Source organism: Heptranchias perlo, unplaced genomic scaffold, assembly GCF_035084215.1.
Source record: "Heptranchias perlo isolate sHepPer1 unplaced genomic scaffold, sHepPer1.hap1 HAP1_SCAFFOLD_64, whole genome shotgun sequence".
Lineage (NCBI taxonomy): Eukaryota > Metazoa > Chordata > Chondrichthyes > Hexanchiformes > Hexanchidae > Heptranchias > Heptranchias perlo.
In genome coordinates this window covers 1,098,947-1,243,125 of record NW_027139666.1, presented here as the reverse complement: position 1 = coordinate 1,243,125, position 144,179 = coordinate 1,098,947, and the positions used below count along the sequence as shown (strand labels likewise).

Sequence of the window (144,179 nt, the reverse complement as noted above, 5' to 3'; positions counted from 1 at the left end):
ATGTTTAAGTTTCTTAATTTGCAGAGATATTTCCCCACGTTGATGGAAGGAAATCAGGAATTGACAAATGCATGTTATGCAATTCACCTCTTGAGTTCTCAAGAACAACCACAGTGGATTTTCTGTTTTCTTCATTTAAAACAGGTGAACATGGTTTTCGGAACCGAATGTGTGTTGATGGTGCAGGATTACCGAGAGTAGTTCTTTGACAAAGAAGTGGCCTCACAGAGTTGCGGAGCCACCTTAGCTGGAAAAACATAGGTGCAGGAGGAGATCCAGAAGTGTTAAGAATTTAAGACCTCATCGGCAGACATCGGCAGATATCGAATGTCACAACGTTGTGACGATTTGATGCAAAACTTTTCCTCTTAAAGGTTCGGATTTAACCCATTCAGAGTGTTCGAGGGGGTGGAGATATTAGAGTTATCTCCAAAAGTAATTGCATGCCCTGTCGTACTACAACCATCCTCCATGTTTCAGGTGCCCGTTTTACGAACGCTGCCCTTATCAGTCAGGAAGCAGTCAGTTGGACGGGATTAGAAATGCTCAGGCTCATTGTAGCAGAAGCCTTCAAGAATATTTTGAGTGCTTGAATTTCAGAAGAGGGCAACATGAGACGAAGAGAGAACTGGGTCTCATTTCACTAAAGACGGACTGAGGACATGCCCCAAATACGGGTTAGTGTTTCAAGATCGTTTCACTGAAAGCATCTTGACGAGATGGGGTTAGTGGCCGTTGAAGCGGCGCGTGCGCTCTTCTATTGAATTGTATCCTATGCGGAGCATTAGATTTTTCTCGAGGTAAAGAAAGACTTGCCTGTCCTTGTGTGTAAAGGCGAGGCGAGTCGAAGAGGATCTTTCCAAAATTCGAAACATCAGTGAATGCAGATGGCCGGAATGGAACACAAGCCTGCGCACATGCGCTTTACCACTGAACTACAGTCACAGTCAAAAGTGAGCTCCAACTGAAGTTAACAAGCGTGTATTTCTCCTTTGTCTCTCCCAGACAAGCAACTCTCACAGCTGCTGGTTGGAGACATAAGAAGCTCAAAATACTCTCCAGCGAAGCATTGGTGGTTCAGTCGTTGACTTCTTGTTTCACACACGAGTGACGCGGGTTCATTTCCCGGCCGATGCAGCTTGAATCTTATTTTAGATCGACAATTGGCCAACATCACTCAACCCCGCTCATAGCTGAAATTCACAGTTTATTTCGGGCTGCCTGTAGTGACCCCACTATTCCCGGCAAGAATGGAGATGATTGGTTAATTCCCCTGCCAATCATTACTGTAAGTCATTGGCATTGATTTTACGCACATAATTTGGATTGTGTAACTATCCTCCCCACATCGCATTTTACAAACATACAAACATATGAACAATGTCAGACAGGAAAAGACCCTCTGGTCGATCCAGCCCGTCTCATGCAATTATCATACTTTGTGATTCACACTATTTCCAATCTCCACTCCACCCAAAACCATGCGATCTCCTGCAGCATGGGGAAAAAAACTCATGCCAATTGGGGAGAATGTGAGAATTTATTTACTGACCACTTTCGGAGATCGAAACTAGACCAGGAGATCATTCTGGCCTTGATCATTTTATGCATTGCCTCCCTTTTGCATGGGCTGATCTCCAACCCTGGCAGAAAAAGATCCAGCACTCGCTTGAAATATTGCTGAAGAAATGGTAAATTTATATTATGTAACTATCCTCCACTCACTGCATTTTGCTGGAGATATAATCAATTTGTATTATTTAACTATTCTCGACTCGTTGCATTTTGCTGGACAAATAATCAGTTTTATGTTATAACTATCCTCCACTCACTGCATTTTACTGGAGAAATAATCAATTTATATTATGTAACTTTCCTCCACTCACAGAACCTTGCTGCAGAAATAATCCTGCTTTGACTGGGAGACATTGCTGTAGTTTCGGTCATGAGATCTTTTTGCTGTCGTGCGTAGGGACGCTGTTCAAATAGCATGTCTGCTGTAGTGCTTGGTGCTTGCAGCGTAAATGAACTGGTTCTCCAGTCGTGTGTATGTGTTGTACCAAGGGAAGCCCAGAGTGTGCCGCTCTGGCAGCAAACCCGGGCACGGGGCGGCCCCCTGCAAAGCAGTGATCTGCTGCATGGAGAGCCACCAGACAATGGAGTGTCAGGAGGCCAATTGCTGCAACATTTGCGGAGAGGAACTGACGCCAAAGGTGGGACCGGCAGCAAGAGGCGCTTAGAGTCCTGAACGGACAACAGCGGCTGCTCCTCGACTGAGGAAAAGAAAAAAGGGGGAAGACCCCATCTTCATCAAAGGTAGCGGCAAAACGTAACAGTGAGAAGTGACACAGACAGCGCGCTCCAGCTCCAGGGACTCGGGAGCAGAAATATCTCGCTCTGGGGCACCGGGAGAAGTGACACAGGCAGCCCGCTCCAGCTATAGGGATTCGGAAGCAGTAACACCCCGCTCTGAGGCGCCGGGAGAAGCGACACGGAGAACGAACAACCAGCGATAGCCTTGGAGCCGGAGCCGGTCCTGGATCTCACGGTGAAATCGCCCCACGAGACCCCGCTGATGACCCCCGAGCGCAGACAATCCCACAAGGGACGACAGACGTCGTATCTCAGACTAAGCACGGTCCAGCAGTTTGTGCTCACCACGCGAATGCAGAATCTGGACCAAGGCATGGAAACGGAGGGTATAGTGGAACACGGACGGATGCAATTACACTATCTTAATTTTGGCCCTTTTGTATGTTTAATATGGCTTTACAAATCGCATCATTCATCGTGCATAGTATTAAATCAACTAAGCAATGTGCTGCAACTCTGAACTAACTGTCCAGGGTCAAGTGGAACCTGCTGTACTTGCAAGAGTGCGGGATTCCGAACCTCAGCAACTTTTTGTTTTATTCGTTCACGGGATGTGGGCGTCGCTGGCGAGGCCGGCATTTATTGCCCATCCCTAATTGCACTTGAGAAGGTGGTGGTGAGCCGCCTTCTTGAACCGCTGCAGTCTGTGTGGTGACGGTTCTCCCACAGTGCTGTTAGGAAGGGAATTCCAGGATTTTGACCCAGCGACGATGAAGGAACGGCGATATATTTCCAAGTCGGGATGGTGTGTGATTTGGAGGGGAACGTGCAGGTGGTGTTGTTCCCATGTGCCTGCTGCTCTTGTCCTTCTAGGTGGTTGAGGTCGCGGGTTTCGGAGGTGCTGTCGAAGAAGCCTTGGCGAGTTGCTGCAGTGCATCCTGTGGATGGTACACACTGCAGCCACAGTGCGCCGGTGGTGAAGGGAGTGAATGTTTAGTGTGGTGTATGGGGTGCCAATCAAGCGGGCTGCTTTATCTTGGATGGTGTCGAGCTTCTTGAGTGTTGTTGGAGCTGCACTCATCCAGGCAAGTGGAGAGTATTCCATCACACTCCTGACTTGTGCCTTGTAGATGGTGGAAAGGCTTTGGGGAGTCAGGAGGTGAGACACTCGCCGAAAAATATCCAGCCTCTGACCTGCTCTCGTAGCCACAGTATTTATATGGCTGGTCCAGTTAAGTTTCTGGTCAATGGTGACCCCCAGGATGTTGATGGTGGGGGATTCGGTGATGGTAATGCCGTTGAATGTCAGGGGGAGGTGGTTAGACTCTCTCTTGTTGGAGATTGTCATTGCCTTGCACTTATCTGGCGCGAATGTTACTTGCCACTTATGAGCGCAAGCCTGGATGTTGTCCAGGTCTTGCTGCATGCGGGCTCGGGCTGCTTCATTATTTGAGGGGTTGCGAATGGAACTGAACACTGTGCAGTCATCAGCGAACATCCCCATTTCTGACCTTATGATGGAGGGAAGGTCATTGATGAAGCAGCCGACGATGGTTGGACCTCGGACACTGCTGGCAGTGGTCACGCATGTGGACCCAGGCGCAGTCGGTCTGGTCAGGAGGCAACGATAATCGTTCCTCAGGCCTGGGGGTTCTGCTGCGAGGAGGCCAATTCGCCATCACTGAGTTAAAGAGGTGGTGCGGGGCCACCTGCTCGTAGCAGAGGTTCTGTCTAACCCCACCCCCCGGCCCCCCGCTCCTACTGATCAATGTTAACGCCCCGGCCCTCAAGAGCGATAGGCTGGAGGTCATTCAGCATCTCCATTGCAGCTGGGCGATCCAGGAGGGGTGGCGCAATACTGGATTCCACGTCCAAACTCCTGTTGCAGGTGGTGAAAGACACGAAGCTTCGCGACGTTTTCAGCATCCCTGCAGATGGACCACCACGGAGTTACACTTTGTCCTGGCCGGGCGGATCCGTCCGGTCCAGGATAGACTTTCTATTTGTGTCCCCAACCCTCAAGGTCAGATCCATCGACGTCCAGCCGGTGTTCCTCTCTCGCCACTGCCTCCTACTGGCCGACTGCCAATCGCAGGAGGACCAGAGGGTGGGCAGGGAGATATGGAAGCTGAACGTGGGACTGTTGACCCCGGAGAGCATCGAGCAACTAAAGAGGGTTTACACAGGTTGGAGGACCATGAAACCCTTCTTCAACTCCATGGTGCACCGGTGAGAAATGATCAAGGCCAACATCAAGAGGTTTTTCATCCTCAAAGGTGTTCAGAAAGCGAGAGAGAGACAAAGGGAATTCACAAAAATTGGCAACCCATTCCGTTCCTAAATGTCGACTGCAAGATTCTGTCCAATGTCATCGCCAACAGGATCGAGTCTGCTCTGGAACAGGAGAACAACCCGGATCAGACCTGCACTAAACCCGGCATGAAGATCACTGATAGCCTTGCGCCGCCCAGGGATACGATCGCCTTCCTGCAGGACAGGGGGTTGAACACCTGCCTCATCAGCCTGGACCAGCCGAAGGCCTTCGACGGAATATCCCAGACGTACATGATGGGTTTTGGGGAGGAAACCAGCAATTGGATTCGACTGCTCTACGTGGACATCAATAGCGCAGTCCTAATCAACGGGTGGGAGTCAGAGAGCTTTCTGATCAGATCGAGAGTCAGGCAGGGTTGTTCTCTCTCCACGGACTTGTTCGTATATTGTATGAAGCCGTTTGCCACATCCATCAGGAAGGACACAGGTTGACGATTCCAGCCAGTGGAGGCTCTCAGATTAAAGCTTCCCTGTACATGGACGATGTCACCGTTTTCTGCTCCGATCAGCGGTCGGTACACAGGCTGATGGGCGTCTGCTACCTTTTTGAACTGGCCTCGGGTGCCAGAGTGAACGAAGTAAGAGTGAGGCCTTGTTCTTTGGCAGGTGGGAGGCCCGGTCCCTTTTCCACCTCACCGTCAGGTCCGACTACCTGATTGTGCTGGGGCTATGGTTCGAGGGACCCCTGACCAGCACCAAGAACTAGGAGGAGCGGGTCGCCAACACTAAACAGAAGCTTGGTATGTGGGTGGGGCGCTCCCTCTCCATATCTGGCAGGAACCTGGTGACAAGGTGTCAGATACTCGCGGTGTTGCTCTACGTGGCCAGGGTTTGGCCCGTTCCCTGCTGATCCGCCGTCACAGTCACCAGAGCTATCCTCCACTTTGTCTGGAGGTCCAGGGTAGAACATGTCCGCAGGGAGCCCATGTACAAGACCCCAGGCAAATAGGGCATGGAGTCCCCAACGCCGCTCTGATGCTGATGGACACCTTTGTGTGGCTACCTCGGGATATGTGTAGATCCCCAGTACGCAAATACTAAGGGTCACTACGTGCTGAGTTCCTACCAGTCCACCACACTGAGAAGGCTGGGTCTGGCCACGTTCGCCGAGCAGTCGCTAGACGTTCCGTCCAGCTGGACCAGGCGGGGAGGTTCCTGAAGCCCACAAGGCCGTCAGACTGTGGTCAACACGGGACATTGTGGGAGTCCTGCAAGTAAAGGAAAGAATGGATCCGATCTGGCAGTTCCCCGACCAGACGGTCGATGCCATTTGGCAGATCGTCTGGTCGCTAGAACTGACCAACAGGCGCCAGGATGTCGCCTGGATGGTGGTGAGCAAGGCTCTCCCAGTGTGGTCCGTCCAACGCTGAGGTAATCACAGCACCACAGCAAGCTGCCCTTGAGGCTGCGGCGAGGAGGAGGCCATCGTCCATGTCCTGGTGGGCTGCCCCTTTGTGCAGAATTTGTGGCGAGAGATGCGTTGGTATCTGTCCCGGTTCATCCCCAACACCTCAGTAACACAGGACACTGTGCTCTACAGCTGCTACCCGGGACGCACACGAGACAGATTTGAACTACTGCTGGAAACCATCAACTCGGTGAAGGAGACCCTTTGGTCCGCCCGAAACCTGCTGGTCCTCCAGCTGAAGGAGCTGTCCATGACCGAGTGTTGCCGACTGGCACTCTCCACGGTCCAGGATGAGGTGGTGCGGGACGCAGTGAAGCGAGGTGCGGCCTACGGAAAGGCTCCATGGGGAAAGGCCACCGTGTACGGTCATTTCACCTTGTATTGTGCAGGATGCATTAGAAGTTACGTAGTGTGTTTTGATTTGTAATAATGAGGACACAGTGTGTACGATCTGTATCTTATTGCTTTGGACGGTAATTGTGACATTTACATTGAAATGTGTGTCTTCTTAAATTTTATGAAATACAGAATAGTTTGCAATTTTAATAAAATATTGGGCTACAGATACACAAATCATTAAAAGTAGTGATGCAGGTTAAAAAAGGAGGGATGACAACTAGAATGATACGCGGACTTCAAGGGTGAAGTTACGAGGAGAGATTACACAAATAGGGGTTGAATTGTCTCGAGTTTAGAAGGTTAAGGGGTGATCTGATCGAATTGTATAAGATATTAAGGGGAAAAGATAGGGTGGATAGAGAGAAACTATTTCCGCTGGTTGGGGATTTTAGGAGTAGGGGGCACAGTCTAAAAGTTAGAGCCAGACATTTCAGGAGCGAGATTAGAAAACATTTCTACACACAAAGGGTTGTAGAAGTTTGGAACTCTTCCGCAAACGGCAATTGATACCAGCTCAATTGCTAAATTTAAATGTGAGATAGATAGCTTTTTGGCAACCAAAGGTATTAAGGGATATGGGCCAAAGGCAGGTATATGGAGTTAGATCACAGGTCAGCAATGATCTTATCAAATGGCGGAGCAGGCACGAGGGACTGAATGACCTACTGCTGTTCCTATGTTCCTATGATTCCGATGTTTCCTAAGCAGCCTGGTGCAATTCTAGAGGGATCGAATTGATAAGCAAATAATTATGTTAAACTTGTGCGGAGCCTTGGTTAGACCGCACTTAGATTATTGTGCACAGTCTGGTCTCCATATTATAGGAAGCACAGCGAGGGTGCAACAATGATTCACAATGATAATACCAGAACTGAGAGGTTATCTTGATCAGGAAAGGCTGAACAGGATGGATCTCTTTCCTCTAGAAAAGAGAAGACTGAGGGGGGACCTGACAGAGGTCTTTAAGTTAATGATAGGGTTTTGTAGGGTAGACGTGGAGAAAATGTTTCCACTTGTGAGGGAGTCCAAAATTAGAGGTCATAAATATAAGATCGTCACTAATAAATCTAATAGGGAATTCAGGAGAAATTTCTTCACCCAAAGAGTGGTAAGAATGTGGCATACGCTATCACATGGAGTAGTTGAGGCAAATAATGTCGATGCATTAAAGGGGAAGCTGGAAAAGCACAAGAGGGAGAAAGGAATAGCGTATACTGATCGGGTTAGATTAAGAGAGGGAGGAGGCTCGTGTGGAGCATAAAGGCTGGCATAAATCAATTGGGCCGAATGGTCTGTTTCTGTGCTGTAGTTTCGATGTAACTCAATGTACTATTTTGAGGGTGGTGGAAGAGCAGACCTGGGGTGCATATTCACAAATCTTTGAAAGTGGCAGTGCAAGTTGATAAGGCGGTTAAGCAAGCATATGGGATACATGGGTTTTAAATAGGGACATTGAATATACAAATAGGGAAGTCATGCTAAGCCTTTACAAAAGATTGATTAGGCCTTAGCTGGAGTATTGTGCACAACACTGGTCACCACAGTTTAAGAAAGACGTCAAGGCCTTCGCCAGGGTACAGAGAAGAATTACCAGGGTGATGCCGGGGATGAGGGACTTCAGTTATGTGGAGGGATTGGAGAAGCTGGGATTGTTCTCCTTAGATCAGAGAAGTTTAAGGGGAGACCTAATAGAAGTGTTCGATATAATGAGGGGTTTGTATAGAGCAAATAGGGGAAACCGCTTACTCTGGCAACTGGATTGGTAACCAGAGGTCATAGGTTTAAAATAATTGGCAAAACTACTAGAGGGGAAATGAGGAGAGATTTTTCACACATCGGATTGCTAAGCACTGCCTGAAAGGATGGTATGCCTTTTAAATGCTGCCTTCGTGTCACAGACTCAAAATTCATATTGTATCTGGGAAACTGGAGGAACAGAGTGAAACGGGTTTGTTTGTGTCCCTGGATTCAATGCACAATGTGGAGAAATCTGTAAAATTTGTGAATGAATCGACAGAAGCGAAAATGGCCAATACAATTATAAGAAAACTGTAAATTAAGCCGCTTATTGTTGTTGGACCAGTCCTTTCTGAGCACAGGTTTTAACTTTATTCCTGAGCATGGTCGTATTAAGTCAAGGTTCTGAACTTTGAGATGTTTGTGATATATCCACGTCATCATTTACATCGGAGACAAAGCTGTTGATGTAATGTGTTTGTTCAAATGACTGTAAGTAATACCAATGATCAGGGGTATAACCGTGCCAGTGGAGATTTATCTCCTGTATAAATCAGGGATCGCTCTAATGAATCCGCACAGACTGCCAGCCGGAGCTGCGGTTTCCACTCCAAAGAAATCATTGCTTAACACAGAAATGGGATATTCAGTAATGTATCAGATAGAATGTATTTATTATCCTATTCTTGCAGCCGTTGGAGTTCCAGGTAAGCCATTATCTCAGCTGTTCGTGGTTTAAATCGGTATTAACTTTGCTGCTATCCTTAGCACTTTTTTTCTCCCATCATGTATTACACGGTGGACTGCACTGTTCTTTCACTTGATCGACTGTCTTAAGTCTCTGCTCTTTTGGTCTTGTAGCAGCTGCATTACATGTGTTACGATCTTGCAAATCCAAACTTGGCATTGTTACAGGATTATTCTCTGTACTGAATGTACTGGAATCAGGTGTCTGGGCTAAGAGCTGTTATCAGACCATCAGGAGCTGTTAACAGTTTCATGTTGTGGAACTAACCAGTCCTGGGATATTTTTTCATCAATGTATTTTCAATGATTGATAATGAGACAGCTCACCGTCTCAGTGTTACAAGGAGGCAGCGGCAGCGCAATGTCCTCCCTCCCCAATAACATGGTTCAGTTTAACTGGGATTTCAATGTATTGATTGGTTATCACTGTTATGAAATATTATTTCATTCTGTGTATATCTGACGCCGCATCAAATGTCTGTTTACTAAACTGAGTTTGCTACTGACTTTCACATCGCATTCTCTGATTCATTGTGGATGAATTCATTGTAAAATGCAAAGTTTTGAGGTTATGTTGTATTAGTTTCCGCTTTATCTGTAGGAATCATGAGCCCTTCTGTTTATCTGTAGCGGTGGTTTTGGCGTTTCGTTAATTGAACAATGCCGCCATCTGTACTTTTAATTACAGGTATCGGAATTTTATTTTATTTTGAGGTTTTTCTGGAAGAGGCATTCGATTCTGTTTATTCCATGCATTGTAGATGAAGTGAACAGTGTAGGTGAACAGGTGGAGAATTGAATGATCTGTCGAAACATTAAACTATTCACAGAGACTTCACCATTTATCAAACTGACATTAAGAACACGCTCGTTGGAACACGGGGCTGGTGAAGAGAAAGCAGGCTCAGGATGTTAGGATTTACTCGGATGTGAAAAGCGGCTTTGAGAAAGAGAGCAGAGAGCGTGCATACAATAATCACAAAAAAATAATGGTTGAATTTAGTAATTGGATTGTGTTACTGGGACCTATAGATTAGATTTTCTCTAACACTCTGCTGCAGTCTCTCCCTGTGAATCCTAGCCTCTGGTCCCACTGCATTGAATCCTCTGACTCCTCACCCCTTTGCTTCAGTTTATCCGTTTTCCAAACCATATGCTGCTGACTCCCCTCCACCTCCGACATGTCCTTTTTGTTCACCCTCCCAATCTCACTCACTGGCTTGGTCTCCAGCTGCCTCTTCCAGTCCGATCCGAAATCTAAAACTCACCGTGGCGGACCTCGGTCTTTCCCGTTTTGGGCCAGCCCCTGTCGTCTCTCTTCACCCAGAGCAACAAACCAGATGCATTTTCCCGTTGCCCTTCTCGACCATGGATCACTTTCCCTTCTGTCTGGAAGTCAAATCCGGATTTAATCAGTAAAGTGAAGCCAGTTTTCCCTTTCCAGCTGGAACTGCGCCCTCATTCGGCTGTTCCAGGTAATGCGATGCTCACTTTATTTACTTTCTGTCTCAATTTCCCAATTGATTACTGACAATTGTGTTTAAAAACATTTCTCTGCCCAAAATCGCTGCCCAGGTCTGTTAACCAGTTTCCAACATTTGATGCAGCAACAAAGCTGTAAATTTCACCCCAGATCCTGTAAAAATGCTGCTTTGTCTCCAGGTCTGATCAGTAATTTCTCTGCTTCCTTTTCTCTCTCTTACAGTTAACTTGGTGGCGATTGTGATCCTGTCCCGAGGAAAGTGCGGACTCTCCAAATGTATCACTCACTACCTGGTGGGAATGGCGGCGGCCGATCTCCTGGTCGTTATCACCGATGTCATAATGATGCGCATTGCTGATATTTATTTCCCAGTTTCATTCTTGACCATTACCCCCGTGTGCCGTCTCATTGTCATCCTGAGTGTACCAGCCACAGCGGCCTCTGTCTGGTTCACAGTGGTTTTCACCTTTGATCGATTTGTGGCCATTTGTTGTCAGAAGCTGAAAACAAAATATTGCACCGAGAAAACGGCGGCTGTTGTTATCGGGGTGGTGAGTGCTCTGAGCTGTTTATTAAACATTCCCTGGTACTTTGTATTTGGCCCGGAATATATAACAGACAATTTACCCCGGGGTTGTGTCTGGAAAACGGCCTTTTTCACTTCACCCGCATGGGAAGCCTTTGACTTGTTTAATCTTGTTTTAATGCCTTGTCTCCCATTCATTCTGATTTTGCTGTTCAATGTTCTCACCGCCAGGCACATTTTAGTGGCCAGTAGAGCCCGCCGGGGACTCCGGGGACGCAGCAATGGAGAGAATTACAATGATCCAGAGATTGAGAACCGAAGGAAATCCATCATTTTACTCTTCAGTATATCAGGCAGTTTTATATTGTTATGGAGCACATTCATTTTTTATTTTATCTCTCTGCGTATAACAAACACCCAGTACTATACGGTCAGTGACCTTGAGTCAGCCGGATTCATGCTTCAACTTCTCAGTTCCTGCACCAACACGTGCATTTATGCTGTGACCCAGACTAAATTCAGAGAGGAGCTGAAGAACGGGGTGAAATATCCACTGAATCTAATTGTTACATTACTTAAATCATAGAAACAACTCAAGACTTTTCATCAGAAATTAAATAAAAAGTCGATTGGAGAGATTCTCACGTTTGGCAGTGGTGTAAGATGGGCGGTAGCGGATCGGGCGTCCGTTATTCACGGCGCCTGATTTTACTATCCATTGACATCAATGAGGTCACTAAAGTAACTGATATCAATCCAATACTTCAAATAAATTTGGAAATACCAGACAGGAATTATATTTTACCCGACAAATGCGGTGTTGTGAAATGATACAAGATGTGATTCTAACATGAAATGGTTTGCTGTTATTTGTCTGGAAATAATATGATTTCAATATTAAATGTTTAATCCTGAGAAGAATCAAATCAACCTCTTTTTCGGTTGATGATTATTTTCCATCACACACACTGCCCGGTGGAATGGACTGAGGGTGAGCTGTCAGGGTCAGACAGCGTCATGTTCGTTGGGACATTTGTTTTGACCAGAACAGAAAAATAATGGACCAACACTGGACCGTTACTAACTGGGAAAATATTAATGTAATTTCAAACTCCAGTGGGAAGTTCCGGAGATCGTTTCCTCTCTGAGCTGCTGTGCAGCAATGTTTACTCACTGCAGGGAGTTTAATGGGACATGAGGCTGGGCCTGGTTACACAGATCTATAAGGAAACCTCCTGGTACATTTCTGAGACGATCAGGGGCCGGGTGATTTCTCACGGCCGCAGCAGGCGAAGGGAAAGCTCTCCTGCTCCTCCTCGCCACACAAAATATATGTTAAAAAGAAACTTCTCAGTGTTCTGGACCACTCAATGCCCATCGAAAGGGCGGCTCCTCCATCCATTTGTGCCCAACATTAAATGGTGTCTGCGTACATCATAATAATCTGATTTACATATTACAACAGGTGGGTGTTGCTCCGCCGCTCTTCTCAGGACCCTACCCACGATGGTGGAGGCAGCAATGCCAGTGTTAAAGGGGCGGTAAGTTACCTGACACCATTTACTAGCCTCTACCACCCCATTTCCGCCAGGCGGGGATACTTAAAATCGGCCACACCTTTCCTGACCTCCGCCCTAGTATCAATCTTCGAAGCCCACAAGCTGGTCCATTGTCTCCAACTACACCGGTTCACATCAAGTGGAGGGGAATTTTCACCATCGCTGGTGGCTGAACTGGTAGAGCAGATCACCCGCCTCTTACAGAACGGGCCAGATTTTAATTTCTGCTCGGTTAGTTTACCGCCCAAGCAGTGAAGGTGAAATTCGCCCCATGTCTCTGACCCCAAGGTTCGACATGGGTGTGAAAGACATCAGACAGTATTTGCCAAATACATGCATGAATGGATCGGTGTACTCCGGTAAAAGGTTTTAACTCCCCTCCATACCGACAGGAAGCCTAAACCGCAACAGCTCGGTAACACCGGCCATTGTGCTCTCCGGGCAGTTCCCTGGGACGCACACCGAGACACATATCAACGACTGCTGGAAGCAATCAACTCGGTGAAAGAGGCCCTTTGGTCCGCCCGACATTTGCTGTCCACGAACGAGTATTGCCAACTGACACACTCTAAGGTCCACGATAATTTGCTGTGGGAGCACTGATGCGAGATGCGGCCTGTGCAAAGGCTCTATGGGGAAAGGCCACCGTGTAAGGCAATTTTACCTTGACTGTACAGCATGTGTTCGAAGATATGTTCTGTGTTTTCAACTGTCATGATTGACTCGTAGTGTGTATGATCTGTATTTTATTGTTTTGAATTGTATCTGTGATATTTACATTGAACTGTGTGGATCCATGAATTTTATGAAATAAAGCATATTTTGAAATGTAAAAACATGTTCTAGTCTCACCATGTCTGTTATTGGACAGTGAACAGTGGAAACATCGGCGGACAGTAAAGATGTGGGGAGCCGTACAAAGAGCATCGATTGCGAGCACCAGGTGAGAAATATGAGTATTTTCTTTCTTGTGAGAAACTAGGGACTGTGGAGGAGCAAAGGTATTTGCATGCTCAGATACACCAATCACTAACAGTTAGTGCACATGTACAAAAGCAAATCCCAATTTCCAGTCTGCCATATCCCAGCGTACCGCTATCATGTACTTAGACAACTCCCTGGAATTTGCTGATACAATCAGGCCCCACTGCCTCACTTGCTGGTCCATTACATACGTCCAGCACCTTCTGCATTAATAAAGTTACATTCAAGCATTCTGCTCATCCTATGCCCCAAGTACAGAAGACTATTTGTGGCAGGAGGACCCAGACCATCAGCCTTATGTGAGTTTGAACATTTCTGTTTTTAATTCAGATTATTGCATTTGCAATTTTTTCCTCTTTTTTGCACATTTCTATTTTTATTTCATACTTACAGATTTTGCATTTTTAAACAAATTCTCCAAACCCTGTGTCAGTGAGTGCTGACTCCGGGCCCTTTGATTGACAGCTCTCAGCTCCGCCCCCCAACCTTCTCCTGGGCTAACTCCTCCCATCACGAGACACGCTGCAGTGTCTCACCCCTTTGCCCACTGACGTCACGACATGTACGTTCCGCTCCTGCCAGAGGGCCGCCATGCATGCGCCGCGCGGTCCCCGTGCCGCGTTCCTTTCGGAACAGGCCGCCGCCGGGAGGATGATGATGGCGGCCTTGGGCCGGCTGGTGGGCGGGCGCTGCTGTGGGCTGGGGCGAGGCCGACAGAGGGATGACCTGTACCCGGGAGTGGGCTGTAAATGCCTGTAAGCACCAGATGGGCCGAAAGTCCTTATTCAGTGATGTAGGTTCGAAGTACCTTGATGTAAATCACCTCCCACAACCCATGTACAACCCCCTCCCCCCCCCGCGTCCCCATCAAGGACTCTGCCCACCATTTAATCTCCTCCCACAGCCCATGTACTCTCTCCCCTATCATGGACTGTACCCACCCATTTAATCTCCTCCTACTGCCCATATGCACTCTACCCTATCCTATAGTTCACGCACTCATTCAATCACCTCCCACAGCCCATGTACAATCTCCCCTATTCTGGAAGTCCCACTCTGGTTTAACGTCTCATCCAAAAGATGGCACCTCTGACAGTGCAACACTCCCTCAGTACTGGCACCGAGACTGTCAGCCTGGATTATGTGCTCAAGCCTCTGGAGTGGGGCTTGACCCAAAGGTGAGAGTGCAACCCTCTGAGCCACGGATAACACAAGTGATGTCCTTTGGGATGTCCTGAGGCTGTGAAAGCTGTGATATGAATGCAAGTTCTTTCTTTTCTTTGACCTTGACTGTAAAAGAAACAAATATTTTGTATCCGTTTCAGAGTAGAAGCCACGAAAAGCACACCAGAAATAGTTGGGAATCAAGAGGTAAATGAGAGCGAGGAAATTAAAACAATTAATATCACTACAGGAAAAGTACTGGACAAACGAATGGGACAAAAAGCCGACAAATCCCGCGGACCTGATGTCCGACATCCTAGGGTTCTGAAGGAGGTGGCTGCAGAGGTGTTGGATGCATTGGTTTTGATCTTCCAGAATTGACTAGATTCTAGAACGGTCCCAGCGGACTTGACGGTAGCAAATGTTACCCCGCTATGCAAGAAAGGAGGGAGAGAGAAAACAGGGAGCTACAAATCAGTTAGCCTGACTTCAGTCGTCGGAAAAATGCTGGAATACATTATTATGGAAGTGCTATCAGGGAACTTAGAATATCATAATATGATTAGGCAGAGTCAACATGTTTTTATGAAAGGGAAATCGTGTTTAACAAACTTATTAGAGCATTTTGATAAGGTGCCACGTAAAAGGTTGTTACAAAACGTAAGGGCTCATGGGGTTGGGGGTAACACATTTTCATAGAAAGAGGATTGGTTAACGGAAAGAAACAGAGAAAGGGATAAATTCGTCATCCTCAGATTGGCAGGCTGTAACTATTGGGGTCCCACAAGGATCAGTGCTTGGGCCTCAGCTATTTACAATCTATATTAATGATTAGATGAAGAGACCGAATGTAGTGTATCCATGTTTGCTGACGATACAAAGCAAGGTGAAAAAGTAAGCTGTGAGGAGGACACAAAGAGTCTGCAAAGGGATACAGAGAGATTAAGTGAGTGGGCAAGAAGGTGGCAGTATAATGTGGGGAAATGTGAGGTTATTCACTTTGGTAGGAAGAATAGAAAAAAAACGAATTTGTTTTAAATGGTGAGAAACTATTAAATGTTGGTGTTCAGCGAGACTTGAGTGATCTGGTACAAGAAGCATAGAAAGTTAGTATGCAGGTACAGCAGGCAATTGGGAAAGCAAATGGTATGCTGGCCTTTATTGCAATTCGGTTGGAGTACAAGAGTAACGAAGTCTTACTACAATTGTACAGGGCTTTGGTGATACCTCACCTAGACTACTGCATAAAGTTTTTGTCTCCTTATCTAAGGAAGGATATACTTGTCTTAGCGGCGGTGCAACAAAGGTTCAATAGATTAATTCCTGGGATGAGAGGGTTGTCCTATGAGGAGAGGTTGAGTCGAATGGGCCTTTACTCTCTGGAGTTTAGAAGAATGAGAGGTGATCTCAATGAAACTTATAAGATTCTGAGTGGGCTTGACAGGGTAGATGCTGAGAATTTGATTCATCTGGCTGGAGAGCCGAGAACGAGAGGGCAATTTCACAGGATAAGGGGTCTGCCGTTTAAGACTGAGATGAGGAGGAATTTCTTCACTCAGAGGGTTGTGAATCTTTGGATTTCTCTACCCCAGAGGGCTGAGGATGCCGAGTCGATATTCAAGACTGAAGTTAATATACTTTTGGACTCTAAGGGAATCAAGCTATATGGGGATCGGGCGGGATCGTGGAGTTGAGGCGGAAGATCAGCCACAATCTCAGTGAATGGTGGACCAGGCTCGAGGGGCCTCATGGCCTACTCCTGCTCGTATTTCTTATGTTCTTATATAGGGGAGAGTGTATATGGGCTGTCGGAGGAGATTAAATGGGTGGGTAGAGTCTATGATAGGGGAAAGTGTACATGGGGTCTGGGAGGAGATTAAATGGATGAGTAGTGTCCATGATAGGGGAAAGTGCACATGGGCTGTGGGAGAAGATGAATTGGTTGCTCGAGTCCATCATACGCGAGAGTGTTCATGGGCTGTGGAAGGAGATTAAATGGGTGGGTAGAGTCAATGATAGGGGAGAGTGTACTTGGACGGTGACAGGAGATTAGATGGGTGGGTAGAGTCCATGATAGGGGAGAGTGTACATTGGCTGCGGAAGGACATTAAATGAGTCTGTAGAGTCCATGATAGGGGAGAGCCTACAATGACTGTGAGAGATTTAATGGGTGGGTAGAGTCCATGATACGGGAAAGTGTAAATGGTCTGTACGTGGAGTATAAATGGGTTTGGTGGAGTTCATGATAGGGGAAAGTGTGCCTCCCACTGCCTCTCTCACCAGGGTCTCCATGGTTAGCAGGGTGTGGTTCACATTTGGAGTGAATATGACGCCTGGCATCTCGCAACATTAATTCCATTGTTTCCATAGAGACCAAACCCAATTTCAGGACTGGAGGAAAGAAAAGTTTGCGTTGATACATTGCACTTCACGACCTATCTCCAGGGTATCTGTTATTCCATATATAAAATCCCCAAACCCCTCGATTTGATTCCAGCCTGTAATTCACGCCTGGGTATCCATTATTTTATATAAATGTAAAGCACCCGAACCCCTCGATTAGATTCCAGTCTGTAACTCAGTCGCGGGTATCTGTTATTCGATATATAAAACCCCGAACGCCTCGATTAGATTCCAGCTTGTAACTAACACCCGGGTATCTGTTATTCTATATATAAACAAACCAAACCACTCGATTAGAATCCATCCTATAACCCACTCCCGGGTATCTGTTATTCAATGTATAAACCCCCCGACCCCGTCGATTTTATTCCAGCCTGTAACTCAATGCCACATAACTGTTATTCGATATATAAACCACCTGAACCTCTTGATTAGATTCCAGCATGTATCTCAGTCCCGGATATCTGTTATACTATATATAACACCCCCTCACCCCCCCCCCCTCCCAATGAACCCCTCGATTAGATTCCAGCCTGCAACTTACTCCCGGGTATCCATTATTCTATATCTGTCTGGGGCTCAGTCCAACACCCGGTGAGATCGGCTACCTCAGCAAAGAAGTTGGTTTTAAAGAGCGTCTTAAAAGAGGAGAGAGAGGTTGATGGAGGGAATCCCAGAGCTTAGGGCCAAGGCAGCTGAAGGCACGGCCACCAATGGTGCAACGATGAAAATTGGGGATGCGCAAGAGACCAGAATTGGAGGAGCACAGAGATCTCGGAGGGTCATAGGGCTGGAGGAGGATAGAGATAGAGTGGGGGTGAGGCCATGGAGGGATTTTTATTATTCGTTCATGGGATATGGGCGTCGCTGGCGAGGCCAGCGTTTATTGCCTATCCCTAATTGCTCTTGAGAAGGTGGTGGTGAGCCGCCTTCTTGAACCGCTGAAGTCCGTGTGGTGACGGTTCTCCCACAGTGCTGTTAGGAAGGGAGTTCCAGGATTTTGACCCAGCGACGATGAAGGAACGGCGATATATTTCCAAGTCGGGATGGTGTGTGACTTGGAGAGGAACGTGCAGGTGGTGTTGTTTCCATGTGCCTGCTGCCCTTGTCCTTCTAGGTGGTAGAGGTCGCCGGTTTGGGAGGTGCTGTCGAAGAAGCCTTGGCGAGTTGCTGCAATGCATCCTGTGAATGGTACACACTGCAGCCACTGTGCGCCGGTGGTGGAGGGAGTGAATGTTTAGGGTGATGGTTGGGGTGCTAATCAAGAGGGCTGCTTTGTCCTGGATGATGTCGAGCTTCTTAAGTGTTGTTGGAGCTGCACTCATTCAGGCAAGTGGAGAGTATTCCATCACACTCCTGACTTGTTCCTGATTTGAACACGAAGATGCTAATTATAGGGCTGGAGGAGGTTAAAGAGAAAGTGAGGGGTGAGGCCGTGGGGGGATTTGAACAGGAAGATGAGGATTTGAAAATGGAGGCATTGCCGGACTGGGTGCGAATACAGCAAAACACGAACGGAAACTTACGGTTCACTGCCCAGCCACCAGGTGGAGAAGACATTGATGTCCGCGGCAGAACAGTCAGGGTCACAGCAGCAGTCGAGTTCGCAGACTCCGCCAGTCAGGTCAGAGGTACAAATGGGAACGGCTGGAACAAGACACACACACAGAGATCGTTCAACAGAGCACGGATGGTCTCAAAGACCACCTCCCTCCCGGAGTAACGGTCCGACCGCCCCTGGGTCGGGGCCCCATCAACACCGCTCGGGCCTGGATTCGGAGGAGCTGCAGCTCGGACCACCCTTAGCGCGCCATTCCCAGGCCGTGGACCCAGGCCACTCCCGGGTGCGGGCCATCACTCTGTCTGTCTCGCCCCTGCGCACCGCAGCGTCCGCCCGCCGTCCCGAATCAGCCATCATCATTCCTTCTGTGCCGGCCTGTTGGGAATGGAACGCGGCACAGGGGCCGCGCGCGCATGCGTGGCGCCCCACGGGCCGGAGGGGCACGTACGCGCCGTGACTTCAGCGCGCAAAGCGGTGGGTGACGCTTTCGCTTATCATGTGATGGGAACTGGGGTCGGGGGAGGAGGTCAAAGTTGTCAATCAAATGCCCCGGAGTCAGCACTCACTGCGCACAGGGTTTGGAGAATTTGCTTAAAAATGCACAATCTACAAGAATGAAATAAAAATAGAAATGTACAAATCAAAGGGGAAAACTTTAAGTGCAAAATTCAGAATGAAAAGCAGAAATGTCCAAACTCACATAACGCTGATGGCCTGGGTCCTCCAGCCACTATTAGTCTTCTCGACCTGGGGCATCGGATGAGCAGAATGATTGCATGTAACTTTTTAAATGCAGAAGGTGATGGATGTATGGATTTCACCAGCAAGGGAGGCAGTGGGGCCTGGTTGTATCTGCAAATTCCAGAGATTTGACTATAGCGATATCTTGGGAAATGGCAGACTAGAAATTGGGATCTTGAAAATTATTTTTGCGACATGTGCACTAACTTTTATTGATTGGTGCACCTGGACACCCAAAACATTTTGCTCCTCTACTGTCCCTTGTTTCTCACTATTAATAAAATACTCTTATTTCAAACCTGATGTCTGCAATAGATGCTCTTTGCATAACTCCATACATCTTTATTTTCTGCGCTTGGTTCCACTCTTCACTGTCCATTAACAACGGACATGGTGTGACTGGAACATGTGTTTAATATTTCAAAATTGACTTGATTTCAAAAAAATTATCGATACACAAAGTTCAATGTAAATGTCACAGTTGCAATTCAAAACAATAGAATGTATATCGTACAAACTACGAATCTATTATTACAATTCAGTACACTACAAAGTGAAATGGCCTTTCCCCTGAGAGCCGCGGAGGAGCAGGAGAGCTTTCCCTTGGCCTGCTGCTGCCGTGAGAAATCTCGCGACCCCTGAACTTCTCGGAAATGTTTCCTTATAGATCTGTGTAACCAGGCCCAGCCTCATGTCCCATAAAACTCCCTGCAGTGAGTAAACATTGCTGCACAGCAGCTCAAAGAGGAAACGATCTCTGGAACTCCCCACTCTAGTGTGAAATTACATTAATACTTCACCAGTTAGTAACGGTCCGCGTGTTGGTCCATTATTATTCTGTTATGGTCAAAACAAATATTCCAATGAACAGGACTCTGTCTGACCCTGACAGCTCATCCTCAGTCCATTCAACCGGGCAGTGTGTGTGATGGGAAATATTCATCAACCGAAAAGGAGGATTTGATTTTATTCATTTCAGGCTTAAACATTTAATATTGAAATCATATTATTTCCAGACTAATAACAGCAAACCGTTTCATGTTAGAATCACATCTTGTGTCATTCCACAACACCGCCTTTGTCGGGTAAAATATAATTCCTGTCTGTTATTTCCAAATGTATTCGAAGTATTGGATTGATATCAGTTATTTTAGTGAACACATTGATGTCAATGGATAGTAAAATCAGGGGCGGTGAATAACGGGCGTCCGATCCCTACCGCGAGTCTCACATCACCGCCAAACGTGAAAACCTACACTGATTCACGTTTTATTTAATTTCGGATGAAAAGTCTTCAGATGTTTCTATGATTTAACTAATGTAACAATTAGATTCAGTGGATATTTCATCCCGTTCTTCAGCTCCTCTCTGAATTTAGTCTGGGTCACAGCATAAATACACGTGTTGCTGCAGGAACTGAGAAGTTGAAGCATGACTCCGGCTGACTCAAGGTCACTGACCGTATCGTCCTTGATGTTTGTTATACGCGGAGAGATAATAAAGAAAACGAATGCGCTCCATAACAATATAAAACTGCCTGATATACTGAAGAGTAAAATGATGGATTTCCTTCGGTTCTCCGTCTCTGGATCCTTGTGATTCTCTCCATTGTTGCGACCCCGGAGTCTCCTGCGGACTCTATTGGCCGCTAAAATGTGTCTGGCGGTGAGAATATTGAACAGTAAAATCAGAATGAATGGGAGACAAGGTATTAATACAAGATAAAACAAGTCAAACGCTGCCCAAGCGGGTGAAGTGAAAAGGATCAATTTCCAGATACAACCCCGGGGTACATTGTCCATTTTATATTCCGGTTCAATTACAAAGTACCAGGGAATGTTTAGTAAACAGCTCAGAGCACTCACCACCCCGATAACAGCAGCCGCCATTTTCTCGGTGCAATATTTTGTTTTCAGCTTCTGACAACAAATGGCCACAAATCGATCAAAGGTGAAAACCACTGTGAACCAGACAGAGGCCGCTGTAGCTGCTGAAATCAGGATGGCAATGAGGCGGCACACAGGGGTAATGGTTAATAATGAAACTGGGAAATAAATCTCACTAATCCCCCTCAATAAAACATCGGTAATCACGACCAGGAGATCGGCCGCTGTCATTCCCACCAGATAGCGAGTGACACATTTGGAGAGTCCGCACTTTCCTCGGGACAGGATCACAATCGCCACCAGGTTAACTGTAAGAGTGAGAAACACATGCAGAGAAATTACTGATCAGACCTGGAGCCAAAGCAGCAGTTTCATCAGGGGGTGAAATTTCCAGCTTTGTTGTGCATCAAACGGTGTTAACTGATTATCTGGCCTGTGCAGTATGTTCGGCAGAGAAATGTTTTAAAAGGTAATTATCAATAATGAATTGGGAAATTGATACAGAAAGTGAATAAAGTGATCACTGGATCCACTGGAAGGGTCGAGTGAGGGCGCAGTGCCGGAGGGGAAGGAGAATGGGTTTTGAAGACCGGGAATCCAAAGGATTAAATCCGGATTTGGGCTCCAGATGGAAGTGAGCGAGGACCGGGTCGGTGAGGGGACAGGGGGCGATGCAGCTGGTTTGTTGCTCTGCGTGAAGAGGGCCGACAGGGGCTGGCACAAAACGGGAAAGAACGAGATTCGCGGCGGTGATTTTGAGGCTTCGCATCGGGTTGGAAGAAGCAGATGAAGGCCGAGCCAGAGAATGAGATTGGGAGGGCGACAAAGGAAAGAACACGGAGGAGGTGGAGGGGATAAACTGAAGCCATGGACGAGGAGACCGAGGATTCAATGCACTGGGAGGAGAGGCTGGGATTCACAGGGAGAGACTGTAGCAGAGTGTTAGTGGAAATCTAATCTATAGGCCCCAGTAACACAATCCAATTAATAAATTCAACAGTTCATTTCTATGGTTATTGGTGTCAGGGAACAGCTCGTTGGTTACACAACGTGTTCAATAAATTTACTTTGCGCATTCAATGAAAATTAAATCAAAATGCAATCATTCAATTAGCCTCATTCTTTATTGAATTAAGCTGACACATAGATTCTAGAATACAGTATCCGAATAATTCAATGCGATCTATATATCGCCGTTCCTTCATTGTCGCTGGGTCAAAATCCTGGAACTCCCTTCCTAACAGCACTGTGGGAGAACCGTCACCACACGGAATGCAGCGGTTCAAGAAGGCGGCTCACCACCACCTTCTCGAGGGCAATTAGGGATGGGCAATAAATGCTGGCCTCGCCAGCGACGCCCACATCCCGTGAACGAATAAAAAAATAATCAAGGAATCACCGATTTATTCTTTAAATATATTTCAATTATGTTTATGTATACAGTCAGTAAACAAGTAAAATTAACATTCACATAAACAGACTGATGACCTGATAGCGATAAACACACCCGGCGAGACTACAATAAAACTTTCACAATCTGAGAACATCCGAATTACACCTTCAAGTCACATTTCCACATCCGGCAGTTCAATCCGATCTGTTGGGGGGGATGACTTATCAGGGGAAGGCAGCAGCAGCCAACTTCATGGCACCACGGGTAGCTCTGCTGCACAGGCTGGGAGGAAAAAGAGTGGCAGAGCTATAGTGATAGGGGACTCAATTGTAAGGGGAATAGACAGGCGTTTCTGCGGCCGCAACCGAGACTCCAGGATGGTGTGTTGCCTCCCTGGTGCAAGGATCAAGGATGTCTCGGAGCGGCTACAGAACATTTTGGAGGGGGAGGGCGAACAGCCAGCTGTCGTGGTGCACATAGGCACCAACCATATAGGTAAAAAAGGGGATGAGGTCCTAAAAGCAGAATATAGGGAGTTAGGAGGTAAATTAAAAAATAGGACCTCAAAGGTAGTAATCTCAGGATTGCTGCCAGTGCCACGTGCTAGTCAGAGTAGAAATAGGAGGATATTTCAAATGAATACGTGGCTAGAGGAATGGTGCAAGGGGGAGGGATTCAAATTCCTGGGACACTGGAAACGGTTCTGGGGGAGGTGGGACCAGTACAAACCGGATGGTCTGCACCTGGGCAGGGCCGGGACCGCTGTCCTAGGAGGAGTGTTTGCTAGTGCTGTTGGGGAGGGTTTAAACTAAAGTGGCAGGGGGTTGGGAACCTGAGCAGGGAGAGAGAGGAAAGCGTAACAGGAAGGGACAGAAGGTATGGAGTAATAGGTAAAGTGTTAAAAAAGGAAAAAGCAGGAACTAAGCGTCACAAAACAGATTTGAAAGTTCTTTATCTGAATGCACGTAGCATTCGTAATAAAATGGACGAGTTAACGGCACAAATAACTACGTATGGGTATGCTCTTGTGGCCATTACAGAAACATGGCTGCAGGGTGACAACGACTGGGAATTAAATATGCCAGGGTATTTCACAATCAGGAAGGACAGGCAGGAAGGAAGGGGAGGTGGGGTGGCTATGTTAATAAAGGAAGGAATCACTGTAATACAGAGAAATGATATTGGGACAAAGCATCAAGATAATGAAACAGTTTGGGTGGAGATAAGGAATAATAAGGGAAAAAAAACATTAGTGGGCGTAGTATATAGGCCTCCTAATAGTTGCAACTCTGCTGGAAGAAGTATTAATCAGGAGATAGTCGGGGCATGTAATAAGGGAACAGCCATAATTATGGGGGATTTTAATTATCATATTAACTGGACAAATCAAATTGGGCAGAGCAGCCTTGAGGACGAGTTCATTGAGTGCATCAGGGATGGATTTCTTGAGCAGTATGTAACTGATCCTACAAGGGGGCAGGCAACCTTGGACCTGGTCCTGTGTAATGAGTCAGGATTAATTAATAATGTCCTAGTTAAGGATCCCCTTGGAACGAGCGACCATAACATGGTTACATTCCATATCCAATTAGAGGGTGAGAAGGTTGATTCTCAAACAAGCGTACTGAGCTTGAATAAAGGAGACTATGATGGTATGAGAGCGGAATTGATTAAAGTGGACTGGGAAAATAGATTAAAGGGTAAGACGGTACATGAGCAGTGGTGTTCATTTAGGGAGTTATTTTACAACTTTCAAAATAAATATATTCCACTGAGGAAAAAAGGGTGTAAAAGAAATGACAGCCACCCGTGGCTAAGTAAAGAAATCAAGGATAGTATCCGACTAAAAACAAGGACATATAAGGTAGCCAAACTTAGTGGGAGGATAGAAGATTGGGAATTCTTCAAAAGACAGCAAAAAGTAACTAAAGGATTGATTAAGAAAGGGAAGTTAGATTATGAAAAGAAATTAGCAAAAAATATAAAAACAGATAGCAAGAGTTTCTATAGTTATATAAAAAGAAAAAGGGTGGCTAAGGCAAACATAGGTCCCTTAGAGGATGAGACCGGGAAATTAATGGTGGGAAACATGGAGATGGCAAAAATGCTGAACAAATATTTTGTTTCAGTCTTTACAGTAGAGGACACTAAGAATATCCCAACACTGGACAAACAGGGGACTCTCGGGGGGGGGAGGAGCTAAATACGATTAAAATCACTCAGGAGATGGTACTCAGTAAAATAATGGGACTCAAGGCGGATAAATCCCCTGGACCTGATGGCTTCCATCCTAGGGTCTTGAGGGAAGTGGCAGTAGGGATTGTGGATGCTTTGGTGATAGTTTTCCAAAATTCCCTGGACTCAGGAGAGGTCCCGGCAGATTGGAAAACTGCTAATGTAACACCGTTATTTAAAAAGGGTAGTAGGCAGAAGGCTGGAAATTATAGGCCAGTTAGCTTATCATCTGTGGTGGGTAAAATTTTGGAGTCTATTATTAAGGAGACAGTAACGGAACATTTAGATAAGCATAATTTAATAGGACAAAGTCAGCATGGCTTTATGAAGGGGAACTCATGTCTGACAAATTTGCTTGAGTTCTTCGAGGATGTAACGTATAGGGTGGATAAAGGGGAACCAGTGGACATAGTGTATTTAGACTTCCAGAAGGCATTCGACAAGGTGCCACATAAAAGATTATTACTTAAGATAAAAAATCACGGGATTGGGGGTAATATTCTGGCATGGGTGGAGGATTGGTTATCGAACAGGAAGCAGAGAGTTGGGATAAATGGTTCATTTTCGGACTGGCAACCAGTAACCAGTGGTGTTCCACAGGGGTCGGTGCTGGGTCCCCAACTCTTTACAATCTATATTAACGATTTGGAGGAGGGGACCGAGTGCAACATATCAAAATTTACAGATGATACAAAGATGGGAGGGAAAGTAGAGAGTGAGGAGGACATAAAAAACCTGCAAGGGGATATAGACAGGCTGGGTGAGTGGGCGGAGATTTGGCAGATGCAATATAATATTGGAAAATGTGAGGTTATGCACTTTGGCAGGAAAAATCAGAGAGCAAGTTATTTTCTTAATGGCGAGAGACTGGAAAGTACTGCAGTACAAAGGGATCTGGGGGTCCTAGTGCAAGAAAATCAAAAAGTTGGTATGCAGGTGCAGCAGGTGATCAAGAAAGCCAACGGAATGTTGGCTTTTATTGCTAGGGGGATAGAATATAAAAACAAGGAGGTATTGCTGCAGTTATATAAGGTATTGGTGAGACCGCACCTGGAATACTGCATACAGTTTTGGTCTCCATACTTAAGAAAAGACATACTTGCTCTCGAGGCAGTACAAAGAAGGTTCACTCGGTTAATCCCGGGGATGAGGGGGCGGACATATGAGGAGAGGTTGAGTAGATTGGGACTCTACTCATTGGAGTTCAGAAGAATGAGAGGCGATCTTATTGAAACATATAAGATTGTGAAGGGTCTTGATCGGGTGGATGCAGTAAGGATGTTCCCAAAGATGGGTGAAACTAGAACTAGGGGGCATAATCTTAGAATAAGGGGCTGCTCTTTCAAAACTGAGATGAGGAGAAACTTCTTCACTCAGAGGGTGGTAGGTCTGTGGAATTTGCTGCCCCAGGAAGCTGTGGAAGCTACATCATTAGATAAATTTAAAACAGAAATAGACAGTTTCCTAGAAGTAAAGGGAATTAGGGGTTATGGGGAGCGGGCAGGAAATTGGACATGAAGCTGAGTTCGGATCGGTCAATGCCCTGTGGGTGGCGGAGAGGGCCCAGGGGCTATGTGGCCGGGTCCTGCTCCGACTTCTTGTGCTCTTTAGATTTGTGGTTGGGATCAGATCAGCCATGATCTTATTGAATGGCGGAGCAGGCTCGAGGGGCCGATTGGCCTACTCCTGCTCCAATTTCTTATGTTCTTATGTTCTAATTATGCACCCCGCTGGCGCTCTCCCCCAGCCCGGCTCAATTTCTGGTCTCTCTTCGTCTCTGTCTGTCTTTTTTTCTCTTTAATTCTACCCCCTCTTGTGTTCCTTCTGAGTCGCGTTCTCCATCTCTCCTCTCTATCTCTCCGCTCTGTCTTTACTCTCTTTCTCAATGCCGCTTTTCTCATCCGAGTAAATTCTAACATCCTGCACCTGCTTTTTCTACACCAGCCAAGTGTTCTAACGATCATATTCTTAGTGTCAGTTTGTTAAATGGTGAAGCCTCTGTGAACAGTTTAATGTTTCTAAAGATCATCCAAGTCTCCACCTGTTCACCCACACTGTTCACTTCATCCACAATGCATGGAATAAACAGAATCGAATGCCTCTTCCAGACATTTTAAAGTACAGCGTTAGATGGCGGCATTGTTCAATTAACAAAACGCCAAAATCACAGCTGCTGCTTATAATCTACAAATAAATAGAAGGGCTCATGATTCCAACAGATAAACTGCAAACTGATACAGCATAACCTCAAAACGTTGCATTTTACAGTGAATTCATCCACAGTGAAGCAGAGAATGAGATGTGAAAGAATCAGCAGCAAAATCATTTCAGTGACCAGATATCTGAACCAGAAGCGGCGTCAGATGCAGGCACAATTAAGCAATCTTTCTTCACAGTGATAACCAACAGATACATTGACATCCCAGTTAAACTGGACCATGTTATTGCGTAGGGAGGACATTGCGCTGCCTCCTTTTAAAACTGAGGCCGTGAGATATCTCATTATTAATCACTGAAAACACATTTATGAAAAAATATTGCAGCGCGGGTATATTCAACAACATGAAACTTTTAGCAACTACTTATGGTCTGATATCAGCTCTTAGCCCAGAGACCTGATTCCAATACATTCAGTACAGAGAATAATCCAGCAACAATGGATGTAGAAGATGGTAACGCATGTAATGCAACTACTACAAGACCAAAAGAGCAGAGACTGAGAACAAAACATTCCACTGTGTAATACACGATGGGAGAAAAAACAGTGCCAAGTAAAGCAGCAGAGATAATATCGATTTACGCCATTAACAGCTGAGATAACGGCTTACCTGGAACTCCAACGGCTGCAAGAACAGGATAATAAATACATTCTATCTGATAGATTACTGAATATCCCATTTCTTTGAGTAGCAATGACTTCTGTTGTCCTGGAAACCGCAGCTCCGGCAGGTACTGTGAGCGGATTCATTACAGAGATTCCTGATTTATACAGGGGATAAATCTCCACTGACACGGTAATACCCCGGATCATTGCTATTAGTTACAGTCACCTGAACAAACACATTACATCAGCAGCTTTGACTCCGATGTAACTAATGACGTGGATATATCACAAACATCTCAAAATCCAGGACATTATCTTAATGAAACCTCTCTCATGAATAAAGTTAAAAGCTGTGCTCAGAAAGGACTGGTCCAACAACAATGAGCGGCTTCATTTACAGTTTTCATATAATTGTATTGACCATGTTCACTCCTGCCGATTCATTCATACATTTTACCGATTTCTCCACATTGTACATTGAATCCAGGGACAGAAGCAGACCCGTTTCAATCTGTTCCTGCAGATTCCCAGTTAAAATATGAATTTTGATACGAGGACAGCCTTTAAACGGGACCCCATCTTCCAGGCAGTGCTTAACAACCCTCCGTGTGAAAAATGTTTTCCTCATTTCTCCTCTAGTTGTTTTACCAATTGTTTTAAACCTATGACCTCTGATTACCAATCCAATTGCTGGAGTAAACGATTTCCCTTATTTTCTCAATAAAAAACCCTCATTATTTTGAATACCTCTATCAGGTCTCCCCTTAACCTTCTCTAATCTAAGGAGAACAATCCCAACTTCTCCAATCCCTCCACATAACTGAAGTCCCCCGTCCCTGGCATCACCCTGGTAAATCTCTTCTGTGTCCTCTTCAAGGCCTTGACATTCTCCTTAAAGTGTGGTGCCCAGATTTATACACAATAATCCAGCTAAGGCCTAACCAGCCTTTTGGAATTGTTTAACATGACTCCCTATTGGTGTATTCTATACCACTCTTTACAAACCCATATATCCCATCCGCTTGCTTCACCGCCTTATCAACTTGTCCTGCCACTTTCAAAGATTTGTGAATATGCGCCCCCAGGGTCCCTCTGCTCTTCCACCACCCCCAAAAATAATACATTAAGTTCATCGAGTTACTTCTAAACTGCAGCACAGAAACAGGCCATTCGCCCAAACTGGTTGATGCCAGATTTTGTGCACCACAACATCCACCACCCTCCATACTTCATCTAACCCTATCAGGATACCCGATTCCTTTCTCCCTCTTGTGCTTATCTAGCTTCCCCTTAAATGTACCTACGTTATTTCCCTCAACTACTCCCTGCGGCAGCGCGTTCCACAGTCTTAACACTCTGTGGATAAAGAAGTTTCTCCTGAATTCTTATTGGATTCATTTGTAACTATCTTACATTTATCATCTCTAATTTTGGACTCCCTCACAATTGGAAACATTTTTTCTCCGTCTACCCTATCAAACCCTATCATTATATTAAAGACCTCTATTAGGTCACCCCTTTGCCTTCTCTTTTCAAGAGAAAAGAATCCCAGCCTGTTCAGCCTTTCCTGATAAGGATATCCCCTCAGTTCTGGTATCAACCTTGTGAATCTTTTTTGCTCCCTCTCCAATTCCTGTCTATCCTTTCTATAATATGGAGATCAGACTGTGCACAATAATCCAAGTGTGGCCTAAGCAAGGCTCCATGCAAGTTTAACATAACTTCTTTGCTTATCAATTCTATCCCTCTAGAATTGAATCCCAGTTCTTGACTCGCCTTTTTGTAAACCAACTTTTAGTGATTGCTGTATTTGTACCCCAAGATTTTATTAAAATTTCAAAATATGCTTTATTTCATAACATTTAAGACTGTATTGGGCCATTGCGGGATGATCAAGGACAGGTTACGAAGGACTCACGGGGTATGGCGGAAATATGAAATGAGAACTTTGCCTCGATCTTCACTCTTGAAGACAATGCTCGACTGTAAGAATATAATAACGTTGTAATAATCAAACGGTTTATATTGACGTAGATGAACATATTGTTTTAGATGCAATCACGAAGCTTAAAATAGCTAGGGCAGCCGATCCGGATAATATCCACCTGGGAGTCCTTAGGGCGATGGGGCAGGCACGGTGCGAGCCCCTTGTCCTCGTCTTTAATAGCTCGTTGCACTCTGGGACGGTTTCCTCAGACTGGAAGGAGGCTAAAAGTTCCCATCTTTAAAAAAAGTGACAAGACGGCCGTATTAGAAAATATGCTTCAGGACATCATTAGGGATGCAATGTATGACTACTTAGATAGAGAACGACATATTAAGGCCAACCAAAATAGCTTTAAAGAAAGGCGGTCATGTCTTACAAATTTGAACGTATTTTTTGAAGAAGTCACCAAGATGTTGGATGTGGGAAGCCCAATAAACATTCTTTACTTGGACATCCAATAAGCTTTTGACAAGGTACTGCACAAGATGCTGCTCTGCAAGATCGAAGCCTCTGGTATTGGTGATAATATATTCAGCTGGATTAAGAACTGACTGGAAGGCCTTAGGCAGAAAGTAGTTACACATTTATTTCGATCTGTTTGCAGACCAGTCACCAGTGGTGTCACGCAGGGATCGGTGTGAGTACCACTGCGCTTTACTATTTTTATTAATGATGTAGATGTTGGTGTTGAGGGTAAGGTCGGCAAGTTTTCAGATGATATTTAGATTTGTGCGAGTGTCAGGACTGTAGATGATTCTCGTCTGTTTCAGGCGGATCTTGATGCGTTGGGGTTTTGGGTTCGTGACTGACCAATGATGTTTAACTTTGAAAAGTGCTGTTTTGTGCATGTGAGTTGGGTGAATGCTGAACATACATACATACTTCAGGGAAAAGCATTAAAGCAGGTGGAGAAAGAAGTAGATCTGAGTGTTTTAGTGCATAGAGCTTTAAAGGTTCATGAGCAATGCTGTGATACGATAGCGAAAACGAATAGGGTACTGGGGTGCATTTTTGGACATTGGAACAGAGGAACAAAGGAACAGGAGTCGGCCGATCAGTCCGGTGAGCTTGTTCCGCCAATCATTTAGATTATGACTGATCTGTATCTTAATCCCATCTACCCGCATTGGTTTTGTAACCCTTACCTAACAAAATTCTGTCAATCTCAGTTTTGAAATTTTTAATTGACTCCCATCCTCAACAGCTCTATGGGGGAACAGTGTTCCAGATTTCCACCACCATTTTTGTGAAGAAGTGCTTCTTGACATCACCCTGAATGGCCTAGCTCTAATTTTAAGGTTATGCCGCATTGTTCTGGATTCCCACTCCAGAGGAAATAGTTCCTGCCTATCTACCATATCACATCCTTTAATCATCTTAAACACCTCAATTAGATCTCCCCTTAATATCCGATGTTCAAGGGTATACAAGCCTGGTCTATGGAACCTGTCCTCGTCATTTAAGCGTTTTATCCACGGTATAATTCTGGTGAATTAGCGCTGCACCACCTCAAAGGCCAATATATACTTCCTGAGGTTCAATGCCCAGAACTGAAAGCAGTACTCCAGATGGGGTCTCATCACAGCTCTGTACACCTGTAACATAACTTGCACCCCGTTTGTATTCCAGCCCCTTTAAGATAAAGGTCATCGTTCCGTTAGGCTTTTAAATTATTTTTTGTAACTCTCCACTAGCTTTTATTGATTCCAGTACATGGTCCCTAAACCTCTCGGCTCCTCCACAGTTCCTAGCTTCTCGCCATTTAGAAAATACTCCGATCAATCTTTCTTAGGTCCAAAGTGGATGACCCCCACTTTCCCACATTGAGCTCCAATTTATTACAAAACAACACCTACTATTTTCTTCTTGTACAAGGCATGGTCAGGCCTCAGTTTGAATACTTTGTCCAGTTTTGATCTCCCCACATGGTGATCGATATTGAGGCTTTGGAAAGGGTGCTGGGGAGGGCCACTCGATTAATTCCCAGTTTGAAACCTCTTAGTTATCAAGATAGGCTGAAAGAGCCGGGATTCAACACGATAGAGAAGCATAGACTTAGGGGGTGATTTAATCGAGGTGTACAAGATTATGAAGGGAGTAGGTTGTGCTCGAGTAGGCAGTTTGTGCCAACTAAATAGGTTAGGGAGGACCACGGGTCACAATTTTAAACTGTGCAAAGCCAGGTCCAGATTAGATGTCAGGAAGTGATTCTTTTCCCAGAGAATAGTGAACCTCTGGAACAGGTTGTCGGCTGTGCAGTGGACGCTGATCCTCTGAATTCCTTCAAGCGAGAGCTGGACTTGTTTATGGCTGGGGAGGTGTTCACTTCATCCAAAAGCTAAGTACTGTGTAGAATTATCAGAATTAGAGTGATCTCCGGGGAGGACAAGCCTTCACAGACTCAGAAGGTTACACAACAGGAGGACAGGTAGAAGGCATTTTGTTTAGGTCAATCAAAACGACCCGCTGATGTGGGGAAATGCGGCATATACTTTATTTTATATTAAAAGGTACAGTTAAATCGTACTGGTAGAATGTGTGAACCCAATAATACCGATTGGTTTGTAAGTTTGCTTGGCGTGGGATGAAGCAGATTATCGATTGGAATCAGTTTCATCTTACCAAGTGTTTCCTGTGTCTGAATATTGAAAGATTGTAAAAAAAACACGAATATCTAGTATCTGCTACATCCCCGGGTTACACAATCGCATTGTTAGATATGGGGCGGTGCAGAAACACGAATATCCAGTTAATTATAAGGGGCAACTATTGTTACATTCCCGTGTTACACTTTCATATCGTTGGAACTTGGAGAGTACAGAAATATGAATATCCAGGACAGAATAAAAAAGGGAACAATGGATGCATCGTTGGGTTACGCTGTCATTTTGCTGGATATTGGGCAGTGCAGGGACTTGAATATAGAGTTAAGATTATAAAAGGGAACTGTTGTTACATCAGTGAGTTACACTGTCGTACTGTTTGATATGGGGCAGTGCAGAAACACAAATATCCAGTTCAGATTAAAACGGGAACCCTTGATGCGTCCCTGGGTGAGACTATAATATTGGTAGATATTAAACAGTGCAGAAACACGAATATCCACTTCAAATTATAGGGGGAACGATTGTTGCGTCAGTGGGTTACTCTGTCACATTGTTATTGGCCAATGCAGAAACATGAATATCTGGTTCAGATTTTAAAGGGGAAGTGTTTTTTACAGCGTTGGGTTACATTATCGCATTCTTAGATATTGGACAGTGCAGAAACAGAAATATCCGGTTCAGATTATCAAGAAGAAACTATTGTTACATTCCCGGGTTACACTCTCGTATTGTTAGGTATTGGACAGAGCAGAAATAGGAACGCCAACTTCAGATTAGAAATGGGAACTATTGTTACATCCCTGGGTTATGCTATCGTATTGCTCGATATTGGGGAATGTAGACACAGGAATATTCAGTTAAGATAATAAAGGGAAACCTCCTTTACAGCGATAGGTTACAGTACTGTATTGTTAGATAAGGGGCAGTACACCGGCGTCCAGGATCATTCAAGCACATCACAAATCTCAATCTAGAAAAAACAAGAAGATTAGTGGTTTACAGAACAGCGGGAGGCAATTTCGCCAATGGTGTCAGTGCCAGTTCATGGTTAAAGCAATTAAAAACGTATGTCATGGCAAACTTTCTTCTAAATGCACTTTATCTTCATCAATTTCAAATATATATTCAATTTTCTCTTAAATGATGCAATGGTAAAAGTTGCAATTGTCTATTTTCTGTTTTATTCCATTCCGTGTGGTGAAACACAACCAGAGGATACAGTAATTCTCCATTACTCTGTCACTGATTCTCATAACCAGAGGACACAGTAATTCTCTATTACACAATCACTGATCATCACAACCAGAGGATACAGTAATTCTCTATTACACAATCACTGATCCTCACAACCAGAGGATACAGTAATTCTCTATTGCTCTATCACTGATCCTCACAACCAGAGGATACAGTAATTCTCGATTGCTCTATCACTGATCCTCACAACCAGAGGATACAGTAATTCCCTATTGCTCTATCACTGATCCTCACAACCAGAGGATACAGTAATTCCCTGTGACTCGGTCACTGATCCCCACAACCAGAGGATACAGTAATTCACTATTACTCTATCACTGATCCTCACAACCAAAGGATACAGTAATTCTCTATTACTCTATCACTGTTCCTCACAACCAGAAGATAGAGTAATTCTCTATTACTCTATCGCTGATCCTCACAACCAGAGGATACAGTAATTCTCCATTACTCTATCGCTGATCCTCACAACAGATGATACAGTGATTCTCTATTAATCTATCAAACATCTTCGTCATTTTCGTTGTCAATAATCCAGATATTTCAAATCTTTCCTCATACAGTTTCCCTTGCCTGACCTCATTCGAGAGAATCTGCACTGTGCTCGCTATGGGTTTAATGTTGTTTCTGTAATGGTGCGTTCAAAACTGCACACTATACTCTGGATCTACGGGCTTTAACCAAAGAGAATAAATAATTAAGCTACATCCTTGCCATCAGCCCAAGAAAGCAGTAAAATGGGTTATAACCAAAGAGAAAAAAGATAAATAACATTAAACCTTCATCCTGCTCACTGCAGCTGGTCTCATCTTAGATACAGGACTCCCTAAAGGCTGTCTCACAGTTGTACAAACTTATTTCAGTGTCATGTCTGAAGATAAACCGAGTTATGTTGTTCGAGCGAAACAGTGTCCATGAGTATCTGCCAATGTTAATTAATCTCAATAATTCCGTCTATTGTATAAATCTCTTTCTGGTACAAGAATATTAGCCGAAAAATTATTTTTGCTCATACAGTGGACAACTAATGAACACATTCATATGAACGTCAAGAACAACTCCCACCCACTGACCGCCTTTAATGTAATAAACATTCCCAAGTGGCTTCACGGAGGAGTTTGTAAAAACGGGCACGAAAGGAATATGATGATGTCAGGGGGACTGGCGAAAACCTTGATCAAAGTGCGGGCTTAAGGAGGAGAAGCAAATGGAGAGATGGAGGGGATAAGTCTGTTTTTCGAGAGTAGAATTCAGATGTCTGAACAAATGGCGACCAATGGTGGGATGAAGAGAGTGGAGGATGATAAAATATAACAATAACTATTCGTATTTATCTAGCGCGTTTATCATAGATAAATATCCTGAGCCGATTTACTGAGTTATAATGAGGAAAAAATGGACCTCTGGCCAAAGAAGGAGATATTAGGAGGGATGACAAATTCATGAAGCAAGAAATGGCTTTCATGGAAGGTATGAAAGCAGGACACAGCTGGCCTTTAAAAGCGCCTTTCCAAATCTCAGGACGCCCCAAAACGCTTTACGGTCAATGAAGTGAAATTTGAAATGTAGCCACTGTGGTAATGTAGGAAATGTACCAGCCAATTTGTACACAGCAATCTCATACAAACTGCAATGAGGTAAATGACCAGAAAATCGGTTTTGGTATTGATGATTGATGGATAAATATTGCCCAGTATACCAGGGAGAACTCCACTGCTCTTATTCGAATATTGCCGTGAGATATTTTACATCTACTTCAGAGCGCAGATGGGCCCTCGATTTGACGTGTCCTGTGTAAGTCGGCAACTCCGGCAGTGCATCGCTCCCTCAGTACTGAACTGCATTCTCAGCTTGGATTACGTGTTCAAGTCTCTGGAGTAGGATTTGAACTCACAAACTTCTAACCACGCCTGATACCTGAAAGTGGGGGAAGATAAGGAGGTCCTTAAGGAGGGCATTCTGAATCGTGGATATTGCTGAAGGCACGGCTGTCAAAGTAGGACAAATGGACTGCGGTTGCACAAGCGGCCAGAGGTGGAGGAGCGGAGTGTTTGACAGGGGCTGCAGCGCTGGAGAAAGTAACTGAGAAAGGGAGGGATGAGGCCCTGTTGGATTTAAATGCAAAAACGTATAAAAATAAACTACTGGCTTTTGAAGGCTGGAAAGTAATGCAGGTCAGTAAGGACTTGGGTGATTGGTGAGATACTAACCAATCGAAAAGAGAAGGATGGTGATGGACTCTTTTGCCAGGTTGTGGAGATTGTGGGGACAAAGATCATGACTTCCCAATTTTAAACGAGAGGAAAATGTGATTCATCTAAAACAGTGTGTCGGTCTGACAAACAAATGCATTTTAAGGGTCAAAGTACTTCTGAAAGCTGGTCCATGTCTGAGGACAATGTCACCAAAGGGCAGCATGTAGATGAGGAAGAGGAGGGAGCAAAGGATTGGACCTTTTCAGACATCAGATATAACGGTGACAGGGTGGGAAGAGAAGCTTCTCCTGGCTATGATCAGATAGGTGAGTGGAACCAAGTGAGGGTCGTCCCACCAAAAGAGGCCAGTGATCGATGATTGAGGAGGTCACTGATGGGTTTCCTGTCGGGGGGTGGAGAGGGTGGAGATAGGGAGGGTTGGGCCATGAAGGTATTTGAACCCCAGGATGAAAATGTAAAATGTTAGGCCATGGGGAACTGGGTGTCAGTGAAGGTCAATGAGGCCGAGCAGGACCTGGTGCCGGTTGGAAGTTGGAGATTGTGTGGCCGGCCAGGAGTGCATTGGAGGGATGGAGTCTGGAGGGGACAAATGCATCGATGAGGATTTCAATGACAATGGGCTGAGGAAGGAAAGGAGGCGGCTGAGGGAAGCAGGGTTTGCAGGAGAGCAATTTTACTGGAGCCGTCAACCAATGTAAATTAAACGGGTAAACATCTGCAGTAAAATAACGGAGAGAGGAATGGCAATGAAGCTCGTTCAGTGTCCGACCCCTAATATCACCCACAGTCATTTCTCGGCTGCAATCCTCAACGTGGCCTTTAACTATCCCCGTGTCAGAGACTCAGTGATCATATTTTAACTGGGAAACTGCAGGAACAGAGTGAAACGGGTCTGCTTGTGTCCCTGGATTCAGTGAACACGCGGAGAAATCGGTACAATTTATAAATGAATCGGCAGGAGTGAACATGGTCAATACAATTATATGAAAACTGTAAATGAAGCCGCTCATAGTTGTTGGACTAGTCCTTTCTGAACACAGCTTTTAACTTTATTGCTGAGAGAGGTCTCATTAAGATATTGTCCTGAACTTTGAGATATTTGTAATACAGCCACGTCATTATTTACATTGGAAAGAAAGCTGCTGATGTAATGTGTTTGTTCAGGTGACTGTAACTAATAGCAATGATCAGGGGTATAACCGTGTCAGTGGAGATTTATACCCTGTATAAATCAGGGCTTGTTGCAATGTATCAGTTCAGAGTGCCTGCTGGAGCTGCGGTTTTCAGATCAACTGAAGTCACTGTCTCTCACAGAAATGGGATATTTAGTAATGTTTCAGATAGAACGCATTTACTATCCTGTTCTTGCAGTCTTTGGAGTGCCCGGTAAGCCATTAACTTATCTGTGAATATTGTAAATCGGTGTTAAAAGTGCTGCTGTACTTGACAAATTATTTTTTCTCCCACCATGTTTAACAAAAACAACACAGCCTCCTGTTCAGTTCTATTAGCTTAATGATGAGTTGTTTTCATCTCTGCTCCGTCGGTATTGCAGCAATTGTGTTATTTCTGTAGTGACGGTTGAATGTCCATCCCTGGCATTGTTGCTGGATTATTCACTGTACTGAATATATTGGAATCAGATGTCTGGGCTAAGAGCTGGTATCAGACCATCAGGAGCTGTTAACAATTTCATGTTGTGGAACTAACCTGTCCTGCAATATTTTTTCATCAATTTGCTTTCAGTGATTGATAATGAGACAGCTCACGGTTTCAGTGTTACACGGAGGCAGCGCAATGTCCTCCCTCCACAATAACATGGTTCAGTTTAACTGGGATTTCAGTGTATTTATTGGTTGTCACTGTTATGAAATATTATTTAATTATGTTTTTATCTGACGTAGCTCCAGAGGTCTGGTTACTGATCTAAGCTTCTTGCTGATTCTTTCACATCTCATTTCCTGCTTCACTGTGGATGAATTCACTGTAAAATGCAATGTGTTGAGGTTATGTTGTTTAAGTTTGCACTTTGTCTGTTGGAGTCATGAGCCCTTCTATTTATCTGTCGGTGATCAGTGGCAGTGGTGATGTTGACGTTTTGTTAATTGAACAATGCCGCCATCTAACGCTGTAATTTATAATTACAGGAGAAGGAATTTCAATTATTGTGAGGTGTGTCTGGAAGATGCATTCTATTCCGTTTATTCCTTATAGTACAGATAAAGTGAACAGTATAGTTGAACAGTTGGAACTTGGATAATCTGTAGAAACATTAAACTTTTCACAGAGGCTTCAACATTTGACGAATTGACATTAAGAATAGGATCGTTGAAACACGGGGCTGGAGAAGAGAAAGCAGGCGCAGGATGTGAGGATTTCCTCGGATGTGAAAAGGGGCATTGAGAAAAGAGTTGAGAGAGTGCAGAGAGATAGAGACGAGAGATGTAGAATGTGACTGGGAAGGAAAACCAGAGGGAGGGGGAGAAGTATGGAGGGGAAGAGAGAGAGACAGAGAATGAGAGAGGGGAGGAGAGAGGAGGAGCAGCAGCGGTGTGAACAATTCATCTGAATGAACTGTTGAAACTTCAAGTACAATTATGAAGAGGAAATGTGAATTGAAGGTGTTATTAGGATTTGTCAGATTGTGAGAGTTTTATTGTACTCTCTTCTGGTGTGTTTATCACTGTGAGGTCCTCAGTCTGTTTATGTGAATGTTCGTTTTACTTGTTTACTGACTGAAAACAAAAACAGAATTGAAATGTATTTAAAGAATAAAATCAGTGATTTATTGATCGCAATGAATTATCAGGATATTTTATTCTAGAAGCTATGGTACAGCTTCTTTCAATAAAGAACGAGGCTAATTTAATGAATGCATTTTAGTTTAATTTTAATTGAATGTTCAAAGTAAATTTGTTGAACACGTTATTGAACCAACGAGCTGATCGCTGATATCAATAACCACAGACATTAATGTTGAATTCATCAATTGCGTTGTGTTCCTGGGACTTATAGTTGAGATTTCCTCTAACACTCTGCTGCAGTCTCTCCCTGTGAATCCCAGCCTCTCCTCCCACTGCATTCAATCCTCTGTCTCCTCATCAATTGCTTCACTTTATCCACTTTCCCAAACCATATACTCCTGACTCCCCTCCACCTCCTACATGACCTTTTCTTTGTCTCCCTCCCAATCTTGCTCACTGGCTCGGCGTCCAGCTGCCTCTTCCAATCCAATCCGAAGCTTCAAATTCAAGGCCGCGGATCTCAGTCTGTCCCGTTTTGTGCCGGCCCGTGTCGGTTCTCTTAACCCAGAGCAACAAACCAGCAGCACCTTCCCCTGCTGCTAATCTGCCCGGCCCTCGCTCACTTTCCCATCCGCTGGAGCCCAAATCCTGATTTATTCCGTTGCATTCCGGTCTTTAAGACCCCTGGAGATTTAGGGGAGAGGAGTAAACAGGAAATTATAGACGCATGCAAAAAGGGTACAACTATAATCATGGGTGACTTTAATCTACTTATAGATTTGTCAAACAAATTAGTAATAATACTGTCGGGGAGGAATTCCTGGAGTGTGTTCGTAATGGTTTTCTAGACCAATACGTTGAGGAACCAACTAGAGAACAGACGATCCTAGACTGGGTACTGTGCAATGAGAAAGGATTAATTAACAATCTTGATGTGCGGGGTCCCTGAGGGAAGATCGATCATAGCATGATAGAATTCCTCATTAAGATGGAGAGTGAAGTAGCTGAATCCGAAGCTAGGATCCTGAATATAAAGAAAGGAAATTACGAAAGTATGAGGTGCGAGTTGGCTATGATCGATTGGGGAAATTTACTATAAGGGATAATGGTGGATAGGCAATGGCTAATATTTAAAGAACGTATGCAGGAATTACAACACTTATTCATTCCTGTCTGGCGCAAAAATGAAACAGGAAAGGTGGCTCAACCGAGGCTTACAAAAGAAATTAGGGATAGTATTAGATCCAATGAGGAGACATATACAATTGCCAGAAAAGGTGGTAAGCCTGAAGATTTGGAACAGTTCAGAATTCAGCAAAGGAGGTCAAGGAGATTTAATAAGAGGGGAAAATAGAGTATGAGAGTAAACTAGAAGGAAACCTAAAAACTGACTGTAAGAGATTCTATAAATATGTCAAGAGAAAAAGATTAATGAAGACAAATGTAGGTCTCTTACAGTCAGAAATGGGGGAAATTATAATGGGGAACAAAGAAATGGCAGAACAATTAAACACTTACTTTGGTTCTGCCTTCACAAAGGAGGACACAAATAACCTGCCAGAAATGTTAGGGAACCAAGGGTCTAGTGAGAGGGAGGAACGGAAGGAAACCAGAATTAGTAAAAAAAATAGTGCTAGGGAAATTAATGGGGCTAAAGGCTGACAAATCCCCACGGCCTGAAAATCTACATCCCAGAGTACGAAAGGAAGTGGCCCTGGAAATAATGGATGCATTGGTGAACATCTTCCAAAATTCTATAGACTCTGGAACAGTTCCTAAAGATTGGAGGGTGGCAAATATAACTCCACTATTTAAAAAAGGAGGGAGAGAAAAAAACAGGGAATTACAGACTAGTTTGCCCAACATCAGTAGTGGGGAAAATGCTAGAGTCTATCATAAACGATGTGATAACAGAACACTTGGAAGGCATTAACGGGATTGGACAAAGTCAGCATGGGTTTATGAAAGGGAAATCATGCTTCACAAATCTACTGGAGTTTTTTGAGGATGCAACCTGGTAGAATCGATAAGGGAGAACCAGTGGATGTGGTATGCTTGGATTTTCAGAAGGCTTTTGATAAGGTCACATACAAGAGGTTAGTGTGCAAAATTAAAGCATATGGGATTGGGGATATATACTGGCATGGATTGAGGATTGGTTGACAGACAGGAAACAGAGAGTAGGAATAAACTGCTCTTTTTCTGGGTGGCAGGCATTGACTAGTGGTGTACCGCAGGGATCAGTGCTTAGGCCCCAACTATTCACAATATATATCAATGATTTGGATGAGGGAACGGAATGTAATATTTCCAAGTTTGCAGACGACACAAAGCTGGAGTGGAATGTGAGCTGTGAGGAGGATGCAAAGAGGCGCCAATGTGATTTCGACAAGTTGGGTGACTGGGCAAGAACATGGCAGATGCAGTATAACGTGGATAAATGTGAGGTTATCCAATTTGGTTCTGAAAACAGAAAGGCAGATTATTATCTGAATGGTGATAGATTGGGAAAAGGGGAGGTGCAACGAGACCTGGGTGTCCTTGTACACCAGTCACTGAAAGCGCGCATTCAGGTGGAGCAAGCAGTTAGGAAGCCGAATGGCGTGATGACCTTCATTGCAGGAGGGTTTGAGTACAGGAGCAGGGATGTCTTACTGCAGTTATACAGGGCCTTGTCGAGACCACAACTGGAGTATTGTTTGCAGTTTTGGTCTCCTTATCTGAGGAAGGATGTCCATCCCATGGAGGGAGTGCAACGAAGGTTGACCAGACTGATTCCTGTGATGGCAGAACTGACGTATGAGGACAGATTGGGTCGTCTAGGCCTATATTCACTCGAGTATAGAAGAATGAGAGGAGATCTCATCGAAACATATAAAATTCTAACAGGACTAGACAGACTAGATGCAGGGTGGATGTTCTCGATGGCTGGGTAGTCCTGAACCAGGGGTCACATTCTCAGGATACGGGGTCTGCCATTTAGAACCGAGATGAGGAGAAATTTCTTCACTCAGAAAGTGGTGAACCTGTGGAATTCTCCACCACAAAAGGCAGTGGAGGCCAAGTCATTAGATGTATTCAAGAAGGAAAGAGATATATTTCTTAATGCGAAAGGGATCAAGGGATATGGCGAAAATGCGGGAAGAAGGTACCGAGTGATCAGCCATGATCATTTTGAATGGCGAAGTTGGCCCGAAGGGCCGAATGGCCTACTGTTGCTCCTATTTTCCATGTTTCTATGTTTCTCCCTTCCCCACCGGCACTGCACCCTGACTCCACCCTTCCAGTTGATCCGGTGTTCACTTTATTCACTTTCTGTATCAATTTCCCAATTCATTATTGATAATTGTGTTTACAAACATTTCTCTGCCCGAAAGCGCTGCACAAGCCAGTTAATCAGTTTCCACCGTTTGATGCAGCAACAAAACTGGAAATTCTACCCCATATCCTGTCAAACTGCTGCTTTGGCTCCAGGTCTGATTAATAATTTTTCTGCTTCCGCTTCTCTCTTTTACAGTTAACTTGGTGGCGATTGTGATCCTGTCCCGAGGAAAGTGCGGACTCTCCAAATGTATCACTCGCTACCTGGTGGCCATGGCGGCGGCCGATCTCCTGGTCGTTATCACTGATGTCATAATGTGGCGCATTGTTGTTATTTACATCCCAGTTTCATTTTTGAACATTACCCCCGTGTGCAGCCTCATTCTCACCCTGAGTTTTGCGGCCATATCGACCTCTGTCTGGCTCACAGTCGCTTTCACCTTTGATCGATTTGTGGCCATTAGTTGTCAGAAGCTGAAAACAAAATATTGCACCGAGAAAACGGCGGCTGTTGTTATCGGGGTGGTGAGTGCGCTGTGCTGTTTACTAAACATTCCCTTGTACTTTGCATTTGACCCGGAATATATAATGGACAATCTACCCCGGGGTTGTGCCTGGAAACCGACCCTTTTCACTTCACCATCATGGGCAGCGTTTCAATTGATTTATCTTGTGTTAATGCCTTGTCTCCCATTCATTCTAATTTTGTTGTTCAATGTTCTCACCGCCAAGCACATTTTGGCGGCCAGTAGAGTCCGCAGGGGACTCCGGGGCCGCAGCAATGGAGACAATCACCAGGATCAAGAGATGGAGAACCGAAGGAAATCCATCATTTTACTCTTCAGTGTATCAGGCAGTTTTATATTATTATGGAGCACAGCAGTTTTTTATATTATCTCTGTGCATACAACAAATGTACAGTACTACAGGGCCAGTGACATTGAGTCAGCCGGATTTATGCTTCAACTTCTCAGTTCCTGCACCAACACGTGTATTTATGCTGTGGCCCAGAGTAAATTTAGAGAGGAGCTGAAGAACGGGGTGAAATACCCACTAAATCTAATTGTTACATTCGTTAAATCATAGAAACTTCTGAAGACTTTTCATCAAGAATTAAAGTCAATTCGAGTAGATTTACACGCTTGTCGATGGCGTACGTCGGGCGGTTGCACGTCGGGTGCCCGTTTTTCACCGCGCCTGATTTTAACATCCATTGACATCAATGATTTCACTAAAGTAACTGATATCAATCCAATGCTTTAAATAAATTTGGAAATACCAGACAGGAATTATATTTTACCCGACAAATACGGTATTGTGAAATGATACAAGATGTAATTTTACCATGAAATGGTTTGCTGTTATTAGTCTGGAAAGAATATGATTTCAATATTAAATGTTTCAATCCTGAAATTAATAAAATCGAATCCTCCTTTTCGGTTGATGATTATTTCCCATCACACACACTGCCCGTTGGGATGGACTGAGGGTGAGCTGTCAGGGTCAGACAGCGTCCTGTTCATTGGGATATTTATTTTGACCAGAACAGAATAATAATGGACCAACACGCGGACCGTTACTAACTCGTAAAATATTAATGTATTTTCAAACTCCAGTGGGGAGTTCCGGAGATCGTTTCCTCTCTGAGCTGCTGTGCAGCAATGTTCACTCAATGCAGGGGGTTTAATGGGACACGAGGCTGGGCCTGGTTACACAGATCTATAAGGAAACCCCCTGATACATTTTTGAGACGATCAGGGACGGGAAGATTTCGCACGGCCGCAGCAGGCCAAGGGAAAGCTTTCCTGCTCCTCCTTGCCACTCAAAATATAATTTAAAATGAAACTTCTCAGTGTTCTGGATCACTCAATGCCCATCGAAAGGGCGGCTTCTCCACCGATTTGTAACCAACATGATGTCTCGTGTAGGTCACAATACCCTGATTTACATATTACACGTGGCCTGACCTGAAACAGGTGAGTGATGCTCCGGCCGCTCTTCTCAGGACCCTACCCACGATGGCGGAAACAGGAGCGACAGTGTTAAAGGGGCGTTAAATGACCTGGTAGCATTTACTATCCTCGACCACCCCATTTCCGCCAGGCGGGGATACTTAAAATCGGCCACACCTTTCCTGACCTACGCCCTCATATCAATCTTCGAAGCCCACAAGCTGGTCCATTGTCTCAAACTGCACCGGTTCACAACACTTGGAGGGAAATTTTCACCATTGCTGGGGGCTGAAATGATAGAGCGGATCACCCACCCCTTACAGAACCGGCCTGATTTTAATTTCTGCTCTTTCAGTTTACCGCCCAAGCAGTGAAGGTGAAATTACCCCCCTCCGTCTCTGATCCCAAGTTTCGACAGGTGTGTGAAAGACATCAGATAGTATTTCCCATACACTGACATGAATGTGGGCGAATGGATTCGTCTATTCGTGTAATAAGTGATAACCCCCCTCCATTGAGACAGGACCCCTATCTGAGAGAGGCGGTGGAGAGCTTGTGAGCGACAGTAAGATATCTCGAACGGTCCATCGGTCACATTGTTATTCGGTGATAGATATCTCGAATGGTCCATCGGTCTCGCTGATATTCTGTGAGAGATATCTCGAATGGTCCATCGGTCTCACTGATATTCTGTGAGAGATATCTCGAACGGGTTCTGGAACCTGCCGCTCCATCCAGATTCGCAGTATCAATTCGCCTTTACTTTCGAAAGACATCAGTACACATGGACCGTCCTCCCTCAAGGTTCCCACAACAGCCCCGCTATTTTCCCTGCTCACATGAAAGGAGCTTTGATAGGGATGTGAATCCCCAGGCTGTGATCCACTTTGTGGATGAAATCCGAATATAGACCGAGACACGGGAAGATCCCCTGCGAATGGTGAGTGAGGTTTTTCATCGACTGGAGTCCTCTGGAATTAGAATCAATGTTACAAAGCTGCAGTTGATGAAAACTCAGATCACGTTCCTTGGTGTCATCCTAGAGGCAGGGTCCCGGTCTGTGGACCAAGATAAAGTCAAGGTTATCACCTCCTTACCACGGTCCACTGATGAGACCTCCCTGCACTTGTTTCTGGGTATGACAGGATTGTGTGGGGATTGTATCTCTGACGATACAGAAATTGCTGCTCCCCTGTATGGGCTACTCCGGCAGGGAGTTGAACGGCAGTGGACAGAGAGGCACATCAACATCATCACCACCCTTAATACTGGACTTGTTACTGGTCCGATGCTTGCCGACCCCATTATTCAAAGTACTGTGCCCTTTACCCCTTCCCATCAGAGAGTTCCGTCACCATGCTTGGACCGGTCTATCATGGTAAGACTAATCCAATTAATTTTACATCAACTCGTCTCCGGGGAGCTGGGCTAAACTAAACAGAAAGAGAGACGCAGGTACTTCCATTGTACTGCGCCCTCTCTAAGTCACTCCACATCATTGGAGGTCAGAAGGTTAAAGTTTACATACAGCACAGTCCAGGGCTCTTCCAAACAAAAGACCGAATTAAAGAGGGAAATATGTCTCGTAACCGAATCACTGATTGGCCCGAATCACCGATTGCCCACCGATACCCTTGAGGTCCCACCAGCAGAAGATGTTCGGAGAATTTTTACTGACCCGGATCCAAAAAGTTTTAAATCTCACAGAAAGTAGTCAGATTCCAAATTTGAGCCAAGATAGTTATATAAATGAGTGATTCATGGGAACTTCAGATGAATGTAAATTGAAACGCTGCAGCTCTGCCTGTTACACCCTCAAGCCGTCTGATCAAATGGAACAAGTTTGAGGTTTGATAACAATGGTAGTGACAGTCCCCACACTGAGAAAGTTGGGTCTGGCCACGCTGGCCGAGCAGATGCAGGATGTCTCGTCCAGCAAGTCCGTACCCCACCATTTGTCGTGAAGTTAACCCTTTCTACCACAAGGTCATCAAACAGTAGACGGCACAGAACGTTTTGAGTGTCCTGCAGGGAAAGGGGAGGGTAGATCCGGTTGGTCAGTTCCCCGACCAGAAACTATTTATTGGAACGTCTCATCGCCGGAACTGACCAACAGGCACCAGGATATAGCCTGGATGGTGGTGAGAAGGGCCCTCCCAGTGCTGTCTTTGCTGCACCGCCACCGTGAGCTTCCCTCGAGGCTGCAGCGGAGCGATACCATCGTCTATCTCCTGGGGGACTGCCCCTCCCTGCAGAATGTGTGGAGAGAGATGCGTTGGTATCTGTCCTAGTTCATTCCCAACAACTCGGTGACACAGGGCGCTGTGCTCTACGGGCTGTTTTCTGGGACGCAAACTGAGACAGATATCAACTGCTGCTGGAAGATCATGAACTCGGTGAAAGAGGTCCTTTTTTCCGCCAGAAACAAGCTGGTCTTCCAACTGAAGGAGCTGTCCACGACCGAGTGTTGCCGACTGGCACACTCCATGGTCCAGGAGTAAGTGTTGTGGGACACATTGAAGCGAGGTGCGGCCGATGCAAAGGCTCTATGGGGAAAGGCCACCGTGTAAGGCGATTTCACCTTGAATTGTACAGCACGTGTTAGAAGATATGTACTGTGTTTTGAATTGTAATAATGGAATGGTAGTGTGTACGATCTGTATTGTATTGTTTTGAATTGTAACTTTGATATTTACACTGAACTGTGTCTATTCATCAATGTTATGAAATAAACTATATTTTGAAATATTTAAAAAATTGTTCCTGTCTCACCGTGTCTGTTATTATTGGACAGTGAAGAGTGGAGATATAGCCGGACAGTAAAGATGTGGGGAGTTATACAAAGAGCACCTTTTGCAGGCTCCAGGTGAGAAATAGGAGTATTTTCTTAATAGAGGGAAAATATGAACTGTCGAGGAGCATAGGGGTTTGGGTGTCCAGGGACACCAATCACTAAAAACTAGTGCACATGTACCAAAATAATTTAGAAGATCCCAATTTCGAGGCTATCATATCCCAAGTTACCGCTATCAGGTATTTAGCCAACCCTCTGGAATTTGCTGCTAAAATCAGGCCCCACTGCCTCCCTTCTTCGTCCATTCCATACATCCAGAACCCTCTGCATCAAAAAAGTTACATTCAAACATTCGGCTCATCCTATGCCCCAGGTAGAGAAGACTAATAGTGGCGGGAGGACCCAGACCATCAGCCTTATGTGAGTTTGGACATTTCTGCTTTTAATTCCGAATTTTGCATTTAGAGTTTTTTCCTTTTTTTGTTCAATTCTATTTTAATTTCATTCTTGCAGATTTTGCATTTTAAAACAAATTCTGCAAACCCTGTGCGCAGTGAGTGCTGACTCCGGGCCCTTTGAGTGATCGCTCTCACCTCCCCCCGCCATGCTGCTGGGCTGACTCCACCCATCACGTGACACCTGGTAGCGTCACTCACCTTTGCGCGCTGTCGTCACGACGCGTACGTGCTGCTCCGACCCGAGGGATGCCACATCTCGCCGCGCGGTCTCTGTGCCACGTTCCCTTAGCAACAGGCCGACCACTGGAGGAAGATGTTGGCGGCCTTGGGCCGGCGGGCAGGAGGGAGCTGCTGTGGGCGGGGGCGAGGCCGACAGAGGGAGGGTCCGCACCCGGGAGTGGCCTGAGAGGGGAGAGCGGGGCCGGTCGTGGTGGAGAAGGGCGGAGTTACTCGGAGCCTCCTGCGGGCTCCGTGAATCTCTACTCTGGCAGCGCCCGGTGTCAGGCTGGGCTCGGGGCTGGGTGGGGGGAGTCATTCTGCCGCCTCCCATTCAAACGGGCAGTGGGTCGCAGCCCAAAAGTGAGCGAGAATCAAAAAGCACAGAGTGAGGTCGCTCGGCCCATCGCTCCAGTGCCGGCTCTGTGAAAGAGGCCGCTCGGCCCATCGCGCCCGTGCTGACTCTTTGAAAGAGCGATCCGATTAATCCCACTCACCTGCTCTTTCCCCACAGTTCCGCAAATTTCCCCCCTTCAAGGATTAATCCGATTCCCTTTTGAAAGTTATTATTGAATCTGCTCCCACCGCCCTTTCAGGCAGTGAATTCCAGCTCAGGACAACTCGCTGCCTAAAAACATTCTCCTCATCTCCCTCTGGCTCTTTTCTCAATTCCCTTCAATCCGTGTCCTCTGGTTACCAACCCTCCCGCCAGTGGCAACAGTTTCTCCCCATCGACTCCATCAAAACCCCCCCTCATTATGAACCCCTCTATTAAATCTCCCCTTAACCGTCTCTGCTCTAAGGACAACAATCCCAGCTTCTCCAGTCTCTCCATGTAACTGAAGTCCCTCATCCCCGGTACCATTCTGGTAAATCGTCCCTCAACCTTCTCTACTCCAAAGAGAGAAATCTCAACTTATCTGTTGTCTCCACAATTATTATTTATTATTAAGTGTGTTGCGCTGGGGATCTGGAAGCTGTAATTCGGTGAGTAGAAAGCAGTGGGAGGATAAGTCCGCAGATTGATTTTGGGTGATGGAGAAGACGGTGATCGTGGATTCAGACAAGGGAGGGAGGTGGTCTTTGAAACCGTCACGTACTCTGTTGTAAGATCTGTGTGAGTGTGTATGTGTGTCTTCTTCCAGCAGTTCCCATTTGCACCTGTGACCTGACTGGCGGATTCTCCGAACTCGCCGGGAAGTGAACCGTCAGTTTTTGTTCGTGTGTTACTGCATTTGCTCCCGACCCGGCAACATCTCGATTTTAAAATCCTCATCCTCGTGTTCAAATCCCTCCATGGTCCTCGCCCCCTCTCTATCTCTGTAACCTCCTCCAACAGATTTAATCTCCTCCGACAACCGCATGTCACTCCACCCTATCATGGATTCCACCCCACCCATTTATCTCCACCACAGACCATGTACACTGGAAGAACAGTCAGTGCTGGGACAGTCAGTCCTCTCAGACACACAGTCAGTGCTGGGACAGTCAGTCCTGTCAGACACACAGTCAGTGCTGGGACACTCAGTCCTGTCAGACACACAGTCAGTGCTGGGACAGTCAGTCCTGTCAGACACACAGTCAGTGCTGGGACACTCAGTCCTGTCAGACACACAGTCAGTGCTGGGACAGTCAGTCCTGTCAGACACACAGTCAGTGCTGGGACAGTCAGTCCTGTCAGGCACACAGTCAGTGCTGGGACACTCAGTCCTGTCAGACACACAGTCAGTGCTGGGACAGTCAGTTCTCTCAGACACACAGTCAGTGCTGGGACAGTCACTCCTCTTATGCACACAGTCAGTGCTGGGATACAGATTCCTGTTATCTGGCCAGTGCTGGGACACTCAGTCCTGTTATTCACACAGTCACTGCTGGGACACTTAGTCCTGTTATATACACCGTCAGTGCTGGAACACTCAGTCCTGTTATATACACCGTCAGTGCTGGGACACTCAGTCCTGTTATATACACCGTCAGTGCTGGAACACTCAGTCCTGTTATTTCCACCGTTAGTGCTGGGAAACTCAGTCCTGTTACATACACCGTTAGTGCTGGGCACTCGGTCCTGTTATGTACATAGTCAGTGCTGGGACATTCAGTCCTGTAATGTATACAGTCAGTGCTGGGACACTCAGTCTTGATATACACAATCGGATAAATAAATAACTGCAAACAAAGAATGAAATCTCCAGGACCTGATGGTTTCCACCCCAGGGTATAAAAGGAAACGGGTGGGGAAATTGCAGATGCATTAGTCATAATTTCCCAAATCTCTCTAGTCTCAGGAATTGTGCCTTTGGAGATGAAAATTTAAAACGTCACTCCGTTATTTAGGAAAGGAGGGAGGAAGAAACCAGGAAAATACAGACCTGTCTGTTTAAGGTCAGTTGTGGGGAAGTTACAAAATGATTCAGCACTTTAACAAGTCTGAGCTGATTCAAGAGTGTCACCATAGATTTATGAAGTGCAGGACATGTCTGACTAATCTAGTTGGATTTTTTGAGGTAACTAACAAGGTGGACAGGGGAATGTCTTTGGATTTTGTCTGTATGGACTTCCAGATGGCATTTGATAAAGTTCAGCGCAACAGATTAATAGAATAAATAAAAATGCACAGAATTGAAAGTGACTTTGTGACTTGGGTTGGAATTGTTTGGGAGGTTGGAGAAGAGAGTAGGGACAAATGGAAAGTTCTTTGATTGTTGGTATATGACAAGTGTTGTCCCCAGGGATCTGAACTGGGGCCTCAGCTTTTCACATTTATCAATAACTTGGATGAAGGAATAGAGAGTTGTAGATCCAAGTTTCCAGGTGACACTAAGTTAGGAGGCACAGTAAGTGGTGTAGATGGGAGTAGGAATTTACAAAGATACAGTTTAAGTGAATGGACAAACTGTGGCAGGTGGAGTTCAGTGTGGGGAAGTGTGAGATCATTCACTTTGGATGCAAGAAGGAAACATTGGAGTATTTTCTTAAAGTGAGAGACTGGGGACGGTGGAGGAGCAAAGGGATTTGGATGTCCATGTACACAAGTCGCTAAAAGCTAATGCACAGATACAAAAAATAACCATAGACGAATGGAATGTTGGCCGTTATATCGAGGGCTGGAATAAAACGGGGAGGAAGTGATGCTTCAGTTCTACAGAGCCTTGGTCAGAGCCCATCTGTAGTACTGATCCTCACCAAGGATATATTGGGCTTGGAAGGGGGACAGTGTAGATTCACCAGAATGGTACTGGGGCTTGAATGGTTCAATTATGAGGACCGGTTGTATTAACTTGGTTTGCATTCCCTTGAGTTTAGAAAGTTGAGGGGTGATCTGAAACAGATATTTAAAATTATAAAGGAATTCGATAGGGTAGATATAGAAATGCTCATTTTCGACCAGCATGGGGGGTGGGGGGGTTGGGGGAGTGGTGGGTGGCTCCAATCTCTTAAAGGGAGAGTGTGTCTCTTCAAATCTCTTTGAAGATAAAACTAAGCCTAATGTAAGCACGGAGATCACACATCACACATGTAAAGCACAGATGCTTTACACTATTTTACCCTTACCCTATGTTTACAAACTGATGAGTTGTGTTAAACATTGAATAAAGGTTGCACACTACGAAATCTCACATCCGACAATCTGTATGCCAGACCTCTCCAATCTGCCAATCTGAGCCTGCAAGAGTGCGTGCAACATGGCTCTCTGCAGAGGTGCAGGAGGTGGTCAGACAAAGGGACATCCTATATCCGCAAGGGGTCAAGACGCCCTCCAGACAAATGACCAAAAGGCAGTGGGAGCCACCAGGGGACGAAGTCAATGCCAGGCGCACAGCACCATGAACATGGATGCCTTACAGGAAGAAATTCAATACTTTGACACGAGTGGTCAAAGTTGAGTAAGGTCAACTGTCAAGTGTCGTCTCCTACCAACTGCACCAGGCATTGTACACCCACTCCTCCCCCCATCGCCCACATGCCAACAAACTCAACAATCATTACTCAACTCTTTCAGTCAGATGCTTCCTCTCACCATTACACATTACCACTGTTGCAAGCCACAGGACACACTCACTGATAGCTATTCACCCATGACAAGCACATCACCCAGATACATGTCTCGCTTTCATGCAGGAGAAGGTGGCTCATAACAGGAGGCAATAAGTGGAAGTGGCATTTAGCCTCTCGAGCCTGTTCCGCCTTTCAATGAGATCATGATGGACCTGTGGCCTAACTCCGTATACCGGCCTGAGCCCCATATCCCTTCACACCCTTGATTCACAGAAATCTATCAATCTCAGAATTAGAATTCACAATTGAGCCCGCATCAACTGTCATTTGCAGAAGAACGTTCCAAACTTCTCCCACACTTTGCGTGTAGAAGTGATTCCTAACTTCACTCCTGCAAGTCCTGGCTCTAACTGTTAGGCTATGTCCCAGCTTAGGATACCTCCAAAAACAGTCACAAATGCATCAGCAGCCACGACCAATAATCCACCCGCTATCCTGTACATCCTGCATGGTCACTTTAAAAAGCGCTGGTCGGGGGTCCTCCAGGCACTCTAAGACATGATCAGATGGTCAATGGGTCGGACTGCATTGAGTTGAACCTTAAGATCCAAAATGGTGTCTGTCACTTTAAATCAGCGTTGCACACTGATTGTATCCATTATCTCCTTACTTTACAAGCTGCCGGCGTTCGGTATTTGCGCACGTGCTAATACCTAGTCCAAGATGGCGACCGGTGCACGTCACGCTGGGAACGTCCGCACGGAGCTATCTTGGCACTTCGAGATGCCACGTAGCGCAGAAACAACGGGCGCTACACGACCCAATTTTGAGCCCATTGTGTTTAAAAGAAAGCTAATTTATTTAACACTTGTACAGAATATTAACTCCAGCCCAGTTAAAGGGGGTATTAACATCAGAAAGAAACCCCAACCGTCAGAATGAACGTGGTTCAGTCCTGGATGTGATTAACAGCAGAGTCCAACCCCTGGAGTCACTCATGAACTCTCTGGTGTATCAGCAGGTGGGATGATCGAGTGAATCCTTCCCACACACAGAGCAGGTAAACGGCCTCTCTCCAGTGTGAGTGCGTTGGTGTCTCAGCAGCTCCCCCATTCTTTTAAAACGCTGTTCACAGTCAGAACACGTAAAGGGTCTCTTATCAGTGTGAGCAATTTGGTGTTCAATGAGGTGGGATGACCGAGTGAATCCCTTCCCACACACAGAGCAGGTAAACGGCCTCTCCCCAGTGTGAGTGCGTTGGTGTGATAGAAGATGCCTTTTACTTTTAAAACTCTTCTCAGAGTCAGAACATTTAAAAAGTCTCTTACCAGTGTGAACAAGTTGATGTTCAATGAGGTAGGATGAACGAGTGAATCTCTTCCCATATTTGGAGCAGGTGAACGGCCTCTCCCCAGTGTGAACTCGCTGGTGTGTCAGCAGGTGGGCTGACTGGGTGAATCTCATCCCGCACTCAGTGCAGGTGAACGGCTTCTCTCCAGTGTGAGTACGTTGATGTGTCAGCAGGTTGGATGACAGAGTAAATCCCTTCCCACACTCAGTGCAGGTGAACGGCCTCTCCCCTGTTTGAATACGTTGGTGTGCCAGTAGATCCTTTGTACTTTTAAAGCTCTTCTCACAGTCAGAACATTTAAAAGGTTTCTTATCAGTGTGAACAAGTTGATGTGTCAGAAGACTGGATGAACAAGTGAATCCCTTCCCAAACACAGTGCAAGTGAACGGCCTCTCCCCAGTGTGAACTCGGTGGTGTTTCAGTCGGCTGGATGACGCATTCAATCCCTTCCCACACACGGAGCCGGGTAACGACCTCTCTCCAGTGTGTTTGCGTCGATGAGTTTCCAGCTGGGACGGTGAACTGAATCCCTTCCCACAGTCCCCACATTTCCACGGTTTCTCCATGGTATGGCTGTCCTTGTCTCTCTCCATGTTGGACGATCAGTAGAAGCCTCGTCCACACACACAACACGTGTATGGTTTCTCCCTGCTGTGAATGGTGTGATTTTTTTTTCAGGCTGTGCAACTGGTTAAAGCTCTTTCCACAGTCAGTGCACTGGAACACTCACTCGGGTGTGTGTTTCTCGGTGCTTTTCCAGTTAAACTGATATTTGAAATCTTTTCCCACAGACTGAACAGACAAACATTTCTCCTTCTATATTCAAAGCTCGATGATCTCCAGGTGCCGGTGAAATGAGTGACTGTCAGATCTTGACGTGATGTTTGGTTTGAGTTTCCCGTCTGCAAATCCTCCACTTCTAATACCCTGTAAAAGGAGTTTACACTGTGAATACGGGATAGAAATTCAGAACAGGCAATTCTAGTTTCTATGGAACATTCTTCCCGCTCATTCCCCCAAACTGTAAATCCCCGTCCGACACACTCACCCTCCACCCTCTGCTGAAATCCAATCCTATCGCACCATCTCCAACATTTTCCCTTCTATTTAAGCTTTTTCTCTCCCCTGAAAGCCTTGACTCTGACTGGGTTCAGTTCCACACTCACAGGTTCCCCTCACTCTCCTCCCCTGAAGGTCCTGACTCTGGCTGGTTTCAGTTCTACACTGACTGGTTGCCCACCCTCTCCTCTCCTGAAAGTCCTGGCTCTGTCTGGGTTCAGTTCTACACTCATTGGTTCCAATCCCTCTCCTCCCTTGAAGGTGCTGACTCTGACTGGGTTCAGTTCTACAATCACTGGTTCCAATCCCTCTCCTCCCCTGAAGATGCTGACTCTAGCTGGGTGTATATCCTCGACCCCTCATTTCGATACTATGTCCCTCCCTATTGCTGCCTGTAAGCAGTCCATCTGTGATATCTCACAATTTTGGCGATGGAATCTTTCTGACCAGTCACCATTTCTCCTCCATTTAAAGACGGTCACTGATCTGTCACAATTTCTCCTTCATTTGCAGATTCTCCCTGACCTGTAACTATTTATCCTTCATTTACAGACCTCCCTGACCCATCACCATTTCTCCTTCAATTACAGACACTCCCTGACTAGTCACCACCTCTCTCCACATCTCCCTCGTCCGTTCATTTGTGAACAAGGCCCTTGCCTTCGACAGCCTTATTGCTGATGGCTGCCATTGGCAACATAGGAACAGCAGTAGGCCATTCAGCCCCACGATCCTGTTCCGTCATTCAACTAGACCATGGCTGATTTGTATCTTAACTCTATCTACCCTCCTTGGTATCATAACCCTTAATACTCTGTCCAAACAAAAATCTATCAATCACAATTTTCAAATTTTCAATTGACCTCCAGCTTCAACAGCTTTTTCGAGTGAAGAGAGCTCTAGGTTTCCACTCCCCTTTGTGTGAAGAATTGCTTCCTGACATCACCCCTGAATGGCCGAGATTTAATTTTAAGGTGATCCCCGCCTTTTTCCAGACTGTCGCACCAGAGGAAGTGGTTTCTCTCGATCTACCCTATCAAATCCTTTAATCATCTTAAATACCTCAATTAGATTACCCCTTAATCTTGTGTTTTCAGGAGAATACAAGCCTAGTCCATGCAATCTGTCCTCATCATCGACGAAAGTGATCTCTGCAAGTACAGGAGAGAAATTCAGAACAAACATTTCTAGTTTCTGTGGAACATTATTTTCTCCCTTGCCCATATGAAGCTTTAAATCCCCCGTCCCACACACTCTCCCTCCTTGCCCCTATTCATCTGGAAATCCCCCGTCCCACACACTCTCCCTCCTTGTCCCTTTTCATCTGTAAATCCACCGTCGCACACTGACACCCTCCTTGCCCATATTAAGCTGCAAATCCCCCGTCGCACACAGACTCCCTCCTTGTCCCTATTCATCTGTAAATGCCCCGTCGCACACACTCTCCCTCCTTCCCCCTATTAAGCTGTACATCCCCCGTCCTACACTCTCCCTCCTTGCCCCAATTAGGCAGTAAATGCCCCGTTTCACACCCTCTCCCTCCTTGCCCGTATTAAGCTGTAAATCCCCCGTCCCACACACTCTCCCTTCTTGCCCCTATTAAGCTGTAAATCCCCCGTCCCACACACTCTCCCTCCTTGCCCATATTAAGCTGTAAATCACCCATCCCACACACTCTCCCTCCTTGACACGTCCTCAATGTTTGAAATCCAGATTCATCGCATCCTCGATTTTTCTCCCTTTCTCTCCTGAAGGTGCTGCGTGATGGTGGGGTTCGGGCCCAGCCACTGTTTGCCCTCCAGTACCCTGCCAAGTGGTAATTCTGCACCTGTGAGCCTACACAGCGAGCTATAGGCATTTCAACCATGGAGAGCAGCACAGCCAGAGTCCCCGGCTGATTCTGTCCGGCAAAGCTGAGGCCAATGGGAGCAGATCAACAACAAACTGCATTTACTGAGCGGAGTCTCAGCAACACCGAGTGCGGCTCAGGCCCCGAATCAGAGCCGGGGGACCCGGCGGGTGGACGGGCGGGCGGGGATCCCCGGGCTCCATTAAACCCATCACCCAGCGCCTCCCCCGTCCGACCCGCCGCTTCCTGGTTTCTTCTCCCGTTTCCACCGAGTCGGACTCGCGACAAGCGACAAGGCCGAGGCGCTGTGGAATGCAAGGCGGGCCTGGGAGCATGCGCAGTCTGATCAGGAAATGAGCACCTTTTTAGAGACAGAGCGGTTTCTGGGGTGCGGGGGATTGTGGGGCCTGCGGCCGCCATTACTCGCCGGGTGTCGGTCAGTGTTTTATTGCTCGCGTCGCCCACAGAACAGTGTCGAGAAATACAGACTGAGGAATTCAGAACCGGTTTGCGAAACAGACACTGACCGTACAATGTGGAACAGTGTTTCTCAAACTGGTTTCATCGGGAGCCAGTGGAAGGAAAGTACTTCCCCCAGGGACCCAAAACAATAATATCTTCTGACTGGAGTTTTCAGCAAATCCAAATAAAGGTGAATCCATGCTCGCTCTTCACTTCACTAATTCAACTTCAAGTCACAACTTAAATTAACATCGACGTTGCTTGAATTTTTTTTAAAATACAGTATAAATACAGTAAAAAAAAGGTCTGGTTGAGTTTCATTACTTGATGTGACGGGTGGGCCTCCCTGTTGTTCATGATCTCGTTCCAATCTGGATCACAAGATGAAAGCTCTCCACGCATATCAAGTGCGCTGTTCAGTCGGTTTCTTTCTCTTGTTCTCAAAGTCGAAAATCCCAGTTCGCAGATGTAGGTTGTTGTGAACGGCGGCAATAACAGAACACTAATCTTACTCAACAGAGGATATTCTTTGAAAGCACTGATCGAAAAAGATGACAAACTGAATGACGTGTGGCGTGTTTTCAGTGTGCTCACAGGTGAGTCGCATCAGCTCGTTTTCTTACTCAAGCATCAAGTTTAGCTTCATTATTGATTCAGAATTTTCGAAAGCAAAAGGATCTTTCACCCAACGCTTTTCCATCAAATTTTCAAATCCCTCTGCAGGGAAATAGCGACGAAAATGATCAGACAGAGCAGCGAGATGGAACTGTATGACACATTTCATTTCATTTCCTTTATCTTCATCGATGCTGTTCTCTCCACCCCAGAGGGCTGTGGATGCTCAGTCGTTTAGTGTATTCAAGATTGAGTTTGATAGATTTTTGGACAAGGAAATCAAGGGATATGGAGATAGGGCGGTAAAGTGGATTTGAGGTTCAAGATCAGCTATCATCTATTGAATGGCGGAGCAGGCTCGAGGCACCTATTCCTGCTCATATTTAATGTATTCTTATCCTGTCAGGGGTGCGGTGCCCAGAACTGAACACAGTACTCTAAATGAGGTCTAACCAGAGCTCTGTATAACTGTGACATATCTTCCACTCCTTTTTATTCCAGATCTCTTGAGATAAAGATCAAAATTCCATTACCATTTAAAAAATGTTTGCACCTTTTCGTGAATTCTGTACTTGGTCCCATAAATTGCTCTGCTCATCCACAGTTCCTAGTTTCTTGCCATTTAGAAAATACTCTGATCTATATTTTTATGATCCAAAGTGGATGATCTCACACGTCCCCACGTTGAACTCCATCTGCCACAGTTTTGCCTACAAATGAATCTATCAATGTCCCTTTGCAACTATCTGCTCCCATCTACAATGTTATTTGTGCCACCTAACTTAGTATCATCAGCACACTTGGATATAAGGCTCTCTACACAAGAACGTAAGACATAGGAGCGGGAGTAGGCTATACGGCCCCACGAGCCCTCTCTGCCATTCAATCAGATCAGGGCTGATCTTCGACCTCAACTCCACTTTCCCTCCCGATCCCCATAACCCTTGATTCCCCGAGATTCCAAAAATCTATCGATCGCAGCTTTGAATATACTCAACCAGTGAGCATCCATAGCCCTCTGGGGTAGAGAATTCCAAAGATTCACAACCCTCTGAGTGAAGAAATTTTTCCTCACGTCGATCCTAAATAGCCGTCCCCCTTATCTTGTGACGATAAGCTTCAGTCCTTGACTCTCCAGCCAGGGGAATCAGCCTCTCAGCATCTACCCTGTCAAGCCGTCTAAGAATGTTACACATTTCAATGAGATCACCTCTCATTCTTCTATCTTCACAGAATATAGGCCAATTTTACACAATATTTCCTAATACTACAATTGCAGCAAGACCTCCTTACTCTTATATTCCAACACCCTTAAAATAAAGGCTACCATATCATTTGCCTTCCTCACTCTCATTACACCCTTTGCAGCTCACTATTTCCAGCATGTTTTTCCTCTATTCCTTCTGGAGGGAAAAGAAATGAAGGCTGAAATCATTCTACTATAATTAAACCCGTTTATGTTTTGGAAACAATGTCGAACTGAACTGTATCAAATTCGATTGCAAACTCAAGAGTTTTTGATGGAAATAAACAAATAAAAACACTTAATTGCGATGGTTGGGAATCGAACCCAGGTCAACTGCGTGGAAAACAGCTATGCTCACCACTATACCACCATCACTGACAATGCAGGATGCTAAGATAGTTGTTAGACATCAGACCCTGAACAGACACTGCAGGCTGTTGGATTTTGTTCTTCATTTGAACTGCTTTCTGACGGATCCTTTCTCGCTCTGTTGCAGTTCCCGTATCCGCCCAGTAGATGTCGCCAACCCCAATCAATGGAAATTACACAACAGCCAGGAATCCTTCACCGAATATCGGCCGCATCACCCATTCAGTGAGGTTAAATGATTACATTAAATGATTACGGTAACCTGACTATCAGCTGGGCACGACTGGCTGCTTAATATGCAAGTCTATAAGTTCTTTAGAAAGTGATGTGGAGATGCCGGTGATGGACTGGGGTTGACAATTGTAAACAATTTTACAACACCAAGTTATAGTCCAGCAATTTTATTTTAAATTCACAAGCTTTCGGAGGCTTCCTCCTTCCTCAGGTGAACGATGTGGAAATGAAGTCCTCGAATTGAAGTCGCATTTATAATTCACAGAACAATCTTGGTGATAACAGACAGTTTTTTTCAACTGCCCGTTGCCAAGGCAATCAGTGTGCAGACAGACAGGTGTTACCTGCCAGGTCTCAGAATATACAAATCACCAAAAAAAACAACAAACAAAAAAAAAACAGAGATAGAGAGGTAGAAACATAGAAAAGACAGCAACTGACCCGTTATATTAAAAACAGATAACATTTGATCGCTGGTGGGGTAACGTGTAGCGTGATATGAACCCAAGATCCCTGTTGAGGCCGTCCTCATGGGTGCGGAACTTGGCTATCAATTTCTACTCGACGATTTTGCGTTGTCGTGTGTCTCGAAGGCCGCCTTGGAGTACGCTTACCCTTCGGTTGCTGAATGTCGGTGGCTGAATGTCCTTGACATTCAGCCACCGACATTCAGCAACCGAAGAGGAAAGAGTCAAACTGGACTCCTCCAGAGGGTCGCTGCCCTCAGCTGGACATGTATGCTCAAGCTGTCAGGAAATGCGTCAATGCCAGATTCATCAGCCGCACTCAGAAGACAGTCCAGAATGTCACCCGAGCACAACGTAACGCCATCAACGCTCTCAAGACCAACCGCAACATCGTCATCAAACCAGCGGACAAAGGAGGAGCCATAGTCATACAGAACAGAACGGACTATTGCAAAGAAGCATACCGACAACTGGACAACCAGGAACACTACAGGCGGTTACCCGCAGACCCGACCAAAGAACACACCCACCAGCTCAACAAACTGATCAAGCCCTTCGATCCAGACCTTCAAAGCATCCTACGCGCTCTCATCCCACGTACTCCCCGTGTGGGAGACTTCTACTGCCTCCCAAAGATACACAAAGCCAACACACCCGGACGTCCTATCGTATCAGGCAACGGAACCCTGTGTGAGAACCTCTCTGGATACATCGAGGGCATCCTGAAACCCATCGTACAGGGAACCCCCAGCTTCTGTCGCGACACTACAGACTTCCTACAAAAACTCAGCACCCACGGACCAGTTGAACCAGGAACACTTCTCACCACGATGGACGTCTCGGCACTATACACCAGTATCCCCCACGATGACGGCATCGCTGCGACAGCATCAATACTCAACACCAACAACAGTCAATCTCCGGACGCCATCCTACAACTCATCCGCTTCATCCTGGATCACAATGTCTTCACCTTCGATAACCAGTTCTTTACCCAAACACACGGAACAGCCATGGGGACCAAATTCGCACCCCAATACGGTTTCAGCAGTTCACAAACACTGGATTCCAGCTGATTTGAAGAATCTCATGATTTGGGGTTTGAATTGTGATAGCGGCGGATCTCCGCCAGTTTTACCCTGACACGGAGTATCGACCTGAATCTGGGTGAAAAAAGGAACTGGGACTGGAGCCGAACACACGCCAGTTACAGTGAGGCGCGGCCCGGACATCCCATTCTCTCTATTTTATTTTAGACAGTGGGCTTGGGGCGTGGGTTGTGAATGTCAGCGAGTCACCAGGACCCTGGGTTTATTTGAAATGATTTCTATCAGAAATCTGAGCATGGCCCCGGGACAGGAATCATCTGATTCCGGGATCAGCTCTTTTCTGAGAGACGTGGGTGGCTCTGAGAAGAGCCGTTGGGTTCAGATGGTCACAAGTTGCACTTGATTTTTTATTTCTTTTTGCCCGCTGCTTTCTCAGGCTTTGCTGACTTCCGCTTGGGCTTGGCCCTCGGTTTTTCCACCTTCTTCGGCTTCGCCTTCACTGGTTTGGGGGTCTTGGGCTTCTTAGCCGCCGCTTTCTTCTTAATTGGTGATTTCGCCGCCTTTTTCGTGGTCGATTTCTTGACCGCTGGTTTCTTGGCCGCTGGTTTCTTGGCCGTTAATTTCTTGATGGCTGTTTTTTTGGCCGCTGGTTTCTTTCCGGGAGATTTCTAGGTTACTTGTTTCTTCACCTTCTTTACCACTTTTGCCTGGGTTTCCTTCTTAGCGACTCTGAAGGAGCCCGAGGCGCCCGTGCCCTTGATCTGCACCAGGGAGCCTTTTTCCACATTTCTCTTGATACTTTATTTGATCTGGGACCGGAGCTTCTCCACATCCAGGCCTTTGGCAGCCAGAACCTTCTTTATCGCGGCCAGGGATATCCCCTTGCGATCCTTGCAATCCGCCACAATCTTGAGGACCTGTTCGCCCAATTTGGGACCGGTGGGTCGGGGAACCGCCTTCTTCTTCTTCGGAGCATTGGTTTGAGCGGCGGCGGCGGCAGGAGGAGCCGTTTCCGCGGCTGCAGTGTCTGTCATGTCCGGGACTCTGTCGAAAATCTCTCTGACAGTCAGAGCTGGGTCAGAAATGAAACGAGAGGCGGCGGCACAGAGCAACTTAAAGGCACAGAGCGGACGGGGCGGAGACACCCTGCTGTCTGATCCAGACCCCTCCAGCCTCTCTGTGTTTCTCTCTCCTCTTAAACTTCCCAATTCCAATTAAAATCCGGCACTCCAGACTCCCAGACTAGCCCCTTCCTTTCTCTAACACCGGAATGTTTGCTGTCGAAAAACTTTCACCCGAATTAAAAGCACCAGTTTCGATTTTAACCCGTTTCATTGCTGCACTGATCGCGCTCTCTCACCCGATCGCTGACATGATCTCCATTTTTCGGCTGAAATCTTGAATTGAACTGAAACTTAACCTTAAATTTCCACGTTGGAACTCGGCAGGGGAGGAAGGCGATCGCTTAACGGTGATTTTTTTTTAAGTTTACTCAAAAGGGTCTCGGAAATCCGGCGATGAGACCGGCCACACAAACACAGTGACATTAATCTAGCCCGCCCGCCCCTTTAACACACTCTCTCTGACACAATGTTCACATCTTCACATTCACAGGATAAACTGTTCTCCAGATTGACAATTCCAGGGACAGGCTTTGCTCCCCGCTCGCCCTGTGCTGCAGATTCTCGGGGGTTAGTTGTAGTTTCCCAGCTCAGTAACTGTTAAACACTCTGAGGCCGGCGCTCCTCACAGTGTCTGGTCCCCAGATTCAGGGGCAGGAGCCAATCACAACTGTGGCTGTGATAATCCACATCTGGTTTTACATTATTAGATTGTTCGCACACAGGAATATGTTTGGTTCTGACGATAATAATAATTTTCCGCTCTGGGCTCCTCCAGTCTCTCTGTGTTTCTCTCTCCTCCTAAACTGACTGACAGACAATAGTAACTAGTGTCCTATCCGTCCCATTCTCAACACCCAGAGACGGCTCGTTACTGAGGCTGTTTCTCTCCATCTTTCTTTACAGGACTGGAGACAGTTAAGTGCACCGTCAGGCCGGCTCATACATAGTAAAAGGACAGTGACCGTCTCAACAACACCACACAGACACAGAATCAGTCTTTCATTTTGTTTCAGTGTGTCCATATTACGCTCAGTAACAGTATCCCGCCTTCACGTACAGAACTAGAGAGAGAGAAAGACAGACAGACAGATAAACAGATAGACAGAGACACAAAGGCAGACAGGCATAGTATCCGTCTCACACTTCTCATCGGTGTGTCAGTTTCACACACAGTAAACAGTATCCCACCTTCACGTACAGCGCTAGAGAGAGAGTGATACAGACAGAGACACAGACAGACAGACACAGTACCAGTCTCACACTTCCCATCAGTGTGTCCGTTTCACACATTTTAAACAGTATCACATCTTCACGTACAGCGCTAGACAGAGAGATGCAGACAGGCACAGTATCAGCCTTACGGTTCCTTTCAGTGTGTCTGTATCACGCTCAAGATAAGTATCCCACCTCCATTTACAGTACAAAAGAGAGAGAGAGAAACTGACCTGTAATTGCTTGTTTTCATCCAATAACAAATAGGGAGATATTCCATTCCAATTGCTAACAACAGTGGAGTGACAGAAGTTGCAGTCTCATTTCTCACTGATATTATTTCAGAGACAGACACATTATTCATCCCTCTCTCAGGGACAGTGTCACACATTTAACCCTCTCTTCCATTTGTACCCTCAGCAATCTTGCAGCTCAGTATTACTCTCAGCAACCAAGAGTTTCACTCCGATTAAAATAAACTGAGTCTGTTGCTGTCAGATATTATTCCTACACGGTCACAGCAAATACACCACTCCCACTTTCCTCCCATATTTCTCCAGGATTGGTTTGAGGAATCCTCCCCCCTGTTTCGGAGTCACACGTTCAATTATCAGCACAGAGTCCAAGAATGAACAGAACCTATTGGCTCATTCCACAGTTGCACACTTTAACTATGAAAGGCTCTTTACCATCAAAAGATACCGAGAGAAACAGCTGGTTTGGAAACATCAGTTTAATAGTTAGAGGTTGTAAAGTCAGTCTGGATTCCAGCGTTAGGCACTGGTGGAATCCCATCTGTTTTCCGTTCTGGTGCCCGTTCCTGCACTGCCTGTGGGCCTCATTCTCTCTGACCTTTCCCCCAGACCCACCTCCTTTGCTCAGACTCTGAAAAATTACAATTGGGCAAAGTTTCCATCGATTTTTGTCTTGGGAAGTAAACCTGATATCTGCGCATGCGCGACTCAGCTCCGCCCCCAGGGCTGATTGTTGGTGAGCAGAAGAGCGCATGCGCTCCACTCCCCCAGCTCGGCCTGTGGGCGCCATTCCCTTCGTGAGCGGAAGAAGATGGTTTAAAACAGCCTGGAATGGAGAGATCACGGCCCCCGGGGGAAGGGAGCAAAGAGCAGCCTCGTTACAGCAGCTCATCGCTTCAGGACCGTGTCCGCAGATGGGCTCAGAGATCGGCATTGAGTCCGCGGGAACGGCAGGGAGAGTTTGGGGGCTGTTTGTGAGAGGCGGAGTGGTTCAGGAACTGGTCCCGCAACATTGAGTGAGCGGGGGAAGGGAGAGGTCATTCTCGGGCTGTTTGTGTACAGGGTGTGTCCAGGTGAAGGGAGAGAGAATGGGAAGAACCTGCTATTTAAAATCATTGCTGCTTTCTCTCCCCAAACCAGTAGTGAATGTTCCTGGTTTCGTTCCAGTCTCACCCTGTTTATTGTTATTGGACAGTGAAGAGTGGAAACAGAGCCGGACAGTAAGGATGTGGGGAGTTATACAAAGAGCATCTATTGCAGGCACCAGGTGAGAAGTGTGAAGGACACATTTTAAACAGCGGTTGTTTGGTTTCGGTTGAACGGTTGATCCCATGGGAGACGGGATGAGAACCCTGACCTGGACAAAAGTCCCTGCCCCATCGGGCAGTCCCTTTCATTGACCAGTGGAGGCGTTGGGTTGTTTCTGGATGTCATTAAATTGTTTTAGCAAACCTGGTGTGCAGAAGCTGAGTGCTGCAGTACTGCAGTGGAATCAGACACTGACACTGTTTGTATGGCTGGTTTTCATAATGATTTTTAACAGAGATTAAATTGATCACTTTGTATTTTCCAACTCATGTCTTCTTCAATTACAAGAAATACTTTTTCTTTCTCCAGGCAAATCTTTGAAGGACCCAGAATAAATGTGATGTTTCCTCCACTCGAGGCACAAGGAAGAGTGCAGCCAGCTTCTCACACACAGTAGGTACATTATCACACACATTGCACGGAGGCACAGCAGGTCATCAGTTCCACAGTCTCAGACAGTAGAAGTAGTCAGTCCCACACTGATCCCAAGTACCACAGACACACTTTCAATTCAACAGTCAGAGGAGAGGCAGATGTTGTTTCCATTTCAACCCAACTCAGTACAACTGCCAGGTCGATCCATAAATCCCAGTCCAATATCACACCCACCATCAGATTGAAATGCAATGTGTCAATTTCCCAATAGTGTGGCCTAAGCTAGAAATTAAATAACAGATAGAACTGACACACGGTGTCCAATTGAAAGATACAGCATTAGCCCCAATAATGTAACCCAAGATTCATCTCAAATAACGAGTAGAACTCACACTCATTATGACATTAAAAGATGCAGTATCCATCACAATTCTGTAACCTGAGATACAAAGTACATACAAGTCCAAAACTCACATACAGTATCAGAGTGAGAGATTCTTAAAGACAGTATAACCTGAGAAACAAAATCAGATACCAGTTCAGAACTCACTCATTTTATGAAACTGAAAGTTACAATTTCAATTCGATTAGATCCAGAGCAACACATTACATAGAAGTGCTAAAGTCTCGTACAGTGACAACCTGAAAGATAGAGTAGCAATTGCATTAGTGCAGATTGAGCTACACCTTACAGAGCAATCCAAAAATCTCAGTTTGAGACTGAGATCCAGTATTAATTCCATTCGTGCTCGCTGTGATACAGGTTTAATATCGGTCCAAAAAGCACACAGTTTTTCTCATTAAAACCTGCAGCAAGAAATTCTAACGTGCACGATATTTACAAAATTAACTACTATGGGGAAAACTATTTATAGGTTTATATATACAAGATAGAGTTTCAAACACCAAACTGTCAACTGATCTCCAATTAAAATACAGACAAGGAATTAATCCAGACTTTTGTACTGTACCAGAGACTGACAGATCCTGAATGAATCCCAGATTCTCACTGTACCAGAGACTGACAGATACAGAATTAATCACACACGCATACATTACCAGGGACAGACAGAAACAGAAGCAATCTCACTCACACACATTACCAGAGGTTGAGAGACAGAATGAATCTCACTAACACACAGCACCAGACATAAATATACTGAATCAATCACACACTCACACACAGCACCAGAGACTGACAGATACAGAATGAATCTCACACTCACACACAGTCCGAGAGACTGACAGATACAGAATGAATCCCACACTCACACACAGTCCGAGAGACTGACAGATACAGAATGAATCTCACACCCACACACAGTACCAGAGACAGACAGATGCAGAATGAATCCCACACTCACATACAGTACCAGAGACTGACAGATACAGAATGAATCGCACACTCACACACATTACCAGAGGCTGAGAGAAACACAATGAATCTTACCAGCACACAGTACCAGAGACTTACAGATACAGTATGAATCCGACACTCACACACAGTACCAGAGACTGACGGATACAGAATGAATCCCACACTCACACACAGTATCAGAGACTGACAGATGCTGAGTTAAACCCACACTCGCTTATAGTACAGAGATTGACAGAAATAGAATGAATCGAGCACTCACATACATTACCAGAGATTGACAGATACAGAATGAATTCTACACTCATACATAACCAGAGATTGCCTATATAGAAAGAATCCCACACTCACATCCCGGACAAGAAACTGATAGAAAAATGATTAATCCCACACTCACAGAGAGTAGCAGACACTGTCAGGGTCAAAATGTACCACACATTCACACACAGGACCAGAAACTGACAAATACAGAATAAATCACACACTCACGCACAGGACCAGAGACTGAAAGATTCAGAATGAATCACACTGACACATAGAGTACCAGGGACTGACAGGCTTTGAATCAATCCCACACTCACACACAGTATCAGAGACTGACAGTAACCAGATGATTCCCTCGCTCATGTAGTGCACCAGAGACAGACAGATACAGAATGAATCTCACACTCACACAGAGTACCAGAGACTAACAGATACAGAATGAATCGCACACTCACACACAGTACCAGAGACTGACAGATACAGAATGTATCCCACACTGACACACAGGACCAGAGACTGACAGATTAAGAATGAATCTCACACTCACATACAGTACCAGAGACAGACAGATAGAGAATGAATCCCAAGCTCACAAACAGCACCAGAGAGAGACAGATACAGAATGAATCCCACACTCACACAGTACCTGAGACTGACAGATACAGAATGAATCCCACACTCACACACAGGACCAGAGACTGACAGATACAGAATGAATCCCACACTCAGACACAGTATTAGAGACGGACAGATCCAGAATGAATCCTACATTCGAACACAGTACAGGAGACTGACAGATACAGAATAAATCCCTCACTCACACACAGTACCAGAGACTGACAACTACAGAATTAACCCCACACTCTCACACAGTACCAGAGACTGACAGATACAGAATGAATCCCACACTCACACACAGCACCAGAGACTGACAGATACAGAATGAATCCCACACTCACACACAGCACCAGAGACTGAGAGATACAGAATGAATCCCACACTCACACACAGCACCAGAGACTGACAGATACAGAATGAATCCCACACTCACACACAGCACCAGAGACTGACAGATACAGAATGAATCCCACACTCACACACAGTCCGAGAGACTGACAGATACAGAATGAATCCCACACTCACGCACATCACCAGAAACTGTCAGAAATAGAATGAATCGAGCACTCACATACTTTACCAGAGATTGACAGATACAGAATGAATTCTACACTCATACATAACCAGCGATTGCCGAGATAGAAAGAATCCCACACTCACATCCCGGACAAGAAACTGATAGAAAAATGATTAATCCCACACTCACATACAGTAGCAGACATTGTCAGGTTCAAAATGTACGACACATTCACACATAGGACCAGAAACTGACAAATACAGAATAAATCACACACTCACGCACAGTACCAGAGACTGACAAATACAGAATGCACCCCACACTCACACACAGGACAAGAGACTGACAGATTTTGATTGAATCCCACATTCAAATACAGTACCAGAGACTGACAGATACAGAATGAATCTCACACTCACAGAGAGTACCAGAGACTAACAGATACAGAATGAATCGCACGCACACACACAGTACCACACACTGACAGATCCAGAATGAATCCCACACTCACACACAGGACAAGAGACTGACAGATTTAGATTGAATCCCACATTCAAATACAGTACCAGAGACAGACAGATACAGAATGAATCCCACACTCACACACAGTACCAGAGACGGACAGATCCAGAAGGAATCCCACATTCACACACAGGACAAGAGACTGAGAGATTTAGAATGAATCCCACATTCAAATACAGTTCCAGAGACTGATCGATACAGAATGAATGCCACACTCACACACAGCACCAGAGACTGACAGACACAGAATGAATCCCACACTCACACACAGTACCCGAGACTTGCAGACACAGAATGAATCCCACACTCACACACAGTACCCGAGACTTACAGACACAGAATGAATCCCACACTCACACACAGTACCAGAAACTGACAGATTCAGAATGAATCACACACTCACACACAGTACTAGAGACTGACAGATACAGAATGAATCCCACACTCACACAGTACCTGAGACTGACAGATACAGAATGAATCCCACAGTCACACACAGTACCAGAGACTGACAGATTCAGAATGAATCCCACTCACATACGGCACCAGAGACTGACAGATACAGAATTGCTGCTTTACTCTGTCATCATCCTTTGAATCTGGTAGATAAATTGAAAGAAAGTCAGTAAAACTACTCCATTTTAATGTTTGTCTCTGTTGAATTTACTGCCCAATAAAGTGAACTCGGATCCGGGGTCCGTTCAATTCCCTTTTGCTTTGCTATCGCTCTCATTCAGATTTACACCGCCCCTGGTTTTCCCGTGAATCACCACTTTCAGGGCTATGGATCAGAATTCAGTTCCTTCCTCTTTCTCACTGTGGAGCCAATCTCTGAAGTAATTAATTACTGATCTTAATATCCCGCATATTAGCAGCACGTTCCCCGCAGTGTCACAATCCAGAAAGAACGATTGGAGAAAAGAATTAGCTCATTTTCAGGCTTCGTCAATGATTCCGTTTTCAGGACACATGGTTCCTGTTCAGTCCCTGCAACGGAATCAATTGATAACCTGGAATTTGTTATTTTTACAGGTAGAAGTGAAATTTGTCCATATCAGCAATCTATGATTGGGGTTATATTCCGCAAGTTATAGACAATGTGTTTTTGAAACAGCGCTCGGAATTTGGGACGTGTAATACGGAATAACATTATTACAAAGAGATTTTAAGTCTTTGTGTAAAAACGACATGGCCGAGTAATTCACTTATTTCATACACTGAAATTGGCGGCCTTTTTCAAATTTTTAAAAATCGGTCAATTGTGGCCAATAATTTGTCCGTTTTCTTATTGTCGACTCTCCGATTGGTTATGGAAATTATTTTTCTAGCAAAGCAACCAATGAGAAGTAGCCCCAGTTTAGAGCTGGCTTTGCCAGTTGGGCCTGTGGTAATTCCAGGTCCCCAATGACTGAGCTCAAACGGTTCAATTTCACAAACCCTCTCAGTATCAGAGTCAGAAACAACCGTCAGAGGGAAAATCCATATCACAAGCTGGGCCCTTATCACAGCGGCTCAGCTCAACCTGTTCTCCCATGGAAACCCCCGGTCCCACATCACAATATCTGACTGATAAATAGAACCAAAACAGAGCGACTGGAGTGAAGGAACAATTCACTGAGTGGGGAATTCGGCTCGGGGTAAACTCACTTGTAACGTTCCCTGGACAATTCAGTGCACTCAATAAGGGAAAGTTCCCTCTCAGTAACCGGTGCCGCTCGCCGCCGATCCCACTTCACCGTACTGTGTGTCACAGAAAACTCTTTAATTATAAAACTATTCCCCAGCCCCACATAACCCCGCACCAGTTCCCAGGTCAGTGCTCTCTCTGTGAGGCGGTGGGTGGCTCTTAGAAGAGCCTTTGTTTTGTGTCCGGTTAGAAAGGGTCGAGTCGTTCAGCCGCCGAATCCATAGAGAATGCGGCCCTGCCGTTTCAGAGCGTACACCACATCCATGGCAGTGACCGTCTTGCGCTTGGCGTGTTCAGTGTAGGTGACCGCGTCCCTGATCACATTCTCCAGGAAAACCTTCCGCACCCCGCGGGTTTCCTCGTAGATCAGACCCGAGATCCGCTTGACACCGCCACGGCGAGCCAGGCGGCGGATTTTTTATTTTTTTTTCCAAAAAATATACTTTATTCATAAAATTTGCAGCAGTACATACAAAACAGTTGTCATATCACTTTCCAAACGTACACAATACAGATTATACAATTTGCAGGTTACGTTAAGTGCAGTACAATGAACACATTGGACATCATTGCAGTTCATGACACTCTAGGGTGTCTCATTGCATCATACTCAACACAGATTATTGCTTACAGATTCATTTCTGGTCCATTTCAGATTCATTACAGGTACATTACAGCAATTTGAATTTTACATTTTGCCCGAGGGGGTTTTTCCCTGATTGCAGCCCCTCGGTTTACAATGGCGGGAAGGCTCTAAACGGTTGCCTTTCCCCACAGGGCCTTTGCGGCGGCCGCACCCATCCTCAGTGCGTCCCTCAGCACGTAGTCCTGGACCTTGGAATGTGCCAGTCTGCAACACTCGGTCGAGGACAGCTCCTTGTGCTGGAAGACCAGCAAGTTTCGGGCAGACCGAGGGGCGTCTTTCACCGAGTTGATGGTCTTCCAGCAGCAGCTGATGTCCGTCTCAGTGTGCGTCCCCGGGAACAGCCCGTAGAGCACAGAAACCTGTGTTACGGAACTGCTCGGGACGAACCTGGACAGATACCACTGCATCTCTCTCCAGACCTTCTTTGCAAAGGCACATTCCATAAGGAGATGGGTGACGGTCTCGTCTCCACCGCAGCCTCCTCTGGGACAGCGCGCGGTGGCGCTGAGAGCCCGGGAGTGCATGAAGGATCTGACGGGAAGGGCCCTTCTCACTACCAGCCAAGCTGGGTCTTGGTGCTTGTTTGAGAGCTCTGGCGATGAGGCGTTCTGCCAAATGACATTGACAGTCTGCTCGGGGAACCAACCGACAGGATCCACCATCTCCTTTTCCCTCAGGGTCTCGAGGACGTTACGTGCGGACCACTTGCTGATCGCCTTGTGGTCAAAGGTGTTTTCCTGCACAAACCTTTCCACGAAGCACAGGTGGGGCGGAACGGTCCAACTGGACGGAGCGTTCCGTGGCAGCGTGGCCAGGCCCATCCTTCTCAACACCGGGGACAGGTAGAACCTCAGCACGTATTGACACTTTGTGTTTGCGTACTGAGGGTCTATGCACAGCTTGATGCAGCCGCACACAAAGGTGGCCATCAGGATGAGGGCCACGTTGGGCACGCCTTTCCCCCCTTTCTCTGGAGATTTGTACATCGTGCCAGGCGGCGGATGGCTGGTTTGGTGATACCCTGGATGTTATCACGAAGCACTTTCCGGTGCCGCTTGGCTCCGCCTTTGCCCAGTCCTTTGCCTCCTTTACCTCTGCCAGACATGATGATTCTTCACTCAGATCGCTGCTGAATGAAAGACTCTCGCCTTTCTTCTGTATTTATCAAGCCCGCCCCGAACTGGTTGAGAAAGGCACATATCCGAGAGGGCGGGGAGGAGTGTTTGAATGACAGACAGAGCATGAAGTGCGGGAGAGGAGGAGACTGGCTTAGAATGACGGACAAGCGGACGTGAAACTTCAAGCTCCGCCTCCAGCATTTAGTTACCGTCCTTTATAAAATTTTCACCAGCCTCAAATAGGAAATACAAATTCAGACACAATCCTTACAGACTCCGGCTTGATATTCAAGGATTTCCAGAAAAAAAGGCGGAATATATAATTTAAATTCAATAAATGAGGCACACTACAGTTCCAATACAATCACTATCATAATAAAATCAATCAATGCCGCTACGGAACCGTTGGAAGAGGGACAGTTTTAGTTTCAGATTTGTAGCTGACAGGAGGCGCCCAATAGTCCAATAAACATAAATCGGTGTGGAAGGCACTCTATACATTTCCGTACTTCGGTCAGTATGGGACTGGATAGAATCAGGCACTGGGATGGATGGAGAATGATCCTGTGTGGGGACTGGATAGATTCAGGTCCTGGGATGGACAGAGACAGTTCCTGTGTGGGTACAATGTGTTTATTGGAGCTGAAGTCATTGGGACTGGACAGAATCAGGGAACGGAATGGACAGACCCAGGTCTTGTGTGGGGACTGGATAGATTCAGGTATTGGATGGACAGACCCAGGTCCTGTGAGGGGACTGCATAGATTCAGGGGCCGGGATGGACAGACCCAAGTCCTGTGTGGGGACTGGATAGATTTAGGGACCGGAATGGACAGAGACAGTTCCTGTGTGGGTACAATGTGTTTAATCAGAGCTGAGGTCATTGGGGACTGGATAGATTCAGGGACATGGATGGATGGAGATTGGTCATTTGTGGCTATTATGAATTGAATTAGAGCTGGAGTCAGTGTGAAATTGGATCGATTCAGGTACCGGGATGGACAGACCCCGGTCCTGTCGAGGGATTGGATAGATTCAGGGACCGGGATGGACAGACACAGGTCCTGTTTCGGGACTGGATCGATTCAGGGACCGGGATGGACAGACCCAGGTCCTGTCGAGGGATTGGATAGATTCAAGGGCCGGGATGGACAGACCCAGGTCCTGTCGATTGATTGGATAGATTCAGGGAACGGGATGGACAGACCCAGGTCCTGTGTGGGGACTGGATAGATTCAGGGACCGGGATGGACAGACCCAGGTCCTGTCGAGGGACTGCATAGATTCAGGGGCCGGGATGGACAGACCCAGGTCCTGTTTGGGGACTGGATAGATTCAGGGACCGGGATGGACAGAGACTTGTCCCTGGCCACTGTGTGAGCCGGAATATTACCGTTCGTAACCTTTGTGTCCTATCTGACCCTGAGATGAGCATCCAACCACATATCCGCTCGATCACCAAGACCTAATTCCACCTATGAAACATCGCGCGTCACCGCCCCTGCCTCAGCTGATCTGGTGCTGAAACCCTCATCCATTCCCTTGATACCTCCAGACTTGGCTATTCCAATGCTCTCCTGGTCAGCTTCCTATCTTCCTTCCTCTGTAAACATGAACTCCTCCAAATCGCGGTTGTCCTATTCTAACTCCCTCCAACTCCCGTTGACCTGTCACCCATATGTTCGGTGACTTACATTTGCTCCCATTCCTTTAACCGCGATAGTGATGTAATATATTAACTTCGACCGGGGATAACTGTGATCAATAGGTCAGGCTCTTCAGACAGTAACCAGCCCTTTCACAGATACAGTGGGTGGCTCTGAAAAGAGCCTTTGGGTTTATCAGATTAAATCTTGGCCGATTTACTTGCTCTTGGAGCTCACATTGCTGGTTTTCTTCGGCAGCAGCACGGCCTGGATATTCGGCAGCACCCCGCCCTGAGCGATGGTCACCCGTCCCAGCAGCTTGTTGAGCTCCTCGTCGTTGCGGATGGCCAGCTGCAGGTGTCTGGGGATGGTACGGGTCTTCTTATTGTCGCGGGCCGCGTTGCCGGCCAGCTCGAGGATTTCAGCCGTCAGATATTCGAGCACAGCAGCCAGATAGACCGGGGCTCCGGCACCCACACGTTCAGCATAGTTCCCCTTTCGCAGGATCCTGTGAACACGGCCCACAGGGAACTGCATTCCGGCCCGGGATGAGCGAGACTTGGCCTTGGCCCGAGCTTTACCGCCGGTTTTTCCTCTTCCAGCCATTTCCACAATCTCACAAACAATTTCACGATGAATGACGAAATCCTCCCGCACTCGCCCTTCTTATACCTTCTGGAGGAGTAAAGTGAGGGCACTTGTAATTGGTCAATCTGTTGTCAATCTCATTGGTTTAGCTAACATCCCAATCAGAGAGCTGTTTTATTCGCCAATCAATAGCCGGCAATGAGAAAAGGGCGGAAAATACCGAACTGAACCGTTTTTTTGAAATTTGAAAAGCCCGCCAAAATATTTGCAGCACAAGAAGCGGATTTAGTAAATAATGTCGCCTTAAGACAAAGATTTAAAAATCTCTCTGCTTATACTCTGTTATTCCACATTTCCCGTCAAAACTTCCTGAATCTTTAACAATCCGTTTAAAATCCGGCTCCATTCACCGTTCGCTTTCAATCCGGCGGGAATAAAGTCCCATTTTGTAACGGGACAGATTCCAGCTCAATCTTTGTAAAAGTAACAAACCACAGATTGTGGATTGATCCCTGTTCACAGGAGCTGCAGCGCGATCGAAACCGGAGCTGAGACTCCTGGTGTCAGAAGTCGAACAGTGACAGAGTCTTTCGACTTTTCTGTTCTCAGTGTGACGTCCCTTTCAGGGTTGCTGCATTTCAAAGGATTGCGGTTCTCAAAGTGATATTCCCGAATAATGAACAAACAAACGTGAAAAGGAGAAAGAAATGAAGTCTAATCCATTGCCTTGAGACGGCTCTGAAGGGGCAGATGTGGAGGAAGGGACGGAATATGAACGGGAATGAGAGGATCAGGGACACGTTTTTGGTTATTGGGATTAAATAGAAAGCGACACACAGATTATACATGGCAGTGATTATGAGAATCTTCCAGATTTCAAGAGAAATTACAAAAGCACAAGAGTTATAGAGAGACAGTTGGTATCAAACTATCTACAGTAAAATGATTCCATACAGAGGGGTCGGTACAGCTTCTCCAGAGAGACTGTGGGTGGCTCTTAAAAGAGCCTTTGTGTTTATTTTTTTTTCAGTACATTGTGGAGTTTTACTTGGAGCTGGTGTACTTGGTCACCGCCTTTGTCCCTTCCGACACGGCGTGTTTGGCCAGTTCTCCGGGCAGCAAAAGGCGCACTGCGGTCTGGATCTCCCGGGAGCTGATGGTGTGGCGTTTATTATAATGGGCCAGGCGGGAAGCCTCACCGGCGATGCGCTCGAAAATATCGTTCACAAAGGAGTTCATGATGCTCATGGCCTTGGAGGAGATGCCGGTGTCGGGGTGAACCTGCTTCATCACTTTGTAGACGTAGATGGAGTAACTCTCCTTCCTCGCCTTTCTCCGCTTCTTGCCGCCCTTGGCTGGTGCTTTACTCAAGCTTTTCTTGGCGCCCTTCTTAAGAGCTGCTTTCTTGTCCTCAGGCATTTTGAAAATCAATTTCAGACTCAGAAATGAACCAAATCCGCTCCGAGCTCAGATTAAAGAGGCAGCCCCACAGCCCTATGCTAATGAGGGATGAGGGAAGGCAATGATCGTGATTGGAACTGATGACACAATATTTTTCCTTTATCGATTTGATTGGATATCAGAAGAAACCAATCAGATTTAATACTTGCCACCAATCACAAACTCGCTCAAACTTCACGTTGTCCGGTTTCAGCAATTTGTTCCGAACTGTTGCAGTTCTGCTTCCGGCCAGTAGATGTCCCCAATCCCCGGGTCATTGAAGTTTGCAGATGAGAGAGGGACAGAAGATAAACTCTTTCTTCACATTATATTGCACGAGTGGTATTCAGAAAAACGGGGAATGGAAAACATTTTATTGGACAAAGCAGTAGTTGTAATGCTGTATTAAATGTTTGTAATTAATTTAGGGGGTATAGCCTATACTGAGGAAAAATACAAAAATAAAAAAAGAGTTTAATAAGCTTGCTGAAAGGCCGTGTAAATGGGCATTGAATTTCCATATTGAAAGGTGTGAGGTGGTGCATTTTGCTCGGGGGAATAAGGAGGCCACATACTGCTTGGAAAATAACAGGGGTGGAAGAGCAAAGGGATTTAGGGGTACAGATTGACAAATAATTAAAAGTAGCAACACAGGTTGATAAGGCCATAGAAAGCAAACACAGCACATTCTAGAGGAATAGAATTGAAAAGTAGACAAGTTATGTTGTACTGTAATTTAAACTGTCAAACCTTCTGCCAAACTATTAAACCTTCCCTTTCTGAAATCCGTGCTGACTCTTCGATATGATATTTTTGGTTTCTAGATGTTTTTCGATTGCATCAGTGAGTAAAAGATTCCGTGATCATTCCTACCACCGACCTTTAGTTAACTGGTCTTTAGTTCCCTGGATTTGATCTATCTCCTGTCTCAAAATATAAGAATTACATTAACTGTCATCCAGTCCTCTGGCACTATTCCTTTCTGCAATGATTTTTCCTATATATGCCTGTGCTATCTCTTCCCTTGTTTCATTTAATATGTGCGGATGCAATCCATCTGGACCAGGAGTTCTACCACCCTTTCCAACTTAAATGCCTTGATATCTTTATTGACCTCTTCCTCTAATATCATGTTCACCCTGTTAATCTCCCGGGTAAATACTGAGGGAAAGTAATAATTCAATATTTGTGGCATTTCGCTGACGTTACCTGTGAGTTTATCTTGTGAATCCCTTAGTGGCCCTCAAGATATTCTGATTTTCATTTTATTATTTTTGTGACTGTAGAATAATTTACTTTTACTTTTTATATTCCTTGATAATTTGATTTCGTGGTTCCTGTTTGCTTCCCTAATTGTTTTTGTGACTTCTTCCTAACCTCTTCCTATTCGCTTTTGCCATCCCCTTATTTAATATCTATGAATGAGAAATTCCACCAGCTTGTTGTGTCGGTTCAGGGGCTGATGTTTGGGAACGATTTATTGTCTGTGATTGAAGAGCCAGAAAACCAATTGGAGCAATTCAGTCCGAAATTCCACAGAAACACTCGATTTCTCCCTCCCAGTGAAATAAGGCACTATAATGGTGAGTATAGCAGCCTTCCAAGCAGTTAATTCCAACAGGTTTGAATCCCAGCACGCTGAATTCAGAAACACCAAGACTGGAACCGAATTTGATGATGTTCAGAGCGATAATGTTTCCAAACTTGTCCAATTTATATAAAAAATACTTTTAAATTTCATTTCTTCCCCCATAACGTTGAATTTAACTGTTCCTTTGTATTATTATTTGCCCTGATCTGTACGATGGATACAGGACACAATTGCCCGGATTTGTGAAATTAATTGATTTTCTGAAGTTTTTCCCTCTGCTGATTCCCGTTCCTTATTTACATTATGTCGGATTAACCTTTCTGATCTATAGAAGGGTCATTGACCTGAACCGTTAACCCGAGCTTCCCTTCTCCACAGATGCTGCCGGACCTGCTGAGTCTTTCCAGCATTTTCGGTTTTAATTTTTTCTATATTTTATCCCTTTCACTTTTGACGGTCGCCGTTGAAACTTTCAGATTTGCGCTCAGTTTTTATTTCTGTTTCAGTTCGGTTTATTTGAATTAATATAAATCGTGTCATAAGAAATCAGACAGAAATATTGTGCAATGTAGAGTGAAATATAATGGGGCAACTTTCGAACGATCAAAACAAAAACTTTATTATGAATCAATTGTCTAATTTTTCACTGACAAAATATGAAAAAAATACGAGAGCAAAAGTTACAGGGAGAAACTATTTCCTCACATTGAACATTGTCCTGAATCTGTAACAACGACAGATGATGTGAACTATTCCGCTCTGTTACAGTTCTCACTAATGTCCAGTAGATGTCAGACTGTATGAGAGCGTGGGATTAATTCTCTGTCTGTCAGTCAGTATGTTAGTGTGATATTCATTCTGTATCCGTCAGTCTCCAGTACAGTCTGTGAGTGTGGGATTCATTCTGTATCTGTCAGTCTCCAGTACAGTCTGTGAGTGTGGGATTCATTCTGTATCTGTCAGTCTCTTGTACTGTATGTAAGTGTGGGATTAATTCTGTATCTGTCAGTCTCTGGTGCTATCTGTGAGTGTGGGATTCATTCTGTATCTGTCAGTCTCTGCTACCGTGTGTGAGTTTGGGATTCATTCTGTATCTGTCAGTCTCTGGCACTGAATGTGAGTGTGGGATTCATTCTGTATCTGTCAGTCTCTGGTACTGTGTGTGAGTTTGGGATTCATTCAGTATCTGTCAGTCTCTGATACTGTCTGTGAATGTGGGATTCATTCTGTATCTGTCAATCTCTGGTTCTATCTGTGAGTTTGGGATTCATTCTGTGACTGTCAGTCTCTGGTATTTTATCTCAGTGGGGGATTCATCCTGTAACTCAGTCTCCGGGCAAAGTGCAAGTCTGGATTCGTTCTGTGTTCTTATTTCAGGTTACAGTAGAGTGCTTGAAACTGTTTGTTTAATTCATTGATATATACAAATCTTTTGTCTAGAATTAATTTGTCAATATGGATAAACTATTGGATTTTGTTTTCATCTAACAACGTGTGTGAGTTTTGTGGTAGGATTACATCTTAAACTCTGAAGATAATGTACATTTCAATCTTTTGCTGTGAAATTTTTGGACTCGTATTTATTGCGTAGCTCAGTCTGGGCTAATGGAATTGATATTGTTTCTTTCAGGCTGACACTGTATGAGATTTTTGACCTGGTATGTAATCTGTGGTTCTGTCTGTACAAATGGAATTGACACTCTAACTTTCAGTCAGACACTGCAAGAGATTTTTGGACTGGTTTGTAATGTGTAGCTTTGTCTACACTCATAGGATTCATATTGATTGTTTTAGTGTGATAATGTATGAGATTTTTGCACGGTATATAATGTGTAGCTCAGTCTGCACTGATGGAATTCATACTGTACCTTCCAGTCTGTTACTGTGTAATATATTTAGGCTGGTTTGTAAGGTGTCGTTCACTCTGCATTAATGGAATTTATACTGTATCTTTCAGTTTGACACTGAATGTAACTTTTGGACTGGTATCTAATGTATACCTCAGTCTGCACTCATGGGATTGATACTGTATCTTCCAGTCTGATACCGTGTGAGATTTTTGCACTGGTATGTTACGTGCAGATCAGTCTGAACTAATCAAATCGATACTGTATATTTCATTATGATACTGTACGTGATTTTTGGACAGGTATCTAATGTGAACCTCTGTCTGCAGTAAAGGAATTGATACTGTGCCTTTCAGTTTGACACAATGTGATTTTTGGACAGGTAACTAATGTGTACCTTAGCCTGCACTAATGGGATTGATACTGTATCTTCCAGTACGAGACTCTATGTGAATTTTGGACTGGTATATAATGTGTAGCTCAATCTGCACTGATGGAATTGATTCTGTATCTTTCAACCTGACACTGAGAATTTTGGACTGGTATGTGACGTGTAGCTCAGTCTGCACTAATGGGATTGATACTATATCTTTCAGTCTCATACTGCATGAGAATTTTGGACTGGTATCTAATGTGTACCTCAGTCTGCAGTAAAGGAATTGAAATGGACATTGCATTCAGACACTATGAGGTTTTTGGACAAATATGTAAGTCAAATTTGGGTAACATCTGAACTGGTATCTAATTTGTATCTCAGTGTACAATGTGGTCATAAATACTGCATCTTTAAACTCATAATGTGTGAGAGTTGTGGGCTGGTACTTAATTTGAATCTCGGGGTACATTATTGTGATTCATTCTGTACCTATCAATCGGTCCCATGTGTCAGTTCTAGCTGGGATTTAATTTGTAGCTAAGGCTGAACTAACGTGAGATTGACACAGAGCCTTTCAATCTGATACTGGGTGTGATTTTGGACTGGGAATTATTTATCTGCCGGTCAGCGGTACTGAGTTGTTGTGAATTGGAAATTCCGTCAGTCCCTCCTGCTCTGTTTGACTGCTGGATTGGGATGAGTATGGGACTGGCTATTTCTGCTGTCTGAGATTGTGGGACTGGTGACCTGTCCTTGTCTCTGTGCTCTGTGAGTGTTAATGTACCTACTGTGTGTGGGAAGGAGCTGGCTGCACTGACTGCTCCACGTGCCTCGGGTGGAGTAAACATCACATTGATTGTGGGTCCTTCAAGGATTTGCCTGCAGGAAGAAAAAATATCGCTTGTAACTTAACAACAGGTGAAGTCTAAAATACAAAAGTGATTAATTGAATCTCTTTGTTAATAATCATTGTAATATCCACAAATGAAAACCAGCGATACAAACAGTGTCAGTGTCTGACTCCACTGCAGTACTGCAGCACTCAGCTTCTGCAGACCAGGTGAGTTGGGCTGTTTTACAACAAATTAGTGACATCCAGACACAACACAACCCCTGCCCTGATCCATGAATGGGACTACCCGATGGGGCGGGAAACTTTGTACAGGTCAGGTTTCTAATCACCTCTCCCATGGGACTAACCATTAAACCGAAACAAAACAGCCACTGTTTAAAATTTGTCCTTCAAACAGCTCACCTGATGCCTGCAATAGATGTTCTTTTTCTAACTCCCCATATCCTTACTGTCCGGCTCTGTTCAATGTTCAATAACAAACACTAAAGGTTAATGGGCAGATATGAATAATCAGATTTAATTCCTGCCACCAATCACAAACACTCTCACACTGCACATTATCCGGTTTCAGCAATTTGTTCCGAATTGTTGCAGTTCTGCTTCCGGCCAGTAGATGTCCCCAAACCACGGGTCATTGAAGTTTGCAGATGAGAGAGGGACAGAAGATAAACTCATTCTTCACATTATATTGCACGAGTGGGATTTATAAAAACGAGGAATGGAGACGTGCTGCAAGTACATTTTGTTAGACCAAACATATTTGTAATGCTGTGTTAAATTCTTCTAATTAATTTAGGGGGTATTGTCTATTCTGAGGAAGACTGTGACAAAATAAGCATACAGAACGGCCGTGTAAATTCCCATTGAATTTCAATATAGAAAGGTGTGAGGTGGTGCGTTTCACTTGGGGGAATAAGGAGGCCATATACTGCTTGGAAAAGAAGAGTCTAAACGGGGTAGAGGAGCAATGTAAATCGTGTCCTGAGAAACCAGAGAGAAATACTGTGCAATGTACACTGAAATATAAAGGGGTAAATTCACAACTATCGAATGAGTAAAACAAAAACCTTATTATAAATCAATTGTCTTCATTTTTCACTATCACAATGTGCAAAAATACGAGAGTAATTGTTACAGACAGAGACATTCCTCACATTGCATTGTCCTGTTTCTGCAACCATGACAGATGATGTGAATTTGTTCCGTTCTTTTACAGTTCTCGCTTACGTCCAGTAGAGGTCAGTCTCTGGTACAGTGTATGAGAGTGGGGTTTATTCTGTATCTGTCTGTCTCTGGGACTGTGTGTGAGAGTGGGGTTTATTCTCTACCTGTCTGTCTCTGGTACTGTGCGTGAGTTTGGGATTCATTCTGTATCTATCAGTCTCCACTACTGAGTGTGAGCGTAGGGTATATTCTGCATCTGTCAGTCTAAGGTACTACATATAAGTGATGGATTCATTCTGTATCTGTCTATCTCTAGTACCTGTCAGTCTCTGGTACTGTCTGTGAGTGTTGGATTCATTCTGTATCTGTCCATCTCTAGTACCTGTCAGTCTCTGGTACTGTCTGTGAGTGTTGGATACATTCTATATCTGCCATTTTCTGCTATTTTATCTCAGTGTGGTATTCATTCTGTAATTCAGTCTCTGAGACAATGTGCAAGTCTGGATTCATTCTGTATTCTTATTTCAGATAAAAGTATCGGATTTGAAACTGTATTTTTAATACTTTAGAGTATATACAGTTCTTCGAATATTTAATTTGTTAATATGGATACACTTTCCGGTTTTCTTTAATCAAACAACGTGTGTGAGTTTTGGAGTAATGCCACATCTTAATCTCTGAACTTTATTGTGAATGATAATGTACTTTTCAGTCTGTTTCTGTTGAAATTACTGCACTGGTATGTAATGTGTAGCTCAGTCTGCAATAATGGGATTAAGTCTGTATCTGAGTCTAACACTATGAGATTTTAGGACTGGTATGTAATATGTAGCTCATCCTGCACTAAAGGAATTGATACTGTATCTTTAAGTCTGATATTGTATGAGATTTTTGGACTGGAATGTGATGTGTAGCTCAGTCTTCAATAATGGAAGTGATATTGAATCATTCAATCTGTTACTCTATGAGATTTTTGGACTGTTGAGTAACATATAGTTCAGTCTGTGCTAATGAATTTGATGTTGTATCTTTGAGTCTGATATATTATGAGATTCTTGGACTGCTATATAACGTGTGGCTCAGTCTGCACTCATGGAATCGATACTCTCTGTTTCAGTCGAATATTTTATGGGATTTTCAGTCTGGGATGTAATGTACAGCTCAGGCAGTGCTAATAGAATTGAAGCTGTATCTTCCAGTCTGATCTTTTATGAGGTTTTTGGACTAGTATATAATGTGTAGCTCAATCTGTACCAAAGGTATTGATAATGTTTATTTCAGTAAAATACTCTATGAGTATTTACCAATATATCTAATATGTAGCTCAGTCTGAACTAATGGAATTGATACAGTATCTTTCAATCTGACATTATGAGATCTTTGAACGGGTATGCAATGTGTAACTCAGTCTGCAGTAATGTGAGTGTGACATTCATTGTGTATCTGTCAATTTCTGGTACTGTGTGTTAGTGTGAGGTTCATTCTGTATCTGCCATCTCTGGTACTGTGTGTGAATGTGAGATTCATTCTGTATCTGGATGTAATTATTTTCTCAGATTACTTTATGGTATTCAATACTGTAGCTTTAATAACTCAATGTTTAAATAATATTTTTCATTATTTAATTGGTAAATTTGGATAAACTTCAGGATTTGTTGCTGGAGGTTTTAATCAGATAATTTGTGTGCTTTTGGACTACTATTATATCTGTATCTCTTTGAGTAATATTGTGAATGATAATATATCTTTCAAACTGACATGGTGACATTTTTGAATTGCTATATAATGTGTAGATCAGTCTGCACTAAATGAATTGATACTGCATTATTACATTTTATTTTGTAACATTTTTGGACTGGTATGTAGTGTGTATCTCAGTCTGTGCTGATAGCATTGATAATGTATCTTTAAATCTCATACTATGAGTGTAGTATAAACTGGTATCTAATTTGTTTCTCAGGTTATACTGTCACAGCATTTCTCAATCTGATACTATACATGAGTTTTGGACAGGTAATTTGTATTCGAATGGTACACTATTCGAATGGATACTGCATGTATTAAACTCACGTGTGTGTGTGAGTTCTGGGCTAGTATTCAATTGGAATCTCGGGGTATCTGGTATTTAATTCATGGCTAATGTTGCCCTTTTGTGAAATTGACAATCTGAAAGCGAGACTTTGGACTGGGATTTTTGTATCTACCTGTCAGCGGGACTGAGTTCGGGAGAAATGGAACAGAGTCTGCCTCACCTGTTCTGTTTGACTGTTGGATTGAAAATGTGTCTCTGGAACTTTGGGATCAGTGTGGGACTGACTACTTCTGCTGTCTGAGACTGTGGAACTGATGAGCTGTCTGTGTCTCCGTGCTCTGTGAGTGATAATATACATACTGTGTGTGAGAAGGAGTTGGCAGCACTGTTCCTTTGCCTCGGGTGGACGAAATTTCACATTGAATCTGGCTCCTTCAAGGGTTTGCCTGTAAAAAGAAACGTATCTCTTGTAACTCAAGAACAGTTGAGGTGGAAAATACAAAAGTGATCAATTTAAAATCTGTTAATAATTATTTTGAATATCCACAATTGAAAACCAGCGATACAAACAGTATCAGCATCTGACTACACTGCAATACTGCAGCACTCAGCTTCTGCAGAGCAGGTGTGTTGGGCTGTTTTATAACAATTTGGAGACATCCAGACACAACCCAACCCCTGCACTGGTCCATGAATGGGACTACCCGATGTTCGGGTCAGGTTTCTAAGCCCCTCACCCGGGGATTAACCGTTCAACTGAAAGCAAACAGCCGTTGTTTAAAATGTGTCCTTCAACTTCTCACCTGGTGCCTGCTCTTTTAATAACTCCCCACATCCTTACTGTCCGGCTCTGTTTCCACTCTTCACTGTCCAGGAACAATAAATGGGGTGAGACTGGAAATAAACCAGGAACATTCATCACTGGTTTGGGGAGAGAAAGAGGCAACGATTTCAAATAGCAGTTTCTTCCCATTCTCTCTCCCTTACCCTGGACACACCCTGTACACAAACAGCCAGAGAATCACCACTCCCTTCCCCCGCTCACTCGATGTTCCTGGACCAGTTCCTGATCCACTCTGCCTCTGACAAACAGCCCCCGGACTCCCCCTGACCTTCCCCCGGACTCAATGCCGATCTGAGCCCATCTGCGGACACGGTCCCGAAGCGATGAGCTGCTGTAACGAGGCTGCTCTTTGCTCCCTTCCCCCGGGGGCCGTGATCTCTCCATTCCCGCTGTTTTAAACCATCTTCTTCCGCTCACTGAGGGAATGGCGCCCACAGGCCGAGCTGGGGGAGGGGAGCGCGCATGCGCTCTTCTGTTCACCAACAACCAGCGCTGGGGGCTGGGCTGAATCACGCATGCGCAGATATCTGGTATAATTCCCAATACAAAAATCGATGGAAACTTTCCCCAATTGGAATTTTTCAGAGTCTGAGCAAAGGAAGTGGGGCTGGGGGAAAGGTCAGAGTGAATGGGGTCCACAGGCAGTGCAGGAACAGGCACCAGAATGGGAAAAAGATGGGATTCCACCAGTGCCTAACGCTGGAATCCAGACTGACTTTACAATCTCTAACTATTAAACGAGATGTTTCCATCCTTGCTGTTCCTGTCAATATCTTTTGATGGTAAAGAGCCTTTCATAGATAAAGTGGGCGGCTGTGTAATAAGCCAAAGGATCCAGTTCAATTTTGGCCCCTCTGCTGATAAATAAACGTGTGACTCCGAAACTGGAGGGAGGATTTCTCAAACCAATCCTGGAGAAACATGGGAGGAAAGTGGGAGTTGGTGTATTTGCTGGGACCGTGTAGGATTAATATCTGACAGCAACAGACCCAGATTAATTTAATCGGAGTGAAATTCTCGGTTACTAAGAGTAATATCGAACAGCCTTGAGCTGCAAAACTTCAGATGGTACAACAGGCAAAAGAGGGTTCAATGTGGCCCATTGTTTTTGTCACTCTGCACTGTCCCTGAGTGTGGGATTAATAGTGTGTCTGTCCCTTGTATAATATCAGTGAGAGATTAGATTGCATCTTCTGTCTCTCCAACGCGATCTTTCTGCATAAAACGGAACTTTACCGGTCAGTCTGGAACTAATACGGTTTACGTCTGTCTGTCACTGTGTCTCACCGCTCTCTGTCTCTCTCACCGTGTCTGCCTCCCTCTCTCTCGCTGGTGCTGAATATGAAGGTGGATATTGCTAGTGTGCGTGATTTAGACACTGATAGGAGTGTAAGACTGATACTGTTTCTCTCTCTCCAGTGCTGGACATGAAGGTGGGACGAAGGGGGAAGCCTGACGAAGGGGGAAGCCTCCGAAAGCTTGTGAATTTAAAATAAAATTGCTGGACTATAACTTGGTGTTGTAAAATTGTTTACAGATATAAAACAGGGAGAAGGAGATGTCCGGGCCGGGCCGCACTGTAACTGAGGATGTGTTCGGCTTCAGTCCCAGTTCATGGTCATTATCTTTTCACAGATTGAGAGCGAGTGTCTTTGTCAGACGGTAACGCTGGCGAAGCTACTTTTATTTGCCACTTTTAGTAATTTGTGTATCTGTAGCTCTCGATCCCATTGCTCCTCTATCCTGTTTAGACTTATTATCCAAACAATATGTGAGCACCTTATTCTTCATTCTGCAAGTTTATTAATGTCCTCTTGCATTTTGACACATTCTTCCCTTGTATTAACTGTACCCCCCAATTTGGTATCATCGTCAAATTTTGAAATTGTACTTCTGATTCCCGAATCCAAATCGTTAATGTTAATTGTGAACAGCAGTGGTCCCAGCACTGATCCCTGTGTTAAACCACTTCCCACTTTTTGCCACTCCAAGCAGCTAACCGTAACCCCTATTCTCTGTTTTCTGTTTTGTCGCCAGCTTGCTATCCATTCCGCTACCTGTCACCTGACTCCACGTACACTGAACTTTGCCATGATTCTACAATGCGGTACCTTATATAAGGCTATCTGAAAATCCAAATGTATTACATCTACCAGGTTACCCTTATTTACTCTTACTGTTAATTAGTCAAAGGATTTAATAAGATTGGTCCTGACCTTGTCCTGTTATTAGATTAAATTTTGGACGCTTCACTTCTTTTTGATGCTCACAGCGCTTTTCTTCGGCAACAGCACGGCCTGGATATTAGGCAGCACCCCGCCCTGATCGATGGTCACCAGTCCCATCAGCTTGTTGAGCTCCTCGTCGTTGCGGATGGCCATCTGCAGCTGTCTGGGGTTGATGCGGGTCTTTTTGTTGTCCCGGGCCGCGTTGCCGGCCAGCTCGAGGATTTCAGCCGTCAGATGCTCGAACAAAGCAGCCAGATAGACCGGAGCTCCGGCACCCACACGTTCAGCGTAGTTCCCCTTTCGCAGGAGCCTGTGAACACGGCCCACAGGGAACTGCAGTCCGGCCCGGGATGAGCGAGACTTGGCCTTGGAGCCGAGCTTTACCGCCGGTTTTTCCTCTTCCAGACATTTCCACAATACTTTCACAAAGATTTAAGAAATCCTCCCCCACTCGCCCTTCTTATACCTTCTGGAGGAGTACAGTGGGGCCACTTGTGATGGGTCTCTCTCAGAGTGTTTACACTGCCCGCTCACCCTCACTGATATTGTATCTTTCAACTGCTGTAATATTGTCCTTTAGTAATATTGCTACTCTGCCTTCATTCCCTATTTCCCTCTCCTTTCAAAAGATCTTATAGGCTTGAATATTAAGCTGCCACTCGTGCCCAGCTGGTCGTCCGGTCTCTGTAATGATTTAATGTAAGTATTTAACTTTACTCAATGGCTGATGTGAGCTGCGGCAAAATGTATTTCCAACTGGTCAAATATTGCAGGGATCGACTGTCTCTTCAGTCCGAGAAAAGGTGAATAATTACTGGCTGTTCTGTAATTTCCATTGATTGGGGGTTGGCGGCATCTACTGGGCGGAAACGGGAACTGCAACAGAGCGAGAAAGGATCCGTCAGAAACCAGTTCAAATGAAGGACAAAATCCAAAAGCCTGCAGTGTCTGTTAAGGGTCTAATGTTTAGGAACTATTTTATGGCGGCAGATTGTCAGCGATGGTGGTATAGTGGTGAGCATAGCTGCCTTCCAAGCAGTTGACCCGGGTTCGATTCCCGACCATCGCAATTAATTATTGTTATTAATTCACTTCCTTTTGAAACTAGAAGTTTGTCATCGAATTTGATGCAGTTCAGCTGGATATTGTTTCCAAAATATAAACCGCTGTAATTATATTAAAATGTTTTCAATGTTCATTTCTTTTCCCTATAGAAGGAACAGAGGAAAAACATACTGGGAATGGTGAGTTAACAAGGGTCTAATGAGAGTGAGGAAGGCAAATGATATGTCAGCCTTTATTGCAAGGGTGTTGGAATATAAGAGTAAGGAGGTCTTGCTGCAATTGTACTATGTTGAAATATTGTGTAATATTGGATTATATTCGCTGGAGTTTAGAAGAATGGTCGGTGATCGCATTGAAACGTATAAAATTCTTAGGCGGTTTGACAGGGTAGGTGAGGAGAGGCTGATTACCCTGCTGGAGAATCAAGAACTAGAGGTCATAGTCTCAAGATAAGGGGCCGGCCATTTAGGATCGAAATTAGGGAGAATTTCTTCACTGAAAGTGTTGTGAATCTTTGGAATTCTCAACCCCAGAGGGCTGTGGATTCTCAGTCGTTGAATATATTAAAAGCTGAGATCGATAGATTTTTGCACTTCAGGGGAATCGAGGCATATGGGGATCCAAGTATAGAAATCAACAACAGTGATTACTAAATCACTAAAAAGAAGTTAAAATGGAGATGAAATTTTGATCTTTATCTCAAGGGAATGGAAATAAAAAGGAGTGGAAGTTATATCACAGTTATACAGAGCTCTGTTTAGTCCTCATTTAGAGTATTGTGTTCAGTTCTGGGCACCGCACTCTCTATAATGGCTTGGAAAGAGAAGGAGTTTTTTCTCTTTGGGATTCTATGCAATGAGAGGGAATAGGAAAGGGTTTGGTCTTTTCGGATTTTTTCCAGTGGGAGTGAAAGAGAAGAGGTTTGTTCCATTGAGATTCATTCTGCGTGCTCTTGCGTTTACTGGGGAGACCTGTATGTTGCCAAATTGCATTGTTTTTAACATTGTGCACCCTCGTTTTAACCTAAATAGAAAAGTATAAATATAATGAAACATGGAAAGGAAATTCTTCAGATATCAGGTTATCAGCGGAGCTTATAAGGCCGGTAGCTGCTCGCCAGAGAATGCTGAGCCCGATTGACAATATCAGCTCACTGCCATTAAATGGGTACGGTCACAATACAAACCCAGGAAAATAAAATGAATCAAAACTGGACATCAAATAAGAAAAGGGCAAACATTTATTTCATAAGTAGATGATATGTCACATGCAGTCTTGTCGTCAAAACTTGTGATTGCGTGAAATTGATTGGTTGAATGTTGGACTGAAGTTTACTTTCACATCTGTATTAGGTAATTTCCGTTGGGCAAATAGCAGGCAATCATTTCACAGGTAATATCCGGTTAGGCAGATGGCAGGCAGTCATTTCACAGGTAATTTTCGTTGGGCAGATGGCAGGCAGTCATTTCATTCTGTGGAGCGATGGCCTTTTTCTGGTGGAAAACACCTTCAGTTATGTTTACTTTTTCCGAGCAACTGCCAAGACACGCTCTTCCTCGCCTCCAAGCCACGGTGTGTGGTGCTGGTGTAAGTCCAGTATCAAGGGGAAAGGAGTCGGGGGCGGCTTAATCATCAAACTTTATTTCCCCAAAATTAATCGTTTTGTAAGAAGAGAAAGAAGTTCTTCTGCAACAGAAAGTTCAATTAATGATGGACGCTCTTCTGCCATATCGACCGGGTCTGAACGACCTCTGAACCACCAACCACATCGAGGATGAAGCAGTATAGTGAGGCTTTTTTGAAATGTGATTTCCTCCTTCCTCAGGCAAATGTTTCAAGAGCTCCTTGAAGCCTACGCATTTATACATATAGAACAATACATGGTGTTTACAGACTGCCCCTGCAACTGCCCGTTGCCAAGGCAATCACCGTGTTCAGACAGAGAGGTGTCACCTGCAGAACCCCCGAATACACATTCAACAAAAAAACAAACAGGGGAAAAAAACAGAGAAAAAAAACAGAGAGAGGCAGAAACATCCGGAAGGCAGAGAGAGCCAGCAAATGACCCATTATATTAAAAACAGATAACATTTGTTCGCTGGTGGGGTAACGTGTAGCGTGACATGAACCCAAGATCCCGGTTGAGGCCGTCCTCATGGGTGCGGAACTTGGCTATCAATTTCGGCTCGACGATTTTGCGTTGTCGTGTGTCTCGAAGGCCGCCTTGGAGTACGCTTACCCGAAGGTCGGTGGATGAATGTCCATGACTGCTGAAGTGTTCCCCGACTGGGAGGGAACCCTCCTGTTTGGCGATTGTTGCGCGGTGTCCGTTCATCCGTTGTCGCAGCGTCTGCATGGTCTCGCCAATGTACCATGCTCTGGGGCATCCTTTCCTGCAACGTATGAGGTAGACAACGTTGGCCGAGTCACAGGAGTATGAACCATGCACCTGGTGGGTGGTGTCCTCTCGTGTGATGGTGGTATCTGTGTCGATGATCTGGCATGTCTTGCAGAGGTTACCGTGGCAGGGTTGTGTGGCGTCGTGGACGCTGTTCTCTTGAAAGCTAGGTAGTTTGCTGCGAACGATGGTCTGTTTGAGGTTGGGTGGCTGTTTAAAGGCGAGTAGTGGAGGTGTGGGGATGGCCATAGCGAGGTGTTTGTCCTCATTGATGACATGTTGAAGGCTGCGGAGAACATGGCGTAGTTTCTCCGCTCCGGGGAAGTACTGGACGACAAAGGGTACTCTGTTGGTTGCGTCCCGTGTTAGTCTCCTGAGGAGGTCTATGCGATTTTTTGCTGTGGCCCGTCGGAACTGTCGATCGATGAGTCGAGCGTCATATCCCGTTCTTACCAGGGCGTCTTTCAGCGTCTGTAGGTGTCCATCGCGTTCCAGAGAATGACAGATACAGAATGAATCCCAGATTCACAGACAGCACCAGAGACTCACAGATACAGAATACACCCCACACTCATGTACAGTGTCAGAGACAGATGATACAGGATCAACCCCACACTCGAATACAGCATCATAGACAGAGAGATACCGAATAAACCCCACATTTATATACAGAAACAGAGACTGACAGATAAAAAATAAACCCCACACTCATGTAAAGTATCAGAGACAGACAGATACAGAATAAACCCCACACACACAGTACCAGAGACAGTCAGACACAGAATGAATCCCACACTCACACACAGTACCAGAAGCAGTCAGATACAGAATAAATCCCACATTCACATAGAGCACCAGAGAAAGACAGAAACAGAATAAAACTGACACTCGTATACAGTACCCGTGACAGACAAATACTGAATAAACCCCACACACGCAGAGTACCACAGACTGATAGGCACAGAATGAATCCCACACTCATGTTCAGTTCTAGACATAGACACATAAAGAATGAACACCACACTCACATACAGTACCAGAGACTGATAGATACAGAATGAATCCCACACTCACACACAGTACCAGAGACTGACAGATACAGAATAAATCTCACACTCACATACAGTACCAGAGACTGACATACACAGATTGAATCTCACGCTCACACACAGTACCAGAGACTGACAGATACAGAATAAATCACAAATTCACACACAGTACCAGAGACTGACAGATACAGAATGAAGCCCACACCCACACGCGGTACCACTGATTGACAGGTACAGATTAATGACCCTGCACGCACACAGTACCGGAGACTGACAGATACAGAATGAATCCCACACTCACATACAGTACCAGAAACTGACAGATTCAGAATGAATCCCACTCACATGCGGGACCAGAGACTGACAGATACAGAATTGCTGCTTTACTCGGTCATCATCCTTTGAATCTGATGGGGAAATTGAAAGAAAGTCAGTGAAACTACTCCATTTTAATGTTTGTCTCTGACGAATTTACTGCCCAATAAATTGAACACGGGTCCGGGGTCCGTTCAATTCCCTTTTGCTTTGCTCTCCCTTTCATTCAGATTCACACCGCCCCCGGTTTTCCTGTTAAGCACCACTTTCAGGTCTAAGAATCAGTATTCAGTTCCTTCCTCTATCTCACTGTGGAGCCAATCTCTTAAATAATTAATTACTGATATTAATATCCCGCATATTAGCAGCACGTTCCCCGCAGTGCCTCAATCCAGAATGAAAGTCTTGGAGAAAAGAATCGGCTCATTTTAAGGCTTCGTCAATGATTCCGTTTTCAGGACACACGGTTCCTGTTCAATCCCTGCAACGGAATCAATTGATAGCCTGGAATTTGTTATTTTTGCAGGTTGAAGTGAAATCTGTCCAAAACAGCAATCTGTGAATGGGGTTTTATTCCGCAAGTTATGGAGAATATATTTGTAATACAGCGCTCGGAATTTGGGACGTGTAATACGGAATAATATTATTTCAAAGAGATTTTAAGTCTTTGTCTAAAAACGACATGGCCGAGTAATTCACTTATTTCATACACTGAAATTGGCGGCTTTTTTCAAATTTTAAAAAATCGGTCAATTGTGGCCAATAATTTGCTCCGTTTTCTTATTGTCGTCTCTCCGATTGGTTAAGGAAATTAGTTTTCAAGCAAAGTAACCAATGAGAGGTAGCCTCAGTTTAGAGCGGGCTTTGCCAGTTGGGCCTGTTGTAATTCCAGGTCCCCAATGACTAAGCTCAAACGGTTCAATTTCACAAACCCTCTCAGTATCAGTGTCAGAAACAACCGTCAGAGGGAAAATCCATATCACAAGCTGGGCCCTTATCACAGCGGCACAGTTCAACCTGTTCTCCCATGGAAACCCCCGGTCCCACATCACAACATCTGACTGATAAATAGAACCAAAACAGAGCGAATGGAGTGAAGGAACAATTCACTGAGTGGGGAATTCGGCTCGGGGTAAACTCACTTGTAACGTTCCCTGGACAATTCAGTGCACTCAATGAGGGAAATTTTCCTCAGTAACCGGTGCAGCTCGCCGCCGATACCACGTTACGTTACTGTGTGTTCCAGAAAACTCCTGATAATAAAAAAAACTATTCCGTATCCCCATATAACCCCGCACCAGTTCCCAGGTCAGTGCTCTCTCTGTGAGGCGGTGGGTGGCTCTTAGAAGAGCCTTTGTTTTGTGTCCGGTTAGAAAGGGTCGAGTCGTTCAGCCGCCGAATCCATAGAGAGTGCGGCCCTGCCGTTTCAGAGCGTACACCACATCCATGGCAGTGACCGTCTTGCGCTTGGCGTGTTCAGTGTAGGTGACCGCATCCCTGATCACATTCTCCAGGAAAACCTTCAGCACCCCGCGGGTTTCCTCGTAGATCAGACCCGAGATCCGCTTGACACCGCCACGGCGAGCCAGGCGGCGGATGGCTGGTTTGGTGATCCCCTGGATGTTATCACGAAGCACTTTCCGGTGCCGCTTGGCTCCGCCTTTGCCCAGTCCTTTGCCTCCTTTACCTCTGCCAGACATGATGATTCTTCACTCAGATCGCTGCTGAATGAAAAACCCTCGCCTTTCTTCTGTATTTATAAAGCCCGCCCCGACCTGATTGAGAAAGGCACATTATCGGAGAGGCCGGGGAGGAGTGTTTGAATGAAAGACAGAGCATGAAGTGCGGGAGGGGAGGAGACTGGCTCAGAATGACGGACAAGCGGACGTGCAACTTTTAGCTCCGCCTCCAGGAATTAGTTACCGTCCTTTATAAAATTTTCACCAGTATCAAATGCGGAACATAAATTCGGACACAATCATTACAGACTCCGGCTTGATATTCAAGGTTTGCTCGAAAAAAAAGGCGGAAAATACAATTTAAATTCAATAATTGAGGCACACTACAGTTCCAATACAATCACTATCATAACAGAATCAATCAGTGCCGCTCCGGGACCGTTGGAAGAGGGAGTTTTAGTTTTCAGATTTGTAGCTAACAGGAGGCGCCCAATAGTTCAATAAACATAAATCGGTGTGGAAGGCAATCTGTACCTTTCCGTGCTTGGTCAGTATGGGACTGGATAGAATCAGGCAATGGGATGGATGGAGACTGGTCCTGTGTGCGGACTGGATAGAATCAGGCACTGGGATGGATGGAGACTGGTCCTGTGTGGGGACTGGATAGAATCAGGCACTGGGATGGATGGAGACTGGTCCTGTGTGGGGACTGGATAGAATCAGGCACTGGGATGGATGGAGACTGGTCCTGTGTGGGGACTGGATAGAATCAGGCACTGGGATGGATGGAGACTGGTCCTGTGTGGGGACTGGATAGATTCAGGTCCTGGGATGGATGGAGAATGATCCTGTGTGGGGACTGGATAGAATCAGGCACTGGGATGGATGGAGACTGGTCCTGTGTGGGGACTGGATAGATTCAGGTCCTGGGATGGATGGAGAATGATCCTGTGTGGGGACTGGATAGATTCAGGCACCGGGATGGATGGAGACTGGTCCTGTGTGGGGACTGGATAGATTCAGGCACCGGGATGGATGGAGACTGGTCCTGTGTGGGGACTGGATAGATTCAGGCACTGGGATGGATGGAGACTGGTCCTGTGTGGGGACTGGATAGATTCAGGCACTGGGGTGGATGGAGACTGGTCCTGTGTGGGGACTGGATAGATTCAGGTACTGGGATGGATGGAGACTGGTCCTGTGTGGGGACTGGATAGATTCAGGTACTGGGATGGATGGAGAATGATCCTGTGTGGGGACTGGATAGAATCAGGCACTGGGATGGATGGAGAATGATCCTGTGAGGGGACTGGATAGAATCAGGCACTGGGATGGATGGAGAATGATCCTGTGTGGGGACTGGATAGAATCAGGCACTGGGATGGATGGAGACTTGTCCTGTGTGGGGACTGGATAGAATCAGGCACTGGGATGGATGGAGACTGGTCCTGTGTGGGGACTGGATAGATTCAGGGACCTGGATGGATGGAGACTGGTCCTGTATGGGGACTGGATAGATTCAGGCACCGGGATGGATGCAGACTGGTCCTGTGTGGGGACTGGATTGATTCAGGGACCTGGATGGATGGAGACTGGTCCTGTGTGAGGACTGGATAGATTCAGGTACTGGGATGGATGCAGACTGGTCCTGTGTGGGGACTGGATAGATTCAGGTACTGGGATGTACAGAGACAGTTCCTGTGTGGGGACTGGATTCAAGGACTGAGATGGACAGAGACTTGTCCTTGGCCACTGTGTGAAGCGGAATCATAAAACTTCGCAACCTCAGCGTCCAATTTACCCTGAGATAAGCATCCGACCCCATTTCCGCTCCACCACCAAGACCGCCAACTTCCACCTCCGAAACATCGCGCGTCTCCTCCCCTGCCTCAGCTGATCTGGTGCTGAAACCCTCATCCACGCCCTTGTTACCTCCAGACTTGGCTCTTCCAATGCTCTCCTGGTCAGCCTCCTATCTGACGCCCTCTGCAAACTTCAACTCCTCCAAAACTCCGTTCCCCTATCCGAACTCCCACCAAGACCCGTTCACCTGTCACCCATGTGCTCGGTAACTCACATTGCCTCCCATAAGTTTAACCGCTATAGCGATGTAATATATTAACGTAGACCGGGGATAACTGTGATCAATAGGTCAGTCTCTTCAGACAGTAACCAGCCCTTTCATAGATACAGTGGGTGGCTCTGAAAAGAGCCTTTGGGTTATCAGATTAAATCTTAGCTGCTTTACTTGCTCTTGGAGCTCACAGTGCTGGTTTTCTTCGGCAGCAGCACGGCCTGTATATTAGGCAGCACCCCGCCCTGAGCGATGGTCACCCGTCCCAGAAGCTTGTTGAGCTCCTCGTCGTTGCGGATGGCCAGCTGCAGGTGTCTGGGGATGATACGGGTCTTCTTGTTGTCCCGGGCCGCGTTGCCGGCCAGCTCGAGGATTTCAGCCGTCAGATACTCGAGCACAGCAGCCAGATAGACCGGGGCTCCGGCACCCACACGTTCAGCGTAGTTCCCCTTTCGCAGGAGCCTGTGAACACGGCCCACAGGGAACTGCAGTCCGGCCCGGGATGAGCGAGACTTGGCCTTGGCCCGAGCTTTACCGCCGGTTTTTCCTCTTCCAGACATTTCCACAATCTCACAAACACTTTCACAAAGAATGAAGAAATCCTCCCGCACTCGCCCTTCTTATACCTTCTGGAGGAGTACAGTGGGGGCAATTGTGATTGGTCCATCTGTTCTCAATCTCATTGGTTCAACGAACAGCGAAATTAGAGAGCTGTTTTATTCACCAATCAATAGCCGAATGAGAAAAAGGCGGAAAATACTGAACTGAACCGTTTTATTGAAATTTGAAAAGCCCGCCAATATATTTGTAACACAAGAAGCGGATTAAGTAAATAATGTCGCCTTAAGACAAAGATTTAAAAATCTCTCTCCTTTTACTCTGTTATTCCACATTTCCCGTCACAACTTCCAGAATCTTTTACAATCCGGTGAAAATCCTGCGTCATTCACCGTTCGCTTTCAATCCGGCGGGAATAAAGTCCCATTTTGTAACGGGACAGATCCCAGCTCAATCTTTGTAAAAGTAACAAACCACAGATTGTGGATTGATCCCTGTTCACAGGAGCTGCAGCGCGATCGAAACCGGAGCCGAGACTCCTGGTGTAAGAAGTCGAACAGTGACAGAGCCTTTCGACTATTCTGTACTCGGTGTGAAGTCCCTTTCAGGGTTGTTGCTTTAAATAGGATTGCGGTTCTGAAAGTGATATTCCCGAATAATGAACAAAAAAACGTGAAAAGGAGAAAGAAATGACCTTAAAACGGCTCTGAAGGGGCAGATGCGGGGGAAGGGGCGGAATATGACCGGGAACGAGAGGATCAGCGACACGTTATTGGTTATTGAAACTAAATAAAACAACGACAGAGATTATACCGGGCAGTGATTATGAGAATCTTCCAGATTTCAAGTGAAATTACAAAAGCACAAGTTAGAGAGACAGTGAGTATCAAACTATCGACAGTAAAATGATTCCATAGAGGTGTTGGTACAGTTTTTTTAGAGAGACTGTGGGTGGCTCTGAAAAGAGCCTTTGTGTTTATTTTCTTTTCAGTGCATTGTGGAGTTTTACTTGGAGCTGGTGTACTTGGTCACCGCCATTGTCCCTTCCGACACGGCGTGCTTGGCCAGTTCCCCGGGCAGCAGCAGGCGCACGGCGGTCTGGATCTCCCGGGAGCTGATGGTGCGCCGTTTATTATAATGGGCCAGGCGGGAAGCCTCACCCGCGATGCGCTTCTTGCCGCCCTTGGCTGGTGCTTTACTCAAGGTTTTCTTGGCGCCCTTCTTGGAAGCTGCTTTCTTGTCCTCAGGCATTTTCAAACTCAATTTCAGACTCAGAAATGACCCAAATCCGCTCCGAGCTCGGATTAAATAGGCAGCCCCACAGCCATATGGTAATGATGATGTGGAGATGCCGGTGATGGACTGGGGTTGACAATTGTAAACAATTTTACATCGTTCACCTGACGAAGGAGGAAGCCTCCGAAAGCTTGTGAATTTAAAATAAAATTGCTGGACGATAACTTGGTGTTGTAAAATTGTTTACTATGGTAATGAAGGATGGAGGAATGCAATGATTGTGATTGGGTCATTCGTAGTGAGGTCACAATAATTAACTGTCACTCTCTGATTGGTTTCTTCAAATATCCAATCAGATTTAATACCTGCCACAATCACAAACACGCTCACACTGCTTGTTGTCCGGTTTCATCAATTTGTTCCGAACTGTTGCAGTTCTGCTTCCGGCCAGTAGATGTCCCCAAACCCCGGGTCATTGAAGTTTGCAGATGAGAGAGGGACAGAAGATGAACTCATTCTTCACATTATATTGCACGGGTGGGATTTCGAAAAACAGGGAATGGAAAACAGTTTGTTCGACAAAACATGAGTTGTAATGCTGTATTAAATGCTTGTAATTAATTTTGGGGGTATAGCCTATACTGAGGAAGATTACGACAAAATACAAGAAGACTTTAATAAGCTTGCTGAAAGGCGGTGTAAATGGCCATTGAATTTCCATATAGAAAGGTGTGAGGTGGTGCATTTTGCTCGGGGGAATAAGGAGGCCAAACACTGCTTTGAAAATAAGAGTCTAAATGGGGTAGAAGAGCAATGGGATTTAGGGGTACAGATTGACAAATCTTTAAAAGTAGCAACACAGGTTGATAAGGCCATGACATGCAAACACAGAGGTTTATTTCTGGAGGAATATATTTGAAAAGCAGATAAGTTATGTTGAACTGTAATTTTAACTGTCAAACCTTCTGTCAAACTATTAAATCTTCCCTTTCTGAAATCCGTGCTGACTATTCTTTATTATATTTTCGGTTTCCAGATGTTTTTCTGTTGCTTCATTGAGTAAAAGATTCCATGATCATTCCTACCACCGACCTTTAGTTAACTGGTCCACAGTTCCCTGGACTTGTTCTATCTCCTGTTTCAAAATATAAGAATCACATCAACTGTCATCCAGTCCTCTGGCACTATTCCTTTCTGTAATTATTTTTTCTATATATGTAACAGTGCCTCTGCTATCTCTTCCCTTGTTTCATTTAATATGTGCGGATGCAATCCATCTGGACCAGGAGTTCTACCACCCTTTCAAACTTAAATGTCTTGATATCTTTATTGACCTCTTCCTCCAATATCATGTTCACCCTGTTAATCTCCCGGGTAAATACTGAGGCAAAGTAATAATTCAATATTTCTGCCATTTCGCTGACGTTACCTGTGAGTTTATCTTGTCAATCCCTTAGTGGCCCTCAAGATATTCTGATTTTCCTTCTGTTATTTCTGGCTCTGTGCAATAATTTACGATTTATTTTTATATTCCTTGATAATTTGATTTCGTGATTCCTGTTTGCTTCCCTAATTGTTTTTGTGACTTCTTCCTAACCTCTTCCTATTCGCTTTTGTCATCCTCTTATTTAATATCTATGAATGAGAAATTCCGCCAGATTGTTGTGTCTGTTCAGGGGCTGATGTTTGGGAACTGTTTATTGTCTTTGATTAAAGTGCCAGTAACCCAAAGGGAGCAATTCAGTCCGAAACTCCACAGAAACGCTCTATTTCTCCCTCCCAGTGAACTAAGGTGCTATGATGGTGAGTATCGCTCCCTTCCAAACAATTAATTCCAACAGGTTTGAATCCCAGCACGCTGAATTCAGAAACACCAAGACTGGAACCGAATTTGATGATGTTCAGAGGGATAGTGTTTTCAAAACACAAACGAGTCTAATTTATATTTAAAAATATTTTTAAAATTCATTTCTTCCCCCATAACGTTGAATTTAACTCTGTTCCTTTGTATTATTATTTGCCCTGATCTGTACAGTGGATACGGGACACAATTGCTCGGATTCAGTGAAATTAATTGATTTTCTGAAGTTTTTCCCTCTGCTGATTCCCGTTCCTTATTTAAATTATGTCGGATTAACCTTTCTGATCTATAGAAGGGTCATTGTCCTGAACCGTTAACCCGAGCTTCCCTTCTCCACAGATGCTGCCGGACCTGCTGAGCCTTTCCAGCATTTTCGGTTTGATTTTTTTCTATATTTTATCCCTTTCACTTTTGACGGTCGCCGTTGAAACTTGCAGATTTGCACTCAGTTTTTATTCGTGTTTCAGTTCGGTTTATTTGAATTAATATAAATCGTCTCCTGAGAATTCAGACAGAAATATTGCGCAATGTAGAGTGAAATATAATGGGGCAACTTTCGAATGAGGAAAACAAAAACTTTATTCGAAATCAATTGTCTAATTTTTAACTGACAAAATTAGAAAAAGTACGGGAGTAGAAGTTACAGAGAGAAACTATTTCCTCACATTGCACATTGTCCTGAATCTGGAACAACGACAGATAATGTGAATTTGTTCCACTCAGTTACAGTTCTCACTTATGGCCAGTAGATGTCAGACTGCATGTGAGTGTGGCATTAATTCTATGTCTGTCATTCTCTGGTACTGTATGTGAGTGTGATATTCATTCTGTATCCGTCAGTCTCCAATACAGTCTGTGAGTGTGGGATTCATTCTGTATCTGTCAGTCTCTGGTACTGTGTGTGAGTGTGTGATTCTTTTTGTATCTCTCAATCTCTGGTGCTATCTGTGAGTGTGGGATTCATTCTGTGACTGTCAGTCTCTGGTATTCTATTTCAGTGTGGGATTCATTCTGTAACTCAGTCTCTGGGCAAAGTGCAAGTCTGGATTCGTTCTGTATTCTTATTTCAGGTTAGAGTATGGTACTTGAAACTGTATGTTTAATTCATTAATGTATGCAAATCTTTCGTGCTGCATTAATTTGTAAATATTGATACACTTTTGGATTTTGTTTCAATCAAACAATGTGTGCGAGTTTTGTTGAATGATTACATCTTAATCTCCGTGAAGATAATGTGTATTTCAATCTTTTACTGTGAAATTATTGGACTGGTATTTATTTTGTAGCTCAGTCTGTGCTAATAGAATAATTATTGTATCTTTCAGTCTGACACTGTCTGAGATTTTTGGACTGGTATGTAATGTGTGGTTCAGTCTGTACTAATGGAATTCATACTGTACCTTTCAGTCTGATACTGTGTAATATATTTAGACAGGTTTGTAAGGTGTAGTTCAGTCTGCACTAAAGGAATTGATACTGTATCTTTCATTTTGACACTGAATGTGACTTTTGGACTGGTATCTAATGTACACCTCAGTCTGCACTAATGGGATTGATACTGTATCTTCCAGTCTGAAACTGTGTGAGATTTTTGTACTGGTAATTAACGTGTAGGTCAGTCTGCACTAATTAAATCAATGCTATATCTTTCAGTATGGTACTGTACGTGATTTCTGGACAGGGATCTAATGTGAACCTTCGTTTGCAGTAAGGGAATTGATACTCTGCCTTTCAGTTTGATAAATATGATTTTTGGACAGGTAACTAATGTGTACCTCAGTCTAATGGGATTGATACTGTATCTTCCTGTATGATACTTTATGCAAATTTTGGACTGGTATATAATGTGTAGCTCAATCTGCAACAATAGGATTGAAACTGTACATTTCATTCTGACACTATGAGGTTTTTGGACATATTTGTGAGTCAAATATGGGTAACATCTGAACTGGTATCTAATTTGTATCTCAGTGTATAATATTGGCATGAATACTGCATCTTTAAACTCATAATGTGGTGTGAGTTGTGGGCTGGTATTTAATTTGAATCTCGGGGTACACTATTGTGAACAATTTTACAACACCAAGTTATAGTCCAGCAATTTTATTTTAAATTCACAAGCTTTCGGAGACTTCCTCCTTCCTCAGGTAAACATTTACCTGAGGAAGGAGGAAGTCTCCGAAAGCTTGTGAATTTAAAATAAAATTGCTGGACTATAACTTGGTGTTGTAAAATTGTTTACAATTGTCAACCCCAGTCCATCACCGGCATCTCCACATCTACACTATTGTGATTAATTCTGTACCTATCAATCAGTACCATGTGTCAGTTCTATCTGGTATTTAATTTGTAGCTAATTCTGATCTTATGTGAGATTAACACAGTGCCTTTCAATCTGATACTGGGTGTGATTTTGGACTGGGAATTATTTATCTGCCAGTCAGCGGTATTGAGTCATTGTGAAATAGAAATTCCGTCAGTCTCTCCTGCTCTGTTTGACTGTTGGATTGGGATCAGTTTGGGATTGACTATTTCTGCTGTGTGAGACTGTGGGATTGATGACCTGTCTGTGTCTCTGTGCTCTGTGAGTGATAATATACTCACAGAGTATATTAAGAAAGATTGGTAGGGTGGTAAATAGCGAGGAGGATAGCCTCAGTCTGCAGGACGATATAGATGGGTTGGTCAGATGGGCGGAACAGTGGCAAATGGAATTTAACCCGGAAAAGTGCGAGGTGATGCACTTTGGAGGGACTAACAAGGCAAGGGAATACACAATGAATGGGAGGACCCTAGGCAAGACAGAGGGGCAGAGGGATCTTGGTGTGCAAGTTCACAGATCCCTGAAGGCGGCGGAACAGGTAGATAAGGTGGTAAAGAAGGCATATGGGATACTTGCCTTTATTAGCCGAGGCATAGAATATACGAGCAAGGAGGTTATGATGGAGCTGTATAAAACACTGGTTAGGCCACAGCTGGAGTACTGTGTGCAGTTCTGGTCGCCGCACTACAGGAAGGATGTGATCGCTTTGGAGAGGGTGCAGAGGAGATTCACCAGGATGTTACCAGGGCTGGAGCGCTTCAGCTATGAAGAGAGACTGGGAAGATTGGGTTTGTTTTCCTTGGAGCAGAGGAGGCTGAGGGGGGACATGATTGATGTGTACAAAATTATGAGGGGCACAGATAGGATGGATACTAAGGAGATTTTTCCCTTCATTGAGGGTTCTATAACAAGTGGACATAGATTCAAGGTAAAAGGCGGGAGGTTTAGAGGGGAATTGAGAAAGAACTTTTTCACCCAGAGGGTGGTTGGAGTCTGGAACTCACTGTCTGAAAGGGTTGTGGAGGCAGGAACCCTCACAACATTCAAGAAGCATTTGGATGAGCACTTGAAATGCCATAGCATACAAGGCTACGGACCAAATGCTGGAATATGGGATTAGAGTAGACAGGGCTGATGGCCGGCGCGGACACGATGGGCCGAAGGGCCTCTATCCATGCTGTATGACTCTATGACTCTATACATACTGTGTGTGAGAAGGAGCTGGCTGCACTGTTCCGTGTGCCCCGGGTGGAGGAAACATCACACTAATTCTGGGCCCTTCAAGGATTTGCCTGTGGGAAGAAAAATTATCTCTTGTAACTCAAGAACAGGTGAGGTAGAAAATACAAAAGTGATCAATTGAATCTCTCTGTTAATAATCATTGTAATATCCACAAATGAAAACCAGTGATACAAACAGTGTCAGTGTCTGACTCCACTGCAGTACTGCAGCACTCAGCTTCTGCACACCAGGTGTGTTGGGCTGTTTTACAACAATTTAGTGACATCCAGTCACAGCCCAACCCCTGCACTGTTCCATGAATGGGACTACCCGATGGGGCGGAGACCTTTGCACATATCAGATTTCTAATCCCCTCTCCCATGGGACTAACCGTTCAACCAAAACTAAACAGCCGCTGTTTAAAATGTGTCCTTCAAACTTCTCACCTGATGCCTGCAATAGATGCTTTTTGTATAACTCCCCATATCCTTACTCTCCGGCTCTGTTTACTGTTCCATAACAAACACTTAAGGTTAATGGGCAGGTTTTAAAAAATCAGATTTAATACCTGCCACCAATCACAAACACGCTCACACTGCACATTGTCCGGTTTCAGCAATTTGTTCCGAACTGTTGCAGTTCTGCTTCCGGCCAGTAGATGTCCCCAATCCCCGGGTCATTGAAGTTTGCAGATGAGAGAGGGACAGAAGATAAACTCATTCTTCACATTATATTGCACGAGTGGCATTTAGAAAAACTGGGAATGGAGACGAGCTGCAAGTACATTTTGTTAGAGCAAACACTAGTTGTGATACTGTGTTAAATTCTTGTAATTTGTTTCGGAGATATAGTCAATACTGATCAAGACTGGGACAAAATAAACATGCAGAACGGCCTTGTAAATGGCCATTGAATTTCAATATAGAAAAGTGTGAGGTGATGCATTTCGCCAAGGGGAATAAGGAGGCCACATACTGCATGGAAAATGAGTGTCTAAATGGGGTAGAGGAGCAATGTAAATCATCCTGAGATATCAGAGAGAAATACTGTGCAATGTACAGTGATATATAATGGGGCAAATTCACAACTATGGAACGAGTAAAACAAAAACTTTATTATGAATCAATTGTCTTCATTTTTCACCGTCAAAAAGTGCAAAAATACGAGAGTAAAAGTTACAGACAGAAACTTCCCTCACATTGCACATTGTCCTGTTTCTGGAACCACGACAGAGAATGTGAATTCGTTGCCTTATTATAGTTGTCGCTTCCCGTCAGTCGAGGTCAGTCTCTGGTACTGGATATGAGACTGGGGTTTATTCTGTATCTGTCAGTCTCTGTAACTGGGTGTGAGCATGGGGTATATTCTGCATCCATCAGTCGCTGGTACTGTCTGTGTGTGGGATACATTCTGTATCTGCCATTCTCTGCTACTTTATCTCAGTGTGGGATTCATTCTGCAATTCAATCTCTGTGACAATGTGCATTCCATACTCTTATTTCAGTTTCCACTATTGTATTGAAACTTTAAAGTATATACATGTCTTCATCGAGCATTTAATTTGTTTACACAGATACACTTTTTGATTTTCTTTAATCAAACAACGTGTGAGAGTTTTGGAGTCATGTTACATCTTAATCTCTGAACTCTATTGTGAATGATAATATACCTTTCAATCTGTTCACGTTGAAATTACTGGACTGGTGTGTAATGTGTAGTTCAGTCTGCAATAATGGGATTAATTCTGCATCTGAGTCTAACACTTTATGTGATTTTTGGACTGGTATGTAATATGTAGCTCATCCCGCACTAAAGGAATTGATACTGTATCTATCATTCTTATACTGTATGAAATTTTTCGACTTGAATGCAATGTATAGCTCAGGCTGCACGAATGGAATTGATACAGTGTCACATTGAAAGATTCAGTATGAGATTTTTGGACTGGTGAGTAACGTGTAGCTCAGTCTGTGCTAATGGAATTGATATTGTATCTTTGAGTCTGATACGGTATGAGATTCTTGGATTGCTATATAATGTGTGGCTCAGTTTTCACTAATTGAATCGATTCTCTATCTTTCAGTCTAATATTGTATGAGATTGTTGGACTGATATATAATGTTCAGCTCAGGCAGTGCGAATAGAATTTAAATTGTATCTTCCAATCTGATCATTTGTGATTTTTGGACGAGTACGTAATGTGTAGCTCAGTCTGTACCAATGGCATTGATAATGTTTATTTCAGCAAACACGAGTATTTACCACTATATCCAATATGTAGCTCAGTCTGCACCAATAGAATTTAGAATGTATCTTTCAATCTGCCATTATGAGATATTTGGACTGGTCTGTAAAGTGTAACTCAGTCTGCAGTAATGTGACTGTGACATTCATTCTATATCTGTCGTCTCCAGTTCAGTCTGTGAGTGTGGAGATTCATTCTGTATCTGTCGGTCTCTGGTACTGTGTGTGAGTGTGGGATTAATTCTGTATCTGTCAGTCTCTGGTACTGTATGTGAGTGTGGGATTCATTCTGTATCTGCAGGTCTCTGGTGCTGTGTGTGAGTGTGGGATTTATTCTGTATCTGTCAGTCTCTGCTACATTATCTCAGTGTGGGATTAATTCTGTAATTCAGTCTCTGAGACAATGTGCAAGTCTGGATTCATTCTGTATTCTTATTTCAGTTTACAGTATCGTATTTGAAACTGTATCTTTAATACTTTAAATTATATACAGTTCTTCGTCCAGTGTTTAATTTGTAAATATGGATACACTTTTCAATTTTCTTTAATCAAACAACGTGTGTGAGCTTTGGAGTGGGATTACATCTTAATCTCTGAACTCTATTGTGAATGATAATGTACCTTTCAATCTGTTCGTGGTGAAATTATTGGATTGGTATGTAATGTATAGCTCAGTCAGCAATAATGGGATTAATTCTGCATCTCAATCTAATATTGTATGAGATTTTTGAACTGGTATGTAATATGTAGCTCAGCCTGCACGAAAGGAATTGATAATGTATCTATCAGTCTGATACTGTATGAGATTTTTGGACTGGAATGTAATGTGTAGCTCATTCTGCACAAATGGAAGTGATACTGAATCTTTCAATCTGATATTCTATGAGATTTTTGGACTCGTCATCTGTGCTAATGGAATTGTTATTGTATCTTTGAGTCTGATAGGGTATGAGATTCTTGGACTGCTATATAATGTGTGGCTCAGTCTGCACTCATGGAATTGATACTGTTTATTTCAGTCGAAGATTTTATGGGATTTTCAGTCTGGTATGTAATGTACAGGTCAGGCAGTGCTAATAGAATTGATACTGTATCTTCCAGTCTGATCATTTATGAGGTTTTTGGACTGGTATATAATGTGTAGCTCAGTCTGAACCAATGATATTGATACTGTTTATTTCAGTATATTACTCTATGAGTATTCACTAATATTTCTACTATGTAGCTCAGTCTGCACTAATGGAATTCATACCGTCGCTTTCAATCTGACACTATGATATCTTTGAACTGGTATGTAAAATGTAACTCAGTCTGCAGTAGTGTGACTGTGAGATTCATTCTGTGATTGTCAGTTCCTGATACTCTATGTGAATGTGGTATTCATGCTGGATCTATCAGTCTCTGGTACTGTGTGTGTATTTGGGATTCATTCCATATCTCTCAGTCTCTGATTTTGTATGTGTGAGCGATTCGTTCTGTTCCTGTCAGTCTCTGGTGCTATATGTGAGTGAGACATTCATTCTGTATCTATCAATTTCTGAACTGTATGTGAGTGATATAAATTCTGTATCTGTCAGTCTGTGCTACAGTGTGTGAGTGTGGGATTCATTTTGAATCTGTCAGTCGCTGGTACATTGTATGAGTTTGGGATTCATTCTACATATCAGTCTCTGGCACTCTATCGGAGTGAGAGATTCATTCTTTATCTGTATCTAATTTATATCTTCATTTATAGGATGGCGTTCACATCTGTATCTTTAATACTTAAATGTTTGAATAATTTTTCCCAGTTTTAATTGGTAGATAATGACATTTTTAAAAATGTAATAAGATAATATGGGCATCTATTTTTGGACTTCTATTAAATCTACATTGGGAACACAATTGTGAATTTGTGCTTCTTCCAATTGATATGGTGACATTTTTGAACTTGTATATAATGTGTAGCTCAGTCTGCATGAATGGAATGCTGTATATTTCAGTCTGAATCTGTATCAGTTTTGTTGTCGTGGTTTCTAATGTGCAGCTCAGTCTGCACTAATGGAATTGATACTGTATCTTTCTATCTGACACTGAGATTTTTGGACTGGAACGTAATTTATAACTCAGCCTGCACTAATGTAGGTGACTGTGAGATTCACCTTGTATCTCTCAGTCTCTGGTACTGTGTGTGAGTGTGGGATTCATTTTGTATCTGTCAGTCTCGGGTGCTGTGAGTGAGTGTGGGATTCATTCTGTATCTGTCAGTCTCAGGTGCTGTGAGTGAGTGTGGGATTCATTCTGGATCTGTCATTCTCTGGTACTGTGTGTGAGTGTGGGATTCATTCTGTGTCTGTCAGTCTCTGCTGCTGTGTGTGAGTTTGCGATTCATACCTTATCTCTCAGTCTCTAGTGCTTTATTAGAATGTGGGATGAACTCGATATTTGTCTGTCCTTGGTACTGTATGCCTGAGTGGGATTCATTCTGTTTCTGTCATCTCTGGTACCATACTTGAGTATGGGATTCACTCTGTGTCTGGCAACCTCTAGTACTGTATGCGAGTTTGGGATTCCTTCTGCATGTCTGTCTCTGTACTGTATCGGAGTGTGAGATTCATTCTGTTTCTGTCCATAATTATTCTCTCAGATTACATTATGATGTTCAATACTGTAGCTTTAATATGTTAATGTTTGAATAGCTTTTCTCATTATTTAATTGGTAAATATGGATACACTTTCGTATTTGAAGCTGGAGGCTTTAATCAGATAATTTGTGTGCTTTTTGGACTACTATTAAATCTGTAAATCTGTGAGTAATATTGTGAATGGTAATTTATCTTTCAAATTGATATGGTGACATTTCTGAATTGGTAAATAATGTGTATCTCAGTCTGTGCTAATAGAATTGATACTGTATTTTTAAATCTCATACTGTGGGTATATTATAAACTGGTATCTAATTTGTTTCTCTGGTTACACTGTCACAGCAATTCTCAATCTGATATTGTACATGAGTTTCGGCCTTCATTTTGTATTTGAATGATACACTATTCGAATGGATACTGCATGTATTAAACTCACGTGTGTGTGAGAGTTCTGGGCTAGTATTCAATTTGAATCTCGGGATATCTGGTATTTATTTCATGGCTAATGTTGCCCTTTTGTGAAATTGACAATCTGATAGTGTGATTTTGGGCTGGAATTTTTGAATCCACCTGTCAGCGGGACTGAGTTCGGGAGAAATGGAACAGTGTCTGTCTCACCTCCTCTGTTTGACTGTTGGATTGAAAATGTGACTCTGGAACTTGGGATCAGTGTGGGACTGACTACTTCTGCTGTGTGGGACTGTGGAACTGATGACCTGTCTGTGTCTCTGTGCTCTGAGAGTGAGAATATACCTACTGTGTGTGAGAAGGAGCTGGCTGCACTGTTCCTTTGCCTCGGGTGGAGGAAATTTCACAGTCATTCTGGCTCCTTCAAGTATTTGCCTGTAGAAAGAAACGTATCTCTTGTAAATCAAGAACAGGTGAGGTAGAAAATGCAGAAGTGATCAGATTAATATCTGTTAATAATAATATTGAATATCCACAAATGAAAATCAGCGATACAAACAGTGTCAGTGTCTGACTCCACTGCAGTACTGCAGCACTCAGCTTCTGCATACCAGGTGTGTTGGGCTGTTTTACAACAGTTTAGTGGCATTCAGACAAAACCCAAACCCTGGACTGATCCATGAATGGGACTACCCGATGGGGCGGGGAGCTTTGCACATATCAGATTTCTAATCCCCTCTTCCATGGGACTAACCGTTCAACCGAAACAAAACAGCCACTGTTTAAAATGTGTCCTTCAAACTTCTCACCTGATGCCTGCAATAGATACTCTTTGTATAACTCCCCACATCCTTACTGTCCGGCTCTGTTTACTCTTCAATAACAAACACTAAAGGTTAATCGTCAGGTTTTAAAAAATCAGATTTAATACCTGCCACCAATCACAAACACGCTCACACTGCACATTGTCCGGTTTCAGCAATTTGTTCCGAACTGTTGCAGTTCTGCTTCCGGCCAGTAGATGTCCTCAAACCCCGGGTCAATGAAGTTTGCAGATGAGAGAGGGACAGAAGATAAACTCATTCTTCACATTATATTGTACGGGTGGGATTTAGAAAAACTGGGAATGGAGAACATTTTTTCGATAAAACATTGGTTGTAATGATGTATTAAATGATTGTAATTAATTTAGGGGGTGTAGTCAATACTGAGGAAGACTACGACAAAATAAGCTTGCAGAACGGCCGTGTAAATGGCCATTGAATTTCAATATAGAAAGGTGTGAGCTGGTGCATTTTGCCAGGAGAAATAAGGAGGCCACATACTGCTTGGAAAATAAGTGTCTAAATGGGGTAAAGGAGCAATGCAAATCGTGTCCTGAGAAATCAGAGAGAAATACTGTGCAATGTACAGTGAAATATAATGGGGCAAATTCACAACTATCGAATGAGTGAAACAAAAACTTTATTATAAAACAATTGTCATCATTTTTCAATAACAAAACGAGCAAAAATACGGGAGTAGAAGTTACAGACAGAACCTTTCCTCACGTTGCACATTGTCCGATTTCTGCAACCACGACATAAAATGTGAATTTGTTCCGTTCTTTTACAGTTCTCGCTTACGTCCAGCAGAAGTCAGTCTCCAGTACTGTGTGTGAGAGCGGGGTTTACTCTGCATCTGTCAATATCTGATACTGTGTGAGTGTGGGATTCATTCTGTATCTGCCAGTATCTGGTACTGAGTGTGAGCATGGTGTTAATTCTGTATCTCTCAGTCTCGGGCACTACATATGAGTTTGGGATCATTCTGTATCTGCAAGTCTGTGGGACTGTATATGAGAGTGGGATTAATTCTGTATCTGCCAGTCTCAGGTACTGTGTATAAGTGTGGAATTAACTCTGTATCTGTCAGTATCTGGTACTGTGTGTGAGTATGGGATTCATTCAATATCTGTTAGTCCCTGGTATTTTGTGTGAATGTGCGTTTCATTCTGTTTTCGTCAGTGTCAGGTGCTATATGTGAGGGAGACTTTCATTCTGCATCTATCAATTTCTGGTACTGTTTGTGAGTGATATAAATTTTGTCTCTGTCAGTCTGTGCTACAGTGTGTGAGTTTAGGATTCATTCTGTATCTGTCAGTCTCTGGTACCGTGGGAGTGTGTGATTCATTCTAAGTCTGTCAGTCCCTTGTAATGTGTGTGAGTGTGGGATTCATTCTGTATCTGTCAGTCCCTTGTAATGTGTGTGAGTGCAGGATTCATTCTGTATCTGTCAGTCCCTTGTAATGTGTGTGAGTGTAGGATTCATTCTGTATCTGTCAGTCACTGTTACATTGTTTGAGTGCTGTTTTCAATTTGCATGTCAGTCTCTGGCCCTCTATCTGAGTGTGAGATTCATTCTTTATCTGTATGTAATTTGTGTCTCTGTTTACAGTATGGTGTTCAAAACTCTCTCATTAATACCTCAATGTATCAATAATTTTTCCCAGTGTTTAATTGGTAGATAATGATACATTTTAAAATATAATGTTTTCGGTTATAATCAGAGAATGTGGGCACTTTTTGGACTTCTATTAAATCTGTATCGATGGGAAAAAAATTGTGAATTAGTTTATCTTCCAAAATGATATGGTGACATTTTTGAACTTGTATATGATGTGTAGCTCAGTCTGCTTGAAAGGTATACTGTATATTTCAGTCTGAATCTTTATCAGTTTTTTGTAGTGCTTTATAATATGTAGATCAGTCTGCACTAATAGAATTGATACTGTATCTTTCAATCTGACACTATGAGATTTTTGGACTGATGTGTAATGTGTAACTCAGACTGCATTAATGTGTGTGACTGTGAGATTCATTCTGTATCTGTCAGTCCCTAGCACTGTCTGTGAGTGTGGGATTCATTCTATATCTGTCAGTCCCTCGTACTGTCTGTGAGTGTGGGATTCATTCTGTATCTGTCAGTCCCTAGTACTGTCTGTGCGTGTGGGATTCATTCTGTATCTGTCAGGCTCTGGTACTGTGGGTGTGTGTGATTCATTCTATATCTGTAAGTCCCTTGTACTGTGTGTGAGTGTCGGATTCATTCGGTATCTGTCAGTCACTGTTACATTGTGTGAGTGCTGGTTTCATTCTGTGTGTCACTCTCTGGCCCTCTATCTGAGTGTGAGATTCATTCCTTATCTGTATGTAATTTGTATCTCCGTTTACAGTATGGTGTTCAAAACTTTATCTTTAATACCTCAATGAATGCATATTTTTCCCAGTGTTTAATTGGTTGATAATGAAATGCTTTAGAATATAGTCAGAGAATGTGGGCACTTTTTGGACTACTATTAAATCTGTATCGATGGGAACACAATTGTGAATTAGTTTATCTTCCAAACTGATATGGTGACATTTTTGAACTTGTATATGATGTGTAGCTCAGTCTGCATGAATGGAATACTGTATATTTCAGTCTGAATCTGCATCAGTTTTTGTAGTGGTATATAATGTGTAGATCAGTCTGCACTAATGGAATTGATACTGTATCTTTCAATCTGATACTTCTTGGAATGGTAAATAATGTTACTCAGCCTGCACTAATGTGTGATTCATTTTGTATCTCTCAGTATCTGGAACAGTTTGTCAGTGTGGGATTCATTCTGTATCTTGTCAGTAGTGTGTGTGAGTTTGCGATTTAATCTATATATGCAGTCTCTGATACTGTGAGTGTGGGATTTATTCTGTGTCTTTCAGTCTCCAGTCTTGTATGCGGGTGTTGAATTCTTTCTGTATATGCAGCCTCTCAGACTGCATGTTGGTGTGGGATGCATTCTCTATCTGTCAGTCTCTGGTACTGTGTGTGAGTATGTGATTCATTCTGTATCTCTCAGGCTCTGGTACTGTGTGAATGTGGGAGTCATTATCTTTCTGTCAGTCTCTAGTACTTTATGAGAGTGAGTAATTAACTAGATATCTATCAGCCCTTGGTACTGTATGCCAGTGTGGGATTCATTCGATATCTGTCATCTCTGGTACCATATGTGAGTGTAGGATTTGCTCTGTGTCTGTCAGTCTCTATTATTGTATGTGAGTTTGGGATTCCTTCTGCATCTGTCAGTCTCTGGTACTATATCTGAGTGTGAGATTCATTCTGTATCTGTATGTAATTATTCTCTCAGATTGCATTATGGCATAAAAAATGTTAGCTTTAATATCTTCATGTTTCGATCATATTTCTCATTATTTAATTGGTAAATGTGGATACACTTTAGGATTTGACACTGTAGGTTTTAATCAGATAATTTGTGTGCTTTTTGAACTACTATTAAATCTGTATCTCTGTGAGTACTATTGTGAAAGATAATGTATCTTTCAAATTGATATGGTGACACTTTTCAAATGGCGTATAATGTATAGCTCAGTCTGTACTAATAGAATTGATACTGTATCTTTACATCTCACAATATGAGTCCATTATAAACTGATATCTAATTTGTTTCTCAGATTACACTCTCACAGCATTTTTAATCTGATACTGTACATGAGTTTTGTACTCGTATGCAATTTGTATCACATGATACATGCAATATCCATTCGCATAGTGTATAAACTCACATGTGTGTGAGAGTTCTGGGCGAGTAATCAATTGGAATCTCAGGGTACATTATTGGGATTCATTCTGCACCTTTAAATCGGGTACCATGTGTGATTTCGATCTGGTATTTAATTCGTAGCTAATGTTGCCCTGTTGTGAGATTGATACAGTGCCTTTCCATCTGATAGTGTGATCTTGGACTGGGATTTTTGTATCTACCTGTCAGCGGGACTCAGCTCGGGGGAAATGGAACAGTGTCTGCCTCACCTGCTCTGTTTGACTGTTGGATTGAAAATGTGTCTCTGGATCTTGGGATCAGTGTGGGAATGACGACTTCTACTGTCTGAGACTGTGGAACTGATGACCTCTCCTTGGCTCTGTGCGCTGTGTGTGATAATGTACTTACTGTGTGGGAGAAGGAGTTGGCTGCACTGTTCCTTGTGCCTCAAGTGGAGGAAACATAACACTGATTCTGGATCCATCAAGGATTTGCCTGCAGGAAGAAAATTATCTCTTGTAACTCAAGAACCAGTGAGGCAGAAAATACAAAAGTGTTCGAATTAATATCCATATCAATGATTATTTTGAATATCCACAAATGAGAATGATACAAACAGTGTCAGTGTCTGACTCCACTGCAGTACTGCAGCACTCAGCTTCTGCACACCAGGTGTGTTGGGCAATTTTACAACGATTTAGTGACATCCAGACACAACCCAACCCCTGCACTGATCCATGAATGGGACGACCCGATGGGGCGGGGACCTTTGCACACGTCAGGTTTCTAATCCCCTCTCCCATGGGACTAACCGTTCAACCGAAATCAAACAGCCGCTGTTTAAAATGTGCCCTTCACACTTCTCACCTGATCCCTGCCATAGATGCTCTTTGTCTCACTCCCCACATCCTTACTGTCCGGCTCTGTTTCCACTCTTCACTGTCCAATAACAATAAACAGGGTGAGACTGGAACTAAACCAGGAACATTCACTACTGGTTTGGGGAGAGAAAGCAGCAATGGTTTTAAATAGCAGGTTCTTCCCATTCTCTCTCCCTTCCCCTGGACACACCCTGTACACACACAGCCCGAGAATGACCTCTCCCTTCCCCCTCTCACTCCATGTTCCGGGACCAGTTCCTGATCCACTCCGCCTCTTACAAACAGCCCCCGGACTCCCCCTGACCTTCCCCCGGACTCAATGCCGATCTCTGAGCCCATCTGCGGACACGGTCCCGAAGCGATGAGCTGCTGTAACGAGGCTGCTCTTTGCTCCCTTCCCCCGGGGGCCGTGATCTCTCCATTCCCGGCTGTTTTAAACCATCTTTTTCCGCTCACTGAGTGAATGGCGCCCACAGGCCGAGCTGGGGGAGGGAGCACGCATGCGCTCTTCCGCTCACCAACAACCAGCGCTGGGGGCGGGGCTGCGTCACGCATGCGCAGAAATCTGGTTTAATTCTCAATACAAAAATCGATGGAAACTTTCCCCAATTCGAATTTTTCAGAGTCTGAGCAAAGGAAGTGGGTCTGGGGGAAAGGTCAGAGGGAATGGGGTCCACAGGCTGTGCAGGAACAGGCACCAGAATGGAAAACAAATTGGATTCCACCAGTGCCTCACGCTGGAATCCAGACTGAGTTTACAATCTCTTACTATTAAACTAGATGTTTCCATCCCTGCTGTTTCTCTCGGCATCTTTTGATGGAAAAGTGTCTTTCAGAGATAACGTGGGCGGCTGTGAAATGAGCCAATTGGTTCTATTCATTCTTGGTCCCTTTACTGATAAAGAAACTTGTGACTCCGGAACTGGAGGCCGGATTCCTCGAACCAATCCTGGAGAAACATGGGAGGAAAGTGGGAGTCGGTGTATTTGCTGGGACCGTGTAGGATTAATATTTGACGGCTACAGTCCCAGTTTATTTCAATCGGAGTGAAACTCTCGGTCACTGAGAGAAATACAGAAGGGCCCTGAGCTGCAAAATTGCAGAGGGTACAACATGCAAGAGAGGGTTAAATGCGTGACACTGTCCCTGAGAGTGGGATTAATGATGTGTCTGTCTCTGAAATAATATCAGTGAGAGATGAGACTGCATCTTCCGTCACTCCAGCTTGGAATGGCAATTGGAATGGAGAATTTTCCAATTTGTTACTGGGTGAAAACGGGACATTGCAGGTCAGTTTCTCTCTCTCTTATGTACAACATATGAAGGTGGAATACTGCTGCTGAGCGTGATACAGAGAGACTGATGGGAAGCGTATGGCTGATACTCTGCCTGTCTGTATCTCTCTGGCGCTGTACACGAAGGTGGGATACCGTTTGCTGAGTGTGAAACGGACACACTGAGAGGAAGTGTGAGAATGATACTTTGTCTGTGTGCCTGTCTCTGTCTGTCTCTTTATCTGTCCGTCTGTATTTCTCTACCTCCAGCGCTGTATATGAAAGCGGGATAGTGTTATTGAGCTAATATGAACAGCCTGTTGGAAGGTAAAGACTGATTCTGTTTCTGTGAACAGACCTCCGGTGCTGTTGGTGAGACGGTCACTGTCCCTTCTCTTATGTATGAGCCGGTCTGACGGTGCATTTATCAGTCTCCAGTCCAATAAGGAAAGGTGGGGAGAAACAGCATGTAACGGCCTGACACAGGACTGCCTATGAATGTTGAATTTATTCAGTAACTGGCCGTCTCTGGGTGTTGAGAATGGGACGGATAGGACACCAGTTACTATTGTCTGTCAGACAGTTTCGGAGGAGGGAGAGAAAGACAGAGAGACTGGAGGAGCCCAGAGCGGATAATTTGTATTATCGTCTCAACCAAACATATTGCTGAGTGTGAATAATATAATCATGTAAAACCAGATATGGATAATCACATCCACAGCTGTGATTGGCTGCTGCCCCTGAATCTGGGGACCAGACACTGAGGAGCGCCGGCCTCGGAGTGTTTAACAGTTACTGAGCTGGGAAACGACAACTCACCTCCGAGAATCTGCAGCACAGGCCGAGCGGTGAGGAAAGCCTGTCACGGGAATTGTCAATCTGGCGAACAGTTTGTCCTGTGAATGTGAAGATGTGAACATTGTGTCAGAGAGAGTGTGTTAAAGGGGCGGATGGGTTAGATTAATGTCACTGTGTTTGTGTGGCCGGACTCATCGCCAGATTTCCGAGTGCCTTTTGAGTAAAATTTTTAAAAATCCCTGTCAAAGGATCGCCCTCCTCCCCTGCCGAGCTCCGAAGTGGAAATTTAAGGTAAAGTTTCAGAACAATTCAAGATTTCAGGTGAAAAACGGAGATCATGTCAGCGATCGGGTGAGAGAGCGCGATCAGTGCAGCAATGAAACGGGTTTAAATCGAAACTGGTGCTTTTAATTCCGGTGAAAGTTTTTCGACAGCAAACATACCGGTGTGAGATATAGGAAGGGGCTAGTCTGGGACTCTGGAGTGCCCGATTTGAATTGGAATCGGGGAGTTTCAGAAGAGAGAGAAACACAGAGAGGCTGGAGGGGCCGGGAGCTGACAGCAGGATGTCTCCGCCCCGTCCGCTCTGTGCCTTTAAGTTGCTCTGTGCCGCCGCCTCTCGTTTCATTTCTGACCCAGCTCTGACTGTCAGAGAGATTTTCGACAGAGTCCCGGACATGACAGACACTGCAGCCGCCGAAACGGCTCCTCCTGCCGCCGCCGCTCCACCCAAGGCTCCGAAGAAGAAGAAGGCGGTTCCCCGACCCAAGACCACAGGTCCCCCGTTGGGCGAACAGATCCTCAAGATTGTGGGGGATTGCAAGGATCGCAAGGGGATATCCCTGGCCGCGATAAAGAAGGTTCTGGCTGCCAAAGGCCTGGATGTGGAGAAGCACCGGTCCCAGATTAAATTAAGTATCAAGAGAAATGTGGAAAAAGGCTCCCTGGTGCAGATCAAGGGCACGGGCGCCTCGGGCTCCTTCAGAGTCGCTAAGAAGGAAACTCAGGCAAAAGTGGGAAAGAAGGTGAAGAAACAAGTGACCAAGAAATCTCCCGGAAAGAAACCAGCGGCCAAAAAAACAGCCGTCAAGAAATTAACGGCCAAGAAACCAGCGGTCAAGAAATCGACCACGAAAAAGGCGGCGAAATCACCAATTAAGAAGAAAGCGGCGGCGAAGAAGCCCAAGACCCCCAAGACAGTGAAGGCGAAGGCGAAGAAGGTGGAAAAACCGAGGGCCAAGCCCAAGCCGAAGTCAGCAAAGCCTAAGAAAGCAGCGGGCAAAAAGAAGTAAAAAATCAAGTGCAACTTGTGACCATCTGAACCCAACGGCTCTTCTCAGAGCCACCCACGTCTCTCAGAAAAGAGCTGATCCCGGAATCAGATGATTCCTGTCCCGGGACCGGGCTCAGATTTCAGATAGAAATCATTTCAAATAAACCCAGGGTCCTGGTGACTCGCTGACATTCGCTATCACCGCCCGACCCCCAATGTCTGTAATAAAATAGAGAGAATGGGATGTCCGGGCCGGGCCTCACTGGAACTGGCGTGTGTTCGGCTCCAGTCCCAGTTCATTTTTTCTCAGATTCAGGGCGACAGTCCGTGACAGGGTAAAACTGGCGTTGATCTGCAGCTATCACAATTCAAACCCCAACACATGAGATTCTTCAAATCAGCTGGAATAAAGTGTTTATAAACTGCTGAACCCGTCTGGGAGGGAATGTGCGGGGAGATAGAATCGGGTCTGGGACTGAAATGGAAGGAGGCGGGTTGACTTGTTATAGAAGGGACTGTATTTAGGCAGGAATATTACTGACTATTGATTGTAACGGGGCTTATTGAAAAGCTCCGGGATTCTATGAAGCCCGAGTCTGTAAGGGTTTGTGCGGAGCGCTGTGTTTCGGTTCTATTATCGATAAACGGTTTGAAATTGGCGGGTGGAGAAAGCTGGAGGTGGAGCTGGAAGATCAGAGGCCGCTCTCCGCTCTGTCCGTCTCTCTGATTGTCTCCTCCCCTCCCTGTTTAATATCACACTCTGTCTCCTCCCCTCCCTGTTTAATATTTATCTCTGTCTCCTCCCCTCCCTCTCTCACCCTGTGTCTGTTTCAGTCAGGTCAGGGCAGGCTGCAGAAAAAGGGAACCAACATCAGTTTGCTGTTCATTCAGCAGCGAATTGAGTGAAGAATAATCATGTCTGGCAGAGGTAAAGGAGGCAAAGGACTGGGGAAAGGCGGAGCCAAGCGGCACCGGAAAGTGCTTCGTGATACCATCCAGGGGATCACCAAACCAGCCATCCGCCGCCTGGCTCGCCGTGGCGGTGTCAAGCGGATCTCGGGTCTGATCTACGAGGAAACCCGCGGGGTGCTGAAGGTTTTCCTGGAGAATGTGATCAGGGACGCGGTCACCGACACTGAACACGCCAAGCGCAAGACGGTCACTGCCATGGATGTGGTGTACGCTCTGAAACGGCAGGGCCGCACTCTCTATGGATTCGGCGGCTGAACGACTCGACCCTTTCTAACCGGACACAAAACAAAGGCTCTTCTCAGCGCCACCCACCGCCTCACAGAGAGAGCACTGACCTGGGAACGGGGAGAGGAAAGATCTCAGGATGGGGAATCAGTTTCCGATATTTAATTAGTATGGGGAGATTCCCCAACACTCGGTGCAGGGAGATCAGAAACAACGGCCCGGGTTCTCGGCCGTCCCGAGAGAAGGAGCGGAATTCCCGGTTTCACGGTATAAATGAACAGGCGGTGATACAGAGTCTTTCCCCAGACATTACCTTCTCCGCTCAGAGTAAAATCCCTCCTCACTCCCTCTCCCGCTGTGTCCTCTCTGCTCGGTCTTTATTTCCTGCCCTCATTCAATTATCAGTTCGATGTGAAGTTTCTGTTTGAGGAGCGCTTCACCGGGCCGAAACTGGCGGGATTTTTGAAATTGAAGCTGGACTTTGTCCCGTTACGGAAAGCAATGACCGGGGATTTATTCCCGCCCGTTTACAGACAGATCAGAGAATGAACCGGAATGTGAAACAGCCTGAGATTTGAGCTGAGGAGATGGAAATAATGGAGATTATAAAGAGAGGGATTCTTAAATTGCTGGAGGGAAATGAAATTTTCTTGAAACTGTTATTTGATGCTCTGAAATTGGCGGGCTTTTTGAAATTGAAGATTAATTTCAGCTCAGCCAATTGGGACCCAATACCTCCCGCCGTTTTGGTCTGACTGACAGATCTCGGATCAAACCTGCCAATCACAGTCCCGGGGCAGTCCCTCCTTGTCTGGGGGTGAAACCTCAGCCAATCACAGGCCAGGGGCGGATACCCTTAGACGCTTTAAAAGGCGGCCCCAGAGCGCACTCCGTATTCATAGACTCTGTGTCTCAGGTTGTGTTGAGATCTGTTCAGAAAATGGCCAGGACCAAGCAGACAGCGCGCAAATCGACCGGCGGGAAAGCTCCTCGCAAACAGTTGGCGACCAAAGCGGCCAGGAAGAGCGCTCCAGCCACGGGCGGAGTGAAGAAGCCTCATCGCTACAGACCCGGCACTGTGGCTCTGAGGGAGATCCGCCGCTACCAGAAATCCACCGAGCTGCTGATCCGCAAACTGCCCTTCCAGCGCCTGGTGCGAGAGATCGCTCAGGACTTCAAGACCGACCTGCGCTTCCAGAGCTCGGCCGTCATGGCCCTGCAGGAGGCCAGCGAGGCTTACCTGGTCGGGCTGTTTGAGGACACCAACCTGTGCGCCATCCACGCCAAGCGAGTCACCATCATGCCCAAAGACATCCAGCTGGCCCGCCGCATCCGCGGGGAGCGCGCCTAAACCCGACCCGGCTTCAGCACCAAGTGCAACAAAGGCTCTTTTCAGAGCCAACAAATCGGCGATGGAAAGATCTGTGATCTCCTGGGTTGAAATAGCAGGGTCGTGAGAAATTTGCTTAGATGGGAAACGTATAAAGGGGAGGGAGCAGATATCAGACGGACAGGGACAGAATAAATACCTCACTCACATCCAAACACAAATTTCACTCACATTCTTAATTCAGTAATCGCTGATACAATAACAGCACATCAGTCAGCATCCGTTGTACAAATCTGGGTAAAATAACACAGACTGAGCCAGTGTTGTCCGAGGATGGGACGGTAAATAATATTAAGCGTCCCTGGTATTTCTGTATCGCACCCGCCCAGTTGGCAATTCTAACGGTTCTGGTATTTTGTCTCATTCACCAGACAAACTGCAAATTATAATCGATTGGAGGTTGGCGACATCTGCGGTCCGGAAGCGATTACTGCAACAATTGTAAACAATTTTACAACACCAAGTTATAGTCCAGCAATTTTATTTTAAATTCACAAGCTTTCGGAGATTTTCTCCTTCCTCAGGCAAATGTTTCAAGATCTCCTTGAAGCCTACGCATTTATACATATTGAACAATAATAAATGGTGTTTACAGACTGCCTCTGCAACTGCCCGTTGCCAAGGCAATCACCGTGTTCAGACAGAGAGGTGTTACCTGCAGAACCTCCGAATACACATTCAATAAAAAAACAAACAGGGAAAAAAAAACAGAGAAAAAAAAACACAGAGAGAGGCAGAAACATCCGGAAGGCAGAGAGAGCCAGCAAATGACCCATTATATTAAAAACAGATAACATTTGTTCGCTGGTGGGGTAACGTGTAGCGTGACATGAACCCAAGATCCCGGTTGAGGCCGTCCTCATGGGTGCGGAACTTGGCTATCAATTTCTGCTCGACGATTTTGCGTTGTCGTGTGTCTCGAAGGCCGCCTTGGAGTACGCTTACCCGAAGGTCGGTGGATGAATGTCCATGACTGCTGAAGTGTTCCCCGACTGGGAGGGAACCCTCCTGTTTGGCGATTGTTGCGCGGTGTCCGTTCATCCGTTGTCGCAGCGTCTGCATGGTCTCGCCAATGTACCATGCTCTGGGGCATCCTTTCCTGCAACGTATGAGGTAGACAACGTTGGCTGAGTCACAGGAGTATGAACCATGCACCTGGTGGGTGGTGTCATCTCGTGTGATGGTGGTATCTGTGTCGATGATCTGGCATGTCTTGCAGAGGTTACCGTGGCAGGGTTGTGTGGCGTCGTGGACGCTGTTCTCTTGAAAGCTAGGTAGTTTGCTGCGAACGATGGTCTGTTTGAGGTTGGGTGGCTGTTTAAAGGCGAGTAGTGGAGGTGTGGGGATGGCCATAGCGAGGTGTTTGTCCTCATTGATGACATGTTGAAGGCTGCGGAGAACATGGCGTAGTTTCTCCGCTCCGGGGAAGTACTGGACGACAAAGGGTACTCTGTTGGTTGCGTCCCGTGTTAGAACAGCGTCCACGACGCCACACAACCCTGCCACGGTAACCTCTGCAAGACATGCCAGATCATCGACACAGATACCACCATCACACGAGATGACACCACCCACCAGGTGCATGGTTCATACTCCTGTGACTCAGCCAACGTTGTCTACCTCATACGTTGCAGGAAAGGATGCCCCAGAGCATGGTACATTGGCGAGACCATGCAGACGCTGCGACAACGGATGAACGGACACCGCGCAACAATCGCCAAACAGGAGGGTTCCCTCCCAGTCGGGGAACACTTCAGCAGTCATGGACATTCATCCACCGACCTTCGGGTAAGCGTACTCCAAGGCGGCCTTCGAGACACACGACAACGCAAAATCGTCGAGCAGAAATTGATAGCCAAGTTCCGCACCCATGAGGACGGCCTCAACCGGGATCTTGGGTTCATGTCACGCTACACGTTACCCCACCAGCGAACAAATGTTATCTGTTTTTAATATAATGGGTCATTTGCTGGCTCTCTCTGCCTTCCGGATGTTTCTGCCTCTCTCTGTGTTTTTTTTTCTCTGTTTTTTTTTCCCTGTTTGTTTTTTTATTGAATGTGTATTCGGAGGTTCTGCAGGTAACACCTCTCTGTCTGAACACGGTGATTGCCTTGGCAACGGGCAGTTGCAGAGGCAGTCTGTAAACACCATTTATTATTGTTCAATATGTATAAATGCGTAGGCTTCAAGGAGATCTTGAAACATTTGCCTGAGGAAGGAGAAAATCTCCGAAAGCTTGTGAATTTAAAATAAAATTGCTGGACTATAACTTGGTGTTGTAAAATTGTTTACAATTGTCAACCCCAGTCCATCACCGGCATCTCCACATCATTACTGCAACAGACCGATATGGATGATTTGTGCATAACAAGTTATTGTTAGTTTCTCGAATCGGAATCAAGTCCTTTTGAAGTTAATACCTGAGCCCACAGACAGTCACCAGCCCTTTCATAGATACCGTGGGTGGCTCTGAAAAGAGCCTTTGGGTTATCAGGTTAAATCTTGGCCGCTTTACTTGCTCTTGGTGCTCACACTGCTGGTTTTCTTCGGCAGCAGCACGGCCTGGATATTAGGCAGCACCCCGCCCTGAGCGATGGTCACCCGTCCCAGCAGCTTGTTGAGCTCCTCGTCGTTGCGGATGGCCAGCTGCAGGTGTCTGGGGATGATGCGGGTCTTCTTGTTGTCCCGGGCCGCGTTACCGGCCAGCTCGAGGATTTCAGCCGTCAGATACTCGAGCACAGCAGCCAGATAGACCGGGGCTCCGGCACCCACACGTTCAGCATAGTTCCCCTTTCGCAGGAGCCTGTGAACACGGCCCACAGGGAACTGCAGTCCAGCCCGGGATGAGCGAGACTTGGCCTTGGCCCGAGCTTTACCGCCGGTTTTTCCTCTTCCAGACATTTCCACAATCTCACAAACACTTTCACAAAGAATGAAGAAATCCTCCCGCACTCGTCCTTCTTGTACCTTCTGGAGGAGTGCAGTGGGGGCACTTGTGATTGGTCCATCTGTTCTCAATCTCATTGGTTCAACGAACAGCCCAATCAGAGAGCTGTTTTATTCACCAATCAATAGCCGAATGAGAAAAGGACGGAAAATACCGAACTGAACCGTTTTTTTGGAATTTGAAAAGCCCGCCAATATTTCTGTAACACAAGAATCGGATTTAGTAAATAATGTCGCGAAAGACAAAAATTTAAATATCTCTCTCCTTTTACTCTGTTGTTCCACATTTCCCGTCACAACTTCCAGAACCTTATACATTCCAGTTAAAATCCGGCTTCATTAACCGTTCATTTTCAATCGGGCGGGAATAAAGACCCATTTTGTAACGAGACAGATTCCAGCTCAATCTTTGTGAAAGGAACAAACGACAGATTGTGGATTGATCCCTGTTCGCAGGAGCTGCATCGCGATCGAAACCGGAGCCGGGACTCCTGGTGTAAGGAGTCGAACAGTAACAGATCCTTTAGATTATTCTGTACTCGGTGTGAAGTCCCTTTCAAGGCTGTTGCTTTACAAAGGATTGCGGTTCTGAAAGTGATATTCCCGAATAATGAACAAACAAACGTGAAAAGGAGAAAAAAATGACTGAAGTCTAATCCACCCCCTTAAAACGGCTCTTAATGGGCAGTAGCGGGGGAAGGGTCGGAATATGAACGAGAACGAGAGGATCAGTGACACGTTTTTGTTTATTGGGACTAAATAAAAAAGCAACACACAGATTATAACCGGCAGTGATGATGAGAATCTACTAGATTTCAAGAGAAATTAGAAAAGCACAAGAGTTATAGAAAAACAGTTAGTATCAAACATTCTACAGTAAAATGATTCCATACAGAGGGGTCGTTACAGCGTCTTCAGAGAGACTGTGGGTGGCTCTTAAAAGAGCCTTTGTGTTCATTTTTTTCAGTGCACTGTGGAGTTTTACTTGGAGCTGGTGTACTTGGTCACCGCCTTCGTCCCTTCCGATACGGCGTGTTTGGCCAGTTCCCCGGGCAGCAGCAGGCGCACGGCGGTCTGGATCTCCCGGGAGCTGATGGTCGCCCGCTTGTTGTAATGGGCCAGGCGGGAAGCCTCACCCGCGATGCGCTCGAAAATATCGTTCACAAAGGAGTTCATGATGCTCATGGCCTTGGAGGAGATGCCGGTGTCGGGGTGAACCTGCTTCATCACTTTGTAGATGTAGATGGAGTAACTCTCCTTCCTCGACTTTCTCCGCTTCTTGCCGCCCTTGGCTGGTGCTTTACTCAAGGTTTTCTTGGCGCCCTTCTTGGGAGCTGCTTTCTTGTCCTCAGGCATTTTCAAACTCAATTTCAGACCCAGGAATGACCCAAATCCGCTCCGAACTCGGATTAAATAGGCAGCCCCACAGCCCTATGCTAATGAGGGATGGAGGAAGGCATTGATTGTGATTGGGTCATTCGGAGTGATACAACGTCACCTTTTCCATTCACTCTCTGATTGGATATCTGAAGAAACCAATCAGATTTAATACCTGGCACCAATCACAAACACGCTCACACTGCACATTGTCCGGTTTGAGCAATTTGTTCCGAACTGTTGCAGTTCTGCTTCCGGCCTGTAGATGTCCCCAAACCCCGGGACATTGAAGTTTGCAGGTGAGAGAGGGACAGAAGATAAACTCATTCTTCACATTATATTGTACGGGTGGGATTTAGAAAAACTGGAAATTGGAAACATTTGGTTGGACCAAATGTTGGTTGCATGCTGTATTAAATTCTTGTAATTAATTTAGGTGTATAGTCTATACTGACGAAGAATCCAACAAAATACAAGAAGACTTTAATAAGCTTGATGAAAGGCGGTTTAAATGGCCATTGAATTTCAATATAGAAAGGTGTGAGATGGTGCATTTTGCTCGGGGGAATAAGGAGGCCTCATACTGCTTGGAAAATAAGAGTCTAAATGTGGTAGAAGAGCGAAGGGATTTCGGGGTACAGATTGACAAATCATTAAAAGTAGCAACACAGGTTGATGAGGCCACAGAAAGCAAACACAGCACTGGGGTTTATTTCTGGAGGAATAGAATTGAAAAGCAGATAAGTTATGTTGAACTGTAATTTAAACTTTCAAACCTTCTGTCAAACTGTTAAACATTCCCTTTCTGAGATCCGTGCTGACTATTCTTTATTATATTTTCGGTTTCTAGATGTTTTTCGATTGCTTCATTGAGTAAAAGATTCCATGATCATTCCTACCACCGACCTTTTGTTAACTGGCCTATAGTTCCCTGGACTTGTTCTATCTCCTGTTTCAAAATATATGAATCACATTAACTATCATCCTGCCCTTTGGCACTATTCGTTTTTAGACATATAAGAACATAAGAAATTGGAGCAGGAGTAGGCCAATCGGCCCCTCGAGCCTGCTCCGCCATTCAATAAGATCATGGCTGATCTGATCCCAACCACAAATCTAAAGAACACAAGAAGTCGGAGCAGGACCCGGCCACATAGCCCCTGGGCCCTCTCCGCCACCCACAGGGCATTGACCGATCCGAACTCAGCTTCATGTCCAATTTCCTGCCTGCTCCCCATAACCCCTAATTCCCTTTACTTCTAGGAAACTGTCTATTTCTGTTTTAAATTTATCTAATGATGTAGCTTCCACAGCTTCCTGGGGCAGCAAATTCCACAGTCCTACCACCCTCTGAGTGAAGAAGTTTCTCCTCATCTCAGTTTTGAAAGAGCAGCCCCTTATTCTAAGATTATGCCCCCTAGTTCTAGTTTCACCCATCTTTGGGAACATCCTTACTGCATCCACCCGATCAAGACCCTTCACAATATTATATGTTTCAATAAGATCGCCTCTCATTCTTCTGAACTCCAATGAGTAGAGTCCCAATCTACTCAACCTCTCCTCATATGTCCGCCCCCTCATCCCCGGGATTAACCGAGTGAACCTTCTTTGTACTGCCTCGAGAGCAAGTATGTCTTTTCTTAAGTATGGAGACCAAAACTGTATGCAGTATTCCAGGTGCGGTCTCACCAATACCTTATATAACTGCAGCAATACCTCCTTGTTTTTATATTCTATCCCCCTAGCAATAAAAGCCAACATTCCGTTGGCTTTCTTGATCACCTGCTGCACCTGCATACCAACTTTTTGATTTTCTTGCACTAGGACCCCCAGATCCCTTTGTACTGCAGTACTTTCCAGTCTCTCGCCATTAAGAAAATAACTTGCTCTCTGATTTTTCCTGCCAAAGTGCATAACCTCACATTTTCCAATATTATATTGCATCTGCCAAATCTCCGCCCACTCACCCAGCCTGTCTATATCCCCTTGCAGGTTTTTTATGTCCTCCTCACTCTCTACTTTCCCTCCCATCTTTGTATCATCTGCAAATTTTGATATGTTGCACTCGGTCCCCTCCTCCAAATCGTTAATATAGATTGTAAAGAGTTGGGGACCCAGCACCGACCCCTGTGGAACACCACTGGTTACTGGTTGCCAGTCCGAAAATGAACCATTTATCCCAACTCTCTGCTTCCTGTTTGATAACCAATCCTCCACCCATGCCAGAATATTACCCCCAATCCCGTGATTTTTTATCTTAAGTAATAATCTTTTATGTGGCACCTTGTCGAATGCCTTCTGGAAGTCTAAATACACTACGTCCACTGGTTCCCCTTTATCCACCCTATACGTTATATCCTCGAAGAACTCAAGCAAATTTGTCAGACATTTGATGATTTTTTTTCTATATATGTAACAGTGCCTCTGCTATCTCTTCCCTTGCTTCATTTAATATGTGCGGATGCAATCCATCTGGACCAGATTAACCACCCTTTCTAACTTAAATGTCTTGATATCTTTATTGACCTCTTCCTCTATATCATATTTACCCTGTTAATCTCCCTGGTAAATACTGAGGCAAAGTAACAATTCAATATTTCTGCCATTTCGCTGACATTACCTGTGAGTTTATCTTGTGCATCCCTTAGTGGCACTCAAACTATTCTGGTTTTCCTTTTGTTATTTTTGTGTCTGTGGAATAATTTACTATTTCTTTTTATATTCCTTGATAATTTGATTTCGTAGTTCCTGTTTGCTTCCCTAATTGTTTTTGTGACTTCTTCCTAACCTCTTCCTATTCGCTTTTGCCATCCTCTTATTTAATATCTATGAATGAGAAATTCTACGAGCTTTTTGTGTCTGTTCAGGGGCTGATGTTTGGAAACTATTTATTGTCTATGATTAAAGTACCAGAAACCCCAAACCCAAACTCCACAGAAACACTCGATTTTTCCCTCCTCGTCAAATAAGGCGCTATAATGGTGAGCAGAGCTGCCTTCCAAACAGTTCATTCCAACAGGTTTGAATCCCAGCACGCTGAATTCAGAATCACCAAGACTGGAACCGAATTTGATGATGTTCAGAGGGATAGTGTTTCGAAAACACAAACGGGTCTTATTTATATTTAAAAAAATACTTTGAAAGGTCATTTCTTTCCCCCATAACTTTGAATTTAACTCTTTCCCTTTGTATTATTATTTACACTGATCTGTACAGTGGATACGGGAAACAATTGCCCGGATTCAGTGAAATTAATAGATTTTCTGAAGTTTTTTCTCTCTGCTGATTCCCGTCCCTTATTTAAATTATGTCGGATTAACCTTTCTGATCTCTTGAAGGGTCATAGTCCTGAACCGTTAACCCGAGCTCCCCTTCTCCACATATGCTGCCGGACATGCTGAGTCTTTCCAGCATTTTTTTTTTCTCTCTATTTCATCCCTTTCACTTTTGACGGTCGCCATTAAAACTTCCAGCTTTGTGCTCAGTTTTTATTTGTGTTTTAGTTCGATTTATTTGAATTAATCTAATTCATGTCCTGAGAAATCAGACAGAAATATTGCGCAATGTAGAGTGAAATATAATGGGGCAAATTCACAACTTTTGAATCAACAAAACAAAAACTTTATTGTGAGTCAGTTGTCTTAATTTTTCACTGTCAAAATATTTTTTAAAAACAGAGTAGAAGTTACAGAGAGAAACTATTTCCTCACATTGCACTTTGTCCTGTTTCTGTAACGACAGAAAATGTGAATTTGTTCCACTCTGTTAGAGTTCTCGCTTACGGCCAGTCGATGTCAGACTGTATATTCATTCTGTATCTGTCAGCCTCCAGTACTGTCTGTGAGTGTGAGATTAATTCTCTACCTGTCATTCTCTGGTACTGTATGTGAGTGTGGGATTCATTCTGAATTTGTCAGTCTCTGGTACTTTGTGTGAGTGTGGGATTCATTCTGTATCTGTCAGTCTCTGGTACTTTGTGTGAGTGTGGGATTCATTCTGAACCTGTCAGTCTCTGGTACTTTGTGTGAGTGTGGGATTAATACTGAATTTGTCAGTCTCTGGTACTGTGTGTGAGTGTGGGATTCATTCTGTATCTGTCAGTCTCTGGTACTGTGTGGGATTCATTCTGTGACTGGAAGTCTCTGGAATTTTATCTCAGTGTGGGATTCATTCTGTAACTCAGTCTCTGGGACAAAGTGCAAGTCTGGATTCGTTCTGTATTCTTATTTCAGGATACAGCATGTTACTTGAAACTGTATCTTTACTTCATTAATGTTTGCACGGTCCTTTGTCCAGCATTATTTTTTAAATATGGATACACTTCTGTATTTTGTTTCAATCAAACAATGTGTGAGGTTTGGTGTAGGATTACATCTTAATCTCTTGAAAGACTATTGCAAATGATAATGTATATTTCGATATTTTACCGTGAAATTATTGATCTGGTATTTATTGTGTAGCTCAGTCTGCGCTAATGGAATTGATACTTTATCTTTCAGGCTGACACTTTGTGCTATATTTGGACTGGTATGTCAGGAATAACTCAGTCCGCAATAATGGAATTGATGCCATACCTTTCAGCATGAGTTTGAAGTAATTATTGGAATCGTTTGCAATGTGTAGCTTCGTCTACACTAATAGGATTCAGACTGTATGTTTCAATATGATAATATGTATATACGAATTTTGGACTGCATACAATATGTAGCTGGGTCTGTACTAATGGAATTCGTACTGTGCCTTTCAGTCTAATACCGTGTAATATATTTTGATTGGTTTGTAAGGTGTGGCTCAGTCTGCAATACTGGGATTGATACTGTATCTTTCAGCATGACCCTGAATGTGATTTTTGGACTCTATGTAATGTGTAGCTCAGTCTGCACTAATGGAATTGATAATGCATCTTTCAATCTGATACTGTATGAGAATTTTGGACTGGTAACAAATGTGTACCTCAGTCTGCAGTAATGAAATTGATACTGTATCTTTCATTACGATACTGTATTCGAATTTTGGACCATATATAATGTGTCGCTCAATCTGCACTGTTGGAATTAATACTGTATCTTTCAACCTGTCACTGAGATTTTTAGACCAGTATATGATGTGTCGCTCAGTCTGCACTAATGGGATTGATACTGTATCTTTCAGTCTGATACTGTGTGAGATTTGTATACTGGCATGTAACGTGTGGGTCAGTCGATACGAGTCAAATCGAAACTGTGTCTTTCAGTCTGACACTGAATGTGATTTCTGGACTGGCATCTACTGTGTACCTCAGTCTGCTGTAAAGGAATTGAAACTGTATATTTCAGTACGATACTGCATGTGAATTTTGCACTGGTATATAATGACCAGCTCAATCTGTATTAATGGAATTGATATTGTATCTTTCAATCTGATACTGTATGAGAATTTTGGACTGGTATCTAATGTGTACCTCAGTCTGCAGTAAAGGAATTGACACTGTACATTTCATTCTGACACTATGAAGTCTGTGGACATATATGTGAGTCAAATATGGGTAACATCTGAACTGGTATCTAATTTGTATCTCAGTGTACACTATTGGCATGAATACTGCATCTTTAAACTCATAATGTGTGTGAGTTGTGGGCTGGTATTTAATTTGAATCTCGGGGTACACTATTGTGATTCATTCTGTATCTATCAATCGGTCCCATGTGTCAGTTCTAACTGGTATTTAATTTGTAGCTAAGGCTGAACTAATGTGAGATTAACACAATGCCTTTCAATCTGATACTGGGTGTGATTTTGGACTGGGAATTATTTATCTGCCGGTCAGCGGTACTGAGTTGTTTAGAAATGGAAATTCCGTCTGTCTCTCCTGCTCTGTTTGACTGTTGGATTGGGATCAGTGTGGGACTGACTATTTCTGCTGTGTGAGACTGTGGAACTGATGACTTGTCTGTGTCTCTGTGCTCTGTGAGTGATAATGTACATACTGTGTGTGAGAAGGAGCAGGCTGCACTGTTCCTTGCGGAGGAAACATCACACTGATTCTGGGTCCTTCAAGTATTTGCCTGTAGAAAGAGAAATTAAGTCTTGTAACTCAAGAACAGGTGAGGTAGAAAATACAAAAGTGATCAATTGAATCTCTCTGTTAATAATCATTGTAATATCCACAAATGAAAACCAGTGATACAAACAGTGTCAGTGTCTGACTCCACTGCAGTACTGCAGCACTCAGCTTCTGTACACCAGGTGTGTTGGGCTGTTTTACAACAATTTAGTGACATCCAGACACAATCCAACACCTTCGCTGATCCATGAATGGGACGACCCGATGGGGCGGGGACCTTTGCACAGGTCAGGCTTCTAATCCCCTCTCCATGATGGGGCTAACAGTTCAACCAAAACCACAGAGCCGCTGTTTAAAATGTGTCCTTCATATTTCTCACATGATGCCTGCAATAGATGCTCTTTGTATAACTCCCCACATCCTTACTGTCCGGCTCTGTTTACTGTTCAATCACAAACAGGGCAGGTAGAAAAAAAATCTGATTTAGTACCTGGCACCAATCACAAACACGCTCACACTGCACATTGTCCGGTTTCAGCAATTTGTTCCGAACTGTTGCAGTTCTGCTTCCGGCCAGTAGATGTTCCCAAATCCCGGATCATTGAAGTTTGCAGATGAGAGAGGGACAGAAGATCAACTCATTCTTCACATTATATTGCACGAGTGGGATTTAGAAAAACTGGGAATGGAGACGAGCTGTTGGACCAAACACTACTTGCAACGCTGTTTTAAATTCTTGTAATTAATTTCGGGTATATTGTCTATATCGAGGAAGACTACGACAAAATCAGCTTGCAGAACGGCCGTGTAAATGGCCATTGAATTTCAATATAGAAAGGTGTGAGCTGGTGCATTTTGCCAGGGGGATTAAGGAGGCCACATACTGCTTGGAAATTAAGAGTCTAAACGGGACAGAGGAGCAATGTAAATCATCCTGAGAAATTAGAGAGAAATACTGCACAATGTAAGTGAAAAATAATGGGTCAAATTCACAACTATCGAATGAGTAAAACAAAAAAATTATTATGAATCAATTGACTTCATTTTTCACTATCAAAATGTGCAAAAATACGAGAATAAAAGTTACAGACAGAAACTTTCCTCACATTGCACATTGTCCTGTTTCTGTAACCACGACAGGAAATGTGAATTGGTTCCGCTCTTTTACAGTTCTCGCTTACGTCCAGTAGAGGTCAGTCTCTGGTACTGTGTCTGGTGGGGTTTATTCTGTATCTGTCAGACTCTGTTTTTGAGTGTGAGCATGGGGTATATTCTGCATCTGTCAGTTTCAGGTACTGCATATAAGTGATGGGTTCATTCTGTATCAGTCAGTCTCTGGTACTATGTGTGAGTGTGGAATTAACTCTGCAACTGTCAATCTCTGGTGTTGTATCTGAGTGTGGGATACATTCTGTATCTGTAAATCTCTGCTGCTTTATCTCAGTTTGGGATTCATTCTGTAATTCAGTCTCTGAGACAATGTGCAAGTCTGGATTCATTCTGTATTCTTATTTCAGTTTACAGCATTGTATTTGAAACTGTATCTTTAACACTTTAAATGATATAGTTCTTCATCGTGTATTTAATCTGTAAATATTAATTTTCTTCAATCAAACAACGTGTGTGAGTTTTGGAGTGGGATCACATCTTAATCTCTGAACTCTATTGTGAATGATAATGTACCTTTCAATCTGTTCACAGTGAAATTATTGGACTGGTATGTAGTGTGCAGCTCAGTCTGCACTGATGGAATTAATTCTGTATCTGAGTCGAACACTGTATGAGATTTTTGAACTGGTATTAAATGTAGCTCATCCTGCACTAAAGGAGTGGATACTGTCTCTATCAGTCTGATACTGTATGAGATTTTTGGCCTGGAATGTGAGATGTAGCTCAGTCTGCACTAATGGAAGTGATACTGAATCTTTCAATGTGATATTCTATGAGATTTTTGGACTGGTGTGTCACATGTACCTCAGTCTGTGCTAATGGAATTGATATTGTATCTTTGAGTCTGATACTCTTTGAGATTCTTGGACTGCTATATCATGTGTGGTTCAGTCTGCACTAATGAAATTAATACTGTATCTTTCAGCCTAATATTGTATGAGATTTTCGGACTGATATGTAATGTGTAGTTCAGTCTGTGCTAATAGAATTGATACTGAATCTTCCAGTCATCATTTATGAGATTGTTGGACTGCCATGTAATCTGTGTCTCAGTCTGTGATAATAGAATTGAAACTACATCTTCCAGTCTGATCATTTATGAGGTTTTTGGACTTGTGTGTAACGTGTAGCTCAGTCTGTACCAATGGTATTGATACTGTATGTTTCAGTATAATACTGTATGAGTATTTTGCAATGTATATAAAATGTAGCTCAGTCTGCACTAATGGAATTGATACTGCATCTTTCAATCAGGCACTATGAGGTTTTTGGACTGGTATCTGATGTGCAACTCAGTCTGCAGTAACATGACTGTGAGATTAATTCTGTGTCTGTCAATCGGTGGTACTGTGTGTGAGTGTGTGATTAATTCTTTATCTCTCAGTCCCTGGTATTGTGTGTGAGTGTGGGATTCAGTCTGTATCTGTCAATCTCTGGTACTGTGTGTGGGTGTGGGGTTCATTCTGTATCTGTCAGTCTCTGGTTCTGTGTTTGAGTGTGGGATTCATTCTGTATCTGTCAGTCTCTGGTACTGTATGTGAGTGTGGGATTAATTGTGTTCCTATCGGTCTCTGGTTGTGTGTGTGTGTGTGTGTGTGCGCGCGCGCGCGCGTGTATGAGTGATTCATTCTGTTTCTGTTTGTATCTGGTGCTGTAAGTGAGTGAGATATTCATTCCATACCTCTTAATTTCTGATACAGTATGTGAGTGATATAAATTCTGTATCTGTCAGTCTGTACCACAGTGTGTGAGTGCGGCATTCACTCTGGATCTGCCAGTCACTGGTACATTGAGTGAGCATGGGATTCATTGTACATGTCAGTCTCTGGCACTGTATCTGAGTGTGAGATTCATTCATTATATTTAAGTAAATTGTATCTCCGTTTATTGTACGGCATTCAAAACTGTACTTTAATACCTTAATGTATGAATATGTTCCCCAATCTTTTATTGGTAGATACTGATACACTTCAAAATGTAATGTTGCAGGTTATAATCAGAGAATGTGGGCACTTTTTGGAATTCTATTAAATCTGTATCGATGGAAACACAATTGTGATTTGGTGTGTCTTCCAAACTGATATGGTGACATTTTTGAACTTGTATATAATGTGTAGCTCAGTCTGTGTGAATGGAATACTGTATATTTCAGTCTGAATCTGTGTCAGTTTTTTTGTAGTGATATGTAATGTGTAGATCAGTCTGCACCAATGGAATTGATAATGTATCTTTCAATCTGACATTATGAGATATTTGGTCTGGTATGTTAAGTGTAAATCAGCCTGTACTAATGCAGGTGACTGTGAGATTCATTTGGGATCTCTCAGTCTCTGGTACTGTGTGTGATTGTGGGATAGATTCTGTATCTGTCACACTCTGGTACTCTTTGTGAGTGCGGGATTCACTCTGTATATACCTTCTCTAGTACTGTGAGTGGGATTCATTCTGTATATACCTTCTCTAGTACTGTGTGTGGGATTCACTCTGTATATACCTTCTCTCGTACTGTGTGTGGTATTCATGCTGTATATACCTTCTCTAGTAATGTGTGTGGGATTCACTTTGTATATACCTTCTCTAGTACTGTGTGTGGGATTCACTCTGTATATACCTTCTCTAGTACTGTGAGTGGGGTTCACTCTGTATATACCTTCTCTAGTACTGTGTGTGGGATTCACTCTGTATATACCTTCTCTAGTACTGTGTGTGGGATTCATTCTGTATATACCTTCTCTAGTACTGTGTGTGGGATTCACTCTGTATATACCTTCTCTAGTACTGTGTGTGGCATTCAGTCTGTATACACCTTCTCTGGTACTGTGTGTGGAAATTATACTGTATATACCTTCTCTGGTACTGTGTGCAGGATTCACTCTGTATATACCTTCTCTGGTACTATGTGTGGCATTCATTCTGTACATACCTATTCTATTACTGTGTGTGGCATTCACTCTGTATTATCCTTCTCTATTACTGTGTGTGGGATTCAATCTGTATATACCTTCTCTATTACTGTGTGTGGGATTCACTCTGTATATACCTTCTCCAGTACTGTGTGTGGGATTCACTCTGTATATACCTTCTCCAGTAATGTGTGTGGGATTCACTCTGTATATACCTTCTCCAGTACTGTGTGTGGGATTCATTCTGTATATACCTTCTCTTGTGCTGTGTGTGGGATTCATTCTGTATATACCTTCTCTAGTGCTGTGTGTGGGATTCATTCTGTATACACCTTCTCTAGTGCTGTGTGTGGGATTCATTCTGTATACACCTTCTCTCGTGCTGTCTGTGGGATTTACTCTGTATATACCATCTCTAGAACTGTGTGTGGGATTCACTCTGTATATACCTTCTCGAGTACTGTGTGTGGGATTCACTCTGTATATACCTTCTCTGGTACTGTGTGTGGGATTCACTCTGTATATACCTTCTCTGGTACTGTGTGTGGGTTTCTGTCTGTATATACCTTCTCTAGTGCTGTGTGTGTGTGTTGTATTATTTCCACATATGCAGTTTCTCATACTGTAGGTTAGTTTGGGATTCTTTCTGTATCTCAGTCTCAGGTAGCTTGTGTGAGTGTGGGATTCATACTTTACCTGTCAGTCTCTGGTGCTGTGTGTGAGTGTGGGATTCACTTTTAGTATCTGTCAGTCTCTGGTATTGTATGTGAGTTTGAGATTCCTTCTGCATGTCTCAGTCTCTGGTACGGTTTGCGAGTGTGGGATTCATTCTGTGTCTGTAAAATTATTCTCTGTTTGTATTATAGCGTTCAATAATTTAGCTTTAATATCTTAATGTTTAAATAGTTTTTCTCATTATTTAATTTGTAAATATGGATGCACTTTCGGATAAGATGCTGGAGGTTTTTAATCAGATAATTTGTGTGCTTTTTGGACTATGATTAAATCTGTATCTCTGAACACAAATTTGAATGATAATGTATCTTTCAAACTGATATGATTACATTTTTGGACTGCTGTGTAATGTGTATCTCAGTCTGCACTAATAGAATTGATACTGTATCTTTAAATCTCATACCATGATTGCATTATAAACTGATATCTAATTTGTTTCTCATGTTACGCTGTCACAGCATTTCTCAATCTGACACTGGATGAGAGTTTTGGACCAGTATGCAATTTGTATCTCATGCTACACTATTCGAATGGATACGACATGTATTAAACTCACATGTGTGTGAGAGTTCTGGTCAAGTATTCAATTTGAATCTCGGGTTAAATTATTGCAATTCATTACGTACCTTTCAATCGGGCACCATGTGTGATTACTATCTGGTATTTAATTCGTAGCTACTGTTAACCTACTGTGGGATTGACAATCTTAAAGCATGATTTTGGACTGGGATTTTTGTATCTACCTGTCAGTGGTACTGAGTTAGGGGGAAATGGAAACAGCGTCTGCCTCACCTGCTCTGTTTCCGTGTTGGATTGAAAATGTGCCTCCGGATATTGGGATCAGTTTGTGACTGACTGCTTCTGCTGTCTGAGACTGTGGAACTGATGACCTGTCTGTGTCTCCGTGAATGATAACGTACCTACTGTGTGTGAGGAGGAGCTGGCTGCACTGTTCCTTGTGCCTAGGATGGAGGAAGCATCACATTTATTCTTGGCCCTTCAAGTATTTTTCTGTCAGAAGAAAAAAGTAACTGTTGTAACTCCAGAACCAGTGAGGTAGAAAATACAAAAGTGATAAGTTTAATAGCTCTGTTAATGATAATTATGTAAATCAGCGATACAAACAGTGTCAGTGTCTGACTCCACTGCAGTACTGCAGCACTCAGCTTCTGCACACCAGGTGTGTTGGGCTGTTTTACAACAATTTAGTGACATCCAGACTCAACCCAACCCCTGCACTGATCCATGAATGGGACTACCCGATGGGGCGGGGACTTTGTACAGGTCAGGTTTCTAATTCCCTCTCCCAGGAGAATAACCTTTCAACAGAAATATAACAGCAGTTGTTTAAATTGTGTCCTTCACACTTCTCACCTGGTGCCTTCAATAGATGCTCTTTGTATAAGTCCACACATCATTACTGTCCGACTCTGTTTCCAATCTTCACTCTCCAAAAACAACAAACAGGGTGAGACTGGAACTAAACCTGGAACATTCACTACTGGTCTGGGGAGAGAAAGCAGCAATGATTTTAAATAGCAGTTTCTTCCCATTCTGTCTCCCTTCCCCTGGACACACCCTGTACACCCAAAGCCCGAGAATGACCTCTCCCTTCCCCCTCTCACTCCATGTTCCGGGACAAGTTCCTGATCCACTCCGCCTCTTATGAAAAGCCCCCGGACTCCCCCTGACCTTCCCCCGGACTCAATGCCGATCTCTGAGTCCATCTGCGGACACGGTCCCGAAGCGATGAGCTGCTGTAACGAGGCTGCTCTTTGCTCCCTTCCCCCGGGGGCCGTGATCTCTCCATTCCCGGCTGTTTTAAACCATCTTCTTCCGCTCACTGAGGGAATGGCCCCAATAGGCCGAGCAGGGGGAGGGGAGCGCGCATGCGCTCTTCCGCTCACCAACAAGCAGCACGGGGGGCGGCGCTGAGTCACGCATGCGCAGATATCTGGTTTAATTCCCAATACAAAAATCGGTGGAAACTTTCCCCAATTGGAATTTTTCAGAGTCTGAGCAAAGGAAGTGGGACTGGGGGAAAGGTCAGAGGGAATGGGGTCCACAGGCTGTGCAGGAACAGGCACCAGAATGGGAAACAGATGGGATTCCACCAGTGCCTCACGCTGGAATCCAGACTGACTTTACAATCTCTAACTATGAAACTAGATGTTTCCATCCCTGCTGTTTCTCTCGGTATCTTTTGATGGTAATAGTCTTTCATAGATAAAGTGGGACGTTTTGAAAAGAGCCAATGGATTCTATTCATTCTTGGCCCCATTAACCATTAATTAACGTGTGACTCCGAAACTGGATGCAGGATTTCTCAAACCAATCCTGGAGAAAAAAGGGATGAAAGTCGGAGTCCGTGTATTTGCTGGGAGCGTGTAGGATTAATATCTGACAGCAACAGTCCCATATTAATATAATCAGATTGAAACTCTCGGTCACTGAGAGTAATAGCGAACGGCCCTGATCTGCAAAACCGAATGTAGTACAACAGGCAAGAGAGGGTTAAATTCGGCCCACATTGTTTTGGTCACTCTCTGCACTGTCCCTGAGTGTGGGATTAATAGTGTGTCCGTCTCTGGTATATCAGTGAGAGACAAGACTGCATCTTCTGTCTCTACAACGGGAATTTCTGGATAAAAAGCAACTTTACAAGTCAGTCTGGAACTGATACTGTTGCACTGTGCCTCTCCGCTCGTTCTGTCACAGTATCTGTCTCCCTTTCTCTCTCACTCTCCGGTGCTGTATATGAAGGTTGGATACTGCTATTAACCGTGTTATGAACATACTGATAGGAAGTGTAAGACTGACAGTGTGTGTCTCGCTTTCTCTCTCGAGTGCTGTTTTTGAAGGGTGAATACTGTCAGAAAAAAACAGAGAGAATGGGGTGTCCAGGCCACACCGTAACTGGGGATTTGTTCGGCTCCAGTCCCAGTTCATGGTCATAACCTTTTCACAGATTCAGGGTGAGAGTCTCTGTGAGACGGTAAAACTGGCGGAGAAAATCCGCTTCACAATTCAAACCCCAACACATGAGATTCTACAAATCAGCTGGAATAAGATTTTTGTAAACTGCTGAATGAGAGTGGATTTTCCGCTTTGGCGGTGGAGTAAGTCGGCGATAGCGGATTGGGACCCCATTGTTCACTACGCCTGATTTTACTATCCATTGACACCAATGAGTTCACTGAAGTAACTGATATCAATCCAATACTTCAAATAAATTTGGAAATACCAGACAGGAATTATATTTTATCCAACAAATGCTTTTTGAGAAATAATACAAGATTTGATTCTAACATGAAATGGTTTGCTGTTCTTAGTCGGGAAATAATATGATTTCAATATTAAATGTTTAATCCTGTAATGAATAAAATCAAATACTCCTTTTCGGTTGATGATTATTTCCCATCACACACACTGCCCGGTGGGATGGACTGAGGGTGAGCTGTCAGGGTCAGACAGCGTCCTGTTTATTGGGACATTTGTTTTGACCAGAACAGAATAATAATGGACCAACACCCGGACCGTTACTAACTGGTAAAATATTAATGTAATTTCTAACTCCAGTGGGGAGTTCCGGAGATCGTTTCCTCTCTGAGCTGTTGTGCAGCAATGTTTACTCACAACAGGGAGTTTAATGGGACATGAGGCTGGACCTGGTTACAGAGATCTATAAGGAAACCTCCTGATACATTTCTGAGACGATCAGGGGGCGGGAGATTTCACACGGCTACAGCAGGCCATGGGAAAGCTCTCCTGCTCCTCCTTGGCCCACAAAATATCTGTTAAAAAGAAACTTCTCAGTGTTCTGGACCACTCAATGCCCATCTAAAGGGCGGCTCCTCCCCCCATTTTTAACCAACATTAAATGGTTTCCCCTGTACGTCATAATAATCTGATTTACATATTACACGTGGCCTGACCGGAAACAGGTGGGTGTTGCTCGGGCCGCTCTTCCCAGGACATGACCCAACGATGGCCAGGAACGCCAGTGTTAAAGGGGCGGTAAGTAACCTGATATCATTTACAAACCTCGACCACCCCATTTCCGCCAGGCGAGGATACTTAAAATCGGCCACACCTTTCCTAACCTCCGCCCTAGTATCAATCTTCGAAGCCCACAAGCTGGTCCATTTTCTCAAATTGCATCGGTTCATAACACGTGGAGGGAAATTTTCACCATCACTGGGAACTGAACTGGTAGAGCGATTCACCCGCCCCTTGCAGAACCGGCCCGATTTTAATTTTTGCTCCGTCAGTTTACCGCCCAAGATGTGAAGGTGAAATTACCCCCTACGTCTCTGACCGCAAGGTTCGACAGGTGTGTGAAAGACATCAGACAGTGTTTGCCAAACACTAACATGAATGTGGACGAATGGATCCGTGTATTCAGGTAAAAGCTGAAAACCCCCTCCACGGAGACTGAACCCCTATACCGTGGTGTCGAAGAGGAGTTTATCCCCAACAGCTCGGTAACACAGGTCGCTGTCCTCTATGGGCAGTTGTCCAAGATGCACAACGAGACAGATATCAACAGCTGCTGGAAGACCATCAATTCGGTCAAGGAGGCCTTTTGTTCCCCCGAAACCTGCAGGTCTTCCAGCCGAGGGAACTCTCCGCGGCCAAGTGTTGGCCACTGGCACATTCCAAGGTCCAGTATTTCATGCTGAGGTGCACACTGAAGCGAGGTGCGGCCTACACAAAGGCTTTATGGGGAAAGGCAACCGTGTAAGGCTATCCCACCTTGTATTGTACAGCATGTGTTAGAAGAAATTTAATGTGTTTTGACTTGTAATAATGGAATCGTATGATGTGTATTGTATTTGTTTTGAATTGTAATTGTAATATTTACATTGCACTGTGTCTATTCATGAATTTTATGAGATAAAGTATTTTTTGAAATATTAAAAAAAAAGTTCCAGTTCTTATCGTAAAGATGTTGGAAGTTATACAAATATCATTTATTGCAGGCATCAGGTTTGAAATAGGGAGTATTTTCTTAAGGGTGAGAAACGAGGGACTGTGGAGGAGCAGAGGGGTTTGCGTGTCCAGGTACAGCAATCAATAAAAATAAGTGCACAAGTGTAAAAAATGAATGAAAGATCCCAATTTCTAGGCTGTCATATCCCAAGGTACCGCTATCAGGTACTTTCCCAACTCTGTGGAATTTGCTGATACAATCAGGCCCCACTGCCTCCCTTGCTGGTCCATTCCATACATCCAGCCCCCTCTGCATTAAAAAATATATATTCAAGCATTCTGCTCATTCTGTGCCCCAGGTAGAGAAGATTGAGAGTGACAGGAGGACCCAGACCATTAGCCTTATGTGAGTTTGGACATTTCTGTTTTTAATTCAGCTTATTGGATTTGCAATTTATCGACTTTTTTGTACATTTCTATTTTTATTTTTTGAACAAATTCTCCAAACCCTGTGCGCAGTGAGTGCTGACTCCGGGCCCTTTGATTGACAGCCCTCACCTCCGCCCGCCTGCGTCCTGGGCTGACTCCTCCTATCACGTGACACGCGGTACCGTCTCTCACCTTTGCGCGCTGACATCGCGATGCGGACATGCATCTCCGGCCCGAGGGACGCCGCGCGGTCCCTGTGCCGCGTTGCTTTAGCAACAGGCGCGTCCCGGGAGGATTATGATGGCGGCCTCGGGTCGGCGGTCGGAGGGCCGCTGCTGTGGGCGGGGTCGAGACCGACAGAGGGAGGGTCCGCATCTGGAAATGGCCTGGGCTCCGGAGCCTTGGAATGGCGCAGTGAGGCCGGTCCGGTCAACAGCTCCTCCGACTTCAGGCACGATTGGCGTTCATGGGGTCGCAAACCTCGGGACGGAGGGACCGAGACCCCGGGACGGTGGGACCGAGACCCCGTGATGGAGGGACCGAGACCCCGGGATGGAGGGACCGAGACCCTGGAACGGTGGGATTGAGACCCCGGGACGGAGGGACCGCGACCCCGGGATGGTGGGACCGAGACCCCGGGATGCAGGGACCGAGACACTGGAACGGTGGGACTGAGACCCCGGGACGGAGGGACCGCGACCCCGGGACGGTGGGACCGAGACCCCGGGATGGAGGGACCGCGAACCCGGGACGGTGGGACCGAGACCCCGGGATGGAGGGACCGAGACCCTGGAACGGTGGGACTGAGACCCGGGGATGGAGGGACCGCGACCCCGGGATGGTGGGACCGCGATCCTGGGACAGCGGGGCGTCGACCCCGGGATGGAGGAACTGCGACCCCAGGGATGGGGGGACTGTGACCCCGCGGACGGAGGGACCGCGACACCGGGAGGGAGGGGCCGTGAACCCGGGATGGAGGGACCGTGACCCCAGGGACGGGGGGACCACGACCCCAGGGACGGAGGGACCGCAACCCCGGGATGGTGTGACCACGAACCCGCGATGGAGGTATCGTGACCCCTGGAGGGAGGTGGTCCTTGAGACCGTCCATGCTCTGTTGTGAGACCTCTGTGTGTGTCTTGCTCTGTTCGTGTTCTATTACATTGGCTCCCGGTGTGGCAATGCCTCGATTTTAAAATTCTCATTCTCGTCTTTAAATCCCTCGATGGCCCTCACCCCCTCCCTATCTCTGCAACCTCTTCCAGCCCTACAATCCTCGTGTTCAAATCCCTCCATGGCCCTCACCCCCACCCTATCTCTGTAATCCCCTGCAACCGATTTAATCTCCACCGACAACCGCATGTCTCGCCACCCTCAGTGCTCGGACTCTCAGTCCTGTATAACACACAGTCAGTGCTTGGACACTCAGTCCTGTTATATACAGAGTCAGTGTTAAGACACTCAGTCCTGTTATATACAGAGTCAGTGCTAAGACACTCAGTCCTGTTATGGACACAGTCAGTGCTGGGACATTCAGTCCTGTTATAGACACAGTCAGTGCTGGGACATTCAGTCCTGTTATACACACACTCAGTGCTGGGACATTCAGTCCTGTTATACACAGTCAGATAAATAAATAACTGCAAACTAAGAATGAAATCTCCAGGACCTGACGGTTTCCACCCCAGAGTTTTAAAGGAAACAGGTGGGGAAATTGCAGATGCATTCATCATAATTTCCCAAAGCTCTCCAGACTCAGGAATTGTGCCTTTGGATATGAATGTTGAACATGTCACTCCGTTTATTTAAGAAAGGAGGGAGGGAGAAACCAGGACAATACAGACTTGTCATTTTAACGTCGGTTGTGGGGAACTTACTTAAACCTATCATGAGAGACAAAATGAGCTGGTCAAAGAGAGTCAACTTGGATTCGTGAAGGGCAGGTCATGTCTGTCTAATTTAGTTGGATTTGTTGAGGAATCTAACAAGGTGGACAGAGGAGTGTCTATGAAGGTTTTCTATATGGACTTACAGAAAGCATTTGAAAAGGTTCAGCACAAGAGATGAATAGAATAAATAAAAGGCACAAAATTGAAAGTGACCTTGTGACTTGGGTTGGAATTGGTTGGGAGGTCGGAGAAAAGAGTAAGGAGAAAGGGAATGTTCTTTCATTGGCGGGATATGACTGGTGGTGTCCCCAGGGATCTGTACTGGGGCCTCAGCTTTTCACCATATTTATCAATAACTTGGATGAATCAATAGAGAGTAATAGGTCCAAGTTTCCAGATGACACTTAGTTATGAAGTGCAGTAAGTTGTGTAGATGGAAGCAGGAAGTTACAAAGGGAAAGTTTAAGCGAATGGACAAACTGTGGCAGATGGAGTTCAATGTGGGGAAGTGTGAGATCATTCAATATGGAAGCAAAAAGGAAACATTGGAGTATTTTCTGAAAGTGAGAGACTGGGAATGGTGAAGGAGCAAAGGGATTTGGGTGTCCATGGACACAAATCACTAAAGGCTAGTGCACAGATGCAAAAAGCAACCACAGACAAATGGCATTTATCTCCAGTGTTGGAATACAAAGGGAAGGAAGTGATGCTTCAGTTCTACAGAGCCTTGGTCAGAGCCCATCTGGTGTACTGATCCTCACCAAGGATATATTGGCCTTGGAGGGAGGACAGTGCAGATTCACCAGAATGATACTGGGGCTTGAAGTGTTCAATTATGAGGACCGGTTGCATAAACTTGGTTTTGCATTCCCTTGAGTTTAGATGTATGAGGAGTGATCTGATCCAGGGATATAAAATAATAAAGGGATTCGATAGGGTAGAAAAAGAAACTATTTTCTCTGGTGGGGGAATCCAGAACAAGAGGGCATAGCCTTAAATTTAGAGCTAGGGCGTCTAGGATTGAAATCAGGAAGCTCTTTTTCACACAAGGAGAGTGGAAACCTGCTCAGGCTGATTGAAGTGGACCCTGTGATATAATAGAATTTTATGTCCTGTCAGACTTGGACATCTTGAAGATCCATCTTTTAAAAAGGTGGAGGAGCTCAGTTCTAAGACGTATTGCACTCACGTCGTCATAAGTCCTCAAACTGTTTCTTTTATCAACGAGATATGAAGGTCAAAAACACTGTGTTTAAAAGAAAGCTGATTTATTTGACAGTGGTACAGAATACTAAACTCCAGCCCAGTAAAAGTGGGTCATTAACATCAGAAACAAACTCCAACTGTCAGAATGAACATGGTTTAGTCCTGGATACAGCAATAACAGCAGAATCCAATCCCTGCAGTCACATGTGAACTCGCTGGTGACTCAGCAGGTATGATGACTGAGTGAATCGCATTCCACACACGGAACAGGTGATCGTCCTCTCCCCGGTGTGAATACGTTCATGTCTCATCAGATCCCATGTTCTTTTAAAGCTCTTCTCACAGTTAGAACATTTAAAGGGTCTCTTATCAGTGTGAACAAGTTGGTGTTCAATCAGGCCGGATGAACAAGTGAATTCCTTCCCACACACAGAGCAGGTGAATGGCCTCTCCCCAGTGTGAACTCGTTGGTGTGTCAGCAGGGTGGATGACTGAGTAAAGCTCTTCCCACACACGGAGCAGGTGAACGGCCTCTCCCCAGTGTGAACTCGCTGGTGTGTCAGCAGGGTGGATGACTGAGCGAATCCCTTCCCGCACAGGGAGCAGGTGAATGGCCTCTCCCCGATGTGAACTTGCTAATGTCTCAGGAGGTGGGATGATCGAGTGAATCGCTTCCCAAACACAGAGCAGGTGAACGGCATCTCCCCAGTGTGGACTCGCTGGTGTGTCAGTAGGCTGGATGACCGAGTAAATCCCTTCCCACACACGGAGCAGATGAACGGCCTCTCCCCAGTGTGAGTACGTTGGTGTTTCAGCAGATCACTTTTTCTTTTGAAGTTCTTCTCACAGACAGAACATTTAAAAAGTCTCTTATCAGTGTGAACAAGTTGATGTTCAATAAGGTGGGATGACTGAGTGAATCCCTTCCCACACATGGAGCAGGTGAACGGCCTCTCCCCAGTGTGAATTCGCTGGTGTGTCAGCAGGTTGGATGACTGAATGAATCCCTTCCCACACACGGAGCAGGTGAACGGCCTCTCCCCACTGTGAATGCGTTGGTGTGTCAGCAGATCACTTTTTCTTTTGAAGTTCTTCTCACAGACAGAACATTTTAAAAGTCTCTTATCAGTGTGAACAAGTTGATGTTCAATGAGGTGGGATGACTGAGTGAATCCCTTCCCACAAACGGAGCAGGTGAACGGCCTCTCCCCGGTGTGTCTGTGTCGATGAGTTTCCAGCCGGGACGAGTAACTGAATCCCCTCCCACAGTCCCCACATTTCCACGGTTTCTCCATGGTGCAGACGTCCTCGTGTCTCTCCAGGTTGGACGATCAGTACAAGTCTCGTCTGCACAGAGAACATTTGTCTGGTTTCTCCCCACTGTGAATGGTACGATGTTTTTTCAGGCTGTGTAACTGGTTAAAATTCTTTCCACAGTCAGTGCACTGGAACACTCTCACTCGGGTGTGTGTGTCTCGCTGCTATTCCAGCCACAGTGATGTTTGAAATCTTTTCCCACAGATGGAACAGATCAACATGTCTCTTGTATTTTAAGGCCGATAATCTTCAGGTGCTGGTGAATAGAGTCAGATCTTGACGTGATGTTTGGTTTGCGTTTCTCGTCTGCAAATCCTCCCCTTCTAATACCCTGTAAAAGGAGATAACAAAAGTCCTCACTGTGAATACGGAATAGAAATTCAGAACAGGTAATTCTAGTTTCTATGAAACATTCTACTCGCTCATTCCCCCTGACTGTAAATCCCCGTCCCGCACACTCACCCTCCTCTGACTGCTAAAGCGCAAACCCATCGCACAACTTGCAACAATTTTCCTTCTATTTAATTTTTCTATCTTGAAGATCCCGACTCGGACTGGTTTCAGTTCTACACTCACTGGTTCCATTCCCTCTCCTCCACTGAAGGTGCTTGCTCTGGCTAGGTTCAGTTCTACACTCACTGCTCCCCCACCCTCTCTTCCCCTGAAGGTGCTGACTCTGGCTGGATTCAGTTCTAAACTCACTGGTTCCCCTCCCTCTCCTCCCCTGAAGGTGGTGACTCTGGTTGGATTCTGTTCGACACTCACTGGTTCCCCTCTCCTCTCCTGAAGATGCTCACTCTTGCTGTGTGTATCTGGTCTGCCCCTCATTTCGACACTATGTCCCTCCCTATAGCTGCCTGTAAGCAGTCCATATGTAATATCTCCCAAATTTGGCGACGGAATCTCCCTGACCAGTCAATATTTCTCCTTCATTTACAGACACTCCCTGACCAAACACCACTTCTCCTTCATTTATAGACGCTCCCTGAACCTTCGCCATTTCTCCTTCATTTACAAACTCTTTCTCACCAGTCAGCATTTTCCATCATTATTAGACGCTCCCTGGCCCATCACTATTTCTTCTTCATTTGTAGACATTACCTGACCTGTCAACATTTCTCCTGCATTCACAGACACTCCCGGACCAATCACCGTTCCTCCTTCATTGACAGACACTCCTTGACCAGTTACTATTTCTCCGTCATTTACA

The 144,179-nt window shown here is 44.7% G+C and overlaps 5 protein-coding genes, 4 long non-coding RNA genes, 1 other non-coding gene and 3 pseudogenes across 14 annotated transcripts; 3 read left to right on the top strand and 10 right to left on the bottom strand.

Annotated features, from left to right (window-relative positions):
• Positions 1-52,076: 52,076 nt before the first annotated feature.
• On the bottom strand, positions 52,077-55,839 carry LOC137317924 (zinc finger protein 436-like). Of its 5 annotated transcripts, none has more exons than XM_067980924.1 (3): positions 55,314-55,839; positions 54,714-54,802; positions 52,077-53,519 (listed from the first exon to the last, which is right to left on the bottom strand). In XM_067980924.1, exon 3 carries the CDS (start codon positions 53,183-53,185, stop codon positions 52,256-52,258), a length of 930 nt encoding a protein of 309 aa, XP_067837025.1. In that variant the 5' UTR covers positions 53,186-53,519; positions 54,714-54,802; positions 55,314-55,839; the 3' UTR covers positions 52,077-52,255. The 5 variants fall into 5 exon arrangements, with proteins under 5 accessions (XP_067837025.1, XP_067837022.1, XP_067837023.1 ...); XM_067980921.1 differs by having other exon boundaries at positions 55,327-55,839; XM_067980922.1 differs by having other exon boundaries at positions 54,728-54,802; positions 55,327-55,839.
• Positions 55,840-60,349: 4,510 nt separating this feature from the next.
• On the bottom strand, positions 60,350-60,976 carry LOC137317964 (histone H1-like; annotated as a pseudogene).
• Positions 60,977-63,313: 2,337 nt separating this feature from the next.
• On the top strand, positions 63,314-84,847 carry LOC137317942 (uncharacterized). The gene is made up of 3 exons (XR_010961789.1): positions 63,314-63,799; positions 64,150-64,233; positions 84,763-84,847. It is a non-coding gene; the product is annotated as an uncharacterized lncRNA (long non-coding RNA).
• LOC137317934 (histone H2A type 1-C-like) lies at positions 72,840-73,214 on the bottom strand (the record flags this gene model as incomplete). The annotated part of the gene is made up of 1 exon (XM_067980936.1): positions 72,840-73,214. A coding segment is annotated over exon 1 (375 nt), but the record flags the coding sequence as incomplete, so codon positions are not given.
• On the bottom strand, positions 76,821-83,790 carry LOC137317936 (uncharacterized). Its single transcript, XR_010961781.1, has 4 exons — positions 83,487-83,790; positions 83,303-83,393; positions 82,860-82,945; positions 76,821-79,329 (listed from the first exon to the last, which is right to left on the bottom strand). It is a non-coding gene; the product is annotated as an uncharacterized lncRNA (long non-coding RNA).
• Positions 84,848-85,592: 745 nt separating the features above from the next.
• LOC137317963 (histone H2A-like) lies at positions 85,593-85,980 on the bottom strand (annotated as a pseudogene).
• A 588-nt stretch (positions 85,981-86,568) lies between these two features.
• On the top strand, positions 86,569-86,640 carry trnag-ucc (transfer RNA glycine (anticodon UCC)). Its single transcript has one exon. It is a non-coding gene; the product is annotated as a tRNA-Gly (tRNA).
• A 7,681-nt stretch (positions 86,641-94,321) lies between these two features.
• Positions 94,322-94,725, bottom strand: LOC137317927 (histone H2A-like). The gene has a single exon (XM_067980928.1). The coding sequence runs from the start codon at positions 94,709-94,711 to the stop codon at positions 94,322-94,324; it is 390 nt and encodes a 129-aa protein (XP_067837029.1). The 5' UTR covers positions 94,712-94,725.
• Positions 94,726-95,811: 1,086 nt separating this feature from the next.
• On the bottom strand, positions 95,812-112,226 carry LOC137317941 (uncharacterized). Its single transcript, XR_010961788.1, has 5 exons — positions 112,077-112,226; positions 111,618-111,704; positions 106,977-107,062; positions 101,335-101,421; positions 95,812-96,382 (listed from the first exon to the last, which is right to left on the bottom strand). It is a non-coding gene; the product is annotated as an uncharacterized lncRNA (long non-coding RNA).
• Positions 112,227-114,839: 2,613 nt separating this feature from the next.
• Positions 114,840-115,454, top strand: LOC137317926 (histone H1-like). Its single transcript, XM_067980926.1, has one exon. It carries the CDS (start codon positions 114,840-114,842, stop codon positions 115,452-115,454), a length of 615 nt encoding a protein of 204 aa, XP_067837027.1.
• A 5,079-nt stretch (positions 115,455-120,533) lies between these two features.
• Positions 120,534-120,923, bottom strand: LOC137317929 (histone H2A.J). The gene has a single exon (XM_067980930.1). The coding sequence runs from the start codon at positions 120,921-120,923 to the stop codon at positions 120,534-120,536; it is 390 nt and encodes a 129-aa protein (XP_067837031.1).
• Positions 120,924-125,981: 5,058 nt separating this feature from the next.
• Positions 125,982-134,788, bottom strand: LOC137317939 (uncharacterized). The gene is made up of 3 exons (XR_010961786.1): positions 134,571-134,788; positions 134,117-134,207; positions 125,982-128,389 (listed from the first exon to the last, which is right to left on the bottom strand). It is a non-coding gene; the product is annotated as an uncharacterized lncRNA (long non-coding RNA).
• A 6,909-nt stretch (positions 134,789-141,697) lies between these two features.
• Positions 141,698-144,179, bottom strand: part of LOC137317923 (zinc finger protein 271-like) — a 9,166-nt pseudogene continuing 6,684 nt past the window's right edge.

Excerpts from the sequence above, each read along its gene's own strand:
- LOC137317924 (XM_067980924.1), bottom strand. The coding sequence starts at position 53,185 with ATGGAGAGAGACAAGGACAGCCATACCATGGAGAAACCGTGGAAATGT.
- LOC137317927 (XM_067980928.1), bottom strand. The coding sequence starts at position 94,711 with ATGTCTGGAAGAGGAAAAACCGGCGGTAAAGCTCGGGCCAAGGCCAAG.
- LOC137317926 (XM_067980926.1), top strand. The coding sequence starts at position 114,840 with ATGACAGACACTGCAGCCGCCGAAACGGCTCCTCCTGCCGCCGCCGCT.
- LOC137317929 (XM_067980930.1), bottom strand. The coding sequence starts at position 120,923 with ATGTCTGGAAGAGGAAAAACCGGCGGTAAAGCTCGGGCCAAGGCCAAG.